Source organism: Chrysemys picta, chromosome 5 (assembly GCF_011386835.1).
Source record: "Chrysemys picta bellii isolate R12L10 chromosome 5, ASM1138683v2, whole genome shotgun sequence".
Lineage (NCBI taxonomy): Eukaryota > Metazoa > Chordata > Testudines > Emydidae > Chrysemys > Chrysemys picta.
The window spans coordinates 91,801,033-91,945,211 of NC_088795.1; the positions used below are offsets into that span (position 1 = coordinate 91,801,033).

Below are 144,179 nucleotides of genomic sequence, written 5' to 3' on the forward strand. Positions count from 1 at the left end.
ACTGGCCACTGTTGAGTACAGGATACTGAACTAGATGGGCCAGAGGTCTGATCCAGTGTGATAATGCCTATGTTGAAATTATTTAAGATTTCTTTCTTCAGCTGCACTTTGCTTCAGAGCAATTTCCTCAGAATAAAGCCCCTTTAATAGGTTTTGGCTCTATATAAGGAAGACCCAAAGGGCCCTATCATAACCTCCTCCAATAAGACTCACAGAAGGACTGTTTCATGGCAGGGCTCAGGAGATTCTGCAAAGTTCACCTCAGAATTTCCGCCGAATGCTTCCCACAAAGGGAGAGGTTTATGGAACTGCGACGGAAGCAGGGACCACACTCCCTCACTATGGATGTATTGGTGACTCTCCCGCACTGGGATGATAGGCCAGTGCCAATAAGGGCTGGGGTTAATGTGCTTACCTATAATAAACAGGCTTTGATGACCATGTGAGATATTGAGTCCCTTCTATACCTTATAGCACAGGGGAGGAAGGAATGGGGGACGGATAAGAGGAAAACTTTCAAGACTCAGGATAATTATAGCCCCTCATCTTGCTCCAGTTATCAGATCTTATAACAAAAACCCCTGCTCATGGTCAAAACTGAAGTCAATGATTGTATTCATGAAGCATTTGGATGATCAAGTCTCAAGTATGTAGGCAGCTACATAAGGCCCTAATTCTGTTCCCGAGACAGAACTCCCATTAAAAATCAATATATGTGAACACTTGTTATGTCAAACAAGCTGTACAGAGTGACTCCACTGAAGTTCAAGGACTTCTAAGCTTCATCTGCAGAGCTTGGAAGATGTATGAGAAAATTCATCCAGGTTTTTCCTTCTTACTTTTAGTCCATAAAAAAAAAAAATTACTCCAGAAATTAAATACACCAATAGTGTCTAAGTAGATGGTCAATAGGGATTACAGAAATCTATTTTAACTGTTCTTATATTAGAAAACCCAATGAACCATCATTCATGTACCCTGTGACTCAGTGACACCTTAGTGCCAACTGGCAGAGGGCACAGGGTTTTGCAGGGATCCCTTGCATCAGATATTTGCATATTTCAATGAAGGGTGGAGGAAGAGAGCCTGAAAGAAAAGACCTTGTATCAGAAGCCTGAACAAAAGTAGTGGTCAAGCTTTGCTGATATAAAGCAAAGAAGCAAAGCTAGCAGAAGTCAGGCTCTGCCCACTTGCAAGCTCACAGAACCTGGCAGGAATAGGGCTGGTATGCAGAAACCACACACATTCCTCAGAAAGGCTAGGCACAGGACACTCACACAAACACATTCCAGAAGGGTGGTTCCAGAACACCCCAATATCAGGTATGGTACAGACACCCCAGAAAGATAACAAGAACACACTGACCCCTTCTAAAGATAAGATCAGGATGAGAGTATGATGAATAGAGATATTTTGATCAAATCAATATGTACAAGGTAGAGGGCAATAACTAACCACATCAGAGGGTCAATACGTAACTTGTTTGTTTGGTGTATAAAATGAAGCCTCAAAGGGAGTGTCTCTGTCTGGCCTAGGGAGGACCAGAAAATCCCGCCGTTCACTGAGCTGGTCCATTGTTATGGTCATACATGTATTAGTGGTCCGGTAGAGTCTGCGGGATGCTAATACCATGCTTCGTCGACAATAAACCTGGCTGGGTGCCTTCAGACCTTAACGGATCTTGTGGTCATTTGGTGCCAGCTATCTGCACAGAGCTGGGAGGACACACAACCAAACATCTAACCACAGCATGTAAGATCTCTGCCAAGAGCCAAGAGCCCATTGGTCATCATAATTATTGTGAAATATATGTACATAAAATGTTAAAGAGTTATGTATCTATATTGAAAGTTTTGTTCTTAAGCTCTTGGAGATGAGGCAGGTCACCAGGAGGTGACATACCTCGGACAGGTTCCTTTCAGGCAGGAGATAACTGACACCTATCTCCCTGACTGGTCATACATACATTGTCCACCTCACAATGGAGGTCTGTTTGCATACTGAATCTGGTGTGAATCCAGAGATTGCCAAATCAACGAGAAAAACCACGGGGTGGGGGGGGGGGGAAGAGAAAAATCAGCAGAGGAGACAAGGTCCTGTTTATGAATATGGATAAAGGATTGTTCTGATATATCTAGGGGTACCAGGAGATACCCAGGATCCTTCTCCGAGGAGGCAAGCTGACATCTTATTGTGCCTCATGAAAGAGGTGTCACAGCCAGTCCGTCTGCAAAGTGCTGGTAAGCAATACTTTATTAGACATAAGAGTATCTTGTTAATTAAGCCTTGGCTCTAGAATGCCTGCTATGATTTTATTTTAGATGTAACCATTTGTTTCTAATACTTCTACCTGCAGTCACTTGAATCTCTATTCTTTGTTAGAAAAACAGATATGAGAGAAATCAAATATATAAGTGCTGAGAGTTAAGTGAAGTCGTAATCTGAGCTGGAACTGGTAAAATGGGTTTTATCTTTGGAAGCAGTGGATCTGTGAATACTGTGATTGTCCAGGGGATCAGGGGCTGGCGACGCTCGGAGGGCTCAGGGGCTGGAGGGTGCCTTTTGCTAACCTCTCCAGACAGAGATCAGGGCCTGTGTGGGCCTAGAAGGGAGTGCTTGTGTTACCCATGGCTGGTGGGTTGGGGAGCTGACCCATGGCAGTCACAGACTAAACTTCCTCCCGTTAAGAGCAGGTGGTAGAGAGGTGCCTCATAGCCCTTAGTACCCCCGCGAAACGTCACATCCCCCTTTCCTTATTAAAGTTTTAAAAATTAAAGTTGACTAATAAGAATATAAATCTAATATCCCCAAACTGTTCAGTAGAGATGGGCCCCATTTGTAACATTCAGATCAGGAATCTGAACTGCTCCTAAGAAGGCTTCAGCACTGAGCTTTTCACTTTTAATACTCACCCTGTAAAAAGGGGGCAGCGACTGGTGAAACCTGGCATATATGCAGGGGGATTGTTAGTCTGCCTGACCCACTCAGAGCCATCTTAGAGCTAGATACACTAAAGTGGCTCTTAATTTTAAAATGGAGAGTCAACTGGCAAAAGAGCTACTGTGTGTAGGGTACAGAGTGTGCGGAACTTCCCACAGTTCCACACTGTGCGGCTCTCCAGAAGAATAGGGGTTGTCATAAGAGAAAAGACAGACCCAACAAATAGTGATCATTATAAAGTGTTGTAAGTATGTTCAGGCATTCACAGGCTTCTGTTTAGTTAAGAATCACATGCATCCTGTCAGCAGTGACACCCTTTTTTACTTTTAATGTGCACGGAGTGCCCAACTGTACTCTCAAATGCATTGAAAACATGATCATTGTGCTGCATAAAGATTTCAGCTTGAAGCTCTCTGTGGAAAAAAACAGACACTTATATCAAACACTTCTCGTGCTTGTAATACAAAAAGCCATCTTGTTTATAGTGTTCCAAGTGAGCCCTTTTATTAGAGATACTGTAATGGATTTGCTAGAACAGTTGACAGTGTTATTGTTAGCCCTATTAATCAATCTGTAGGGATTTCCAGTTGGGAGCTGTGTCCAACTATGCCTCAAGTGGAATGAATTTCTTATTTGACTTGTTCTTTCGGGGCCCAGTCCTGCTTCCATTGAAGTCAATGATGAACCTTCCATTGACTTCAGTGGGTCAAGTTCAGGCCCTAATCAATTAATGGCAGGCATCTCTTCAGAAAGGAAACTCTTGCACAACTAGATTGCAACATCTGCGAATGTTGGATTAACAGTCTCCGTTTTTCACTAGGGAGTTTTGCCTAGGCATTTGCCTTCAATTGCCATTGGCCACAATGCAGGAAAGTATATAACCATGTGCTGAGCTTTCAGCCAGGGCCAGAGGGTGGGGCAAGTGGGGCAATTTGCGCCAGGCCCCGGGCCCCGCAGGGGCTCCCATGAGAATGTCGGAGGCTCCCCCCGCCTCCGCCTTCCCCTGGCGCCTCAGCGCACCGCATCCAGGAGCGGCCCTGGACAGCGCTGCAGCCACGTGGCCTGAGCTCCTTCCGCTCGAAGCCACGTGGTAAGGGGGCGGGGCTCCAAGCTCTGGGCAGAGCGGCGGGAGCTCAGGTCCCGTGGAGCCATGCCGCTACAGCGCTGTCCAGGCTGCTCCTGGACGCGGCATGCTGAGGCTCCAGGAGAGGGGGGAGGTGGGAGTAAGCAGCATGGTAAGCCCTCTGAGCCGGACACCCCCCTGACCCCACCCCCCCACAGCCCTGACCCCCAGCTCCGAGCCCAACCCCTCTGAGCCTGGCACGCCCCCGACCCCATCCCCCCCCACAGCCCTGACCCCCAGCTCTGAGCCCAGCCCCTGTGAGCTGGGCACCCCCCGACCCAGAGCCCAGCTCCCCACCCAGCCCTGGGCAACAGTAGCACCACCCCCAGGCAGGAACAGCCCATTGGCACCAACCATCACCATCACCCAGCAACAGCCCATTATGTAATTGCAAATGTATACATACCATTAAAGCATTTAATATTTTTTAAATAATGTATTTTGTGTATTTTCAAATGATTAAAAAGTAATTTTTGAATGTATTTCACTGGTTATTTTTTACATTTCCAAATACATGTTACTAGAGTATTGCAACTTTTTTTTATGAAAGGGGCCCCCGGAATTGATTTGCCCCAGACCCCCTGAATCCTCTGGGTGGCCCTGCTTTCAGCATTAAGTTCAATGTGACTCAAGCACATGCTTAAAGTTAAATATGTGCTTAAGTGCTTTCCTGAATAGAGGGCCCATGTTTTGTCATATTATTGAAAGCTTTTATTTATAAATGTAAATAAAATATTAAATATTATGGAGCGTCAGGAGTATATACAGCTCTTTACAAAAAAAGAAAAGTACATTAAGCAATGAAATTCCTTCCCCAAAAACTAAGTCTAAAGGTACAATCCTGCCTACCTTATTCATTGGCTAGAGTGGGAATTTTGTATGGCTAAGCACTGAGTAATGACTGCAGGATTTGGCCCTAAAATATATAGAGAGAATGTATAACTTGTCAGGATTTACAATAAGATCTTGATAACATTCTTGGATCTCCAAGTCTGACATCTAGTGCTCTAATATTACAGAATTATGGTAATATATAATAAGCAACTGTTACAATTCACTTATTTCCACAAATTTTCAATATCTGAAAAACCAGCTCCAAGCTGAAGTCACATTGGGGGGGGGGGGGGGAGAGGAGAGACTTTCCTATGGATTGCTGATGTTTATGTTATCTAGGATTTGTGTTCTAAACATTCTTCTGATAGTGTGGAGATTTGGGCATTATTTTTATGAATATTATGTGTGACTCAGTTTACCTACCTACTTCAGTACTGTGGGCTACATGGACTCAAAGGCTTAACTCCCACCCAGCAGACCAGGAAGTGGATGTGGATTAACTCAGGTCACTCACAAGAAGATAAAGTACTGCTTCCAACCTAACTGGGCAGACACCCTTGGCTTGGGATAAGAGAGGGGGAATTCCTGAGTCAGGAAAGCTGAAACAAAGGGATTTGGTTCTATTAAAAAGCAGCCCTGACAAATGAGAGAGGGGAATTTGGAAGAGATGCTGGGAGGGGCTGTAAGGGGGTCAGAGTAGGAGCCTCAGGTGTTCTTTCAACCCAGATGCTGAATGCTGCCTGAGTGAAGTAGGGACAGGACTGCTTAACTAAGCAAGGAGAGGCTAAGAGGTTATGTAAGATTCATGCATATAGGCCTTCTTTGTTATTTTAAATCTGGCTGCTGTGTTCCTGTTGATAAATACTTTGCTTCTGGAGAAGTCTGAACTGCATACACTTTCTCCTTACAAAGCTCTTGAGAGAAATTTCCTGCAGGGAACCAAGGCAAATTGTCCTTGCTGGAGGAGCCACAGCATGAAACAGGGGTGCTAAAACCTAGGGACCCAGTCGGGGAGTGGCAGTGTCACAGGATTCCCCCTTGAGTGAAGGGGTGGCTTAGGGCCTAGCAGCAGGACAAGTGCACTCACAAGAGATTACGGAAAGGTCCAAGCATAGCACACTCTCTGAGCAACTATTTTTGTGTTATTACAATCTAAGGTTTGTGTTCTAAAAGTTCTAAGTTAGGCAATATTATGGAACCAATCCTGCTCCCATTGAAACCAATGAGAGTTTTGTCATTGGTTTCAATGGAAGCTGGGTCCTAACACTGCATTGATTTATCTAAAGGCAAATAGTCCTTTCTTTTAAACTCATCAGATAGCTTACTGAGAGATAAGGGAGGGCAGTCTGTTTGTTTGCACTTAAACATTCATTATTCAACAGAGTTCAATCTTTTAGCAACCCCTCATAATGTAACTGATCTGATTCTCAGCTCCTGAATAATACTAGGGACTGAAATGCAAGCCAAGTGCAGTGATTGCTACCACAAATAGTCCTACTGAAGCAAGTGGGACAGCTCATGGTAGTAAGCACTGTGTCCAGTTGTAAGTATCTGCAAGACTGGGCCCGGGGTCAGCAATCCGTACTAGATAGTAATTCTTTTTCCTTGTTCCTTACCCTACATAAGGATCAAGCAAGTCAATAATTGCTTGCGGTGGGGTAGGTCACGTGTTGTCAAAAGAAAGGGCATAGGCTGTACTACTATGAAATGTGGTAGTACAGACTAGTGGCCAGAATCAATAAAGCAGCCCTTCCACTCAGGGCAGCGTGGCCTAATGACCAGAGTCAATAAAGAAGCACGCTTTTGTGGGATTGTGTGGCCTATTGGAGAAGTGGGGTGCCACTCAGGGTTTGTGGCACCAAGGGTAGGGGTACTCAGGCCCTCTCTGCTGCTCTGAGCCCCAGCCCAGGGCCCTGGCTGTGGTGGGGTTACTCACCACTGAGTCAGCAGGAAACCTCCTGAAACACACTGACTGTTTCCCTGGTTCACCCACTGGAGCAAAGTCTAAGGCGCTGCTTCCTACCCTGTCTTCACCAGCGATGGTCCACAGTTCCCACAGGTCTCTGGGGTCCTCAGGCAGTGTAGTACTAGCGCCTGACAGCTCAGCCTCCTCTCTGGGCTTGTCAGGCTGCCTGGTATCCGCTTGGGGCCTGTAGCAGCTCCCTGGAAAGAGCCTGCAGTCTGCATCCTCTCCCTTCAGCAGCCTGGCCAGACTGAGCTGGGCCACTTCCTTTTAGGTCTTACCTCCAGGCTGAGCATGCCCTGTAGAGAAGGGACCTGGCTTCCTCAAACTGCAGTGCACAATTAACCCTTGCAGGGCCAGGGCGGGGTAGGAATACCCCCATCACATTGTTCTACAAGCAATATTGATCGATTCAAATGGAGAGAAGCAAGACTGTCTGCTATTCTAGGAAATGGAGAATAAATTAAACACAGAACACACAATCTTAAATGACGAACCCAGTCAAGCTAGCATAAAGTAGTGATTATGGGCCCTACTGTACCATTGATTTTAGCACTCTTCTGAGATGTGAGTATAACTGGCGTTCCATCCTTTAAAATAAACACTGCCACATGGATTTTAGTATGTGATGCATTCTACTGCAAAAGCTTAACAGTGTTAAGGCACAATAACTACCCTATAGAATGTGTGACAGTCAGATGTGCTGATCTGTTGTTACAAAAGCACACAAGGTCACTGGTAAGGTTTTGGGTTAGAGTGCAAGTTTGAAGCTGGGGTATGTATTGCTTTGGGAGTCTGCTGGGGACGGAAGTGAAAGCCTTATGGAGCACTGAAGCATGTTATCTTTCCCATTAACTTATTTCCATTTTTTTAAGATTTTGGATGAATGGAGTGTGTCCTGTTACAGTCACACAGGGGTGGGCAAACTATGGCCCATGGGCCACATCCGGCCCGTCAGATGTTTTAATCTGGCTCTCGAGCTCCTGCTGGGGAGTGGGGTCTGGGGCTTGCTCCACTCTGGCGCTCGAGCCGGGGAATGGGGTCAGGGGCTTGCCCCACTCCGCATGTGCCATGGCTCTGCGTGGCTCACAGAATCTATGACTTCACCCCAGCCTAAATTTTCTCCTCAGGCTTGGCTGCTCCTAAGGTTCCTTCTATCAGGATCTGCCTGTTCCAAGCCCTAGCTTTCTCTTTCCTGAGGGGTAGTCCACCACCCTTATAACTGGCTGGGTAACAAGCCAGCTGCTCCCATGAGTCAGCAAAAAAGCTCAGTACCTTCCCAGGAGACTGGGAAACAGATAGCAGCAGGAGGTATTTCAGACAGACAGTACCAGCCTGCTGCACTTTCGCACACAACTAAACAACATTTTCAGAAGTGCGTGTGCTAAACTGTGCACACGCTTTTGTGTACAAGCAAACCCCAATATGCTGCGCAAACACAAGCCCTGACAAATCCAGCAGTGTCTGCACAATCTCAAGTCAGGCACACACTTTGAAATATTTGCCCTCAATCTTTGAGCTGAGAACAAGCATGAAACATTACAAACAAATCTCTACTTTAACAGAGTTCTGAGTGCTTGAAAATGGGCCTCTAATGCAAGTGTCTTCTTAGTCACTCTAAACATGATGCTACAGTATATTTGAAATACATTTACTGATCAGCATCCCTGTGATTAAAGTGCAAGATTACACTCTTTAAAGTCTTTGCTAATGTGCTATTCCAGAGCTATGACCATGCAGTCATTCTATCAAAGAACCATAATGTTCCACAAAATAAAGAGCCAAGCATGTTTAGGACATCCAAGGAAGACCACACAAGATTACTTTATTAAGGCTGAAATGGGTTACCTTTGTGCCATTCCCACTCTCATTTACAATCATTGCCACTAGAATGGATTCATGTTGTGCCATTTTCTGCTCTGGTTACAATAAGAATGAAGTTTTTTAATCCACATACATTCTTTTACTGGTTGAGCATTCCCACTCTCCCTTTGATACAGCTTTGGCAGGTTGGAATAGTGAAATTGTCAGTGGATCAAAATACACACTTTGTAGGAAAAAGTTTTGATCTCCACCATTTTCTGTCTTTAGTCTTCACCTTTTGCCTTCACCCTACCCCCTAAAGAGGCCCAGATTGGAACCAAGACAAGGATGGAAACAAGCACTCACAGCTACCCTGGCCTAACCCTTAAAACTGCAAAAAAACATTTTTTCTCTTATTTAATTTCCAATTTAAGTTATTTACTCTCTCCACTAGATGGCACCAGTTCAAGAGAGGAAGTCTCTTCTTCAAACACAAGCTATTCCCATGAAACTACTCATCCCCAAACACTCCCAGTTGAGCAGCTCATATCTTGCCTACTCACTCCTTGTATCAGTGCCACAGCCCAGCCCTGGGTCCCTGGCCACTTCCTGGTTGTCACTCCTACATGCCTGCCAATATCTTCTGGCAAAAAAAGTCTGAATTGCAAATTTGCATACATTTCATATCTTTGCATAAAGCCAGGCATAAGCCATCTGAGGCACATGATTTCCTGTTTTAAAGCTACGGTACAACAACATGGAGAGAGAATTTAATTCACTTGTGGGGAGTTCTGAGTGTTTGACAGAGGGCATATGCACCGCACAAATCCAACAAATAAATCAAAGAAACTTCCATAGGGTGATCAGACAGCAAGTGTGAAAAATCAGGACAGGGGGTGGGGAGTAATAGGAGCCTATATAAGAAAAAGACCTAAAAATCGGGACTGCCCCTATAAAATCGGGACATCTGGTCACCCTAAACTTCCATGACATGTTTCCAATATTGATCCTACTTTTGTTCACAGTTAAAAGTTGTAAGAAAGTGGTAGGGGGAGAAATGCCTCTGAGCTAGGGTGGCCAGGTGCCCGGTTTTCAACTGGAAACTCAGGTCAAAAACGGGACTTAACTATGTCCAGTCAGATCTACTGACTGGACACCCAAAGTTCGGTTACTGCCAGTGCGGGAGGTGGGGAGATGCTGGGCATCACGCACTCCAGCCCCTACTCAGCCGGGGCCACCTCCTACCTGCATCGGGCAGCTGCAGCTCCCAGCCCCAGCTCTGCAGGCGAGTCCCTCCTGAACAAGGCGAGAGCGGGTGGGAGAGGAAAAGCAGTGAGTGATAGGCGGGAGGGGGAAGAGGAGTGGACTGGGGCAGGGCCTCAGGGGAAGAGGAGGGGTAGGGGCAGGGGCTTGAGGGAAGAAGTGGGACAGGGGTGGGGCCTCAGGGAGAAGAGGAGGGGTAGGGAAGTTTCCAGCACTCCTGCTGGAGTGTCCAGTTTTTAAATACAAAGTTGGCAGCCCTATTCTGAGCACCACCCTGATCTTATTTCTTACTCAGTGAGTCCCCAAAATGGCAAAAGTCAAATCAGTTAAACTAATTCTGTACTGATCTTCTTAGGAAGTCTGAAGGTGACATCTTAAGGTTGAATACTGGAAAGTGAAGGATCCAAAATATACATCCATTTTTTTCTCTTGCAAAAGTGTTTGTTCTCTGAGCTTGAGAGGCAGCCTGAAAAATTCCAAGGTTCCTCCAAGAAGTTCTCACCACAGATTTAAAACTTGAATAAAATTCAGTGAGAAATCTGAGATATATGGGAATGGGGGAAGGGGCATATTTGTTTAGAATTGTTTCTTGTCAGAGAATCTGGGGAATCTGGTTATGAATAATCTAAATTATGAGATGAGTCAAGAGACCAGGAGATAGCTTTGAAATATTTTAGTTTCAGGGCTGTTCCCTTTGAAATCCCTCTTGGATTTCATGTCAAATTCCCTCACATATCTTGAGTAAGTGCCCTTAGAAAAAAACTGCAGATTGCTTGAGCTTCCCTGTGGATGCATAGAAAGGACTAAACACAAAGTTAACAGGAAGAAAACAGTAGTCTAAGCATCTGTGTGCCCCAAAGTTACCTCTTACTATATAGATGAAAGCAGGAGTGATGCTAGCTATTTTGTTGGCCAAAGCAGAAAATGTTTTCCACATCCCCCTTCAATGAACAAGAGAAAACAAAAACAAGAAAACACCAACCAATCATTACCAGAGCAAGAACAGCTGGCCAATCAGAGCAGAGCACAAAAAAACACCATGTGGCACAACAATCCTGCTTCACCTGCAAGCTGGCACCCAGAGAGATACCACGCTGTTCATCTTCCCCTAGAACCAGCTCTGGTTGTATGGTCCCTCTTCATCATTGTAGGCTGAGATTCCTAGGCCATCTCCTGAACAAATTCCACATACCCCCATATGGTACATCAGTTCCTTAGCTTCTGGCACTGCATCACCCTGTTCATAGTCTCTGTGCCACAGTCCTGGCTGAAGTCTCCATCCATTGCCGTCACAGGGCATGCCTGCCCTGCAATGCCTAGTGCAGTGCTACAGGCACTCCCTGTCTCAGCTTCCTGTCTCTCAGCAGCCTTTAAGAACGCCATACAGTCCAATGGACTATAAAACAAAAATCCCCTGCTGGAGTTCCACTTAATTAAATCTAAATAACCTTGAAATAAAGTCCCTCCTCTTGGAGCCTATGGTCCCTGGGAGCTCCTCTCTCTCTTAGGAGAGCTTCTCTCTATGAGCATCCCCTTGCAACTGAGCCCTGATGGCTTCCTATCAGGCCCAGGCGTTCATTATTCAATTAACTGCTTAGATGCATGCCAGCAACTGCATGGGTGCCAGCAATCACAGAAATGCTATTTTTGACCAGCCACTGATATTTTTCTAACTGCAACATATAATCCTGCTTAAAGTGGATCTAGACTATTTAGTGGTAAAAATGCCAGTGGCCAGGAAATACTAGTGTTCCCACCTTTAGCACTGGTGGAGCTACATCATGGCTAGAGCAACCCTGGGAGAATAAAGAAGACTACTGAGAAGTATCTTCTGTTTCCATGCAACATTCAGGAAACAAGACCAAGCCAAAGGCCCAGGACCTACTAGGGTGACACATAGCTAGCCCCAAGCAGTCTGTTCTCTCCAAGATTCATTCCCACTATCTTTTCAGAACTAGTTATTTAAAAAGCTGTGCCCCCCCCCTTCCTTTGTCTTCCTTTTCACTCTTCTCAATAGGCATAACTGCAGGTTCCTCCAGCAGGTGCCCTAAAGAAATGACCAGACACAGGAGTTCATTATACCATCAGTAACCAGGCACTTTTCTATCTCTCAGCTACCAAACCTTCCACAGATTTCAGCTCCCAGGCCAGGGATCACAAGTCACTAAGAGTTTGTTGTCCATGGACTCTTCCCCTTCATCCCAGATTCAAATAGTCCTGCCCACAACTACCAGGGACATCATGAGGCTTCTTCGATTTTCCATCTCACAGAACCTTTCTAACTGATATTGACCAATTATTATCAGAAAATCTGGTCACAATTCAAGGCCAGTGTTTTTCTGTTGTTCATGAGTCTCAATGCATGTTAGAGAGACAAGGTGTGTGAGGTACTATCTTTTATTGGACTAACTTCTATTGGTGAGAGAGAAAAGCTTTTGAGCTACGCAGAGCTCTTCTTCAGGTCTGAGAAAGATACTCAAAATGTCACAGTTAAATACAAGATCCAACAGACAGGTTAGCATAAGTAGATAGCACATATTCTAAGGGACCATTCAAGGTGAAATGACCTGAGAACACCACTGTAGGACAACAAGCGGGGGAGAGGCTGAGGGCTCTAATGCATTACATACTGTTGAAATAAGCCATAAAGCCAGTGTCTTTATTGAGACCATGATTTTTAGTGTCTAGCAAAGTTATAAATTTAAGCTCCCAGGCTAGCCTTTTGAAAGTGTTATGCAGGTTTCCTTTGAGGATGAGGACTGTTGGTTCGATATAGAGCGATCACTTTTGAAAAATGTTCACCCACCGGTGATAGGGTGTTTTTGTCTTTTATCATTTTCCTGTGTGCGTTCATTCAAGAGCATAGTGATTGTCTGGTTTCACCCATGTAGTTGTTTTTGTGGCATTTAATGTACTGGATGAAATACACTACATGTTGTAGTAGGCATGCTTAGGACCCATAGATCTTGTGTTGTGGGTGCCACATTTCAGGAAAGATGTGGACAAATTGGAGAAAGTCCAGAGAAGAACAACAAAAAATGATTAAAGGTCTAGAAAACATGGCCTATGAGGGAAGATTGAAAAAATTGGGTTTGCTTAGTCTGGAAAAGAGAAGACTGAGTGGGGACATGATAACCATTTTCAAGTACATAAAAGGTTATCAGAAGGAGGAGGGAGAAGAATTGTTCTTCTTAATCTCTGTGGATAGGACAAGAAGCAATGGGCTTAAATTGCAGCAAGGGAGGTTTGGGTTGGACATTAGGAAAAACTTCCTAACTGTCAGAGTGGTTAAGATATGGAATAAATTTCCTAGGGAAGTTGTGGAATCTCCATCATTGGAGATTTTTAAGAGCAGATTAGACAAACACCAGTCAGGGATGGCCTAGATAATACTTTGTCCTGCCATGAGTGCAGGGAACTGGACTAGATGACCTCTTGAGATCCCCAGATACCCCTCCTTTTTTTCTATATTTCTGTGGTCCGTGACTTCCCCTTTACTATCTCCCAATTTCTTAAGAGGACAGTGCTTTTTTTTATGGCCAACCTCACAGCTATAAAAATAATAACTCACTGCCTTTTGCTGGCAGAAGGCCTCCCTTTGGCCTTCTCTTGTCCAGCCCCTTCCCCTGGGCTAGCCTTCCCTTCACAGCTCATACACAGGCATTCCCTGCTGACCACAAGCAAAACACACTTCTCCCTTTCCTGTTCTCTTCACAGGGTGGACTTTGGGGGCTTTCTCCTCTTCCTGCCTTCTATTTCCCCTTTCCTCTTTTTCTTTTCCATGCTCCCCTTGTGTCAGGGGTGGCCAGCTTATGCAGTCCATCACAGTCTCTTAAACTGCGTGTTACTGCATTCTCCACCAGATTGCCACCTAACAGGCTAATTGGCCCCTCTGGCCTGCTTTAACCCTTCTGGGCAAAGTGTGGTGAGGACACACCATCACAGACAGAGTTGGGGAAAGACATCAATGCATGTTGACTCTTTTTTCTATTCCTCACCACTAGCAGCATATTTTCCTTAAAGGTCTGAATTTTGTCTATAATGCAAGCTTCCCAGGCTGACATAATTAACAGGGTGCCATGTTTTAAAACAGAAAGACGTTGGCAATTTGTCATAAACTGACAAAACTTTTATAGACTAACTGCTTGGTTAGATAACCTAAAGAAACCTGCCTGCTTCAATACCCGCTGGATTTGAATTGGGAACCAGGTATTCTTAACTTTCTCTGCTACACTGCTGCGCTGTGAACCAGTTCCCTCTTTTCACCTCCGGGGCGGCTGCGTTTCAGGACTAGATTTGCTGTGGGCTGTGGATCAGGCCCCAAATGAAGTTTGGGTATCAGTTTAAATTGGCAAAGCCCTTTTAGGAGCCTTTTTGCTGGAGCGCTCTCGGGTCACGGGATCAGTATCTCTCTAAACCCTGCAGAAATCATCAGCGGTCGTTTTCTCTGCAGTGACTTGGAAGAAGAACTCAGACTAGCCCCGAGTTGAGGTTCATTCCCACCCAGAAGACACTAACTGCGGGTTTAAGGAAAAGGATCATAAATCCCCTGCCCAAGCTTGTGCTCTCCAGTGCGGGCTGCCCCTCTCTCGTGCGCTGAATAACGCCACCCATCATTTTCCCGGCATCTAGGAGCGTAGGCAGGATACTGAGCCGCTGTTGTTCTTGCGGGGCCGTGCTGGGTGATGATCTGGGCTCCAGCCCCTGCATGGACATGTGCGGAGGAGGAAATTGACAGGACGCGTGTCCCCCGGATCCCCTGCGCCCTGGCCAGGGCCCGTCCGCCCCCTCCCAGCTGGGGAAGGTCGCAGAGATCGTCCCGGCAGCTCTTGATCCGTGACAAGGGTGGCTTTAATGCGGGAAGAGGCAATACTGCTCAGGTGGCAGCGCTCCAACGCGGAGATTCGCCCCCTCCTCCTCATTAACAAAAAAAGGGGGACAAAAACTTTTGCCCACGATTAATATATTCGCGTTTCCTCCCACTTTCCCAATGGGCTACCAGCTGCAGAACTCCTGAATAGCAAGCTTAATTGTGTTTTGTCATGCAGAATGCCGCGGTTTTCTATAGAAGGTTACAAAGGGCCATTGGAAAATTGGGAGTATTTATTTCTTTGCTAAGACGGACTCATTTGCATAGATCACCTCTTCGCCTGCCAGACCCAGGTAGTAGCTCTAAGTCTCCCTGGACCTCTCCTTCTGCATTGACACACTAGCCACGGCTTCTTGTGTAACGAGTCATGTCACTTTCACCTGGGGCATACTCCAGACTGATGATGTAGGAAACACGGTACAGTTTGGCTTTAGCACTTTTCCTTTCCTGGGCCTGGGTAACACAGAGACTAGCTGGGTTTTATTTTCTATATGAGTGATCTCTTGTTATAATAAAACGGAATCGTATTAATCTTATTAAATTAATCTTCTGGCATCTCCTTGTTTTATAGCAAATCAAAGCGATGAGACACTGGGTTAATTGACAAACCCTGGACTCAAAAGCGATTTGCCATTAGAGGCTAATCATACAATCTCTATATGATATAAATAGCATATACTGTGTGGTGTAGATATTCACTGGGAATTACAGCTAATTATTATTTGGGTACCACGCTCCTACTTCTCCCAGTTGATTGACATTGCTGCCTTCAGAATATCTTTTTTCTTGTTTCTTGTTTTGACAGTTTAAATCCAGGTCTATGTGACATAGAAAGCTAATAAAATTCTCATTTCATTGTTAATCTGATTTCATTGCAGTGTAGGTTTTACCCTCACACCTGCGTGGCAGGGTGTAATTCCATTAATAAAAAAAAATCAACATATTCATTGCATGTCTTTTCCCTGATGATATATTGTGAGCAGTGTGAGTTGAAAAAGAGCCATTTATTCCCACCGTGAATGAGTCTGCATGGGTCTGAGACTTCACCTGCCTCCTCAGTCAATTAGGAATGTATCGAAAATTCTACCAGAAAACGAGTTAAATTAACCGTTAGCTAATTTCCTTGTGTCCCTCCTACATAATCCCCCCTTTTCAGTTTGCCCCAGAAATTACCACATGTTGCAAGGTTCAAATAGTGCCTAATGAAACAGTGACTAAATGGTTCTCTCAAACCCGCAGTGGAGCTCTTTAGCTGTGCCTTCAAAGCCTGTGGGTCTGCAGCAGTCGGGGGTCCCCATCTTAAAAAATACTTGTCTTTGGCAGAAAAATCTAACCCGTCAACGGCTTTGCCCGGCGAATGTAGCTTCCCTCTTCCCCACCACACACACACAACTTTAAAACAAGCCGTTACATCTCCAGCCTATTGCACTAGCACAGAAAAGATGTCCCTGACAGCAGGGGCCAGAATGTAGATGCTTCCATCAAGCAAAGTGGCACGAGGGAGATACAGAGGAGAGAGGAAACCCAACAGCAAAAGGGAACAGACAAACTTCCATGTGTTTAAAATATGGGAAATGTCATAGGGCATAAATAACACTTACAACTTTCCACCCTGGTTTCCCAGACTCTTTCGGGTTTGATCTAAGCATTTGAAATTAGATTTTAAAAATACAAGGTCTTGTTAAATGCCCTTTTATTAATCCACATAAGCCTGAAGGGAGGTGATATTTCTCTACTGGATTTTAAGAGCCCTTAGACGAAACTTTGAACATGCTCAGTTTTGAGTTTCCAGCCCACCTACAGGCAACTCAAGCTCATTCTGGTATTTACTGCTGTAACTTAATTATTTTACCAGGTTAATTTGATAAAGTCTGAATGTCTCCATGTTATGGATGTTATTTATTCGGGGAGGAAAAACGAAACCTGCCAATGAATTTCTTTATGAAAGGAAAGAAACCTTGAATTGGTATCTTTTCCCCCTAAATGTACTAGAGAAGCTGATTTTCCCCCCTGGAGTTATAGTATAGTCATGGTACTGTCTAAAGTGCCTTCACTGAAGTGTCATCCACTAAATTTCCTTGAGTTCTGTAAGGAGAGCAGAGTCACTTCTTTGAAACGGTGAGGCTAATACAAAGTCATCAAAGCACTATGGTTCTTGTCTTAAAGTGACAACCCTCTTTATTGGGCTGTTTGAAATACGCCCCCTGCTTTTCAATGTCGTTCTATCCATCTTTGTCTACTCTTCAGAAAAGCAGACAATATAAAGCAAAGCCTGGCCAGCTCCCCACGCTCAGGCTTGGGCAGTGCCAACCTCAGCCTTTAAACAGATTGAAATTGTCAGTGCTTCATTAATTTGAAACTAGTTACTTTCCAGATTACACAGTATACACTTCCGATCTAGTTTGATGCACTTGCAATAGTTGAAATCCCCTGGATAATGTCTGATGTGAAGGAAGCATGGGACCAGTTCTAAGCCCTAGAAAGTGGTCAGAGGCTAAGAATAATAAACTTAGTTTGAAAATTGGAATGTACCAAAATAGTGTGGGTTTAAAATAGAACACAGACAGGAAAGGGTTAGGAATCACATACTGTGTGAAATCAGTATTTGTATTTCAAGGACACATAATGCTCTTTATGTAATCAGCAACACACACACACACACACACACACACACAGGGGTTTTTTTTATAACCCCTTGGGACATTTTATTTATCATTTTTATCATTTCACAATCATAAGAACATTTCATTCATAAACAATGACAAGATACAAACAATGCACCTGCACTTTAAAGTCAGGAATTCATCAGGATGGTTTAGCTGCAAAGTGTGGGTGGACTACATGGGCTATTAGTGCAGCTATGGGTGAGCCTGGTTCATTCTCACCCAGAAAAAGTGGGCGTACACATGAGCTTGTTAAAAACAGCCTTTTGCCATAAGAGACTGTGTCCATTTGTTAAAGATCTATTTAAGGTATTCATGTGTAGAATGCTCTTAAGACACATGGCTGGAGTTTCTCCTCCTAAAAATAAGATAACATGAAGAAAGTATGTAATAGCTTTCACTTAGTTCAGTGCAGAGGGTATCATTATATTTAAAGAAAACAGAACAGAAATGCATTTTAAATAGCCTACTTCCCCTCACTTTCTTTAGTCATGAATATTAAAGAATGCCTAGATATTCTTGTTAAACTTTACTTTTTCTCTCTTTATTTATATCAAATGTAAATGAAAGTGAGGCACCTAAAGTCCTGGGTTCAATAATGTAATTTCTCAGTAATATACTCAGTAACTTGGTTTTGCTTTCCTCAATATGGCTAGTGTTGGGATTGTACTTTGAGGATTCACTGTACTTTGGGGAATTATGACCTTTCCTACATAGTTTTTCCCCATTGCAACAGATGTGGGAGGGGAAGGTAGCTTTATGGCACCTTTTTAGCATCCTGGATTATGGGGCTGGCTAGTGACTCATCATCGAGTTCCAGCAGCAGCTAGAGCTGCCTGAAGGCTGCACTGGGCCACAGGAGCTGTTCAGATAGCCCAAACCAAAACATATTCCTACTACACTCCCTCTCTTCCAGCCATGCCTTCAACATTCTTCTATGCTGGGTGGGACTGCAAGGAGATGCAGACATTTCAGCAGCCCTTCACCACCTGGGGAATCCCTCTACACTAGGGGAATTCCCAAGTGGCCAATTCACCTGGTTTTATATTGTTAAAGGGCTGCAGTGGAACCTAGATTTGAGCCCAGAGGAGTTTTATTTAAGTAAGGCCTGCAGGGTAGGAGGCCACTTATTCCTCTTCTGCTGTTGGAAGAGACTAGAGCCTAGCAACACAACCTAGGATCTGTGATCTGAGGGGACCATAGTTTCAGTCTTAACACTCAACTGCCCTTAGTCTCAAAGTCTCTTATTTTAGACCCTATTTTACTATACCTGTACCATGCAGACTATCTCTCTGTTATGTCATATCCTCTATATCTCAGATCCTGACTCATGAGACTGAGATTATAGAGAACGGTCAATGTGTAAATTAAATGGATTCTACATCCTTTTAAGCCTTCTGGTGAATTTTTTGTTTCCCTCATTATGGGTCTTTGTCCCATCCTGTGACCCACCTTGGCAGGTTGAAGGTTGTCATTTCTGAGTTTCTCCCCCTGCCTATAACCAGTTTGGGAAGGATCTTTCCCTCTCTTTAAAGGCATGTGCAAAGCCATCGCCTTTACAAATTCTTTTCAAGTGCTGCAATCTGTACCCCATCTTCAATGGATTTGCCATTTGAGTGCTTTGGGATCTTTAGATGCAAGACCCTAAATAAGTGAACAGTATTTCATTATCATGATGGGTTTTCTTGTGTTGCTTCTCACAGTTGTGACATTCTTTCAAGGCAAGGCTGGCACCATGCACACCCAGTTTAGTATTGCTCTCCAGGGGAAAGGTTTCAGCTTTCTGCCATGGGGTCTCCCCACTTCCATGGCAGATATTATTTTCAGAGAGGAGATGCTAATTCACAGTACTCGATTTTTCTCCTTGTAGTGCTGCAACCTGTTTCTCTCCATAACCAATTCTTCACAGTTGGTGACTTTTAATGGAGTTTTGTAGGGTTCCATCCATCTATATCTCAATTTCAGGAACTTTACAAGTGCTACAGTCCACACCTATGTTCCGATTTTACCTAATGCCTTGGAAAATACTGCTGTGTCCTCCAAGACTATAGTGCCATTGTCCCCATTGTAACATATTATTGAGGAGGAATTTCCTGCATAATTCCACACTGGATGCTATCAGTCGTTCATGTGTGTGTGTATTATAGAGAGAGACCGTTTCTCTCTTGGTTTTGGTATGTGTGATGAGGATTTCCAGTGATATCTTAACATATGGGGAACAGTAGTGAGGTGCAAAAATGAGGGATCAAAATAGATGAAAAAGGACACACAGAGGATTTTCCAGAAGCAAAATTAAATCTACTTTCATTTTGATGTGATTCAGGAGTGTTTAACCATAACCCACTGGATGCATTTCTCATCATTTGGATATTATGGTCTGTGCAGTTGCATATAGTTGAAGATTTGCTTGTGTCCAGTATATATTTCTTGCCCTCAGGTGGAGCCGGCTGAGAAGTATCTGGTATAGACTCTTCTCAAGGGGGGGGGGAAGCTTAAACCATCACCCGTTATTTTACTATCATCCCTATGTGAGGCAGATATTCTTGTGTGTAAAGGTGTCTTTATTATCATTATGAACAGAACTGGCAGCAAAACCTATGCCATGTACCATTTGCCATTATAAGTTGTTTGAAATTGCTTATAACTTTGCTAGATTTCAGCTGTTCAGGCTGAACTGTTTCATGCTGGTTGTCTGCCTTGGGCTGATTTTTTTTTCTGGAAAGTTTCAGTAAAAATGGTTTGGCCCTTTCTGAGAATGGATTTAGGGGACATCAGTTGCTTTGCCAATGTTAACACATTCTTACAACCATTTCGCTGAGAGAAGCCTGAGTGCCTCCATGCTTTGGAGCAGGGATTTGAAATTTGGCAGAAGGATTGCCCTGAGTAATGTGCTTTTGGCCCACCCTCTGAAAATCCACCTCAATTCAACTGAGCTATAAACCCCTGAAAATTGTTTGCTCACAAGATGTTTGCTCACAGCTAATTTCTCCAAATGTTCCATCTACACAGAGTATACACCAGCATAAGGCTAAGCAGGGCTTTTCCTGCAATTGCTCCTCCCAGCTGATGGAGGGGCTGCTGTGATACCAGGCACCAGAACGGACAGCTGGGGCTATATCTCCTGTGCTCTCAATGCTCCTCCTGTTAACGCCAAGACAGTGTGAAGGAGAAGGAAGAAGCAGCCAGACTCAAATTCAGAAAAGAGCAGAGATGTGATGGAGGAAGTGGCAGGGGCATGCTGGCAGGGGACAGGCACAGAAGGGAGAAAAGGACAGAAGAGGAAGGCTTGACATTAGAAGGAGCAGGAAGAGGGCAGAAGAGTCTGTAATCACAAAAAGCACATTGTACTCTAAAACCTAGAATAAATCTCAGGAGTCCTGAATCCCATCATTCTTCTGCTGTCTAGCAAATACCTACGAAACCTTAGCAATATGTACATCTCAGCCCTTTCCAGGAGATTGTCCACAGAGATGATAATAGCTTACTACTGCTACCATAGTTACTCCATCAGTTAAAGTGGTAGAAGTCTGTGCTGTAGACCTAAAAGTTGCAACTTTGCTAATGATAGTCATAGGGCTCACTATGGTTCCACAGGATGGAGTTTCCGCTTTTCCATTGCATTTTTAGAAACAGGTAATTACATTTTAAAAAACTATGTTAAAAGGAAATTGAGATTGCAAAGTCAAACACTCAAAAATTAGGAAAGGTTAGTATTATGATTGCTTGTGCAAACTTTATTCTCACCCATTGTGCATATGCATCATGATAGTCTGTAATGACATGATCACAGACCCCTACCTCATTCAGTGTGCAGAACAGACAGTGCTCAGGGAATGAATCAGGGCAGGTAAGGGAATGAGATTGTTGTTTGTAGGACTTTTGCCTCATTTGTTACAGAAGCTGGAAGGTGTGTAGTGAATGAGGCAAAAGGGAAGAGGAGGGAATGGTCTTGTGGTTAAGAAAGTTGAAAATACTACGCTGCAGAACTGGATTCTGCTCCTGCCTCTGCCACTGATTTGATGCAATATTGGGCAAGTCACCTAAATTAAATTTTTCATAGTTGGCCACTAACTATTTGTGCCTTATTTTTTCAGTGCCCAATATGAGACACCTGTGGCCTGCTTTGCAGATATGCTGAGCTGCACAAATACAATTGAAGGAAATAGGAACTGTGCTTTGAATATGTAAAGTGCTTAAAAATGCAAATCACTCTAAAAAAATCAAGCCCTTTGTGTCTCACATTGGGCACCCAAAATTAGTGGACACCTTTGACAATTTGGGCCTTAATCTCTCTCGGTGTCTTGCCTCTCTGTCTGTAAAAATACCCCCTATTCTCACAGGGGTGTTGTGAAGATACATTCATTCATGTTTTTGAAGCACTCTGTGTGATGATGAGCACCAAAGAAAAGCCCATGAGAAAAGTAATTCTTTATTCAGGGCAGAGTTTGGAGGGTGTGTAAATAAGGCCTGGGACCACACATTGACTGATGAAGATGTAAAGAAATATTGAATAGCTACCCATTCAGTGAGCACCACCCATCCTGTGCACTGAATGAGGCAGGGATTCTATGGAAAAAATAGTATGTGATCATGTAATTAAAGACTGTATCATGATACAGATGCTCTGGGGACATATATTAAGGCTGCACAGACAATCTTAATTCTGGCTTTTCCTAACATTTGAGTGCTTGACTTTGCAACTTTAAGGTACTTTTAATGCGGCGGGGGGAGGGGGGTTAAATCTAATTGTATGTATAGTTTGTGTACATTTGTAGCTAATCCACTGAATTGGGACTCAGGAGAGTTGGGTTCAATTCACAGCTCTGCCACAAATGTCCTACATGACCTGGGGCAAGCCCTTCCCGGTGCCTCTGGTCCTGTGCTATAAAATGGAGATAATACAATGTTCCAATTTCCCAGAGGTATTCTAAGGAAACAAACAATTAGGGTTGTGCCAAGGCACCTCCTCCACCTCGCCAGGCTCAGCACTTCCCCCTCTGGTGGTGGGGGGCCTGGAATAAATCAGCCCCACTCCAGCCAGTGTTTATTTTCCCACTTGGGATTTATTTCTCAAAATTTTCCAGGTAAGCCTCAGGGCAGGCCCAAGGAGTGTGCCTCTGCCAAACAAAAGAAACAAATTCACAGCACAAACTAAAGGGGAATACCTTTTCCTACCCCCTCTGGGCAGAGGGGTATCACCTTGTTATTGGCCCCAATTCTTTCCCCTAAACAGGCAGGCAGTCAGCTTCCCCTGTAGGGAGGAGAGAAGCCATGTATCTTGGAGGAGCCCCTCTCCCCCCTGCCACTAGCCCTGTGGCAGCTTGTCTCTCTCCGCTTCCTCTCTCACCAGAGGAGGGGTTTTTAAAGGTCTCAACAGAGCCAGCACTAGGCACAAGCAGACTAAGCAATTGTTTAGGACCCCAAGCTGCTCAAGGGGGGCCCCTATTTGCTTTTTATTATAAGAACTTGTCTGTTTTAGTATTGAGGAGGGGGAATATTCCTGCTTAGGGCCCCCAATGGGCTAGCACTGGCAGCCCTTTATTAGATTCAGGTATCCCTAGCTGACCTGAGGTAACCTCTTTTCAGTTTATAGGGAAAATGGCCTTTATCATTCTAATATACCTGCCTTCCACCCCTCTCTTAGAACTGTCCAGCATGAGTTTGTCATAATGTTTATAAAGCCCTTGGATACTATGGTAATGGAAACCATATAAATATCTATATATTATATTATGTTATATAATATAACAAAACACTAATAAATAATATGTAGCCATTATAGCCTGCTACATCTTCAAAGCATTGTACAATATTGACTAGTAAGTCTAACCATAACAAATCCCACGTTCCAAGAAATGATGAACAACTCTAGAGAAGACATCACTTAACATATTTCTCTTGTGATGATAAATACCAGAGGAGGAGGGCATTGAGTCGCTTCTTCCCATTCATTTATACTGAAAGAGGTCAATTCTGTCCAAGGAAATATGTTTACGTGTAAAAGAAAAAGCATCTGTGAAACTTCAGCTCTGCAAAGCAGAATAGACATGGCACAATGCCACAATTCTCTTTGGTTTCACTGTCTGAAGATATTAAGGTCCTGCTTGACTCCTCCTCTTATGTGAGTGGAAGGCACCTTGTTGGACTTAGGTGGAACTCTCCTAGTGGGTGCAAAAGGGGTGTGTGTGTCCCACATCTATGGCATCACTTCCTCCCCCCAGTACTACATGAAAATATCTGTGTAAGAAAAGTCTCTGTGGGATTTTGGGAGCAGGCCAGAGGCAGGTGGCGTGAAACAAAGGACCAGCTTCTCTCTGGTATCCTCCCTAGTCAGTCCCAGAGGTGTTGTGGTGTAAATGAATGCTTCTTGAATTTGAATTCGTCCCAGTTGGGTCCTCTCAGTTGCTACTCCATGCTGGCCAGGAAGGCAACACAGAAGGGATGGGACAGCTCACCGTGAGGAGGCATCAGCTCCACAAGACTTGCATTTCCCTACCTCATGTTGGATCCTTAGGATTCCCTGGGTTGAAGAGCCATGCCTTTGGCCCCTCATTGCCCCCAAAATGCCTCCTGTCTGTGGGGACAATTACCTGGATATTCCCTGAAGGTGCCTCTGGTGAATTACTTGTCCTCTCTGTGCCTCCCTCCAAGGAGATTCCTCTTTAAAAGGGAACGATCTAGCCCAAAGAATTTACACACAAAAAGGGCCATAGCTTGCAGGCAAAATAAACTCCCAGTCACTTCAGCTGAATCAGAATGGGACCCACAAAGCTAAAACCTTTGCCTGTACCAGAGTTGAAGAAATGTGATCATTTTTACGGAATAATAATGAGACTCATTTTGGTTTGGTTTTCTCCTTTCATGAATGTTATGACAACTACAGTTCTGTGCAAGCTGAAAGTAACATTTCCTCTAGGCATTTCATCATCTTTGAATATACATGTGTTAGACAAAGTAGGTGCCCCTGTGTTTCATTGCATACTCTGGAATGCAGTTGGAAAACATTTCTAATATACCATTGATATATATCAGTAGTTCTCTACTTCTTCCATAGCAGGCTCCCTCATCCAAAGTCCTCTTCCCACCTCACCAGGATGCTGGAACCCCTCACCTCCTGTACCAGTATAAGATAGGCACAGTATTTCTGATCTACTGATACCTGTACAGGACCCTTATCTTGAGAGCTCTCTACTATTCTTGCTTTGGCTTAACACAAAGATCAGTTAACTAACATATCAGATCTTTTTACAATCAGAGCATTATGGGAAAAATACATATTTCTTCTCCCCAAGCCTGCTCTGCCAGTGACTCCACCCTACATGCTTTGCTCAGTTTGCTTCCCCTAGCCATTCATTTTACATGCAGCTCTGTGGAGTGATTTCCCAGTCCCAGTTTGCCAAATTGAAACTCCCTGATCATTCCAATCCCACCCCAAAACCTATTTCTGATGGGATATGAAGTGAGTTTGTTGTAACTATGGAATGGGTGAATAAATAAAAGCAGCCAAACAAAATACTCTCAATAGTCTCCAACTACCAGTATATTCCTCTCTGCGTGCTGCAGATTTGCAGATTCCCAGGCCAGAAGGGACCATTGTGATCATCTAGTCTGACCTCCTATATAACACAGGCCATAGAACTTTCCCCAAAGTAATTCCTAGAGCAGAGTTTTTAGGAAAACATCCAATCTTGATTTGAAGCTGGTCAGTTGTGAAGAATCCCACACCACCCTTAGTAAATCATTCCAGTGGCTCTCACTGTTAAAAATGCATGCTTCATTCCCAGGCTGAATTTGTCTAGCTTCAACTTTCAGCCATTGGATCATGTTATATCACCTTTCTCTGGTAAACTGGGGCTATTTCTATAACCCTTTGGGGCAGACTGTCCTAATCTTTGTGTATTATACAGTGCATGCTGTCAGCATTGAGAGCCTGATTCAGTACTTCAGTGGAATTACACCAGCATGAAACTGGTGTGAGGCAGTGGTGAATCCGGCCCTATGCCCCTGACCCTGCGAGTTATTGAGCTTGCTGATCTGATTCTCCCCTCACACCAGCTTCACCCCAGTGTAACCTCATTGACTGTAATGCAGTTACTCTTGATTCTTGATGGGGTAGGGGAGAGGGGAGGGGCCAAGTGAGTTGACTCAGTGGGAGTTGGGAGTGCTAAACACCTTGCAGAATCAGGCCCTACACAAATGATAAAGCACAATATTAATAAATAGGCATAGTCAACCTATTACTTGTTTATTCCTAATTACCTTTTTATCAGAGAACATCTTCTGAGGACCACCATTTGTACTTGTGCTTTGCTTGAAGGCTATCAGAACGTCATTGTTCAGGACTGCATTTGCTTTAATGCACCAGGACATTCACTGGTACTGTACAGTGTGTTTAGGTTATTCACTTTTGCTGTGCAAACAGTAGGGAACCTTATTAGCCATCTTGTGATTAAAAGTGGCGCAGGCACTTGAAAGAAGAGACCAACATCTATGCCCAGTCTCCAGGGTTTTTTGTTAAAGAGAAAGGATGCAAAAAATAAATAAATAAAGTGTGCAGGAGACAACTATTTTTCTAATGTTTTTTGCAATCAACTGGAGGCTGTGGTTAAAAATCTCCTCTGGGAAGAGAGGGAAATGATAGCAAGAGATTGCAACAAAGAGCAAAAAAAAAAAGTTGTTAGAAAAGAATTCAGCAGGTAAAATGGGCACATCTAATTCTAGGCAACATGCTAGTACCGAATAACGGTAGGTGTCTCTGGGTGAGGCTTTATCCCAAAGCTGCCCCAGGAAAGAGAGGTAGGTTCATAGATGGCAATCCTGGTATGAGGAATATTCGCCAAGGAGTGACTTGGCGCTTCATCCCATTGAAATCAGCGGCAAAATACCCAGGACCAGCCCTCCGGCCTTTACGCTCTTCAGTCAGGCTGTACAAATGGGCTATAAATAAACTATAGGGCCCTATCCTCCAACCCTTGAGTAGGTCTCACTCGGAGAGAGTTGTCCGTGGGTCAGGATTACTCACCTGAGTAAGGGCTGGCAGGATCGGCCCGTAGGCACCATACCTAGCTGCCCTTGCAAGCAGCTCAGAAGGTCACACTGCGCCCAGTCTGACAGTGGCTGCTATCGCCTGCGCTTACTGTTAGCGGGCCAACTCCCACTCGCTTTGCCCAGCAGAGGCCTGAGCTCAATGGGACTGGCCCGGGCAATGCCAGCAGGCGTCTCCCGCTGCGCAGGGGGGACTGTTGGTCACACCGGGGCTTGCACTTCTGGCCTAAACGTTCCTTCGTCCTTTCTGCCAAACTTCAGGATTTTAAACTCCAACGATTCGAGTCACCCAGCCCTGCACGGGCACAAAGATTTCTTAAACCAACGAGGGGCAAAACCTGGCGTACCGTACCTTGCGCGCCCCACACTCCTATTGAAAGGCCCACAGCGATCGGCATGCTCAAGTTCAGTTCTGCCACTGATTACAGTGCCTGCAGGATCGGGCCCTCAGTGGGGTCGCCACACTCCCCTAGGCAATCCCAGAGAGTGTGTCTTTATTTTGGCGAGCTATTTTCTTTGCTGACGGGGCTGGGATTTTGTAGCTGCACTTTCAGTAACACCAATTAATAGTAACCAGCTTCAAGAAATGTCGCTATGCTGGATGATGTGTATAAAACAGACAAATACAAGCTGTCAGGAGCTCTAAGAACTCCCATTGTCCACGGCTATAAAGTAACCAGAAGCTATTTATAGTGCCATGCTTAGAAACTTTGCTTCATTGGCCCTCTCTCATGCTGAAATAGGGTTATTTGTTTAAAACCAAGAGCACGGTGTAGTAGGAAACATAGTTATTCAGGTTAGTAGCGGATGGCATTTATTTGTATTGGTTTATATATTTCTGAAACATACTAATTCAATTAGTGTACAAAGGATTAAAAAAACATGTTTGCCCCATTAATTACACCATCATTGTTTGAACTAAGCTGGCACTTTAAAAAAAATTAAAATTCTTGTCTGACCTGACCTCATTTAAATAAATATAAATATAAATCTTATATAAAACTATTCACATACGAACGAACCTCCGAACGATTGTAATTTTTTTAACTCTGTACAGAAGATTCTCATGCAGTTAGACCTATTTTTCCTTTTAATTCTCTAAATTCTTCTCGACGTCGGAACTTTCAGTAAAGTCATGAAATGGGATTTTCTTAAACTGTATTGAGGGGAGGGAAGGGAGGAAAACTGCCATGCCCATAGGAAATCCAGGACCACGTTAACTTTTTTTTAAAAGAGCAACATTGCTCCTTGTGTTATATAAATAGTGTTTTAGTTGAACGCTCAACCCTAAAACCTGTACATTCAAAATATCTAACCTGTGAATCGATTAAAATAAACCTTATTGGCGGACAGAGCCATCGAGAACTATTTCCTTTGTCTGTGTGTTCCTTAGCATGGTCCCAGCTCGGTCAGGTGTATGCAGTTGGTCACTCATGCTTCCCCGTTTAGCTCAGGCTTGCAACCCTAGGGTGGAAGCAGCTAGTTCAGAGGATCGAAGGCGCCCCACCTTGGGAAGGAAGTCGGCGGGTTTGTTAGCACTTTATAAAGGGGAGATCTCTTTGTCCTCGTTCGCAGATGATGGGGATAAAGACTCTTCGTCTTCTGACCTGGGGTAATGCCCCGGGTTGCCAGTGCACTTGCAGCCCCCGTGAGTGTTTCTCTGAGTTCCCTTGCCTTCTTTCTTGTGTTTCACCCTTCGATTCTGGAACCAGATTTTCACTTGCTTCTCGGACAGGTTCAGGTAGGTAGCGATCTCGATTCTCCTCAGGCGGGACAGGTACATGTTGGACGAAAACTCCCTCTCTAGCTCCAAAAGCTGCGTGCTGGTGAAAGCGGTCCGCATCCTCTTGCCGTTTGGGATGTGGCTAGTATCGGATCCTCCTGGACGGGAGAGACACAAGGGCTAAGTGGCGTGAAAAGCATTCAGACTAATCTGTCCCTATCGCCCTTTCCCAAACACGTATTTCCCCCCTCCCCGGCGTATTACAGGAGCAACAAGACGCAACCCCTCGGTGAGCGTCTCTTTAGGTGTGTGTGGATAGAGAGTCTGACATTACCTGCTCGCTAACGCCCTGGAAACCCGCCTCCTCTTTGCCTGCGACATCAGAACCGCTCGACAAACACTAGTGGAAGCCAACACACACCTGCTCTTTCCCGCCGGGAATGAACGATCCCTCTCTAGTCTATCCCCACCTGTAGGGCTTGGGCATCCGCCCTCCCTCCAAAATCCCCGCTCACCCGCTTGCCCGCCCGCTCCGGAGTGAAGTGCACCCCAGCGAGGTGGGATGACACCCCCGGGCCAGTGACTCCTACCCATGCTGAGGCAATGGAATCTCCTGGGGTCGCTAACGCTGTAGGTGGTGGCGGTGCAGACAGGTGCGTGATGCGCCGGGTGGCCCAGGGCGGCGGCGGCGGCGGCTGGTACCGAGCTCTGCTGCTGCTGGTGCTGGGCATGGCTCATCCTGGGGCAGTACTGGGCATCTCCGCCGGGAGGGAACTGGCTCTTGAGCAGGGGGATGGCCCCGCTGCCACCCCCCCGGGACGAGTGCAAGTGCGAAGTGACACACAGCGGGCACACGCAGAAGGTGCCGCTCTTGCGGGACGGGCAGCCGGGGCCCGATACCGACATGACCAGGGGGGAAGGCATGCTGAGGGGGATGAGGAAATCCTGTCCATGGGGGTGCTCAGGCAGGGAAGGAGCTGGCCTCGAGGAGTCTTTGATGATTAAAGAGTCGACATAGAAGGATCGGGACATTTCGAAGGGCTGCTGCAGGCCGGGGCTGGCTCTCCCGGGTCTTTCTCCTTTGCCAAGGCGGGGAAGTTGCACTGAAGCACTTGGCTAGCGAGAAGGTGCTTATGTCTGAGAGCTGAACAAAAGGGTCCCTGGAGAGGGCTGGTCTTCAAGTCCCCCGCCTGGATCCCCTGCTCCGGGGTTTTATATCAACTATTTAACACGTGATTCCTGAAAGAGATGCAGATCTAAACCCCCTTGGCTTCTCCTCCAAACCCTCGGGATAGGCTGCCCGAGCTAGAACAAAACAAGGGGGGCGGAGGGGGAGAGACTTTCCAAAGTGTGTGTGTTTTGTTAATTTCACCATGACTTCAGTTCTCCTCCTCTCCAGATAAATTATAGGAACAGGGGAGCAACGGAGGGGGCAGCTGCCCTGTTTGTGATTCAGGCACATCCCACGTTGCACTTTCTAACACATTACCCGGTAAACAAATGCACGTCTTTGACTAGGTTTAAAAATAAACCTCAAGGGATTCTCCCGTCACATCGTTTATACTAATAATACACTATTTCCTGAGTCAGGGGGAACCAGTGGCACGTGATGAAATAAGCAGGATCGGGTTGATTTTCTTTTAATTTACTATGTAGCACCTAAGTAGTTATAACTTCTGGGTGATCGTCTCTCTCACTATGTCGAGTTACACCTAGCAAATCCCATTTGCTTTTCCAAGAGTGTAGTCGCCTTTATATTTTCTGTGAAGTACGTGACAGAGCTACTCTAGGGGTAAGGGGCTGTTTTTTATGAGTGAATCTTGTCAAATTGGCAATTAGTTCAACAGACAAAGCCTTCAAATATCTGGACACTTCTCAGCCAAGACGTTGTCAAAACGGAAGACTTTCAAGTTAACTTCCATGATCATTTCAAAGCTTTAGTTCAAAATCCTAATGAAAAGAGAAAATGTCAGAGAGGGATTCTTTGATCTCCACCAAGTTTGCCGAAGCAGTCAGTCAAAGTAAAATTGGATCAACAGCGAAATATGGTCGGTGACTCCTGAGCATTTCAGATTTCATTAAAGAGCCAAGGTATTTGCAGCATACTACACGATTTTCCAATTACTTGTTCTATGGGAGTTTAAAAGGGGACTTATAGTTAACAGAACTAATATTGCATTCTTGGTTAGCTGACCCGAAGCATCACTTAAATATGACTGTATCAAATGCTACTTGACTTTGGACTCAGCAGTGACAATTGCGTTTTACAGCAGAAAACTCTGGCCCCAATAAGCCAGGCTAGCACAGAAATTTGTATCCTAATTGTGTTGAAAGGATATCATAGGGGGGGGGGGGGAGAAACACAATGATCCTACAAGTCCCTGGGCAATGGATATAGTCAAACAGCGATCACGGTTTAAATTTATCTTAAAGTCAAGCATAAGTGGTTTTCAAAGCTTGCTCATCTGTTTGCATTTCTATCAAAGGGGTATTCCTCGCCGCTGAGTTTAGAAATGTAACGTATCTCAGCCTCAGTTAAAAGGCCCTTTCCCCTATTACCAAACAGAGAGAAGCTCAGGCTTTATTTTCACTGCAGTCGTGCAGAGGGTGCTGTCACTAACACACGACAAGAAGTAGAACTAGATCTCAGTTCACAATCAATATCTCTCTAAGGAGTGTGAAAGGAGGGATTGTCAATTCGTCTTCTTGAAGACATCCAGTGAAATTCTGGCAAGCAAGGTATAATTGAGTTGTAGGGACACTCCACACTCGGGGAGCTCAGGATTTATGGATGGCAATTAAAGTTTTATGAATTGCAGCTGAGACTGGTTATTGAGCTATTTGAATGTGATTAGAATTCAATTAGAAAGTGTTTACTGGACTGTGGGTCTCTGGAGTGTAAACAGACAGCTATTCCAGAAATGTGCTAATCCAACATCTTGTGACAACAATTAGGGAGTTGCAGAGTTTAAGGCAGGCCAGCTTCAACTTTAACCATTGCTAGCAAAGCACCTTTACAAACTAATCATTTACTACTTCAAAACCTTGGCACAATAGTTTTTAACCATACTAACATGGCGTTTTGCGTCAGAGCATTTTCCTTTAATTAATCGCTCTTTAATAATTTTTCACTCTCGATTGCTATCTCTTGCCTTCCGGGATTTTTGATTCTTTGATCCTGTCTATTGCTCTGATACTGATTAAAGACAAGCTAACAGATACGATCCACAGGCTACGTAGGCCTAATAATGTCTTTGGTAGCTAAAAAGTAGTAAACCTGTTATACATTATCTGAGATAAACAGAGAGCACGTATGCTTCGCAAATTCTTTGCATTTGGACTTTACACCATATGTATGTAGTACACACATATGATTATTATAAGAATGACCAATTATGTGATTCTTTCCAGATCTCCCTGTGTGATATAGCTTTTACTGCAATGGGCAGAGAGGTTTAGAGTCATCTGTGTTTACAAGAAGCTGCTCTGAAGGAAATAACCCTCTCTCTGAAGTGGGACAAGCTGTATCTGCTGAGATAGAGCGGATCTGGGGGGAAATGGCCTTATTTAAGAAAAGTCAGACAGAGTAAGAATCAGATCACGGTTTTAATCTGTAATTGTTATAATAAACCAAGTGCAGTGATAAGAAGAGGAAGAAAACCGCGATGCGAAGGCGAAGATATTCCAATCCAGGCGGAATGATGGAAGGCGTGCGCCCACATCACATCGACCTCGTTACAATTTTATTTTTCAATAATTCTGTCCGATAAAATTTCATTGTCTATTAAGTAATCCCCAAAATGAGAGCTCTTATGAGCCTATAATGAGCTCTAATTGCCACGACTAGTCGAGCCACGTGGAAGGATTTAGACGGTATTAAGCAGTTGGGTACAGAGCACAGGCTGTTACCTAGCCATTACTTTCATAATTCAAGGAGAAAATTAGTCCTTTTAAGGGAAAATCCTTTGATTCCCTTCATTCTGCTCGGGGTGACAGAGTATAGCTTTGTCTGCCTTTAGTTCAAGACAGTGTAACAAATGAGAATGTAACGAAATTGCCCCCCTTTTAAATTAGAGCAGTTCAAAAAGAACAGCAGTTCTGCTCCCCCCAGACTGCAACTTGTAGGACTAGCTGCCCTCATTTTCCCTTTCCTACAGATGCCTCTGACACCTTTATTTATAAGAGATTCACGGCATAAATGACAAAAGTGAAGTCTCCCCCACCCCAAAAATTCATGCTAGGGAAATAGTTTGCTTTCGTTCCCCATGGCACACTTCCCCACTCATTTCACTGGCGGATTTGGCTGTGCAAGGAAGGCGGCATCCAGACATAACTATATAAATAAAACTGCAGAATAGCCAGTTTACAAACAGCCAGTGACCAAATTGCTCTCCAGTGAATGGGGTGTTGTGGGAAGAACAAACACCCGTTTTGATCATTTTAATGGCAAAAGAAGCCCTTGCAAACCAAATGGAACATAGTGACTCGTGCGTTATAATCACATTTATCTGCTAATCTAACATTGGTTTCATATTAGTTTGCAAATGATCTCAAAGCTGGGTTTTGTTACGTGAACATAAGCAGAAGACAGGACTTGCCCCCAGCTCCCATTAATGAGGTCATTATAAAAGCGTGAACAAGTCTATTAATGTTTTATTGAAAGCGCATCGTTAACTTGTATCCATCCTTTTCTGAAAGTGGCATTGTGATATTGCTGTCTGTGGCACATCTTACCCAATATAGCCCGAGATTTCTCCATTATCTGTAACCAAGCAACACTTTCTGAATACCAAAAATTGAAAAGAACCGCTTAGTCTTCAAGAAAGTCCTCAATAATAGTGGAAAAGAACAAAGATCCAGGAGACAACAAAATGCCACAGGGGTGACTTTTCATGAGCAATTATCTCTCATTAATCAGAAGAACAGCTGCAATATTAATTTTCTCTCTTTCTTCCTCTCTTTTCACAGTCCCCAACATTTGAATAATCATAAATTTTGATTTCATGGAGTAGCAACATAGCCAGGGACTTGAAGATACAAGCTACCTATACTCTTCCCAAATAGCTCTTATTTTAAGGCTGACAAAAAGTAAAAGGGGAAATAAAAGAGAAAAATGTTCCTTCCCCGCCCCCCAGCCTCCTTCACTCCACCATGTCTGTTTCATTTATGGAAACTAACAGGAAAATGTAGCAAGTGTCTGCAGTGGCTAAAGCGTGGGAGTTTCAACATCCTTGTTGTCCATTTAACTTCCAAACATTAAGCCAAGCGTTGTAGATCTGTCCAAAGAGACAATCTTTGGGCGTAACGCGCATTGTAGCACATCAAAAGGCCCTAGCATTATATGCACTAAGAAGTGCATTCAGCAGAAATTGTGCAGTAGGTCTCTTTTCAGGGTCTTGGGCTCTGATTGTTAACAGGATATGTAGCAGTGGTGGAAAACTAGGTTTCCCCCAAAGATAAAGATGTAACATTAAAACGTGTCTTTTGAATTTCAAAGGATCTCATTATGGCAGAGACTGGCAATTACAAAAATTGAAAAGATGTGTATTAGGATGAAAGAGGGAATTTCATTTCTGATTCCCCATCCTTCCACTGCCCATGAAGAACTTAGACGCTGCTTCTAGACTCTAGCAGCCTTTAGCTGCTAGAATAAAACTCGTAGCGGGGGAAACCAAGCGGTTTCATTTTGTGAAACCGTGATTGTGCGGGATCAAGTTTGTCACATGATTTTCCACGTCGTTTGTTTGCTCAATACCTACCAAACCCGGGTTCCCCCCCCCCCGCCCCCCAAAAGGCAATCAAACTTCTAGTGCGTTTCCAAAAGAGAGCGCCCAGAGAATCAAGAACAGAGTAGACTGACAAGGTGACTTTTACTTTTAAATCCAATTTTATCCGCACTTTTGCCTTCAAGAAAAAGCGAAATACAAAACGATCCACCAGTGAGTACTTTGGATGAATTCAGACTCTTGCTTTAAGCATTCATTATTATTCAGGTTCTTTTAAGTAAATAAGCACCTGTAATATTCAGGCGCTTTCCAAACACAGGGAGAGACAGTCCCTGCCCCGAAGATAAAGCTTAGCTAAAGAATGCAAGGGTTAGGCTAGCCGCTTGACGAAGCCACTACTGGTAAGGACTTGTCTGAAAAGAATCAGGCTTTGGCTAAAGTATCTTTTCTCTGTTAGTAATACACAGCGCAATGACAAGTACCACGCCGACTAAATGGATTTAGCTTATGATTCGACTTAACACCTAAGAAGCGAGAGATCTCAAATCCTACGTAGATGTCCCTCCTGCCTGTGTTTTCACTATACTGCGTTTATTTGTGCCCTCATTACTGGTCTGACTGAAGCCTATTTGTAAGTGGTGAACGCTGAGCTGCCCTCCCCGGTATTTCTCGACGTGAGCTCCCTTTAGAAAGTCGCACCAGTTAAAACAGGCTTTTAAAATGCTAGCGTCCTCCTCTGCAGAAAACTCCTTCTGCAGAGCCTGCTCTCACCTGTTCAATTTTCAGAATCACAGGACAGATTCCCTTCCCCTCTCCTAGCAAAATATAGTTGGATCTGAATGGCAAAGTGTAATCCTTATTTGCAATGTAGCAAATAAGAGTCTGATTTGCAAACCCTTAAGAGTTTGGGGGTGGCTACGCCAACTCCACTAAACTACAGACCACACAATCTCCCCACTCGCGAAACAAAACTACGTAGCAGCAATGTGACTTGGCTCAGAGTAGGACAGTAGGTGTTAAAAGAGTGCCTCGGGGAGATTAATAATACAGCACGAAGACTGAACACCTCTCCCTGGGGAGGTTGGATTCGACCAATGAGATCTGAGGCTACTGGTGAAGTTTGCAATATCTTTGGCCCCATCTGACTTTCGCTAATAGCACCCACAAAATGTAGCCAATTTGTTTTGTTTAACACTTAGTAATATTTTAAAAACACAGAGAGATGGGATACATATGGTTTGAGAAGCTGGCTGCTAATTGATTAGCACCGAAGAGAACTAAATATATAAATATTTTGTATTCAGATAAAATGTGTTGTTTGAAGGGTAAACTTGTTTTACATGGGAAAAATTATAGCCTCCTCAATGAGGAAAATCATTTTTCACTAAATTGATTTATTCTTTTATGCAAGCCTTTGCATCTGGCTGGAATAAGCATAAGCAAGTGTTTTAGGCTAATTAAATCATATATGGGTGAAAAGTTGAAAACAACCTCAGTACAAGCCATTCACAATATTAATTTCCCAAGGGCCACATCCTGTATTCTCTGTACACCATAAATTTCCACTGAAGCTGATGTAAGTGTTAGGTGCAGGTGGATTAGATGATAAGGCTCTTTTATGACAGCAATTTAGATTAATTTTGCTTTAATGCTATCACAAAGAAACAGGAGGTCAATATGCATCCATCACTTTTTAAGCAAAAATCCCCATTTTACTATTTGGTGTGCAGTTTCTCATGATTAATTTTACAAGTTTCTTACTTAATTTAGTTAGATTTTCATTTAAATTAATGGGATCCTAAGCCCCCATGGCCTGTGGACTAAAAAGAGTAAGAACTGAGGCCCAGATCTACAAAAATATTTAGGCTTCTAACTTTCACTGAAATCCATGGAAGTTAGGAGCCTAAATACCTTTGTGGATCTGGCCCTTATTCTAAAAACTGCCTCTAAATCCTATGTGCAAGGACAAACCTCCTTATTCAGTTCACTCTCATATCAGTGTACAAATCTAAAACAGTTCCATAGGAAGGTTTATAAACTCCACCCAAAGAAGAAATAGTGGGAGGAGTCAGGGCAAAGCCAATGTATAGTGGAGGAAAATTGAGTAGGTCACCTCAGAATCTGCAGCATTCCCTAGTACTTCTCTGTATGTCACTTTTCTGTGTCCCTCAAATGCTTCCATATGAGGCAACATCATGCCAGCCACTGCAGCTATGCTGCTGTAGCACTTGGAGAGGAGATATACCCTATAGTTGAAATCAGCCTTGAAACTAATACAGTTAAACCACTGCAAAAGGCTGTGTGGACATTTATTTCTGTATAATTAGCTGTTTTGTTTTGTTGGGGTTTTTTTTTGAGTACCACCACTATCTCTGGGCCTGATCCAAAGCTCATTGAAATCAAATGTAGCAAAACTACAATTGATTTCAGCAGGCTTTCACACATGCCCATTGCTAATAAAGAAATGCTTTGCACTTATATTGCACTTTTCACATATGAACAGAAAGAAATACACTTTGAAATACGTTTTAGTAATATAGGCTCTGATCCACCAAAATTTTTAAGCACATCCAGAACTTAAAGCATAGGAATAGTCTCATTAAAGTTAATGAAACTACTTATCCATTTAAAGTTATACAGGTGCTTAAGAGCTTTGCTGGATTGGGGCCATAACCCAGCCTTTTGAATCTGATGCCAGCAGAAGCGTTGCTTTTCTAGCCAGTTGAGTATGCATGGTATTAGCAGGGAGCGCCATCTCTGTCATTTAAAGTATATGAACCAGATTATTGTAGGAATTTTGCATGATGCTACATTTAACCTACTTTAATTAGCATAGTTAGTTTACTTAAATAAACCACCTATACTATTTTTTTCTTTCATAAAGTGAGTGGCTGGATTTTCCCTGCATATTGTGGCTCACTTATTAGCTACTGTATTGCTAGGTAATTGAATAAGAGTTGATAGTGCCTCCCTGTAAGTAAAAAATAATCAATATTAATATTTGGACTGCTTTGAAATATCAACTGACTTAGATGTAAATGATTATTTAAGTGAATATATTACTTCAGGAAACAAGTTGGTCTAATATTCTTGGAGCTAAAGTCCACTACCATATTTATCCATAGAGCATGTAAAGTATGGGCAGAAAGAGGGCCCTCGCCCTGTGCATCTCCTCTGTAAAGGAAAACCATCTTAGAGACTGAGGAGGCTGTTCATTTTCCTTATCTATTTAACCCTTAGTCTCTCTGCAGAGACTACCAACAAGGATGGCAAATCTGGTGGTGTTCTGTGATAGTGACACTTATCTGCTAAGGACTGCACTGAGACTATTAACTTATTTCACATTGGCCATTAGGATACTAAAAGAAAGAGGTTACATGACTTGCCCAAGGCCCCCCAATCATTGGAGTTTCAGACCACACATTGAATTTCCTCTGAAAGTTTAAAAACAAAACACCATCTCATTTTGAGTTAATCTGGATGTCTCAGGGAAATATGGAAACACACCAGGTCCTTTCTATAGGCACCTTTTTCACAGGACAGTCACATTTAAAGCAGCTATCTCCAAACCTGGAGGATCCTGAACAGGATCCCTTAATACATATCAATGAAAACCCTTCTACAGTGTACATCCTTGAATGGATATATTTGTACCCTTGGTTCAAAACATGGGGGCACAGATACCAGTGATGAGGCACAGATTATATTATTATTTAAAAATGAAACACATTTAAAGATATTTAAATGATGTAACAGTGGAGGGTTTTTTTATGTTCTATCACTCATTTATACATTTTCCAAACTCTCACAAAAACTCCTATCCCAAGTGCTTTGAAGAAACACAGAAGCTAAGAAGTTTAAGTTGAATATGTTCAAGTATTTTGAGGTTCTGGATATAAGCATATTGGTTCAAAGTTTATTTAATCTGTTAGTTTTGAACCCTACACTAAACTCTAATGGGAACAGAATGAAAGGCCAGCCACATTGTGTATAGTGATCAGAATGCTATTTTTATTGGTTAGAAAATAGATTCAAATGGAAAAAATAAAATGGGCAGTAATCCAGAGATCAGAATCTGAACTACTAGAAGACATAACAGAGAGTATTTCAATCATAAATTGTATAAAAACCAAAATACTCGTGTCATTATAGATCGATCAGACTAAAACCAGAGAGCTGAACACACAAGAGCACTGAAGAAGTTCCCCAAACTTTAGGAAATTTCAGAATCAAATAACCCCAGCCTTGCAGCTCAGGCCCATCTTTGACATACTATAGCTTAGAAAAAGGACTAAATATTCAGGCACAAATAGATAGATAGATAGATGGATGTAGTGTATAATTAAATTAATACTGCAATGTGTAAGTCATAATCCTATCAGGATTTATCTGGTCCTGAATGGGTCACAAGTTAGATGATACTCTCAGATACATGAAGGTAAGTTATAGTTAGTCTGGAGTTATTCAGACTGATGCAACTGAGAGGAGAATTTGGAGTCTCTAAAGTTTAGTTTTAAAAAATGACCTGTTTCAGGGTAAGGAAACAAAACAATTCAGTTCATTCTATAGAATTATATACTTTCAGGGTGTAACAGGGAGCTTTGAGGTCCAGGCAGCCTAGTGATTGGAACTCTTAACTTCCAGCTCCTGGCTTCCCTGCTTAAGATTCCTCAGTCTTTAAGGCAGTAGGGTAAGGGGACCTGGGCCCTCCCACTCCACCAGGTTCCAGCCCAGAACTCTGTGCAAGTCAACCCTTGAATAGGGGATCTCCCAGCAGGGAGTCTACATCCACTGCCCCAGGCTACTTCCTACTTGTGATAAATGAAGTGAGGGGTAGCTCCCTTTGTTGGATAGCCAGCCAACTGTAAAATCCATCTTGGTGGCTGTTCTCTACTTGCTTTACCTGTAAATGACAGGTTTCAGAGTAGCAGCCGTGTTAGTCTGTATCCGCAAAAAGAACAGGAGTACTTGTGGCACCTTAGAGACTAACAAATTTATTAGAGCATAAGCTTTCGTGGACTACAGCCCACTTCTTCGGATGCATACAGAGCGGAATAAATATTGAGGAGATATATATACACACATACAGAGCGCATAAACAGGTGGGAGTTGTCTTACCAACTCTGAGAGGCCAATTAAGTAAGAGAAAAAAAACTTTTGAAGTGATAATCAAGATAGCCCAGTACAGACAGTTTGATAAGAAGTGTGAGAATACTTACAAGGGGAGATAGATTCAATGTTTGTAATGGCTCAGCCATTCCCAGTCCTTATTCAATCCTGAGTTGATTGTGTCTAGTTTGCATATCAATTCCAGCTCAGCAGTCTCTCGTTGGAGTCTGTTTTTGAAGTTTTTCTGTTGTAAACCTATCCTGAAAGATGATCCTTTACTCTCACAGATCTTGGGAGACAGACCTGTCCTCGCTTACAGACAACCCCGCAACCTAAAGCAAATACTCACCAGCAACCACACATCACTGAACAAAACCACTAACCCAGGAACCTATCCTTGTAACAAAGCCCGATGCCAACTCTGTCCACATATCTATTCAAGTGACATCATCATAGGACCTAATCACATCAGCCATACCATCAGGGGCTCGTTCACCTGCACATCTACCAATGTGATATATGCCATCATGTGCCAGAAATGCCCCTCTGCCATGTACATTGGCCAAACCGGACAGTCTCTCCTCAAAAGAATTAATGGACACAAATCTGACATCAGGAATCATAATACTCAAAAACCAGTGGGAGAACACTTTAACCTGTCTGGTCATTCAATGACAGACCTAAGGGTGGCTATATTACAACAGAAAAACTTCAAAAACAGACTCCAACGAGACACTGCTGAGCTGGAATTGATATGCAAACTAGACACAATCAACTCAGGATTGAATAAGGACTGGGAATGGCTGAGCCATTACAAACATTGAATCTATCTCCCCTTGTAAGTATTCTCACACTTCTTATCCAACTGTCTGTACTGGGCTATCTTGATTATCACTTCAAAAGTTTTTTTTCTCTTACTTAATTGGCCTCTCAGAGTTGGTAAGACAACTCCCACCTGTTTATGCGCTCTGTATGTGTGTATATATATATCCTCAATATTTATTCTACTCTGTATGCATCCGAAGAAGTGGGCTGTAGTCCACGAAAGCTTATGCTCTAATAAATTTGTTAGTCTCTAAGGGTATGTCTACACTACGGGATTAATCCGAATTTATATAATTCGAATTTGGAAAACAGGTTGTATAAAGTCGAAATGTATGTGGCCACACTAAGCACATTAATTCGGCGGTGTCCGTCCAAGTACCGGGGCTAGCGTCGATTTCTGCAGCGTTGCACTGTGGGTAGCTATCCCATAGTTCCCGCAGTCTCCCGCGCCCATTGGAATTCTGGGTTGAGATCCCAGTGCCTGATGGGACAAAAAACATCGTCGCAGGTGGTTCTGGGTACAGCCTCACCTCCTCCCTCCTTCCCTCCCTCCCTGCATGAAAGCAACGGACGGCAGACAACCATTTCGCACCTTTTTTCCTGGGTGGGTGAACACTGCAGACTCCATACCACGGCAAGCATGGAGCCCGCTCAGCTCAAGACAGCAGTCATGAACATTGTAAACACCTCGCGCGTTCTCGTGGAGTTTATGCTGAGCCAGGACCAGAAAAACGAGGCGAGGAGGCAGCGGCGGCGGCAGCGCAGCGACAAGCATGATGAGGACATGGACATGGACACGGACACGGATACAGAATTCTGTGAAACCACGGGCCCCGGTGCTTTGGAGATCATGTTGTTAATGGGGCAGATTCTATCCATGGAACGCAGATTCTGGGCAAGGGAAACAAGCACGGACTGGTGGGACCACATAGTGTTGCAGGTGTGGGATGATTCCCAGTGGCTGCGGAACTTTCGCATGCGTAAGGGCACTTTCATGGAACTTTGTGACTTGCTGTCCCCTGCCCTGAAACGCCAGAATACCAAGATGAGAGCAGCCCTCACAGTTGAGAAGCGCGTGGCGATAGCCCTGTGGAAGCTTGCAACGCCAGACAGCTACCGGTCAGTCGGGAATCAATTTGGAGTGGGCAAATCTATTGTGGGGGCTGCTGTGATGCAAGTAGCCAAAGCAATCACTCAGGTGCTGCTACGAAAGTTAGTGACTCTGGGAAATGTGCAGGCCATAGTGGATGGTTTTGCTGCAATGGGATTCCCTAACTGTGGTGGGGCGATAGACGGAACCCATATCCCTATCTTGGCACCGGAGCACCAAGCCACCGAGTACATAAACCGCAAGGGGTACTTTTCAATGGTGCTGCAAGCACTTGTGGATCACAAGGGACGTTTCACGAACATCAACGCGGGCTGGGCGGGAAGGGTTCATGACGCTCGCGTCTTCAGGAACACTACTCTGTTTAAAGGGCTGCAGCAAGGGACTTACTTTCCGGACCAGAAAATAACCGTTGGGGATGTTGAAATGCCAATAGTTATTCTTGGGGACCCAGCCTACCCCTTAATGCCGTGGCTCATGAAGCCATACACAGGCAGCCTGGACAGGAGTCAGGAGCTGTTTAACTACAGGCTAAGCAAGTGCAGAATAGTGGTAGAATGTGCATTTGGCCGTTTAAAAGGTCGCTGGCGATCATTATTGACTCGCTCTGACCTCAGCCAAAGAAATCTCCCCATTGTTATTTCTGCTTGCTGCGTGCTCCACAATCTCTGTGAAAGTAAGGGGGAGACCTTTATGGCGGGGTGGGAGGCTGAGGCAAATTGCCTGGCTGCTGATTACGCGCAGGCAGACACCAGGGCGATTAGAAGAGCACACCAGGAAGCGCTGTGCATCAGAGAAGCTTTGAAAACCAGTTTCATGACTGGCCAGGCTACAGTGTGAAATATCTGTTTGTTTCTCCTTCATGAAAACCTGCCCCCTTTATTGACTCATTTTCTGTAAGGAACCCACCCTCCCCCTTCCCCCAGCTTTCTTTCAAACCAAATAAAGTCACTAGCATTTAAAAATCATTTATTCTTTATTAATAGATTAGAAAAAGAGGGAGGGAACCCGGGTGGGATTTGGGAGGAGGATCGGTGGGAAGGAAAAGGCCACTAAAAAAAGGTTAAAAAAATGACAGCCTTTTGCTTGGGCTGTCTACTGGGGTGGAATGGGAAGGTGTACGGAGCCTCCCCCCCCGCGTTCTTACACGTCTGGGTGAGGAGGATACGGAACAGGGGGAGGGGGGAGGGTGGAACAGGGGCTGTAGCGGCAGTCTGTTTTCCTGCAGCCATTCCTGAAGCTCCACCAGACGCCGGAGCATGTCTGTTTGCTCACGCAGCAGCCCCAGCGTTGCATCCTGCCTCCTCTGATCTTCCTGCCGCCACCTCTCATCTCGAGCGTCCCTCCTGTCCTCACGTTGGTCCCTCCTGTCCTCACGTTGGTCCCTCCTGTCCTCACGTTCACTGGCTTCTTTCCTATACTTTGCAACCGTTTCCTTCCACTCATTCAGATGAGCTCTGTCACTGCGGCTGGATTCCATAATTTCAGAAAACATCTCGTCTCGCGTTCTCTTCTTACGATGCCTTATCTGTGATAGCCTTCGGGATGGAGGAGGGAGGCTTGAGGAATTTGCAGCTGCTGTAGGGAGGGGAAAAAAGAGAGAATTGTTTAAAAAGATACATTTTGCAGAACAATGCTTATACTCTTTCACGGTGACCAACACTATTCACATTACATGGCACATGTGATTTCTGTGCAAGGTCGCATTTTGCCTGTTAATGCTGAGTGCCTGTGGCTTTGCTGCTAGAGATCACAGGTCCGGGCAACAGAATTCGGCTTGCATGCAGCCATGGTAAGCCATTGTCTTACAGCTTCTGCGCCCTCCTTTCCCACATACCAAGCATAGCCTGTAGAGTGCTGCGGTTTTTCTGTTAACATTCAGCAGCAGCAGAAAACAAACTAACCACCCCACCCCCCCCTCCCGCCATGAATTCTCTGGGATGATCGCTGTACCCCTCCCCCCACCGCGTGGCTGGTATCAGGGAAGATCCCTGCAGGAACCAAACTAACCACCCCCCCCGCCGCCGCCCCCCTCCCGCCATAACTTCTCTGGGATGATCACGGTACCCCTCCCCCCACCGCATGGCTGGTAACAGGGAAGATCCCTGCTAGCCAAATGCGAAAAGCTCAGGGCCAATTTCCCATCTGCGCTTGGCTAACTGCAGGGAAGGATTTATTTTCCGCCACAGGCAAACAGCCCAGTAGGAACGGCCACCTCTGCCCCCTTAATTAAGTTCCCGTATTTCAACCAGGTTACCATGAGTGATATCACTCTCCTGAGGATTACACAACAAGATAAAGAACGGATGTTGCTTGAATGCCAGCAAACACCGGGACCATACGCTGCCAGGCTTTGTCATGCAATGATACCAGATTACTTGCTGCAAGCATGGCATGGTCAAGTGTCTTACCATGGAGGACGGAATAAGGATGCACTGCCCAGAAACCTTGTGGCAAGGCTTTTGGAGTACCTCCAGGAGAGCTTCATGGAGATGTCCCTGGAGGATTTCCGCTCCATCCCCAGACACGTTAACAGACTTTTCCAGTAGCTGAACTGACCGCGAATGCATCCCAAGTCCTCAGGGCAAAGTAATCATTAAAAACCGTTTGCTTTTAAAACAAGTTTTATATTTTAAAAGGTAAACTCACCTGAGGTTCCTTCCATGGGGTCAGGGTCTTGGGTACTGGCTTGGGAGGGTTGGGAGGGTACTTCAGTCAGGGTGAGAAAAAGATCCTGGCTGTTGGGGAGAACGGAGTGCTGTGTGCTCTCTGCAAGCTCATCCTCCTCCTCCTCCTCCTCCTCCTCCTCCTCTCCCCCATCGGCAGAATCCTCAGGTGTAGCTGATGAGACTATCCCCGACCCGGAATCCACGATCACAGGTGGGGTAGTGGTGGCAGCCCCCCCTAGAATTGCATGCAGCTCGGCGTAGAAGCGGCATGTCCGCGGCTCTGACCCGGAGCGACCGTTTGCCTCCTTTGTTTTTTGATAGGCTTGTCTGAGCTCCTTGACTTTCACGCGGCACTGATCTGAGTCCCTATTGTGGCCTCTCTCCATCATGCCCTTGGAGATTTTTTCAAAAGTTTTGGCATTTCGTCTTTTAGAACGAAGTTCTGCAAGCACTGAATCCTCTCCCCATACAGCGATCAGATCCAGTACCTCCCGTACGGTCCATGCTGGTGCTCTTTTTCGATTATGAGCGTGCATGGTTACCTGTGCTGATGAGCTATCTGTGGTCACCTGTGCTCTCCACGCTGGGCAAACAGGAAATGAAATTCAAATGTTCTCGGGGCTTTTCCTGTCTACCTGGCCAGTGCATCCGAGTTTAGATTGCTGTCCAGAGCGGTCACAATGATGCACTGTGGGATAGCTCCCGGAGGCCAATACCATCGAATTGCGGCCACACTATCCCTAATTCGAAATGTTAAAATCGATTTTGGCGCTACTCCGCTCGTCGGGGTGGAGTACAGAAATCGATTTAAAGGGCCCTTTACATCGAAATAAATAGCGTCGTTATGTGGACGGTTGCAGGGTAAATTCGAATTAAAGCTGATAAATCCGAATTAAAGTCGTAGTGTAGACCAGGCCTAAGGTGCCACAAGTACTCCTGTTCTTTTTACCTGTAAAGGTTTAAAAAGTCCCCCAGGTAAGAGAAAAAAAAGTGGGCACCTGACCAAAAGAGCCAATGGGAAGGCTAGAACTTTTTAAAATGGGGAAAGAAACTTTCCCTTTGTCTGTTGTTCTCTGGGCTGCAGGGACATGGAGCAACAATACTATAAGCAGAAATGCTGTGTAAGATTTGAACTAGGTATGAAAAAGTATCTTCCATACCTAGAAGAAATAATTTGGATACAAAATGTTTAGTTAGAAACAATCAGGTTTATTTCTTATTTTGGCTTGTGGATCTCAACTGTGCTAACCCCTGATGCTTTTGTTTGCTTGTAACCTTTAAGCTGAAACCCCAAGAAAGCTATTTTAGGTGCTTAATTTTTATAATTATTTCTTTTAAGATCTAGCAAAAAGCCTACATTTCAGCTGTAATTGTTTCCTTTTTGTTTGTAATAAGATTTACCTTTTTTTAAGAACAGGATTGGATTTTTGGTGTCCTAGGAGGTTTGTGCACATGTTGTTTGATTAGCGGGTAGCCACAGCTAATTTTCTTTGTTTTTCTTTCTCTGCTCTTCCCCGGAGGTGGGGGGTGAAAGGGCTTGAGGGTATCCCACAAGGAGGAATTCCCAAGTGCTCCTTCCTGGGTTCAAAGGGTTTTTTTTGCATTTGGGTGGTGGCAGCATTAACCAAGCCAAGGTCAGAGAAAAGCTGTAACCTGGGGAGTATAATACAAGCATGGAGTGGCCAGTATTAATTTTTAAAATCCTTGCAGACCCCCCACTTCCTGCACTTGAAGTGACAGAGTGGGGATTCAGCCTTGACACTATCACCATCCCTTCAGTTGGGGGTGGGGCCCCTCTAATCTAAGTCACTGTGCTGGTTTGTCTTTGGTAGCACTCCCCCATGGACCTTAGACAGCATCCTACTGTGGTTCTATGTTCCTCCAGGTGGGGCAGCCATAAATTTGGTCGGGCCAGACTCCATGAGGTCTCTGTGCTTCAGTCATCCAGTTATCTCTTAGGCCAGGTGCTCCCAAGTCTTCTTTAGCCAGGGAGGTGATGCTTATTTCCTGGTGGCTGCTTTGGCTGGCAGGGTCATAATCCTTCCCTTCAGATGGGGAAGTAGCTAGCTCCTAGGTCTTCACCCGTCAGCCCCAAATGAGCCAGGTTCTCTCCTTTTCTTCCCATTCCAGGCCTGGTATTGGCTGCAGGAAAATGGGTCAGGGCTAACTGGGCCCAAAGGCTCTCTTTAACCCCTTCCGTGCCAGCGGTTGGTTTCTTCACACAGGGCTACAAAATACGCAATAGCACAAATCATCCTTCCTAGATTCATGCATGGAAAAAATATTTGCATATTAAGATGCTACTAACTGAGTGAAATCCTGGCCCCATTCAAGCCAATAAGAGTTTTGTCATTGACTTAAAGGAGGCTGGGGTTTCACTCATTGTAAAGACAGCAGAAGCAGAATGTAAGTAATTTTTTCAAGATCATACAGCAAAGTCAGTGACAGGCTCAGGATTAGAACCAAAGACTCTCAGTACCCTGCACTAACCACTAGACAAGGCTGCTTCCTGAAAGGCCTCTTAGGGTTACAAACAAGTCTTTTGAATCAGGGGAAACAAACATACTTTAATAATTCTTAAGGCAAGGAAACATTTGCAGCTGGGTCACCTTTTACCAGCAGCCAGAGTTCCTCTGGTGGATAAGGACTTCTACAGTCCAGGTTTTTCTCCTGCTCCCAGGGTGATTCTAGTACATGTTTCCTGATGTGTTCCCACAAACAGTGGTGAGCTTCCTGAAACCTGTTTTTATCCTCTTAATGAGAAAATTAACCCAAATTGGAATGTGCCTTATTGTCTCACTTCATCTCTGCATTTAGTGAAAACAACTTGGGTAGAAAGATCTACTCCTATGTCGTCCCAAGGTGGGGTGGGATACAAAACCCATGAATTATATGTGTGGCCTCTTCGGCAGGTATGAGGAGGTCCACTTATACACTGATGGACGAATATTATAGCTACGTGCAGTGATGGAATAAAGAATAGCCAAACAGCTCTGCCACTTCAGGCCTGATGCTTTGGACAGAACTGCCAGCATTTCAGATAGGCCCCCAATATTTTTCTAGCTGCACCTCTTCTCCTTGCTACCACATCCAGTTAGGACTTCTGGAGAAAATTTCATTTCTCCCCCTTCCAAGATTTCACCTAGAACAACTGATTCCATCCATACTCTCACCTTCTGAAGGTGGTTTTGAAGGCACATATTTTTGTTGATTTATATTTATTATCCTAAATGCATCCCTGAATATACCTATTTTTCTGGATTCCCAATAGAAACATTTAAAAAAAAATAACACCACAAAAAATGGGGTTGCAGCACCCTTAATTCTGCACAGGCCTTTTATGGGTGTGTGTTAACACTGGGAGACATTACATGCTATAGATAAAGAGTTTGTTTCATCAGTATGAGGATGCATATAGGTTATGGGCTAGACTGAGCCATTACATTCAGCCCAGATTAAAGATTGGCATTCAAAGGTGCCACCACAAAATAAGCCCCAGGAAGGAATTGTGTCCTAGATACAATTCTTTCCTGTTTTCCCCTTGCTCTGAGGAGGGAGTAAGTTACTTCACCTCTTGTCAAAATACAGCTTACTTACCACATCAATCCTGGTCAGATCTCCTGGAACCCATTAACCATTCCTTCGTCCTACCTAGTCCATCATATGTCCTGGTTCCACATTCATTATAGCATTAAAAACTATTGTAAATGTCTTCCCAGGATAGGAATGCAGAATTTTTCAAACTATATCAGACCAATGGTCTATCAAGTTTGGTATCCTGCCTCCAGTACTGGCCAACTCTATATGGGGGGCTGGTGGTGGTGGAAAGGAATTCCTCCAGGTCCCTGTGAGGATCAGCTGATACCCTGAAGCATGAGACCAGCAACCCTTTTCTAAGCAGGTGTGATTATAAATAATATTGTTCAGACCCTTTTAAAATCCACATATGAAGTTTGACCCAAATTATGCTCAGAGTAGTTTTGGATTTACACTGGCATAAATGAGAGCAGAATTTGATCCTTTGGTTCTGACCTCCAGTAGCGAGGAATTCCATAGATTTTCTGAATGCTATCTGAAGAAGTACATACTCTCACCTACTGAGGTATTCTGGGATTTTATGTTTCCAATAACCAGTATCACAGTAAGTTCTACATTTGCATTAGTCTCCATGAAGCTTTACATTGTGAGATGCTGTCTTATAACACACCACTAGGGTTTCTTATTAAATGTTCAAATATTCTATAAACTTGTTAATGTCTCACTAGATCAGACCCTGTTTGATCAGAAAGAAAATGAATTTCCTTAGAATCATAGGGGAAAAGTTCTGAATTTAGAGATGCGCAGAAAAAAATGAACTGTCATCTCTGGCATAAACAGTTATTAGAGATTTAAGACTGCTTGCAAATAATAGGTACAAATACATTAGTATACTCAAATATTAATGAACGAAAAGGAAGTCCAGAGGAAATCTTAACTGTGCATATTTTGACAATTTTGAACAAAGTCATCTTTTGCTATTCCCTCTAGATCAAAACTTGTCATAGTAATTAATAGGAAAGTAATTATAATGTAATTTGTCATAGTAATCTGACAGGGAAATAATTATGCTCTCAATCCTGAAGGAATATGTAGTTCGTTTTTTAACAGATTGGACAGATGTGGGTGGTATAGTACAATGCATTTGTCTATAAAAAGGCTGTATTAAGAATTAAAACATTGACACGTTATATTTTCAAGGAAAGATGGATCCAAGTATATAATTTTCCTAAAGTGTTTTACTATACATTGAAGTTTCTTGCCATATAAAAGCAGACAACCCAGTTTTGTTTCCTTCTTCTTAGAAGAGATTAAAAAGTTTATTTTCTTCATATTAAAAAAATCTTATATTATTAATTTTAAGAATCAGCCCATTTGCAGCCCAGTGATAAGGATTAAGTAGTTAATATTCATTCCAGTTTCTTGCTATCTATGGGAGATGGGAGTAACCATTTTAGAGATTCAATCATATTTGCTAGGACAAAAACGGTGTCTTCCAGAAAAATATGAACTATCCAGTGAGATATCAAAGGATGTGAAAACAAGGAGGGAAAATAAAGGATGGAGGTGAAAACCTGGCCCTATTAAGTAAAGAGGTGTTTTGCCATAGAATTCAATTGCATCAGGATTTCACCCTGGGGTTTTTGCTAATCATATTGAAGTTCCACTTAAATGTGTCTATACATTAAATTTACATTCACTTTAAGGTCCCTTTACACTGCCAGAGTGATGTGAGAATCAGGCCCAAAGTGTCCATTGACAACTGTTTTCAGCAATTCCAAAATATGTTGTTCTTAAAGATGATCTTCAGGAGGCTTCATGAGGTAATGATTTGGCATTGTACATTTGCCATTTTTAAAGGACTTCTTCAAATCTTGAACTTGCATTAGGACTGTCGCATGTTTGCTTTTAAAAATATATTTTATACTTTGCAGACCTAACATGAACAAAAATATACAAAAAATGTCAAGGTGATGAACATTTTTGCAAGAACACCTAACATTTCATAGGTGCCTTTTTGTGTGTGTGCATAATATGGTGTGATCACAAAGTAAGCAAGGACTGTCATATTATAGCTCTCTCTTATGAAATAAGTGACCACACACATTCCCTACTTCAGTGATTCTTACTACTAAGAACTGGGAAAAAAATCAGTGGAATGCTTAAAAGCATCTGAGAGTTTATCTTGGCAGCATATAACGTGGAACACAAGTAGTTCTTTAAGTCGGGCATATTACACATTCTTTCTGGATTAGGGGATTCTACCCTCAATAATGTGTTGTGTCATGTGGTCCTTAAGAGCGGCAGCATCCAACTGCACCAGTCCACAGATCTGAAGTTACAAGCGATCTATTCTTCACTATACTTTACTATATTTTAAGGCAGGGGTCAGCAACCTTTCAGAAGTGGTGTGCCGAGTCTTCATTTATTCACTCTCTAATTTAAGGTTTTGCATGCCAGTAATATATTTTAACATTTTTAGAAGGTCTCTTTCTATAAGTCTATAATATATAACTAAACTAATGTTGTATGTTTAAGAAGCTTCATTTAAAATTGAATTAAAATGCAGAGCCCCCTGGACCGGTGGCCAGGACCTGGGCTGTGTGAGTGCCATTGAAAATCAGCTCGCGTGCCGCCTTCGGCACACATGCCATAGGTTGCCTACCCCTGTTTTAAGGGCATTGAAAAGGAGGATATCATCTGCTTTTTTTCTTTGTAAGGGATCTTTTCTTTACTGTATTTTACATGGGGCTTATAAAGAGTCTCTTTCAAGAAGAGACGACACCGCTACATAAATACCTTTTGAACCCTCTTCTCATTAGCATGACATATAAGGTCTAGCTTCTTATATTATAAAGGAAAAACAGAATAAATGACTTCACCGGAGCAAAAAGGACAGAGAAAAATATGAAGAAAATTGAATCTACTCTCATATCTCTTTGCTGTAAGGGTCCAGTTCCGCACCATTAAAGTGAGTGACAAAACACCTGTAAACTTCACTGGTTCAAAATCAAGCCTCAGTTGAGAGCATCTCTTCCCTTTTTTGTTTACAAAGAGCATTTTTATACACATAACTGTAGATTCATAAGGAGATTGCAAACTAAAGGATGCATCAACATAAACAGATCAGCAAACCTAAACAGGGAAATTACATCAATTCTCTGATTACATGACATGGATTCTTTTTACTGGGCTAATAGTGAATTGTATCTATTTTTCCTTTCTTGACTGTGCCCCTCCATGTCTTTATTAATACCTTAAACTCAACCCTTTTTACTTTTCTGCTCATGGTTTGGATTTTTTGTTTGTTTAATGTTATATAATTAAACTACATTGACCTTTAGCTCCTTTTCCTGTTTTCCCTATTTTGCATTGTTTTTGTTGGTACCTTGAGAAGAAAACCGTCAGACCCCTTTGATGATCAATTTCTTTCTCCAATTTCTTACACATTAAGTTTTCTTATTTTTTATTAGTCTGCCTTTTTCAAGTCTATTCTTCTTTCCTGCTGCTTTCATCCTTCCCCACGCTTAGTGTTATCACTCTGACATTTTGTGAGCACTGATGCCCAGCTATTACCTACACTTTCCAAGATCACAACCAGTTAATTCATGTTCATTTGCATTTGATCTAAAGTAGTGTCTACTTTCTCCTTCTATCCTTTCAAACAAAATGATGTTGATACCATTTGAGATGTATTGCAGGCCTTGAATTTTGCTATCCTACTTTTCAATTCAGATAGCTAGGTAAGTAAAGTCTCTCTTCCAACATCACTATCATTTCTTGGGTTGTGGGCACTGTTTATCTTTCTCCCTAGACATACTTTGTCCACCTCTTTTTTCTGATTTGTTGACTTTTATAGCTTACCCCCTTAGTGAATTCCCTTCCATTCCTTATCTTAACTCAGGCCTGGTCTACACTATGAGTTTAATTTGAATTTAGCAGCGTTAAATCGAACTAACCCTGCACACGTCCACACAACAAAGCCATTTATTTTGAAGTAAAGGGCTCTTAAAATCGATTTCTGTACTCCTCTCTGACGAGCGGAGTAGTGCCGAAATCGATATTGTCATTTTGAATTAGGGTTAGTGTGGCTGCAATTTGATGGTATTGGCCTCTGGGAGCTATCCCACAGTGCACCATTGTGACCGCTCTGGACAGCAATCTGAACTCGGATGCACTGGCCAGGTAGACAGGAAAAGCCCCGCGAACATTTGAATTTCATTTCCTGTTTGCCCAGCACAGGAGAGCACTGGTGACCACAGAGAGCTCATCAGCCCAGGTAACCATGCAGGCCAATAATCGAAAAAGAGCACCAGCATGGACTGTACGGGAGGTACTGGATCTGATCGCTATATGGGGAGAGGATTCAGTGCTAGCAGAACTTGGTTCAAAATGACGAAATGCCAAAACTTTTGAAAAAATCTCCAAGGGCATGATGGAGAGAGGCCACAATAGGGACTCAGAGCAGTGCCGCGTGAAAGTCAAGGAGCTCAGACAAGCCTATCAGAAAACAAAGGAGGCAAACGGTCGCTCTGGGTCAGAGCCACAGACATGCCGCTTCTAAGCTGAGCTGCATACAATTCTAGGGGAGGCCGCCACCACTACCCCACCTCTGACCGTGGATTCTGAGGCGGGGGTAATCTCATCAGCCACACCTGAGGATTCTGCGGACGGGGAAGAGGAGGAGGAGGAGGAGGAGGAGGAGCAGCTTGCGGAGAGCACACAGCACTCCGTTCTCCCCAACAGCCAGGATCATCTTCTCAGCCTGACTGAAGTACCCTCCCAACCCTCCCAAGCCAGTACCCAAGACCATGACCCCATGGAAGGGACCTCAGGTGAGTTTACCTTTTAAAATATAAGACATGGTTTAAAAGCAAGTGTTTTTTTAATGATTAATTTGCCCTGAGGACTTGGGATGCATTCGCGGCCAGTACAGCTACTGGAAAAGTCTGTTAACATGTCTGAGGATGGAGTGGAAATCCTCCAGGGACATCTCCATGAAGCTCTCCTGGAGGTACTCCAAAAGCCTTTGCAGAAGGTTTCCGGGCAGTGCAGCCTTATTCTGTCCTCCATGGTAGGACACTTGACCACGCCATGCTAGTAGCAAGTAATCTGGTATCATTGCATGACAAAGCCTGGCAGTGTATGGTCCCGGTGTTTGCTGGCATTCAAGCAACATCCATTCTTTATCTCGCTGTGTAATCCTCAGGAGAGTGATATCGCTCATGGTAACCTGGTTGAAATACGGGAATTTAATTAAGGGGACAGAGGTGGCCCTTCCTACTGGGCTGTTTGCCTGTGGCTGAAAAGAAATCCTTCCCTGTAGTAAGCCAAGCGCGGGGTGGGGGGGGATTGGCGCTAAGCTTTTCACGTGTGGCTAGCAGGGATCTTCCCTGATACCAGCCAAGCGGTGGGGGGAGGGATAAAGCGATCATCCCAAAGAATTGGATGGGGGGGGTTAGTTTGTTTTCTGCTGCTGAAGGTTAACAGGAAAACCGCAGCACTCAACAGGCTTTGGTTGGTATGGGAAAGGAGGATGCAGAAGCTGAAAGACAATGGCTTACCATGGCCGCAAGCAAATTCTGTTGCCCGGATCTGCGTCTGTGATCTCTAGCAGCAAAGCCACAGGCACTCAATATTAAGAGGCAAAATACGACCTTGTACTGAAATCACATGTAATGTAATGTGAATAGTGGTGTTCACCGTGAAAGAGTATAAGCATTGTTCTGTAAAATGTATCTTTTAAAAAAATTCTCTCCTTTTTTCCTTCCCTCCAGCAGCTGCAAATTTTTCAAGCCTCCCTCCTCCGTCCCGAAGGCTATCTCAGATAAGGCGTCGGAAAAAGAGGACACGAGACGAGATGTTCGTGGAAATCATGGAATCCACCTGCAATGAAAGAGCTCATCTGAATGAGTGGAAGGACACGGTTTCAAAGTATAGGAAAGATGCCAGTGAACGTGAGGACATGAGGGACCAACATGAGGACATGAGGGACCAACATGAGGAGAGACGCTCGAGATGAGAGGTGGCGGCAGGAAGATCAGAGGAGGCAGGATGCAACGCTGGGGCTGCTGCATGAGCAAACAGACATGCTCCGGCGTCTGGTGGAGCTTCAGGAACGGCAGCAGGATCACAGACTGGCGCTACAGCCCCTGTTCCACCCTCCCCCCTCCCCATGTTCCGTATCCTCCTCACCCAGACATGTAAGAACGCGGGGGGGGGGGGGGGGGAAGGCTCTGTGCACCCTCCCATTCCACCCCAGTGGACAGCCCAAGCGAAAGGCTGTCATTATTTTAACCTTTTTTTAGTGGACTTTTCCTTCCCTCCGATCCTCCTCCCAAACCCCACCCAGGCTATCTTGTCAGTTCTCTCCCTCTTTTTATAATCAATTAATAAAGAATACATGATTTTTAAACGATAGTGACTTTATTTCCTTTGAAAGCAAACTGTGATCGAAGGGGGAGGGTGGGTTGCCTACAGAGAATGAGTCAATAAAGGGGGTGGGTTTTCATCAAGGAGAAACAAACAGAACTTTCACACTGTAGCCTGGCCAGTCATTAAACTGATTTTCAAAGCTTCTCTGATGCGCTGCGCTTCCTGGTGTGCTCTTCTAATCGCCCTGCTGTCTGGCTGCACGTAATCAGCAGCCAGGAGATTTGCCTCAGCCTCCCACCCTGCCATAAAGGTCTCCCCCTTACTCTCACAGATTGTGGAGCACACAGCAAGCAGCAATAACAATGGGGATATTGGTTTGGCTGAGGTCTGAGCGAGTCAGTAAAGTGCGCCAGCAACCTTTCAAACGGCCAAATGCACATTCCACCACCATTCTGCACTTGCTCAGCCTGTAGTTGAACAGCTCCTGACTCCTGTCCAGGCTGCCTGTGTATGGCTTCATGAGCCATGGCATTAAGGGGTAGGCAGGGTCCCCAAGGATAACTATAGGCATTTCAACATCCCCAACGGTTATTTTCTGGTCCGGGAAGTAAGTCCCTTGCTGCAGCCATTTAAACAGAGTAGCGTTCCTGAAGACACGAGCGTCATGAACCCTTCCCGGCCAGCCCACATTGATGTTGATGAAATGTCCCCTGTGATCCACCAGTGCTTGCAGCACCATTGAAAAGTAACCCTTGCGGTTTATGTACTGGGTACCCTGGTGCTCCGGTGCCAAAATAGGGATATGGGTTCCATCTATCGCCCCACCACAGTTAGGGAATCCCATTGCAGCAAAGCCTCCACTATGGCCTGCACATTTCCCAGAGTCACTACCTTTCGTAGCAGCAGCTCAATGATTGCTTTGGCTACTTGCATGACAGCAACCCCCACAGTAGATTTGCCCACTCCAGATTGATTCCCGACTGACTGGTAGCTGTCCGGCGTTGCAAGCTTCCACAGGGCTATTGCCACTCGCTTCTCAACTGTGAGGGCTGCTGTCATCCTGGTATTCTGGCACTTCAGGGCAGGGGAAAGCAAGTCACAAAGTTCCATGAAAGTGCCCTTACGCATGCGAAAGTTTCGCAGCCACTGGGAATCGTCCCACAACTGCAACACTATGCACCCACCAGTCTGTGCTTTTTTCCCGGGCCCAGGATTGGCGTTCCATGGATAAAACCTGCCCCATCAACAACATGATCTCCAAAGCGCCGGGACCCACGGTTTGAGAGAATTCTGTGTCCATGTCCATATCACTCTCGTCGCCGCGCTACCGTCACCACCTCCTCCTTTCCTCGTTTTTCTGGTCCTGGTTCAGCATACACTGCACGATAATGCGCGAGGTGTTTACAATGTTCATGACTGCTGTCTTGAGCTGAGCGGGATCCATGCTTGCTGTGGTATGGCGTCTGCTGTGTTCACCCAGGAAAAAGGCGAGAAACGGTTGTCTGCCATTGCTTTCATGGAGGGAGGGGTGAGGCTGTACCCAGAACCACCTGCGACAATGTTTTTTGCCCCATCAGGCACTGGGATCTCAACCCAGAATTCCAATGGGCGGGGGAGACTGCGGGAACTATGGGATAGCTATGGGATAACTACCCACAGTGCAACGCTCCGGAAATCGACACTAACTCTGGTACATGGATGCACACCGCCGAATTAATGTGCTTAGTATGGCCGCATACATTCGACTTTATACAATCTATTTCCAAAATTCGAATTCTGTAAATTCGGATTAATCCCGTAGTGTAGACATACCCTCAGATACTTGCTATATTTTGACTAGGCAACAGAAGCCGTCTTTTCTTTCTCTGCCTCTGTGACACAAACTTTTCTTCTTGTAGATTTTCTAGCTCCTATCCCCCACACTTCTGTCCTCTAGTGTCCGTGCCTTGTTGTGGTGGGACAGCTTGCGTGCTCTAACGATCCCCAGACTCTGTATCGGCGGGGACTTTTTGCTCCTGGTAGGTTCAACCATGCCGGATTGGTCTGTGCGGGAGAGGCCAGACAAAACAGACACCCTGGTCCTCCAGGTTGGGTGTTAGGCAGAGGGCTAACAACCCTGTCCCGTAAAAAAACAAAGTATGTTACGGAAACAGTGACGGAGAAATCGACCATTATTGTGTGTGATGGCCTTCAGGAGTCAATGACCTGTATAACTGCCAGTAGTGAAAGCCGAAAAGAAGCCACTGGCATGAAAACTGAAGTTCTCAACACCAAGACAAAAACCAAACCTGTTTTTTGGAACGTATGGACAATGAATGAAGCAGGGAAGCTAGCTCAGGTCACAGCAGAGATGAGACGCTACAGCTTACACATCCTGGGTGTCGGCAAGAGCAGATGGATGGGATCATGAGGGTGTTGCCATCCTTTTGAAGAAGGGAGTGGAGCATTCCCTGCTTGAATGGAAATCCATCAGCAGCAGACTTATGAGAGCCAGACGGAAAGGGAAACATAATAATATCACCCTGATTCAGGGTTATGCGCTGACAAATGACAGTGATGAAGAAGTAAAGGACAAATTCTACCTTACACTACAGGCGGCGTTAGAGAGAGTACCAAACCATGACCTAACTATTGTCATGGGAGACCTGAATGCTAAGGTCGGTAAGGACAACACAAAACAACGAAAGAGCAATGGGAAGACATGGGTGTGGCACCATGAATGAAAACAGAGAAAGGCTTGTTGATTTCGGTAATATGAATGACCCAGTCATTGGCGGAACCCTATTTGAACATCATGAAATTCACAAGCTGACATGGTGTTCTCCAAATGGCAGAGATAAGAACCAGATTGACCATATCACGATCAATGGCAAATGACGATGCTCATTGACAGATGTGAAAGTGAGAAGGGGTGCAGATGTTGGCAGCGAACACCACCTTGTGACTGCCTCCATCAAGCTAAAACTGAGAAGTGTGGGTCCACCAAACAAGGGACATAGACGTTATGATATTGACAAGCTAAAGTCCCTTGAAATACAGAAAGCCTTCATTCTGCAGTTAAAGAACAGGATTCAAGCACTTGCAGACCTTGATGCAGAGGAGGGGAATGCAGATGAGGAGATCAACAAGAAGTGGGACAAAGTAACAGCAATTTATAAACAGAGCAGTGAAGCCTGTCTAGGCTACAGGCAGAAGAGAAGGAAGGAGTGGATTACACCCAGTACATGGATCGCCATAGAAACCAGACGAGCCCTGAAGAAAAAAGTTTTAGACACAAAATCCCAGAAGCTAAAGGACGAATACCACAAGCAGTATAGCAAGGCACACCGGGAAGTCAAACGCCTTGTGAGAGCAGACAAACAGCATTATATTGATAATCTGGCAACACAAGCAGAGGATGCAGCTGCTCGTAGTGAACAAGGAACCATCTACAAAATGACGCGGCTTATCAGTGGTAAACGGCAGACACCAACAAACACGCTCATCAGGAACAAACAAGGACATCTACTAACAACCGAAAAAGAACAAGAAATGCTCTGGACAGAGCATTTCAAAGAATTGCTGAACAGGAAGCCACCTAAGGAGGAAGCAAACATCCAGGAGGCAGAAGATCTTGATATCACCACAGGCACCCCAACTAAGGAAGAGATCATTCAAGCCATCAAATCCTTAAAAAATGGGAACGCTCCTGGCAAGGATAACTCAAATACAGAATTGTTCAAGGTAAATCCTAAACTAGCAGTATCTATCCTGGCCCCTCTATTTACAGCAGTCTGGGAAAGGGAAAAAGTGCCAGATGAGTGGACCAATGGGGTTATAGTGAAGATACCAAAGAAAGGAACTCTCAGTGACTGTAATAACTGGTGAGGTATCCCACTTTTATCTGTGCCAAGCTAAGTACTATATAAGATCATAGTCCAGTGTATATCAGAGGCAGCTGATAGCATTCTCAGAAAAGAGCAAGCTGGTTTTCAGAAAGGGTGTGGATGCACAGACCAGATCTTCGCTCTACGAAACATAATAGAACAGTACTTAGAATGGCAACGGCAACTCTACATACATTTCACAGACTTTGAGAAGGCTTTTGATAGCATTCACAGGACCAGCCTATGGCGCATTATGCGGGCATATGGAATTCCTTTCTGTATAATCAACGTAATCAAAAGCTTCTATTTCAACTTTACATGCAGTGTTGATCACAGTGAGCTCAGTTTGGAAGTCAAAACAGGAGTATGTCAGGGGTGTGTCATGTCTGCAATCCTCTTCAACATTGCCAATGACAGGGTAATGTGGCGTACAACAGAAGACAAGCCAAGAGACATTAAATGGACACTCTTCTCATTCCTTGAAGACCTAAACTTCGCAGATGATGTCGCTTTCCTATCACATACCCAACACCATATACAAGAAAAAACAATTTGACTCAACGCATTCAGCCAGTAAATTGGACAGAAAATCATGCGCGATAAGATAGATATCATGACCTTTAATATTGCCTCACTATCATTAGTACAGATAGAGGATTATGTTCTCACCAATGTAGAAACATTCACATACTTGGGCAGCACCATCAGCCAGGATGGTGGAACAAGCCAGGACATCCGGAACAAAATCAGTAAAGCCAGGAACACCTTCAGGAACTTAAATACAGTCTGGAAATCATCAAAATACAACACCAAACCCAAACTCAAGATTTATCAGAGCTATGTACTTTCAACACTACTTTATAGTGCAGAATGCTGGGGAATGAGAAAGTATGACATGTCCAAATTGTCTTCATTCCATACAACCTGCCTCAGAAAAATCGTCCTTATCTTTTGGCCCAGAACAATCTCAAACCAAGATCTATTGACACAGTGCAGCCAAGAGGATCTGAGTACCATCATTGCCAGGAGGCGTTGGAGATGGATTGGTCATGTGCTTCGGATGGAAACTGATTTCATCACCAGAGTAGGAATAAGCTGGACACCTGAAGGCAAGCGAAAATGAGGCTGCCCCAAAACAACATGGTGAAGAGCTGTGGAAGCCGAGCTGAAAAAAATGGGGAACAGCTGGGGAACCATTGAAAGACTTGCCTCATTTGCTCCAGAAGTTGAAAGGTGCTTCCATAACCCACTAGTGCAGATGCAGCCTACGGCAAGAAAAGCATTTTTTCTGTCAGTGGAAGACCACCACCGCCCCAAATTAAGTTAGCTACATAGACAAACATTCTTCATTGACACAGCTGCATCTATACTCTGGGTTAGGTCGGCATAACTGTGTCAGTCAGGGGTGGGTTTTTTCACACCCCTGACCAACATACCTATGTCAACCTAACTTATAAGTGTAGACCAAGCCTTAGATTCCTAGCTGGTTTTGCATGTGGCCTGTGTTTTGAGCAGTACCTCCTACTATCAAAGCTATCTATCTAAAGAAGCTTAATCACTTTTTATATTTATCCTGAATGAAACGCAGCTGTGTTACACCTACCATTTTACCAAGGTTTCATGCAACCCCCAGAACAACAATATGATCAGGTTTTACAATGGAACTTATGTCACACCCCAGTGTAGCCTTTGGACAGCAGCCAACACATAAAGAACATTTCTATCAGTGACTATCATAAATGCCTGTTGAAAATAGTAGGTGAAATCCATTTCTGTGAGATACAGGCAGCAAATTGGCAATCAATATTCTCAATCAATTCATGGCAGCCTATTACACAAAGGCTATAGACTCATCACCTAAGCACAGGATCTAAACATTTCTGCACACTTCATAGTTTATTAGTTTACTCTGTCCAAACCAAAGATAATTCTCCCTTTCTAAAATGTCATCCTGTTACCACTAAATCCCACACCAGCACAACAGCCAACATTCTGTTACTAAAAGCCTTATTATATTGCTAGAATTTTGCACCCTTTACATTAACTTCCAGTTTTGACAAGTGTTAATGGTGCAAAGGAAAAACCAAAAGCTTTTTTTAAAAACAAAAAACCAACAAATGTATCGAGTCCTAAGTGTTGTGGGGAGTGGGGAAGGTCTTCTAATTGTTTTGGGGCTTTTTTAAGCACATTATAAATGCAAGTCTTGTCACTAGTGTTCTTCCTGGAAGACACTATGTATTATTGAAGAACTAGTAAGATTATGACATCACCAGTACCAAGAAAGTGAAATCTAAATAACTGAGCGTGGAAGAGATTTTCTGTCAAATTGTATTTTGTTTGCTTTTTTTAAGGCAACTATTTAATCCAAAACCTGATTAAAAAGTTGGGAGAAAAGTTCTCATTGTTTAGAGTCGAAGCAGAAGGGTGCTGAACGAGGACTAACTAAGCTCCCGTTCCATTTCTCTGCTCCTCCAACAAGAAATCCAGCAAAACCAGCAAAGGCAAAAAACTTGATATTTTAAGGTAAAAAACAAACAGGAAAACCCCTGCCCTGCTTCATAAAGAAGAAAAAGAAGGGTGCAAACTGGGCCATTCACCTTTAAAAGAAAAAATTGTGCCTAAAAAAGGCCCTCTCATCAACGTTGCCATGTGGGTGATGAAATGGTCCAAAGGTTGCTATAGATAGCTAAAGGGCACAGGCAGAGGCAGATTAAGATTTATTGGGGCCCTGGGCACAAAACACCTGGGATCCCTCCACCCCATTAAAAACACAAATGTATCAAAATGCATTAATACAAAGACTCCATGCATGCCCTTAAAATTTCACATTTCTTTTAAAGAGATTACATGTTGGTGTCATTTTGATTCTGTGACATCTACTGAACTGAGAGTAGTTTAGGAAACTAATTACAGCCAGATTTTGCATATCATTCCCAGTAACATCAGTACATAGTAATGGAAAAAATGTGCTACAAGTAATATACTATAAATGTCTCTCTTTAATGTACCCATTACACTTACATTTTAATAATACCATCTATCACATTGTGTACCCAAAAATAAAAATACAAAACATGTCATAAGAATGTACATCTTTCCTCTTAAATGACTGTTCGCTTCTGGGTTTTGAGGGAGGAAAAAAATCATGTATAATATCATCAAAGTCCATTTGTCGAGCCGGTTCTGACTCAACTGCCATTAGAGACAAGGCATTCAGATGCCTTTGATGCACTGTTGATCTCAGTTCATTTTTTATCCTTGCCAGCTTGGAAACCGTACGTTCTCCTTCACAATTTGTAACTGGTAGGGTCATGAAAATTCTGAGAGCAATGTACGTATTAGGGAATGTTGATTGAAGGCCACTTTGCTTTAAAACTTGCAGCAAAGGGGCTGGAGATTTGTCAGGCTCATCCTGTACAAAGAATTTGAATTGTATGAGTCCATCAGGAAAATTTTGTTCCAAGTCATCAGGGTAAACTGCAGCAAGTTCAGCAGCATGCTTGTGAATGTCAGAAATGTCCAGCAAGTTGTTTTCAAATAGTACTCCAAAGTGGTCATTCAGCAACTTATAGGCATCCTGTCAGTGATGAAGAGAAGCTACGTAAAAAGTCTCAGTGCGAAACTTTTGACTTTCCTCAAGTAAAACCTCAGGTCCTCCTAATTCATCTGCTAACTGTTTTCATTTTCAGTAACAATTCAGATCAGTTTGATAATTCTGTGAAAGAGTCTTGCATGGGTTTGTAGCAGCATTTTCAAAAAACTTGAATTAATCTCATAGAGAAGTCACAAATAATTGTAGTGATTGCAGTAAGTGAACTGCTGTATTCAGGTTGATGTCACTTTTCTGTAACTGCAAGCTGGTCATTTTAAACTGTTGAAGAACGATGTCCCAAAATTGTGCCATAAAGGCTGTTTCCAAATGTTCCATTTTTCTCTGAAGGGAAGCCGCTTCCAGTTGGGTGTCAAGTTACTGGTTCATATCTTTTGACATGCTTTCTAGGGCATGCTGAATTGTATTATAGTTCTGACACGGGGCCCTTGTAGAATCTGTCCAACTGCTCTATCATGTGTCAGGACTTTTGACTGTCAAGAATGAGTGGCTCCTATCATCATGGAAAAACCTGTTTCCATTGATATGTAGAGGTTGAACAGAAAATATAAAGTGACTGCAGAAACCAGAAAAAATTAACTACATTTGAACAATGGTTGTTAATACTGTTGACTCCCACTAAATTTAAAGAATGAGCAGCACAAGGAATGTAGACAATAAGAGGGTTTAGTGGATTTAAATATGCCTGCAGATCATTATATCATCCCAACATATTGCTGACATTGTCATGTTTGTCCATGGCAATTAGGTGTGTCCAAACCCAAGCTGTTTGTCATTGCAAGTACACAATCAGCAAGGCTTGTACCTGTATAAGTCTCTAGCGGCTCAAATCCAATGAATCATTCTACAATTTGTCCCTCTGACTTGACAAATCTGCATACAAAAGTGAGCTGATCAACATGCAACATCAACTGTGTTGAATCCACAATAACTGAAAAATATTTGCTTGTTGAAGTTCTGCCACTATTTTGTGTTAACTTTCTGGCCCACCAAATCAATGAATTCTTCACAAGTAGTCAATGACAGATAAGAGGTACTGCCTTTTCCCTTCTATCCCAATTTAGCGATCCAATTTGATCCAAAAATGGATCAAATTGAGCAACTAACACCAAAATCCCCAAATAATTACCATTATGTGGTGAACCTAACAGCCTAAGGCTCTGGAAGGGAGTTTGGGTGGGGGGGAGGAGGTCTGGGGTACAGGCCTTGGGCTGGGGCTGGGGGTTTGGGGAGTAAGGCTCTGGGAGGGAATTTGGATGCAGAAGGGGTGAGAGGTTGGGCTCTGGGAGAGAGTTTGGGTGGGGCAGGAGGTCTGGGGTGCAGGCTCCAGGCTGGGGCAGAGGGTGAGGGGTGCAGGCTCTGGGAAGGAATTTGGGTGCTGGGTGAAGGCTCCGGACTGGGGCAGAGGGTGGGGGTGTAGGAGGAGGTGAGGGGTGCAGGCTCTGGGATGGAGTTTGGTTGTAAGCTCTGGGCTGGGGCAAGGGGTGGGGGTGAAGGGTGCAGGCTCTGGGAGGGAGTTTGGGATGGGAGGAGGTGCCGAGGGAGTGCAGGCTCTGGGAGGGAGTTTGGGGATGGGAGGAGGTGCCGAGGGAGTGCAGGCTCTGGGATGGAGTTTGGAGATGGGAGGAGGTGCAGAGGGAGGGAGTTTGGGGGCAGGAGGGGGTGTGGGAAAGGGGCAGGGGTGCAGGCTCTGGGAGGGGTGCAGTGCTTACCTGGGGTTCCCAGGCAGGGCAGACTGGAGGGCCTCCGTGCACTGCTACCCCCAGGCACTGCCCCCACAGCTTCCTATTGGCCACAGGGGTGCTTGGGGCAGGAGCAGCACACGTAGACACAGACCCACGCTGCCCTGGGGCCGCAGGGAGGGGCCAGCAGCCACGTGGAGCGAGCAGGCAGAAAGCCGCTCCGCTGCACTGCCGGTGGGGGCCCTGGGCTGTTTTAAATCTCCCAGGGTATGCACAGGGGGGTGAGCCTGGGGGCGGAAGGCAGAGCCGAGGGAGAGACCCGGCCTCAAACATTGCTGGAGCCAGGCCCTGGGCCAGAAATACTGTTTGAAAAGACACATTTCTGTTAAATGTTTCTGATATAATTAGTGAAAGAAAGGGATGGTGGGGGGTTTTCTTGGATTTTTTATTTTCTTAGGTTTATTGATGTAATGACATCCTCAATTGCATCTTCAAAGCATGCTCCACTCTCCTGCATCATGTGGGGACCTGGCCATGTTGGAGATGAGAGACAATTTTACCCTATTCTTCTTGGTGCAGTGCCAAAAATCTGTACATTTCTGAGAGCCTGGTGGATGGAATATCTAAAAAGCTATGAACCTTCATGGTTTGGGGCACGAGTCAACCTCCAACTGTTGCCCCCACTTGGGAACCCCATAATTGCACCTTCCTCAAATCAGGGCACAGCAGGGCAGCGGTCTGTGGAGCGAGGGGCTTGGGATGGGAAATCAGGCGACAGCAGGGTGGACAGTATTCCTCCCACCTTCCCTCGGCACTGTTACCCACCTCCAGAGATGGATTATGAGAGCACCCTTGACCCTCCACCTGCCCTGGGGCAGGGGCACGGGCTGCTCTTGGGCTCCCCAGTCCCTCACCCAGGGCAGGTGGAGGGCCTGGCTCCCCAGTTGCCCAGGCTCCCTAGGTGGCTCTTACCACAGCCAATGGCAGTGGTCCCCAAAGTGTGGGGTGTGCCCCCTAGGGGGGCAGAGAGGAATGTTCAGGTGTGTGTGGCAGGGCCCGAGTCAGCCCCCACAAGGGGGCTGAGGGAGCACTAGCCAGTCCTGCTCTGCCCCCAGCCCCACCCCCAGCCATGGTTTTACTCCTGGACACACTCCAGCCGCACCTCTGGCCCCGCTCCCGGCCACAACCCCACTCCCAGCTCCACTGCAGCCCCTGGCTTCCAGGAGGATGGGGGGAAAGGGCACAGACCAGGTAAGGGGGACACACAACCAAAAGTTTGGGGATCCCTGGCTGAGGGTTAATCATACCTTCCATTTTGGCTCTAGATATCCCAACTGTTTTGGCAAAACTGGGCATTTGTCTCATTTGCTCTTGCCAACGGATCACCAGTTTGCAAGGGCAAATTATACAAATGCCCATTTTTACCAAAAAGGGGTAGGGGAGGGGTGAGAGGCGGGGCTCAGTTCAGCCCTGTGTGTGGGACAACGGGGCTTGGGCGAGTGGCTCAGGCCAGCTCCAGGGGGTGGCAGTGAAAGGGAGAAGAGGCTTGTTCCAGCTCCATACGGGGGACGGGAGACGCAAACCTACCCACTCTACCACAGGCTCCATCACCTTCCAACTGGCTGGGGGCGGGGCCGCAGGCGGAAGGAGCAGCGGGGGCGTGGCCAGAGTGACAACGCTCCTGAGGGGGGCCCAAATTGGCCGGGCCCGGGCATTAACCCACCACTGGGCAAAGGCAACATTGGCCCATCTCCCCTAATTACCGCCCCGGCCTCCTCCCAGCCCTAGTGCCCCCTCCACACCCCTTTGGCCCCGACCCTGCCCGAACTATCCCAGCCAGGAGTCACGCCCGCGCCGCTCTTCCCTCTCTCCACCCAGCCACCCCCCCGCCCCCAGCCGCGCGCTCGCAGCCCCCGAGAGAGCCAGGGCCGCGCGCAGCAGCCCGCACCCACAAGCTCTCGCGAGGCCGCGGCGGCGCTGTTGCTGTGGTTCCCTCGGCTGGGGCGGCGCTAGCGTTGGCGCCGCGGCCCGGCCCGGATGTTGTTGTTTCTCCCCCTCCCCGGATAATGAAGGGCGCTTCCTGCCCCTGAGCCGCAACGACGCCGGCTCAGCCTCGCCGGTGGACCCCGGCCGCCTGCCCGCTCCTTATCCGGACACACAGCGCGGCCCGGCTATGGCGGATTTCGACGAGATCTACGAGGAGGAGGAGGACGAGGAGCGGGCGCTGGAGGAGCAGCTGCTGAAATACTCGCCCGACCCGGTGGTGGTGCGCGGCTCTGGCCATGTCACCGTGTAAGGGCCGCGCCGGGGGGAAGGGAGGGCGGTAGGCCGCGGGCACGCGATGGGGCCGGGGCGCGGGGGGGGAATGTGCGAGCCTGGGCTCCATGGGGGAGGGGGCAGAGTTGTGCCCCGTCCATCCCCTGCTCTGGGAGCTGGATCGGCCCTGGCGGTGCCCCGTGGGGTGTGATGCGATTGGCGGTGCCTGCTGTCTGCCAGCTCGTTGGAAAGGGCCTGGGGGAAAGCTCCGCTGCTGCAAGGAGCCAGGCTGCGAGTCTGGCTTTGAACTTCCAGCCCAGGTCGGGGGAGTGTAGCTCCTCCCTCCCTGTTGCCTCTTCGTAGCGAACCGTGGGGGCACCTGTGGCGTTTCCCCTGTGCCGCATCTTGCATTTTGTCACGTTGTAAAGCCCTCAGTACTGTTGGCTAGAAACCTTCACAGGCAGATCGTTTATTGAGACATTAAGGAAACAAAGCTGACCTGGGTTGTGATTAACAGAGGTATGTAAAGTATGAGATCCGCTGATGAGCTGTCAGGAAGTGGGACATTTGGTTGCTATTTTTTTTTACAAGTACATGACCTGTAGTTGTTTATGCTGCTGTTAGTCACTGTCTCAGCCTCCTCCTTTATCAAGCGTCAACGTTCTCTTGTGGTCTGAAAAGTCTTAGTAAATACAGTAAGAGCAGCCAACCAGTCTGACAAGCACACGCAAAACAATGTCATTAGCTTTTTGGCATGTGATGAGGGTGACCGACCCACTGTTGCTGTGGCTTCCTTTTTTTTTTTTTGGCCAGGTATCAGTGGGGATCTGGTGGTGACTAAAATAAAAGTGTATTTAAGTTTTCAATAATTTCACAGGCTAGGTTGTTTTCTGTGATCTATTCTATTAGGAACTCTATTTAAAACAAATCGCTTAGTGCTTATGAATGGTACTGCATATCCTTTAAAACTTAAAAAAAATCTGCAAAAGATAGAATAGGGGAAGCACAAGCTTCTTCATGTTGTATTCACTACTGAACTGGACTGGATTTGAGGCAGCAGCATAGAAGTTAAAGGCCCTGTATCCTATTAGCAGATGTGATGCAAAGCTATTCAAGATATTGGGGTTAACTTTTCATTAATATTGTTGTTAATGTCAGGGAAAGTATCAATGCAGAAATACATTGATTTGCTGGTGAGAAATCAGAAAGCATACATAAGGCCTAGGTGTTCTTTGGGAGAGATGTTAGGGGTGAGAAGATGTTGAAAGGAAGGGAATGATTTGTTTGTAGGTCAGTTTGAATACAGCTCTGGTTTGTACTTGTTACCATCCAATAGCATATGTGAAATAGTCCATTTCTAGTGGACAGCTGATCATATACTATATTAAAATCATAACTGTCATTGCTCACTAGTTGGCAACCTTTTCACTGTTCTTATTAAAAAGGCAAAGAACTAAAGGAAATTAAGACACTTCTCTTTTCAGTTCCTTGATTGTGGGTCCTGTGGTCCAAGATCAAGGCACATTGGTGGGAAAGCATGGAAAAGCCTTCACACTTGTGGCTCATAGAAGGGATTTGGCTCTGGGCTGCCAGTCCTGCCAACTATTCATGTGAATTGTTTTAATAAAAAAAAATCTCCTAATCTCTAATACACCTCTACCTCGATATAACGCTGTCCTCGGGAGCCAAAAAATCTTACCGCATTATAGGTGAAACCGCGTTATATTGAACTTGCTTTGATCCACCAGAGTGCGCAGCCCCGCCCCCCCGGAGCACTGCTTTATCGCGTTATATCCGAATATGTGTTATATCGGGTCGCGTTATATTGGGGTAGAGTGTACTTGATCTTTTGGGTGGCCAAAAGAGTGCCTATTTTGAGTGGTCTTCATCTGGTTTGTATATCCCACCCAGTATTAAATATGCTCTGAATGTCCTCAGCTGCCCATTTTCCCTCTCTTCACCCTAAATGACATCTATTTAATGTAATTCCGTGACATCAGAGAAGACTGAAAATTCTTATTGGAGTCTTTCACCTCTTTCCTTCTAATGAAATTGCAACCCGTTTGTAATTCCTACTTCTGTATCATTGTGTTTCCTTAAATGAGGACTTTGACACTAGAGAGACATTTCAAACGTATTTGGGATAAGATATAAAAGCTATTTTTCATTTAGATTTTTGTTATGCAAAGCATTCTTCTTCCTTGATTTACAGAAACATGCATTTTAGAGATCTGGAAAATTTTATCACAGATCTAGCAAGCAAAAGGAATATTTATGGTGGTCTCACTGATTCTGCAGTTTAAAACAGTTGCTGATTGTGTTTGTATTTAAATAAAGGCTTCCTCCTTCATAGTCTATTGTCTTATCCTTTCTGATCTTGCATTGGAGTCATAATGTTGAATTTGTATTATCAGTCATTTTCATGACTACAGATTAATGTCACAAAGACAGAATTATTACTTGACCATCATGCACCAGGAGGAGAAAATGGGTTATGTGTGAGAGAGTCCTTAGTTAAAACTGTTTTAAAAAATAACAAAGGGAATGCAGGTGAATACCCCTGCATTAAACTTTTTATTTGCACAGTAATCAATTTAGTTTTTGTCAAGGTCCAAATTTCTTGGTCAAAATATAGTCAAGGTCCAGACTCCAGAGGAAATGTTGTTGTTATTTTTGTATTAAATCAATAAAAAGATTTTGTCATCAAAAGTGTGTCTGGTGGTCCAGATTTGGCCCGCGGTTCACCTATTGACTATCCCTGGTTTAATGTCTAAAGACCATTTTCCAAGTTTGCTTTCTGAACAGAGTTCTCCTTTAAAACAAACTAGAACTATATGCAGAATGGCCCAAATAGAGTAAGAGGTTAAAGTCTCTTGTTATTTAAAAACTTCTCTCCCCTCCCGCCCCCATTTATTTCAGATCTACAACTTTCAGACCACCAGATTCTAGTTGGTATGGTACCATAGTAAGTGCGCTGCTGGTAACACTCCTACTATTTCATCCTACTACTAAGCATCCCTCATTTTTAAATATTACACGTTTCTCTAAAGTTCTAATATCTTTAAACTTGACAAACCATAAAAAGTGATTTAAATCAGGGAGTCAACTATTAAAGTACTTACTTTTATATCTGTAGGTCAGCTCCAGTTTTTAGTGGGTGATAGGGATGACATTGCTAGCAAAATATGCATGCTAGAGTGTCTCACCAACTAACAGCTGGTGTTCTCTGTTGGGTATGAAAACTATGTACCTGGGGAAAAAAAGGAGAAAAAGTTATGTATTCATTGACAAATTTGCTCAGTGTTCCTATTCTTTGATAATTTGAGGCATTTATAAAGCTCAAAGCTTATACGGTATAAAATTGTTTGATTTTTTGTAAAATATGTGTTTTCAGGTTGTCTTTAAATTAATGGATTTCAGATTATTTGCCTATTATACAGTGTATTTGAAATTGATGTATATATCAGTAACAACGTATAGAAGGTCAGATGTATTAATTAAAAATGTGATTTAAATCAGTGAAAAAGCTTGATTTTTAAACTTACTTTTGTGTTTCCAAAAGAGAGGTTGGTTTTCATCTGTTGACAAGAGTCAAAACATTTTCATTATCTATTTCATAGAATCATAGAACTGGAAGGGACCTTGAGAGGTCATCCAGTTCAGTCCCCTGCACTCAAGGCAGGACTAAGTATTATCTAGACCATCCCTGACAGATATTTGTCCAACCTGCTCTTAAAAATCCCCAGTGATGGAGGTTCCACAACCTCCCTAGGTACTTTATTCCAGTGCTTAACCACTCTGACAGGAAATTTTTCCTAATGTCCAACCTAAACCGCCCTTGCTGCAATTTAAGCCCATTGCTTCTTGGCCTATCCTCAGAGGTTAAGAACAACCATTTTTCTCCCTCCTCCTTGTAACAACCTTTTATGTACTTTAAAACTGTTATCATTTCCCCTCTCAGTCTTCTCTTCTCCAGACTAAACAAACCCAATTTTTTCAATCTTCCCTCATCGGTCATGTTTTCTAGACCTTTAATCGTTTTTGTTGTTCTTCTCTGGACTTCCTCCAATTTGTCCACATCTTTCCTGAAATGTGACGCCCAGAACTGGACACAGTACTCCAGCTGAGGCCCAATCAACACGGAGTAGAGCCGAAGAATTATTTCTCGTGTCTTGCTTACAATACTCCTGCTAATATATCCCAGAATGATGTTTGCTTTTTTTGCAACGGTGTTATACAGTTGACACACATTTAGCTTGTGATCCACTATGACCCCCCAAATCCCTTTCCGCAGTATTCCTACCTAGGCAGTCATTTCCCATTTTGTATGTGTGCAACTGATTGTTCCGACCTAAGTGGAGTACTTCGCATTTGTCCTTATTGAATTTCATTCTGTTTACTTCAGACCATTTCTCCAGTTTGTCCAGATCATTTTGAATTTTAATCTATCCTTCAAAGCACTTGCCACCCCTCCCAGCTTGGTATCGTCTGCCAACTTTATAAATGTACTCTCTATGCCATTATCTAAATCATTGATGAAGATATTGAACATAACTGGACCCAGAACTGATCCCTGTGGGACCCCACTCGTTATGCCCTTCCAGCATGACTGTGAACCACTGATAACTACTCTCTGGGAACGATTTTCCAACCATTTATGCACCCACCTTATAGTAGCTCCATCTAGGTTGTATTTCCCTATTTTGTTTATGAGACGGTCATGGGAGACAGTGTCAAAAGCCTTACTAAAGTCAAGATATACCACATCTATCGCTTTCCCCCCCCCATCTACAAGGCTTGTTACCCTGTCAAAGAAGGCTCTCAGGTTGCTTTGACGTGATTTGTTCTTGACAAATCCATGCTGACTGTTATTCATAACCTTATTATCTTCTAGGTGTTTGCAAATTGCTTAATTATTTGTTCCCTTATCTTTTCGGGCACAGAAGTTAAGATGACTGGTCTGTAATTCCCCGGGTTGCCCTTATTTCCCTTTTTATAGATGGGCACTATATTTGCCCTTTTCCAGTCTTCTGGAATGTCTTGCGTCTTCCATGGCTTTTCAGAGATAATTGCTAATGGCTCAGATATCTCCGCAGTCAGCTCCCTGAGTATTCTAGGATGCATTTCATCAGGCCCTGGTGATTTGAAGATGTATTGGAAGTGTAGGCTTATTTCCCCCAAGGCCTCAATCCTGCCAAAAAAAATTGCAGAACCTAATTTATTTTCTGTGAGTCTCTACATTGGTCTCAGGGGTCACCTGCATGCTTCTCTTGGCAAGACTGGGACCTAAAAGGTGAGAGTTTGTCTGATAATGCATACATGCCTTGTACAAGCAGTGTCTTGTTTTAATCAATAAATTATATTTCTTCATAGACTGTTAGTAAAAAAAGGGGAATTATATACTCCTCTACCCTGATATAATGCGACCCGATATAACACGAATTCGGATATAACGCGGTAAAGCAGCGCTCCGGGGGGGGGCTGAGCACTCCGGCGGATCAAAGCAAATTCGATATAACGCAGTTTCACCTATAACGCAGTAACATTTTTTGGCTCCCGAGGACATCGTTATTTCTGGGTAGAGGTGTATTTCTCATTTTCTTGAGAGTAACTTATTCATCAAACTATTGCATATTTCCATCCCATAACATATTTGGGAATACACCCAAACAACCTTAACTCTGCCCTATGATGCCAGGCAATAACCATTTAGCAATAATTAATGCAGTTTAATGATGTGGTCCCAGATTAACTGGAATTTATTTAAAAAGACACCTTAAGATTGTTGCAGAAGTGGGGGTTCATATTTCCCCCCACCATATCACTACAGGGTACTGTTAAGACTACTTAAGTTCCTTATTTTCATATTTCCATACCCTAATATGTTTGGGTTTCTTTTAAGTTTAACTTTAATTCTGAATTTCTTGGGTATTTAATGCTTGTTTTTTAGATAAATATAATATCCTTGTTGCATTTAACCTTAAGTTACTGATACACATGCTCCACTTCAACTCAGTTTTAAAGTAGGTTTATTTTTCCCTCTGGAAATGTTTTATGATTTTTTTTAATTAAAATTTTTACACATGAACATGAACCAAAAAAACCCTTAAAATTTTGCTACAAGGTGATATTTCTAACAATTTGAAAGATGTGTAGTTTTCACCTTCAATAAAAGTTGAAATATTTTTTTTAATGAGGGCCAGATTCAGCAGTACATTCAGTCAGCTTTGCACGCAACAACATTCAAAGTTTACTAGCCAGTTAAATTGGGTTTACAGCTGCTTTGCAAAGCAACTGGTGTGTACAGGTGAATGTGCTCCTTATTCTATTGTCTTCTTGGTTTATCTTCTGGGATTCAGGGTAACTTTAAAAAAAAAAAGTGAGAATTTAACAGGTAAATTTCCAGGATATGAAACTGTTGAATGTGACTGTAGGGGTTGAAAAGAAATAAATATTTACTTGAAAAAAATTAAGCAGTGAAAACATGGAAGCACACTGGGTAGCAAGGAGGCATGAGGTGGGAAGAGAGCAAGACTGTGTGTGAATTATAGAGGGATTGTGATGGGGGATTATGAGGAAATTGAAGGGAGGAAACATTCAGTGAGGGATTTCAGCAGAGGAGCAGGACACAGGGATTCAGGGGCAACGTTGAGAGTAGTGAGGACTAGCCAGGTATGTACATGCTCATGGTGGGGCCTCTTCCCCACCGCATCCCAGGCAGATTCTTCCTCATTACTGTGAGTAACCAGCACTGACCCTAGGGTAATGTGAGTCTTGTGCTGAGGCAGGGCTAGGGCCCCATCACTGGACCAGCCCCTTGGGCCACCTCCCGGTGCGCTGTCGTTTCATGCTCTTTGTATTTATTTTTTGTTTTATTTCATCCTGTGATTACACTAGAGTTTAGTATGGGGCACCCATTGAATCGGGAGGGTACTTCCACCATTATCAGAATGTGAGGTGGTTAGGGGAACAGAGCATGGGTGGGAGCAGAGGGGGAAGCAGGGATGTGTGTGGACCTGCAGGGATGTAGGCTGTGTCTATTTAGGCAGGACGGAGCACCACCTGTTGATAAGGTTACCAGGCATGTCTCATTTTAAGACCCTGTTCTCAGTTGCTCATAAGTTTTCCAGGCTTTAAGCGTTTGGGATGATTTTTTCCATACTGGATGTTTGCCTTAGGTCAATTTTTTTTTTTTTTTTTTTTTTGAAAAGTTCAGCCAAAATGCTTCTGCCTTTCCAAGAATGAGGGCTGGGGGGAAATACACTGTTTTGCCAATGTTAAAATTCTGCCAACCTTTTCTTTTAAAAGCTCTAGTCCCCCTGCTGTAATTTGGAGCAGGGGCTTGAAATTTGGAAGGCAGGTGACCTTTGTGTCAGGGATGTGCTTTGTACCATCCCTGTAAAAAATTGGCCAGTGTATAAATTTTTAATAAATCTTAATTCACATAGTCACAGTAGAGACTTGTTATAGATCACAGCTAAATTCTCCTGAAGATTACATTTTCACGGGGCTGAGCAGGACTTCACTGCATTTGCAGTTCTGAGCTGCTCTGGGCCATGGTGCATTTGGGCACCTGAACTGAGAGCAGGGAAACTGTCCCTCCTGTGCTCTCAATGCTCTCCCTGCTGGAACCAGACAGTGCACGTGAGGAAGTTGCCTTATTTGAATGTCAAGAGGACAAGAACTGTACCTGGGTGGAGGAGTATATTGGGACAAGGAACCTGGAGGTGGGACTGGAGACTGGAAAACAAGGGAAGGGAAACAGGGACATGAAATTGGGGGATGGGAGAATGGGACTGGCTCGGCAAGGAGACGGACAGGGAGTCAAGGAGGGAAATAGGGAGTGGGGACTGGCAGCAAGTAAGGAGGAGGAGACTGAGATTGATTGAAGATCAGAGTAGAAGACTGAAACTGGCCTGGCAAGGATATTGGAACTAGGACTCAGTGGGGTGGGGTGAGGGGATGCTGATCTGAGCTACAGTGCTGGGGGAGAAATGAGATTGCTGCACAAGGAAACAGGGACAATGAGCCTGGAGGTGGGGGAACACTGAGATTGGACGAGGAGCCTGGGGAGGGAGATTGAGACTGGAGCCAGTTGGGATGGAGAATATGGAGGCTGAACATACAATTTGGACAAGGAAAATTGGGGTTGGGTGGGAAAGGAGTCTGGGGATAAGGAGTGGCAGGCGGAGGGGATGTGGAATAGCTGGGCAAGGAGACTGCGACTGAGATGAAGAGTCAGGATTGAGACTGGCGCAGAGAATTAGACTGGGACAAAGAAATAAAGGTGGAAAAGAGACAGGACTGGGACAGGAACAGGTTGGAGAGGATGGAGTCGAAAGGATCAAGCTTAGGAGAAATTGGCCAAAGAGTATGCGACCACTAGAGCCTGGAATGGAATGCAAGATTCCCGAGTTTCACCATTCCTCTGCTGTCAACAACTGTTTGTAAATCCCACTAGCAAAGTGGGTGTCTTATCCACCTTTAGTGTTGGGAATTTAGAGGATAACTTATTACTGCTATCATTTACTCAGTTTGCTCACGTAGCAGAGAGCTGTACAGTGGAGTAAAGGTTCCAAACCTGTTGAAGGCAATATGATGCCACATGATGGAATTTCTGGTCTTACAGTTTGCTTTTTAAAAACTTAGGAAATTACACAGAAAAATAACTACATTTAAAGAACATTAAGGTTGCAATGTCGAGTGCTCAGAAGTTAGGAAATGCAGAATTAGTGTTGCCCTTCTAATGTTAATTCCCTCCCCCTTGTGCATATGCACTATGATACGGTCTCTAATTACATGATCACATACCATTTTTTCCACAGAACCCAGCCTCACTCAGTGCAGATGATGGAAGGTGCTCATCAAATGAGCTGCTATTCCATATTTTGTTTTCCCATTGTTCAGTGTGTGGCCATTGTTGTATTGAGGTCAATGTAGGAACACAACCTAACAGTTTTACTACCAGTGGTTCTAAGGCTACAAGCTAAGATCCCTACTCCTAGGGGAGCATATCATACAGGAGGCTTTGGATTTCATTATGTAGTTAGATTATGGTAGGGGAGAGAATCAAGATTACATCTGAGATTCAGAAAGTTCTTCCTTCTTGTAGAATGTCAAGTATTTCAGTGCTTAGTAATGATAGGTACCATCTTGTTGTTTTGTGTTTGTACAGCACCTTGCACAGTAAGGTCTTGATCCATGACTAGGGCTCCTACGTACTATAGTAATACAAATAATAAATAAATTGAGAACAGATTGATGGAATTCAGAATACTGTTTCAGAGTTTTATTTTTAATCTTTGAGACTGAAAACGTAGTTTAGAGGATCTTTTCCTTTTATATGTTTCTTAACATAGGTGCTAAAAAGGAATCACTATGCAGCCCCTTTCAGGATGGATTATTTAAAAAAAGAAGAAGTCAGTTTAAATGGGATATTTTAATTTTTAAAAATACATTAAATTTGTTGTAAAATTAACTTTAAGGTTAAACTCACTAATTTATAATTACTTAAATAAATTGAGAATGATAGCTTAGCGAGTTGAAGTGGATTGATATTTTGTAGTATCTACGGTAGATGTAAAAAGACCATTTTCAAAATTTGTATGATGTTTATTTTAATTGAGAAACTGATCAGTATGGAGAAAGCAGGAAAACTAGTTTTTCCTTGCCAATCAATACACAAAAACAGATCTCTCAATGCCAGTTTCTCTGTTGTTTATATAATCAGTTTACCGAAACTTGGTTTTTCTTTTGTTTTGTTTGGTTTTTATGATCTACTACATCAGAAAGTTTGAGTACAATGAAGTGTTTTGTTTTCAACTGCAGCTAATGAAAACAATATTCTGAGGAAGGCAAAGTCAACTAGTAATCTGTACTGACATGAATGCAGTTTAGTTATAGTTATTTTGTTATAGATGAAAAGTATTAACCAGTTAAAAACAAAAACAAAAAAACCACAGGCATGTGACAATGCAAGAGTGTGGAGTATCTTGTTCAATAATTTAACTCTAATCAAAGCAAGAAATTTTTAATGATAGTTGTACCTTTCTTGTTTAATTATGATAATAAAGCTTATGTTACAGAGCACCAGTCGTGGCTCTAGTTAAGGTTGAATTTAGTTTTGCACTTAAAGGATGTATTCATAGCTTTCGGATGAATACACGATATCCTCCCTAAAATCACAGCACTTACTCTTCAGATACCAAATACATTTTCAAGTACATCAATTTATTTGAGTTAAAATTAATTAAAAATGGATCCTTTAGGAAATTTAACATTCTGTATTAAATTGTTTTTGTCCCAAATACTTTAACAGAAGAAAGACTCTTCAAACTTATATAGTTAAAACTCAACAAACACTTGTGCATAGACTACAATTGATTAAATTAGATACCAATCAAAGTAGATTAAAGAAAAATCAATTAAAAATAAAAATCCAATTTTGAAATCAGATTTTTAAAATTAAATTTAAAAAAAAATAAACCTATTTAATTTAAATATGAAGTTATGACAATCTAAGGCATCAGTTCACTATAATCTACTGTAATCACTTAAATTAAATTTAAAAAATATTCAAACAGTACATTTTCTGCCAATGTTTTAAACAAAGTCAAACCACTGAACTAAAGAAAGTCAAAGTCAGTGGCTAAGAACTTGAAACCAGAGTTTGTTGAAGGGCTAACCCATTTCTGTTTCTGCAGCTAGTTCAGTTCAATGACTAGTTCATTCAAACTTGAAAAACTGATTGGGAATGAAAAAGGAAAGGTTGATTTCTTCTACCAATCTATGAATAAAAATGATGTGTGAGAGGATGGGGTCTACTAGATCTATAATCTTGTAGGTCATGGTGACCAGAAACAATCAGTTCAATACACTAACTACAGCTAATGCTACCTTTGTTTGATAAATCAGTTGTTTTAAGTGCAAAACCTGTTCTGATAAATTTACTTTTTTTCTTGTTCAGCACATTTAAAGGAGCTTTATTTCATTAACAAAAAGCAGTTTTAAAATGTTGTTTTGTGAATTTAACTGAATTCAAATTTCCATCCAAATGCAGCTTGACACATCACAAGTAAAAAAATTTTTAGTAAATAAGAAATGTGTAATTCATCATTTTCTAACACAAAAGTGTAAAAATCAAGAATTTGAATAAATGTTTGTTATATACAGTAAAAGCTGTGTTATCTGGCCATGTGCCAACCGGAAAGCTCTATAAACCAGCATTTCTAATCTTCATAGAAAATCCGGTTTATAGTCCGATTGGTGTGAGGCCGGCAGGCTCCCTACCTGGCTCCGCGGGGCTCCCCGGAAGTTGCGACATGTCCCTGCTGCTCCTAGGTGGAGGAGTTCGGAGTGCGGGAGGGGGTGCGGGACTCAGGGTTGGGGCACAGGTTGCGGGCTCTGGGAGGGAGTTTGGGTGCAGGAGGGGACTCGGGGCAGGGGGTTGGGTTGTGGGAGGGGTTTTGGGGTGCTGGATCCGGGCAGTGCTTACCTCGGGCGGCTTCCCAGAAGCAGCGACATGTCCCTGCTGCTCCTAGGCGGAGGCGTGGCAGGCGGCTCTGCGCACTGCTTCCAACCACAGGTGCCGCCCCCTCAGCTCCCACGGGCCGCAATTCCCAGCCAATGGGAGCTGTGGAGCCAGCGCTTGGGGCAGGGCAGGGGCAGCACGCAGAGCCGCCTGCCATGCCTCTGCCTAGGAGCAGAAGGGACAGGTTGCCACTTGCAGGGAGCGGCCCGAGGTGAGCGCCCCCCATATCCGGCACCCCAAAACCCCTCCCACATCCAAACTCCCTCCCAAACCCACGCCCCGCATCCCTCCCGCGCCCAACTCCCTCCCTCTTAGTTAACTGGAATTTTTTTACTTACTGGCACCCCCCCACTCCCCAAACATGCCAGATAACAAAGCTTTTACTGTAATTACTCAAATGTGTATATGGTGTATCCTCCTGGTTAGCAAAATACCAAATGTAGTGTAAAGGCTATGTTTAATGGCAATTCAACATGTTTTGATGGTTACCAGCCAAGGGAACCAACCTTTCTTTAGGAAAATAACTAAAAAAATAAAAAATGCAAAACGAGATAAAAATAGGTGATTTAAATCACTCTGATTTAAATCAATCCAGTCTGTTAGCTACTATGGTAAATTACTAATGGTTGTTGTATCTAATTGTTATGATTATATCTATTTAGATATAATAATTACACACACAAAATGCTCTACATTAAAAGAGCAATAAGGTTGCAAAGTCAATGCTCAAAAGTTATGAAAAGCCAAAATTAAGGTTGCTTGTGCAACCTTGATTCAGCCCCCTTGTGTGTATGCATTATGAGAGTCTTTAATTACATGATCAAATAGTACTTTTTCCACAGGACTCCTATTTAGTTCTGTGTACATAATGGACCTGCTTTTAGGATGAATCAGGGTTATGTAGATTAAGAGACTTATTTGCCTCCTTTGTTGCAGAAGTTGGAAAGTGTTTAGTGAATGAGCTGGGACTGCAGGAAGAGAGAGGATGAACTCATGATTAAAACAGTTGAATGCTTCCCTGGATAACTGGATTCCATCCTTGCCTCGGTCACAGAGTCCCTATGGGTATGTCTACACTACCCCTGGGAGTAAGTCTCCATGCTCAGGTAGATAGAGTTGCGATAGTGGGGGTTGAGCACACTTAAAAATAGCAGTGTGGATGTTGCTACTCCAGCAGAGTCTCAGGTTAGTCATCCAGCTGCAGTGTAGACATACCCTATGGGGTAGGCAACCTATGGCATGCATGGCAAAGGCGGCACACGAGCTGATTTTCAGTGGCACTCACTGTTCAGGTCCTGGCCACCGGTCCGGGGGGGCTCTGCATTTTAATTTAATTTTAAATGAAGCTTCTTAAACATTTTAAAAACCTTATTTACTTTACATACAACAATAGTTTAGTTAAATATTATAGACTTATTGAAAGAGACCTTCTAAAAATGTTAAAATGTATTACTGGCACACGCAACCTTAAATTAGAGTGAATAAATGAAGACTTGGCATACCACTTCTGAAAGTGCCCTATATGATGCTAGGAAAGTCACTGAAACCAAACTTTTTACAGGTGGTCACTAATTGTGGGAGAGAGAGAGATGGCAATTTCTGCAAGATCTTTGAAAAACCTTATTGAATTATGTTGAAGTATCTTTGGAGACCATTCTATTAAATGTGCAAAGCAGGGTGGATTTGATTTAAATCATGATTTAAATCACTAGTCAGGAAGACTTTATTTAATCATTGATTTCTACATAAAAGTGCATTCTTGTTGGTTGTTATAACCTTAATACATATTCGTCACAACTCAGATAGATGTAGGTTTCATTTTTCGAAGGTACACATTATACATTTTTAAAGTAATTTATTTTGAAAACTTTTCAGATTAGTTTTACAGCTATATCAGAAAATGAATGATTGTTTGGTTTTTCATTTACCAAAGGTAATTGAAGCAGATATTTATGAAGGCATTGGGAGGTGAACTATCTCCAGTTCAACAGGTTAATGATTAACATTTGGAAGATTTTCTTGCCATGCTGTATTAGGAGGAGAACATCACCAGACAGACATTTAAATTGTTTTATTTAACTAAAACAACAACGTTATGTATTCTGAATTTTTTTCTTCAACAGCAAACATAATATTTTAACAAAACAAGCATATGAATTTTTTAATTTAGTTAAACATCCAAGTTTTTTAACATCAGGTTTTTTTTGTTTAAATTGTTTTTAACTACAAAAGTTAAATGAAATATTAAAAAACAAACAAAAATTAAATCGACTATGTCAGCCAGGTCAACTTAAAATATTGGCTTCTGCAGCTAACTCAGTCGTCTTCATCTTCATTTTCCTGTTTGTTCATAATCTGGAAAAGAAAAACAAGCTTTCCTGCTTTTTCAGGTCCCAAACGATTTCTCAATTTGGAATGAATTAGTCCAAAGGAACAAAATATTCTTTCTACACTGGCAGAAGGAGTTACTGCTGTTAAAAGTGAGATTATTACTTCAGCAGTCTCTGAATCCAAGTGCTTAAGTGACTTCCACCAGCTCACTGGTGTGACTTTCTTTAAAAGATCATCAGCAAACATATTTCTTGAATGGTTCACCTTTAGCTCTGCAGTTTATTATAGTTTGCATTATGGAGGGATGATTGCTGGATGTCCATGTCATAGCCAACTCTTCTTCAGCAGTTAAGGTTTGACCCTAGTACTGAGTATTGAGAATATTTGCAAGAAAATGAGCTGGAGATAGTGCTCGTCCCATCTATTTTTTCACAATTTTGTTCACAAACTGTCATCAGATTAGGCCAGTTCTTGCTAGAGGGCTCAAAACAGTCCACCTCTGAGTTCCATTGCACATCTTGTGGGAGAGTTGGTTCCTTCCTCTTTTTTCAGAGCAGCTGCTGCAAAGTGGTTGTTACGGAAGTATTTTGCAATTTCAACAACATTAACCTTTATTTCTGGAACACTGAAGTCTTTGGCTAGGGGGAGCATCAAATGAGCACTGCAACCATATGTTTGTTTGGGACTCTTCACTCTCATCTAAATAATTTCTTCTCATCTTGGATACATTTGCAGCATTGTCTGTGACCAACCTGCATACTAGACATTTGAACTTTTTTCAGTTTGTTATAGCTTTTACTGCTACTTCTTGTAAGTATTCTGCTGTGTGTGAGCATTTCCTGATGTATCAATTGTTTCTGTAAGGAAGACATTCCCTTCTTCTGTTGTCACACAAGCACATACAACAGGATCATTGTGGACTTTGCTCCACCCATCAAGACTCAGGTTAATAATTTTACCCTCTAGACCTTTTGCACACTGCTCGATTTCTCTTTCATACACTTTATCCAGCAGTTTGCCTGCGACATCTGCTCTGTTGGGTGGACTGTATCCTGGTCTTAATGACTGAACCATGTTAATGAAGTGTGGGTTCTCAATCATATGGAAAGGAGAGTTTGTTGCATAAACAAACCAGGCAATTTTTTCATCAGTTACCTCTTTTTGTAATCTGCTGGTTCTTATCACAAACTTATCTATGGTTGTTTCTGGATGATGGCAATTTTTTTTTTCTTTTTGCTACAGGTGATCTACTGCGGCTATGTGACATACATGATGTGACTGAAACACTATCATTGGCAGATAACTCTGAAACTATAGAAAATGATGGTGATCTTGAAGCTGGATAGTCTTGAGAATCCTGTATGTTGAGGATGGATTCTCCTAAACAAAATAAGTCAATGCAGTTATTTAATTTTTATTACCATACTGCTCATTTAGTATTACTCATTGCATTCACTGACACTCAGTACTACTTTAAATGTGAAATTGTAAAAGGAAGATCTGCCTATTTCAGCTATTTATTTCTTATCACAACTGCATCTAAAATGCTAGTACCATAGAGTAACAACTATATTTTTTGCTCAAGCATGAGAATTCAAGAATAGTCCAGAAGGAAGACAGGCAGTCCTTAAGAAAGAAGTATGAAATAAAAAAAGTTTACCAACTTGAAGATCCTGCATGTTCGGACATGTTCCTTTCATCATCTTCAACACAACTTCCTCCTTAGAAGAAACACGTCTCATGATGTTTCATTCGGGCAACCAGGCCTTGCATTTCTTTGTTGCGCTGTTTGCATTTTGCACGCATGCCTGTCTTTCCCACAGGTAGAGGAACTTCGTTAAAATATTCCCAAATTGGGTCTTTCTTACAGCCTGCTGCCATTATAGGTTTTCCCTTCTAGTGAGAGAATGGTATCAATGAAGGCTACACTCAGAAAGATCAAGACTTCTGGAATATGCTGCTCAAACAGTTTCACTTTTGTTTCTACTACTGACTGTCCCTCCCTTCTCACATTTCTCTCCAGACTTCTTCTCCTTGTCCAGATCTATTCTGCCCCCAACAATCTTCTATTCATTAAACTTTTTGAAACTTTGCACTTTTAGAGAGAGGTAAGGTATTGACTATGTACACAAATTTGCAGAGGGACAATAGGGTTGTGGTCCGTTATTTCTCACCTCTGTGTATTATTTATTCATTTAAAACCATTTTTGCAGTTAACAAGCATGTTATCTCTGGAGACACAAATCCACAGTTTGAGAACTGCAAACTAAGCATCTCTGATGGTATCTTCTAGAACAGTGGTCCACAACCTTTTTCATCTGGCAGGCAAAAGAAAGATTAACCTAAATAATCTATACAGAAGTCCCTGGAACCCCCTAAGATTGGGTCCCTGTAGACGAGCGGACTCACCCCTGCAGCGCCTCCTGCTGGTGACTTCCGGGAATTAGCTCGTTCCAGCTTAGGTACCCTGTCTCTAGCTCCCTGCAGCCAGGCCCTTCTCTCTCTGAACACAAAGAGAGACTGTGTCCTGGCTCCCAGCCTTTATAGGACCAGCTGGGCCCTGATTGGGGCGTGGCCCAGCTGTGGCTGCTTCCCCAATCAGCCCAGGTCTTTCTTTCACAGCCTGCCAGCCCTCTTCCAGGGCTGGTTCCAACCCTATCCCAGGGCTGAAGCAGGTCACCATCCTGCCACAGTCCATAATCCATGAACTATTGGAACTCATTTACAAAACTTTCCGTAAACATTATAAGAATATATTGTCTCATTCTATAGAATTAGAATTTATAATCCCTATTCCACAATGAGATATCTTTGAGCTATAATGTATCTTAATTAAAACTATCTTTAGATAGGTTTTTTCCTCAAAAAGCATTTTAAAATCCAATTTAAAGAAATCATTGATTTTTATCCACCCTGATCCCAACCAATACCACTGTAGAACAAGAGCCTAGGTTACAGAACAGCAGACCAAAGGAGTTTTTGACTATGGATTTCCAGTTGGGTTATGTATAGTAAGACTTCTGGATCAAGATACAGACCTATTTTTAAGCACCTTGTTCTATTCTGTATCTCTTCATAACATTTATTTTTTCCATATTATTTGTGTAATCCTCTGGCCATTTCAGCCCACTTAGTAGGGATGTTAATCATGTGAAGTAGCAGCCATTGAGCAGATGTACTGTCACAAAGTGACCTGCACGGGGGAATGATTTCTTTAACACCTTTCCTTACTCTCAAACCTCAGGGGAACTTTTCTGCACACAGTCCAACTGCTTAAGCTTTTCTTTGGGGTCAATATTTGTGTGCTGGACAATTTAACCTCTGTTTCAGGCTGTCTGTAGATTCAGTTCAATAATACTATGTAGTTTGGAAGGCTATCATAATTATAAGGGCTAGAAATGTAACTTTATAAAAAATAAAAGCTTAAATGCTACACAGGCTTCTGGGAAAGGCCACCATTTGCCAAGTAAAGTTTCCTACAGGATATTGGTGAGTGGATTTGTCAGGTTTTGTATATTATATTCTGGAATTTCTTCTACAAGATTACAGTATGTACAGTCTTCAGATTTGCCTCAAATTTACAGGAAATCTGTTTAGTAGTTTAAAGCTGGCAAGTTGAAACTTTTCTCATCTAGTTCTTAAGATCTGTTCATAGCTAGAATAGTTTACAGTGTTAGACCACCTCACCTCAAGCGTTAAACATTAATAACTTAAAAACTATTCAGTCAGATTTCTTTGGAGTTGGTTGGCTTTGTAGAACTCAATGAGGATTAATAATCAAGTCAAGAGGGAAGGCTCTTAGGCCTCAGTCCTGCAACTTGTCCATGTGGGTGAACACTTCAAAGAGCCAAATGAAATCTGTAGGGCTCCATATGGCACAGGGCTTCCCCCCCCATGAAATAAGTTGCCAAACTTGAACTTTATGTACTATAGCTATGTGGTTTTTTTTTTTTCATTTCTAGAATGACAGAGCTTTCTAAGAAACACCAATGCAATATATTTTCCTAAAATATAGCACAGCAGTGCATACCCAGTAGGACAAATTGAATTAATATGTAATTGGCATATTTATGTATTGCTGTGTAATCTAATTCTGTTGCCATTGCATAGTTGCTCATAAGATGTATTACTGACGTGATTCATGCAGCTTTGGCTGTAATATTTGTGGACTTAGCTTGACTTTACATATTTTGTGGGGGGGTTTTAAATTTAAATGTTGACCGTTAAATGGGTGCTGTCAACTTTAATTTCTTTCAAATTGACTTAAAAAAAAAAGTTTCTGATAGTGTCCTTTAATTATGACCTAAAATAATTCTTTGAAAAATTAACTCTGGTTTTGCTCCCTTGCTTATGCATAGAACAGTGATGTGGCTGGGCCTGAATGTAAAAACCCTGAACATGCTCCCATTCCTTTCTTTTCAAGGTGCATCCACACTAGGGAAAAAAGGTGTTTTTACCACTTGGTATGAAAATACATCTTTTTTCCTAGTGAAGACAAAGCTTCAGTGCATACAACAGCCTGTTCAGCATCAGCTTTGCCATCACTTTCACTGGTAATCACCCTCTTGCAGGGTTTGGGGAAGGGCTGGCACCATCAACAAACAGTAAGGCCTTGTCTGCATTTAAAACCTATACCAGCAAATCTGTCGGTCGGGAGTGTGAAAAATCCCACACCCCTGACATAACATAGCTGTGCAACAAAACCCTAGTGTAGATGCAGCTGTGCCGACGTAAGAGTGCACAGGCACTGACTTTCAGTTTTCCCCGAGGGTGCTCCACACCACTCCGCCCTGAGGCCCCACTCCCACTCCGCCACTCCCCCCAGGCTCCACCCCACCCTCCTCTTCCCAACCCTGCCCCACCACTCCCCAAGGCTCCGCTCTGTCCTGCCTCTTTCTGCCTCCACTCCTCCTCTCCCCCCCACTGCTTCCCACCCACCACCAAACAGCTAATTGGTGTCAGGCGGGAGGCGCTGGGGTGGGGGCTGCTGAACAACTGATCGGCAGGGGACTGGTGGGTGCTGAGCACCGACTATTTTTTCCATGAGTACTCCAGCCCTGGAGCACCCACGGAGTCGATGACTATGTAAGAGTGCTTCTGTTGGCATAACTAATATGGTTCAGGAAGGTAGTGTTTCTACACCAGCAGAAAAACTCCTGTAGGTGTATGCTGTGTCTACACTGAAAGGTTATGCTGATATAGGCTCTTTAGTGTAGACATAGCCAAAAGTACATTACATTAAGCAGTGGTTCTCAAACTTTTTTTTTGCGGACCACTTGAAAATTGCTGAGGATCTCGGCAGACCACTTAATGATCTTTCCAAATGTTGTTTGTACTGTTAGCTAACTATTGTAAAGCTCTTTGGATAAAAGCACTATATAAAAAAACCCCTTAATAATAATTAATGCTTTTTTGTTCTACAAATAAAAACACACAACTTGTATTTTAATATCAGTAGTCTTATCTTTCTAATGCAGTGTGCCCTCTCTTCTCTGCCGCAGCAGCCCCCAAGCTAGGGCTGGGATGGAGGGCCGTCTCTCATCGGCAGCCACAGCCCTGGAGCTGGGGAAAGTCGCCTCTTTCTCTGGCCACCGGAGCCCTGCATGTCCCAAATTCCCCCCACCCCCTCTTCCCACCCCACTGCCCCCTCCCACCTAACCCTTCAGATGGAAATGTGATTTTTTTTTTTAAGTTTTTGTTTGCTTTTGCAAAAGAACCTTCGTGATGAGGTATTCATTAATCTCTTCATTGAATGATTGTGTTTCTGATATGATCTACCTTTTTTCCCCCTCCCCTCCCCCCAGATTTGGACTGAGCAACAAATTTGAAGCAGAATTCCCTTCTTCTTTAACGGGAAAGGTGAGTATCTATGGATAAGTCTCAATTAGAAATTTACTATAATCCCCAAATTCTAAGTTTTAGAGGCTAACAAGATTTTGCTACTAGAAAAGCATGGTATTTGGGTTTCTACATATAGTTGAGCTTTGCAGGAATACTCATCATTTAAATTACAGGTCTGTCTCATCTTATGCGGGGGTTCCGTTCCGCGGTTAGCGCATAAAGCGAAAACCGCGTATGGCCAAAACCCCATTGAGTTCAATGGCGGGCTACAGGTATAGCATTAAAACTGTTTGTTGTTTTTCTCTTTTTTTTGTTTTTGCTTTTTGTTTTTGCCGACCGCGTAAAGTTGAAATCGCGCATGTTAAATGCGCGTAAGATGCGACAGACCTGTATATTGCAGTAGTACTGGATTATTTTTCTTTCTTCACAGGTCGCACCTGAGGAATTTAAAGCCAGCATCAGCAGAGTTAACAGTTGTCTTAAGAAGAACCTTCCAGTTAATGTTCGATGGCTACTTTGTGGTTGCCTTTGTTGCTGCTGTACATTAGGTTGTAGTATGTGGCCAGTTATTTGCCTCAGTAAAAGAGTAAGTTGGACTATATTCTCATTTGGCATTATCTGTTGTAAATCTGGAAATTGTGATTGGGTTCATTTGTGTATTAGTTTTTTGTTCATTTTCAAAACTCTGTACGTTAGGTCTGGTCCACGCAGCAGCAAAATGACAAAAGGTGTGAATTAAGCTTATTTAGTTATTCAGTGCAAGTTGTGACCAGTCCTTAATATTACAGTGGAAACTGTACAGAACCAGTTTAGTGTACTTAAGCAAGTATATGTTATTTTGAATGTTTTTCAGGTAGCACGGCTATATGTATACATTTTTATTAGGGCTGTCAATTGCAGTTAACTCATGTGATTAACTAAAAAAAAAAATCGCTATTCATCGCACTTATAACAATAGAATACCAGTTGAAATTTATTAAATATTTTTGGATGTTTTTCTACATTTTCAATATTGATTTCAATTACAACACAGAATACAGAGTGCACAGTACTCACTTTATATTATTATTTTTTATTATAAATATATGCACTGTAAAATGATAAACAAAAGAAATAGTATTTTTCAATTCATCTCATACAAGTACTGAAGTACAATCTCTTTATTGTGAAAGTGTAACTTACAAATGCAGATTTTTTTGGTTGCATAACTGCACTCAAAAACAAAACAGTGTAACACTTTAGAGCCTACAAGTCCACTCAGTCCTACTTCTTATTCTGACAATCACTAAGACAAACAAGTTTGTTTACATTGATGGGAGATAATGCTGCCAGCTTCTTATTTACAATGTCCCCTGAAAGTGAGAACAGATGTTTGCATGGCACTTTTGTAGCTGGATATGCTAATCATTCGTATGACCCCTTCCAGAGGACATGCTTCCATGCTGATGATGCTCGTTAAAAAAATAATTGGTCAATTAAATTTGTGACTGTATTCCTTGGGGGGAGAATTGTATATCTCCAGCTCTGTTTTACCCGCATTCTGCATATATTTCATGTTATAGCAGTCTTGGATGATGACTCAGCACAAGTTTGTTTTAAGAACACTTTCACAGCAGATTTGACAAAATGCAAAGACGGTACCGATGTGAGATTTCTAAAAATAGCTACAGCACTCGACCCAAGGTTTAAAAATCTGAAGTGCCTTCCAAAATCTGAGAGGGACGAGGTGTGTAGTGTGCTTTTAGAAGTCTTAAAAGAGCAACACTCCCATGCGGAAACTACAGAACCACCAAAAAAAAAATCAACCTTCTACTGGTGGCATCCGACTCTGATGATGAAAATGAACATGCGTCAGTCCACACTGCTTTGGATCGTTATCAAGCAGAACCCATCATCAGCAGGGAAGCATGTCCTCTGGAATGGTGGTTGAAGCATGAAGGGACATATGAATCTTTAGCGCATCTGGCATGTAAATATCTTGCAACGCCAGCTACAACAGTGCCATGAGAATGCCTGTTCTCACTTTCAGGTGATATTGTAAACAAGAAGCAGGCAGCATTATCTCCTGCAAATTGTAACCAGCCTTGTTTGTCTGAGTGATTGGCTGACCAAGAAGTAGGACTGAGTGGACTTGTAGGCTCTAAAGTTTTACATTGTTTTATTTTTGAATGCAGGTTTTTTTTGTACATAATTCTACATTTGTAAGTTCAACTTTCATGATAAAGAGATTGCACTACAGTACTTGTATGAGGTGAATTGAAAAACACAATTTTTTTGTTTTTTTACAGTGCAAATATTTGTAATAAAAAATAAATATAAAGTGAGCACTTTACACTTTGTATTCTGTGTTGTAATTGAAATTAAATTATGTGAAAATGTAGTAAACATCCAAAAATATTTAAAATAAATGGCATTCTATTGTTGTTTAACAGCGTGATTAATCGCGATTAATTTTTTTAATTGCTTGACGGCCCTAATTTTTATACATACATGAATAACAATTTTACATCAGAAAATAACTTTCAACAATTAAAAAAAAATACAAGAACTTCTCTTACTTCAGCTTTTCCATAATATCCTGTTTGTACTTGTCAGAATATTAGTTATTTAGAGATATTGGTTGAAATGAGTTTTAAGTTTTGAAGAGCTATTGATTATGCTGACAAACTGATTACACTCCTAATGATTACAGATTTTTTAATCTCATTTCAAAAGACCTTTTTAAAATATATAAGTCAAATGAAGTCATCTGTGATCAGAATATTGGATCTTCTTTCCAGATTCTAAATGACGAAAATACTTTAGTGTGTTAATATCTAGACTTTGTGCTGGGGTCCACGCTTCATTGCTTCTGTAGGCTGTGTACATTGCATACCTCAGGGGCTCCTTGTATTCCTTCCCAACTAGCACTCTGTGTGTCACCCTCCCATCCCCTTCTATTTCAGGGACTCCATGCAAACCCCCTTTCCCATGCCAGGGACTCTGCATAGCCCCCATGTCCCTTTGCCCCCATTCTACTCCCCCATGCCAGTTGCTCTGTCCCCCCCGCCCAGGTCCTTTGGACCTCCATACCTGGGTCCCCTAATACCCACAGCGTGCAAAGGTTTTAATATTACAGACAGACAAATGGAAAAATGCCTTTGAGCTGAGTGTAAGACGTCACTTCTCTCAGTTGGTAAATCAAGACTGAGCTCTTAAATTACAGTACGCCTGTTTTTTGTTTGTGATTTAAGATTAAAACCAAAATAATTTTAAATTAGTTCTTCCACTTATCTCTTAAAATAGTTCAGGGTTCTGAGGTTCTGTTTTTTTCTGTGCTATGGTTGATGACATCACTAAAACCTAAAACAGTTAAAGGAGCTTGCTTGGGATTAGATGTTAGTGATATCCTCAAATATTGCAGAAGCTATGCAGGCACTTAAAACCCACATGTATTGGTAGGTAAAAAACATTTTTAAAACAGCTTCTCTTACCAGTATTCTTAGAATACATGTTGGTGTATGTAATGAAGCCTGGAGAAGAGACTCTCTGTATTAGGCAACTTTCTGTCTTAAGAAGTGTCTCCATTTTTGCTCTTTTATTAGTTAAGCAGTGACTTTTTGTCAGTCCCCCTGAGTGATTGCTTAGGACCAGTTTTACTATATGCAAAATAAAATTAAGATACATTAACCATCATTAGAGCTGATCCTGCTTCTGTTGGAGTCAATTGAAAACTCCAGTTGACTTCAGTGGGAAAAGGGTCAAACCTTTGGCTTTTGTCAGGGCTTGAAACTGTCACCAGCTCCCATGGCTCCTTTCTGTTAGACTAGTTCAAGATGGTCATATGTCCAAGCCCCAAAACACTATTACAGTTGACAGCAATTAACCACTTGGATGGCAGTCTCAGTAGAGATGCCATGGACTGAATGTGCTTGATCTATCGTCTCAGCCCAAAATGTCCTTTTACAGTCAGGCCTGTGGTGCAATGGAAGGGAAACTTGCACTGCTACTACTGAGGCTGAACTTGTTCTGTGGATAAACATATGCATGGCATGCTGATCCTACAGTCTTGCTCTGACCCATTTCTTCTCCATACTGGATCAACCTTAGTGTGCTGTTGCAGCAGGAAGTCATTAGCAACATGTAATAGGGTGGTAGGCTCTAAGATTCTGAATAAGGATGCAGGTTTCCTTGTAATTATCCTAATGTGAAGTGCTTCCGCCCTGCATAAAGAGGCAGAAAATTATAGCTGAGTTACACTGACAGATGCATCTTATCTCTAATCAGGATATAAGAGGTTGGAGTATATGAGACTGAGGGAAGTAGGGTTTGGGAGGAAAAGGAGTCCTGCAGGGAAATCCTAGAAACTAACAAGTTTGAGGAAAGTTGCACCTCTGGTTTGTTGTGTTTGTTGTTGTTTGAGTTACCAATAAAGGCAAGGCATACCAAGGGGCTAAGTTTGGGGTGTGTGTATCTCTCTCTCTCTTTAATATATTCTGTTCAGAGCAGGATGGAAGCTATGCATTTAATGATGGTGTCAGTCGTAGGATAAATTTGCACAAGGAGGGAAAATGAGCAGCTTTGTTACATGGATATTTAATAGAAACAATGACAGCAAACCTGGGTTGCAGCGCCCACAGGCATGGCAACTGCAGTTCCAGGGTTGGCCCACATGCACCACTCATGCTGCCAGGAAATCCAGTCTCTTTCTTAGCAAAACTGGAACCAGAAGATAACCCAGAAACATATCTGGTTACATGAAGAGGGTTCAGCCAGGTATCTCTGTCTTACACCTGACAAGCTAAGTGACTCATTAGCTCAGGGTTGAACCCCAGAAAATAGGGACATAGATGGATCTAATAATGGATGTTTACTTACAAAGTCTGTCTGCAAGAGTGCAGATGTGGCAGAACAATGTGTTCACACTGGCAGAGGCTGTGCAGTAAACGGAGAGCATCTTGGAGGCTGATCCATCAGAGAGACCGCAGCCGCAATGTAGAACTGAGAGAGCTTCATTGTTTGTCCAGATGACTGTCATGGGGAAGAATAAAATGGCTTAGGACCTCTGAGAGAAACTGGAAAGAACAAGGATGCTCCTCCAAACTGAGATCCTTAATCCCAGATCTGGCTGGGGGAGAATTCAGGAATTGAGGAAGACAACCACAGGCTGTCCTCCCACAACTGCCTTGCAAACCCTGGTGTAAGTTGCGTGAAAGAAAGGTGATGGGTGGGGCATGTTGGGGGCGTGAGGGGTTGGAGCCACAGTGTGTAGAGATTCTGGGCAGTGCTGCTTCCCATAGATGTCTGGTAACAGACTATTATAGCTTAGGCAGCCCTCCAAGATGAAGATGTGCTGGGCCACTCTGACCCCCTGAGCACCCCTGAATCTGGAAGGTGCACTTTGGGTTCCCCCTTTTCCCCTAGGTTGTGAGTGTTGCACCTTTTAGCAGTTCAACACAGTATCTTGTCCCCAGACTCTAGAAGAAAACCACCAAGTCCCTCCTTTTCTGTTTCACTTGCGATCAACAGAGACACGTATAAGTATATATTCTGAGCATTGATGGAGGATGAGTATGAGGAAATGTAATCTTGCTGTGGTAATAGCTTTTAGCTTGTATGTAATGTAGCTATGCAGCTAGGTGTGAGGGATGTTCTCCTAGTAGATGTGGACTGTGTCCAAACATTAGTGAGGGAGGGTTTGGTCAGAACTGAGCAGCACAACCCATTCAGGTCATCTTTGTCCATCGGAACTTGTATATCCATTTCTCATTGTGTAATCCCCCTACAAAGAGTAAAATAAATGGGCTTCAGAGTGAGGTATCCTGCTCATTACCCTAGCTGGTTGTTTTGGGTGGTCCCACTGGTCCATTAGATGCTAAAATAGTTACCAATTAATGCTGTTAAAATTTGGAGGAAGTTTGGCAGGGAAAATTTGAGGGAAAGGGATAGAAGATGGGAGCATTGCAAGAGGGAGGTGGTCGTAAGAAGGAAGGCACTAAGATGCACAGTAAAAGATAGCAGAGGAAAAACAGAAGATAAATGTATCCTTTGCCAGAGATAGCACCTCTCTTGTCAGTCGACAAAAAAATCCAGCTTTAAGAAAAGCCAGTTCAACTACCAAGAAATAGCAGGAACAATAGGGGTTTGCTAATTCACCTGTTGGAAGGCAAGCTTGTTAGCTTTTTGTTTTTGTTTGTTTGTTAAATATGACCTTTATTTCTAAAATGTGTTCACTACTTTTCACATTTTGTCTTTGGAGGCGTATGTTTCCACTTACACAAACTTAGGAATTAAACCTGCAGAGGACTTCAATTTTCAGGGCTCTCAATCCCCCAGAATTCTGGAGTACTAAATTTACCTTAAAACATGTTAAAAATGGGAGTATGGACTGGATTCCACTAGCCCTTCTGTGCTGGGGACTGGTTGTAGACTAGCCTTGCTAGTTCAACTGCTCATCATAGTAGTAGTAATCAAGATGCGTTAGATTGTAAATTCTTTGGAGCACGGACTTTCTACTTATGTATTTGTACAGCACCTAGCACAAAGGGATCTCACAAAAGTGGGCGACTGGGCAACAAAATGGCGATGAAATTCAGTGTTGATAAATGCAAAGTAATGCACGTTGGAAAACATAATCTCAACTATGCATGCAAAATGATGGAGTCAAGTGACTGCACATGTCCATTCCTCTGTAGGTGTGTGTGCAGTGGCGTGAGGCACCAGAGGGTGCTTGCACTGCCCTGACTGGTACTGCTGAGGGAAAAATCTCCAACCACTGTGCATAAGGTGCACACATACACCTACAGTGGAATGGTATGTGCTACGTATCTCGAAGAACAACAGTTACGGAAAGGTAAGTAATCATTTTTTACCACTCAAGAAAGAGATCGAGTCCTCGTGGACAGTTCTCTGAAAACATCTATTCACTGTGGCAGTCAAAAAAACTAACAGAATATTAGGAACCATTATAAAATGGATAGATAATAAAATAATATAATGCCACTGTATAAATACATGGTACACCCCACCTTTTTACTGCATGCAGTTCTGGTCACCCCATCTCAAAAAAGATGTATGAGAATTGGAAAAAGTACAGAGAAGGGCAACAAAAATGATTAGGGGTATGGAACAGCTTCCATATTAGGAGAAATTTAAAAGAATGGGAGTGTTCAGCTTAGAAAAGAGATGACTAAAGGGGGGTTATGATAGAGGTCTGTAAAGTCAGGAATGGTGTGGAGAAAGTGAATAAGGGTTCAAAAAAGAATTATATAAGTTCATGGAGGATAGGTCCATCAACGGCCATTAGCCAAGATGGTCAGGGACTCAATCCCATGCTCCAGGTGTCCCTAAACCTCTGACTGCCAGAAGCTGGGACTGGACGACAGGAGCTGGATCATTTGATAATTGCCCTGTTTTGTTGATTCTCCCTGAAGCATCTAGCACTGGCCACTGGTGAAAAGCAGGATATTGGGCTAGATAGACAATTGGTCTGACCCAGTATGGCCGTTCTTATTGTGTCTCTCTCCATGAATGTTAAAATATTATGTGGGCACCTTCTGGAGATTACTGACACATTTCACTTGTCAAAAGTTAATGAAGGAAGGTGTATTTTCAATTGTCCATATGTACCTAAAGTTTACAATTGGAGATGCATTGATATTTGCATGAATCATTTGGAAAAATGATGCAATATGCCAGTATGTATGATCTATAAACTAATGTGATTCGTGTCAACTTCTAGTGACTTTGTTTCGGTATTTTATCTTGATCTGTTTTTTCATAATTCCCCAGAGGTAAAACAGTAAGAATAGTGGAAGAAGCTTGGAAAACAGTGTTTTGGATTTCTCCAGCTTTATCTCAGCCAGATAAACACACTTGTATGGTTTTACTGGTTTTTCATTGTCTTACAATACAGCTGATATTTATCAGAATATAGATTCATCACTATCTGCTTGGTCTGTCTACAACTATCTTAAAGCATCTCTAGGTTTTTCCATATTCTCAATTGTATATTGTATTTTTCTTTAATGTCCTATAAAGCCCTGAATGTTTTTGGGTCTTACTGAGTCTCTGTTCTTTTGATTTCATGGTAGCTGCCATCAACAGTGACTTGAACTGACAATCCTCTGACTTTTAAAAATAATGTAAAGCTGGCAGTGCATTTTTAGTAGTGGGTCCTTGGCTCAGGAAATCACTACTCCACTTCTGTAGTATCAAAGCCCAGTTTTGATAAACTGCAGGGCACTCTGCGAAGACCTGTCAGTTTTTTACCAGACTTTTTTGGGAAGTAGAAAAGTGAGTGAGGTTTTGGAGTAAATGGCTGAGGGACTGTCTTTTTATTTTGCAACCTTTTTTTGTTAAATATTATTTTTGGCATGAGAGAACATCTATACGAATATGAAGTAAATTGCAAGATATTCAGTGATATATAACTTTTTGTGTATTAAAGTTCATTTTTTCTCATATTTCAAAAATAATCTTCTAAAGTTGATTCAAAATTCAACATAATAGAAAGTCTATAAGGAATGCTACTTATGTGAATATTAGATCATTCATGTATTCTGAATAAAGTTTAGATTTATGATTCTATTTAGGTGCAGGATATGCCTTTTAAATGTAAGAGCAATCATTTTTTGAAAATGTTATAGTGAATACTTTGAATGCCGACTTACTGATCTTTCTGAATTAATTGCATTTGGATGTTGGAATTATGCCTTTGAACACTTTTAACAGTAATTCATAAAGGATATATATGTCTACATACCATGGCAATATTTGAAATGTTTTAGATATAAACAAACTACAATATGTAGTACATAAAAAAATAAACCAAACAAGTTTTATTGATTCTAACATTAGCTTAAAAAAATAAAATCAATAAATGTTTAAATAGTGATGTGGACCTAGTAGTTTATAGTCACTAATTATGGTGATGGCTATAATCCCAGCAAAGTGCAATTAACCAATCTGAAAGTACAGAAAAGAAAGGGAGAGCAAATATACGGTAATACAGAGAAGCAGAGATTGTAAAAACATAAGACTAATAAATTTCACTGGAATGATTTATGTTTGAATGATATAAGTCTGGCATGAAAGGAAATGTCCTCTTTTGGCCCTAATGACAAGGAAGCAAAAAAGAATATATTGGTGAAAGCAGAAAAGAAAAAAACTTGACCCATCCTAGAGACACTGTAGCTAGAGCTGTGAAAATAACCTGATTTGTTTTTTTGGTTTATTATCAGTTCTGAAAAATTGGGCAGGAAGGGTAAAATTAGTTTGGCCCGAACTGAAAATGACAGTTCTTAGCATTTTTGGCAAATTGAAAAAGTTGGGAACAATTTGTTTCTGGTTGAATTAAATGTTTTGTTTTGGGAGCACTTTTAACTTTATTTTCTTTACAGAAAAAAAAAAAAAAAAAGACTAGATTGACAAAACCTGTGGTGCTGGTACAGCCCCTGTTCCCCTCCTTTATAATGGCACTCACCTGGGATGTGTGGCATCCTTGGGAGCAGGGACTTGAACCCAAATTTCCCCCCTCTCAGATGAGTACCCAACTATAGGGTATTCATTGGTAGGTCTCGCTTAATCTCCGCTGTGGAAATTGTTCCACTTTGTATGAAATTGTTAAATAGTCATTGGCGCAGGGACTGGAACCCTGCCAGCTCAGTGTCCTAGCCACCAGGCTATAGAGTCATTCAGTCTCACTCTGGCCCAGTGACTGTGGTTCACCAGAGGGGAGTTGTGGTCTAACAGGCCAGAGTTGCAGAGGATTAAAACCTTTCATGTTGCTTAGGGAGAGGAAGATCATAAATGGCTTTTTTGTCCCCATCTTTGCATGTACATCCCAAATGTCTCCCACCTGTGCACCTTCCATGGGACAGCACAACTGCCTTGGTAGGCAGCAGGCTCCCTTCCATACTAGCCACGTCCCATGGTCCCATATGCATCCCTGCTTCTTCTCCCTAACTCCACACAACCCATCTCACTCCTACCAGGGCACCAGGCTGTAGCCCCTGGGACGTTTGGATTGGTGGAGCAGGGATGTGAAGTCGTAGGGAAACCACAGTTTTGTAAAGAGTGCATGGAGTAGTGGTGCTTGAGCTGAACGGGGAACCTGTGGTGGAATAAGCAGAGCGGAGGGGGGCTGCACTTTGACGAATGGGAGAATCCTCTGTATTCTACTCCTTTCATCCCAAGCAAGCCCAATGCGCCCTATGCCCTTACCAATCCAGCTTTTAGGTATTCAGATATATCTTGATGGTAGATGAGGGTTGTGGTTGATGGTGACACTCATTGGCAGAAGTGTGTTGAGGAACAGGGCTGTGGGAGATTATGGGAGGAGTCAGCTCTGTGCAACGCCAGTAGGAGACGTGGAACGGGGGGGTCCGGCATAGGAAAGATATTAGAAAATCTGTAAGATTTCTCCAGAGACACATCCGAAGAAGTGGGCTGTAGTCCACGAAAGCTTATGCTCTAATAAATTTGTTAGTCTCTAAGGTGCCACAAGTACTCCTGTTCTTCTTTTTCCAGAGACACACTTGCTTAGCTTACAGTTAAGGTTGCTCAAGTGCACAGCCTCTCAACACAAACCATAAAACCAAAGGAAATCACAAGTACATAATCCAACTGCACACTTCAGTTGCGCGTTCAGCTTACCTGTCATGCCACCTATATCACCCCACAACTACACAGACCTCCCTAGATTCAAATGAATGACACTGTGTTGATATACTACAATGCTAAACGCTAACAGTTAGCTCTCTACAATGATATTTTCACATGATTACAAAATTCTCTTTTCATAACTCTTAACTGCATTACTTTCTCGCAAATTTCCTGCACAGATATCATCCCTCAGTTGTTTTACTTCTCACTGTATTACCACCATACCATAGTTCAGATATAACAACCACATGTTTAACTGTTCCCACAGTCTCAACCTAAACACATTTCTCTAACTAATTTGGTAAGAACTGAGGTAAGCATTTGGTTGTAAGAGGGAGGTCTATGTGGTTTTTTTGTAATCTGGGATGGTGACGTATGTTGAAAAGTGGGGGTGAAATGTATTTAACTTGTGACTTCCTTGGCTTTCATTGTGTTGGTAGGATGTGTACCTGAGCAACTTTAACTGGAGGCTAACACATATTTGTATGGAGATAAACAAGAAGTTGTGTGTAAAATTTCCTTTTTAGGACGAAAGGAGCCTAGGTCAGGGTGCAGATAAGATAAGGAGCCTTTCTGTCTAGGTATTTAGTACAACTCCTGTAAGGCCCCAGTGTTGCAAAGTCCCAACTAAGAAGTCAAGCACACGCATAAGTCTTTGCAGGATCAGGCAAAAACCATTATCATTTGATTGTGTAAAGGCTTATGTAAAATAAATGGTGGTCTTGGTGCAATTCTTTTTGGACATGTTAGCACCCTTGTTGGCAATTTCAGGAAAGAAGCCAAAGATCGAATGGACATGAAAAATGAACCTCCCTATCAACCCCAGAGGAATGTGAACAAAATTAATGGGTAGGGTGAGAAAACTGCATTACTACTGGCCTTGTCCCTGTTCTGTTTGTTGAATAGAGGACTTCATTCTCAAGGACTGTCACTGTTACCATTTATGAACAATACAGTCCTCTAAATATTTACAAAAATGTAATATAACTGATCCTTAGGAATCCACACCTTAAAGTATAGGGAGGTACTCAAATAACATGATGGGTGCCAGGTTATTATAATTTAATATTTGCATTACAGTAACACCTAGAGGCCTCCATCAAGAATTGGGTCCACATTCAGCTAGATGCTGTAAACATGTGTGGAGAAGGGAGTAGGTTAACTTGAAATTGAATGATACGAGAGGTTATAGGATAAGTGTTAAGCAAAACTGTAGAATGGGGTATGTTGTGTTCTTTTCTGTCTTTATTCCACAGAGACACAGAGGCTTGGACTCGTGGATGGAAGCTCCACTCAGACTGATCATTTGGAATTTAAGGGGTTTGAATTTGAAAGATCATTGTTTGGCTCCTGAGGAGAGGGGGATCTAGATTGTGATCAGCAAGGAAAGCACTGCGGAGGTTTTACAAGATTGCTTTCCCTAGTGGAGTAAGAAGTTGAAGGGTTACTGAATCCAACTGTTATGTATGTTATGTTTGTTCTGGTTAAATAAGTTTAGTGGTTTTTCAAACCCAGTAGTTGGAGGCATAGTCAATCGGTGGGTTTTGAAGAGATCTTCAGTAACATAGAATTATGAAAAGCAGCCAGAATCACTGACAAGAGGAAGATTAGAGGGTAAAAGGGCTATTCTGATGATCCAGAAACACCAGTGTTGAATAAGGTACATGCCCAGGAAGAAGCAGGTTGTCGCCTCATATAACAGAAAGATCTTACAGTCTATGTAATTTTGATAGATAACACTTAATTGGTGGCTGATAATGACTTGTCACACTCATATCGCACCTGAAAAACCTCACAAATTAAATAACTAAAGAAACGCAACATAGCATTTTAGCTAAAGGACTCAACTTTGCTCCCTTTGCAGACAATGGCAAAACTCCCATTGACTTAAATGAGAGCAATATCAGGCTGAAAGTGTTTGTTTATTTTGGATTTGGATTTCCTGGTGGTTGGCAGAATAATTTTTCAAAGGAGGCCATTAAACATGCACATTTTAGAAGCTGAGTCAACTCTAACTGCATGTAAGAATTTAAGATGCTGTGGTTTCATTTTACTGAAATGTCTCCTTAAATTCTACATCCAGCCAGTTATTTGAAGATGAATTTGTTATGCCACTTTTTTTTTTAATGGAGGGTAAAGGTCTTCTGATTTGTCACATCATCTGTCTGTCCTTCAACAATTTTTTAAAAAAATTAAAATCAACATGAATTGGTAGTTTAGTTTTGTTGCAATATTGATTTTAATTTTTTTTTAATGGGGACAGTATGAAATCTTCCTAATAACTAAAGCCTTCTTCCACTTAATTTGTGCTTTTGTTGCTACTAACAAATAATTTGCAGTATGGGTTTTCTGTACACCATTGATAGGATCTATGTGCTTGTCATCCCAGTATGCTGGAAATGTTACACTCAAATCAAGGGTTCCTTTCTGGTTTTGTATGTCCTCACCTGCTCCTCACTGTAAATCATTGAGATGTCAAGTGTAGTGATTAATTAAGCTGCACGTGCAAGTGCTTTTTTTCACCTGTCAAGTAGGAAAGAAGACTTGCTATAGACAATTGTGTGATGCTGTTTAATTCACTTCTTGTTCCCTGAGCTGTGGAGTTTGCAGTAATGTTTTACATTTAAATTTTCATTCACATTTTTATAGCTGTAATTCTGTGTTGGTTTACGAATTTTAAATCTCACAAGGCATATTTACAGGAGGATATAAAGTATTATAGTAGCAGTTTTACATAAGTGAGCAAGACCAACTGTATATTATAGTGTTATCAAATGTTATATAGTCAAAAGTGTATTAGTTAGAGTAGTTCTAATTGGAGACAATAGATTAGTTTTTAAATAAATTGATTAAACCTATGCCACTAGTCTAACAGGTTTAATATTTGTGGTGATATTTTTACTGTAATGAAGGATTTTAAAATATTTTATGGAAAGTACTTTTGGTCCATTCTGTGTGCAAGATTTTAATATTCTATGCTCAGTTTCTTGTGTGTATGTATTATATGCCTTGTATAGTACACTATCTATATGTGTGTGTGTATGCGCACATGTGTACGTGTACAATTTTATTGGAATTTGGAAAGCTTGAATGTTTGTTCCACTCTTTTTCAGGCAAGTAGTAAAATTAAATTGTATTGTGATCTTAATCTATTATTAAAAGGTCCGGGAAAGGAAGATTACAAGGTAGATTCAGGTTTTGAATCAGTTTTGCCATTGGTTTAGCAGCGGGTGGGCAGGCAGATGCCTGCTCAGAGTAGAACCTATTGCCATTTTTCACCATTGATAGAGTAGCCTTTCAGAGTCAATGAGCTCTGTCAATGTGAGCTTGTCAAGGCTACAACTTCATAGACCTGAGAGGCGGTTTGAGAGGTCAGCCCTTTTCAGGTTTGCTGTGATGCAAATGAACTTTAATGCTTAAACAACTATTGGAATTTTTATGTCTGCTCCTTGTTCTTTTTTCTTCACAAAGTCATTGACGAGACATTCAGTGCTTTTTAAATTGGAAGTTGCATTGTGCTAAAGACCTAGTACAGATTTACGGAGGGCTGAAAGCAGTTAGATCATGTTCTTTTCATGGTGCGATTAGAATCAAATCGATTTCCCTACAGCCTTCAGCATTCAGATGGCAATTTTAACAAAGCTTGGGGGCTAGACAAGGGACAAAACGACTGAACTGAATGTTAATTACACTCTGCAGCCTTATTTTCTTTTGATTTGGAGCTGACTGGCAACTAAATTAACAAAAGTGTGACCATAACTGCTGCCCTATTTTCATTTAAAAGGAGAGCAGACTCTAAAAGGCTATCTTTACAAAGAAACAAGTTAGGTCTGCTGATCATAGTTAAAGGACACTGTCTTAAAAAATAGTACTCGTTATAATAATAATAATAATTAATAATAAACAAAAAGAAACCCTGAATTCCAAAAACTGATTAAATAAATTTAGTCACTGACAAAGCCACCTCTTCTTGTAATGTCTGCTTTTAAAATATAATGTAGTAGAAACACAACCCAATAATGATTATTCATAGATTATAATTAATTTATTTTTAATCATATGACCATAGTTCAGGCTTAAACATGTTTGATGTTGAAAGATTGTATGGTAACTAGGGAGCAAGTAGCTGACTTTAAATAAATATTAACATTTTGCATTTGAAATGCCAAGCCAATCATTTGAAAACAGTTGTTTAATTTTTATTTTATTCAGCTCATACTTGCTTGACACACAGATTTCTAGTTTGTGATTGTTAGTGTTTGTTTATACTACCTCTGTTATTTTGCAATAATAACAGCAAGATGCTTCCCACTTCATCCCCATTGCTTTGTAAGGAAGCTGCAGCTGCACTAAGTTGCAGTTGATCCTTGTCAGTACTGCGTCCTTTTGCACCTGCAGCTCTGTTGGTCTCATCTTAACACCTGGCATCATGAATTATCCTCTTTTATTCGTACTTGCTAGCAAATCCCATTAAGGGCTGAGCAGTATACATTGCGGCAGTCAAATGACCATAAATGTCAGAGTACATTTCTAAAATGTAAGTATAACTAAATTATTATACTCAGATACTCAAAATATCTGTAGGCGTGAAGCTGTACTTCAAAAAGATCGCTGTTTTTCATTACATTTTGCATACATGAAGATTGATTGAGAAGTTATTAGAATTGCATAGATGCAAAATTTCAGTTGTAAAGATTTATCAAGGTTTAGATTTCAAAATATCAGAATTCTTTGCATGAAATGTCAAATGTAAAAGCACAGATATCCACATTTTCAGAATCTGAAATATTGGTATTGCACTGCATTTTTGTGTAAATCATAGATTTTTTTTTTTAACCACTTAGCATTTGTGCAAGTTACCATCTTAACTTTCTGTATTTGGATTTTCCTGGCTAGTTTTCAGAGCTAAAGATATAAAAGATTTTCTTTAAGGTGTTGGTTAGATAGAATATTAGATATTTATATTTTGATCTCTTACATTACAAAATAAAGTTTACAGCATCTTTCAGCTGTTCAAATAGTGATGTTTTGGAAGGAGTATATTCACATTCTTACTGAGACTTAAACATTGTCTGAAAATTGCTGTTGAGTACTCTTAGAAGACATTTTCAAGTCCAAGCAATTAAAACATATGTATGAACCATTGTGCTCAAAAGTTGTAATGCTTTTTTCACATTGTCTTTTTACTTTTTAAAAAGGGTCATTTCTGCTCTAGTTACTGTTTAATACTACAGAAGTTTTGATAGTATTGCAGACCACCCTGTACTCAGTCACTGTCCTATACCTCTCCCCTTTTCACACAAAAGCAGCTGCAAAACAAAGTTTTTCTAAAACCAGTCAAGAGTAAAATTCTTTCTCATTTGTCTTCCAGACACGAAGATCGATTGAGAAGTTATTAGAATGGGAAAACAATAGGTTATACCACAAGGTGAGTGCCGCAGGGAGCAGCTTCGTACTGTTGGAGTCTGAATTGCACAGTATGGAAACAGATGCTTTTGTTGAACGAAAAATATGAAAGGTGGACAAATGGGCTAGTCTGTGTGCTGCAATAAAATACAGCTCATTTTTCTTCTTTTTCTTTCCTCCTTGTCTAGCTGTGCTTGCATTGGAGACTGAGCAAAAGGAAATGTGAAACGAATAACATGATGGAATATGTAAGTTAAAGGGCTGTTTTGTGAGTTTCTCTATTAAATGATCATTTATTTTGCTTCTGATCTTATTCTTTTCATGATTATTAATCAGTAAAGGTGTCAGGAGCTTAATCGCCTGAGTGCAAGGATTTTCTACGGTTCACAGATGCATGGTTTCATGTGCAGGACTGATTTATAAAGTTATGAATGACTTGAAAACAAGGCTTCACTGTGTTCTGAAAAATAATAAATTAATTGCCAAGATAAAATAGCTTGAACGTGTGTTGATGGAGTGTGAAATTTTAGATGCTGTATAAAGAATAACCACAACTTTGGTTACGCAGCAAGTCAGATATGGCTGTTTTATATAATGCTAATCAAGTCTAAAAGTATGGAAGAAGACCTTTCAGCTAAGCTGTTGGAGCTTAAGAAACCTTTCGCCTTTATAGATATTAACTGTCCCATATCTCAACTGTCTTGAAAGTATCTTTATCTTTAATAGGGTTACTAAAATATTTTTAAAATCAGTCTTATAAGTAAGCTACAAAAGACACTTCGGTTTGGTTTTTATTCCCTAAAAAGTTCTCAAGTTATAGAAATATATACGCTGAAAAGTTGCATGCCTTCTACAGTCAGTCAGTATGGGATTTCAGTTTGCTCACCTAGCTGTTTTCTTGCTCTTTTATTTGTTTTCTGTTTTATTACTGTTTTCAAAAGCTTTTGAGTTCAGTCAAGGGCGAATGAGTGTGGTGAGATGAGTCTGTTAAATTGATTAAATCATTGAAATATATAGGATTTCCTTAATAGGAGAAGCGAGTGGGCCAGGAAGGGGTTAACTATTGAAAATAAAGACTAACCTGGGAGAAATACTTAGGGTAGCACTTCTTAAATATGCATGGCCTTTTGTTATGTGATATTTTGTCTATTCTTTGAAACAATAAAGCCATCATAGACAGCATATAAAATAGTGTTTAAATAATTAGAAATTATCTTAAAATCATCTTTTCACTGCTAGCATTCCCCTTTCTTCCATTTTCACACTAAATCCTATTTCTAGCCTGAAACATAAAAGATTTTTAATGTCTCTTTTCACAGAATAGCTCTATTCACTAAACTGAATAAGTAGATTTTTGTATCATTATCTATTATATAAAACATGTTAATTTATGATGAGATGCATGATATTTCACTATAAAAAGAAAATTTCAGTAAGCTGTTTTGAGCTGACCTATATGACGATGTCCTGCTTTTTCATCACTGAATGCTTCTGTTTTTCTACAGAAGTAGTTAGCATTGTCACCTCAAATCCTTTACAGACTAAACTGAAACTAAGCAAAAGAGGCTACAGGTTTTTTTTATTAATTTTGGAAGGTGGCTTATTAGAGTTTAAACAAATGTTCACCTTTTATTAGGTGAACTTGTATGAAATTATAGTCACTTTTTATATAGTGGACATTCTGTTAACTAAAGATTTTAAATCAATTGGTCTACTTACAGGAGTAAAGTTAAGCTTGTGCATAAGTGTTTGCAGGCTCAAGATCTAAGAGTGAGAGATATTTTTAAAAGCTTCTAACAAGTTAGCTGTAGAAATATTTAATATCGTTATTTTAATCCAACATTGATTTTCCACAGAACTTGTGTTCTATTCTTTCATCTGTAACTAGTTGAGATGCTGGTCGTATTAAAGCTGTTTTGAATTTTCCATTTATAAGTTAACTTTAAAAAGAATTGAGGGGAAAAAATTAAGCTAAGACTTTAACAAATGAATGCCAAAAGTGAGGCTCCTATATCCATATTTAGGTATCTAAATAGGGCTTGTCTACAAGAAGGTTTTATCTGTTGGTCTTGATGCTAAAGAGTGTACAAGTTGTTTCACTCCACCAGTATAAAAAATGACTTGCACCGCTTCAGCTTATTCTAGTTTGAAACATGGCCTGAATTTCAAAAGCGCTCAGCACTCCTCAGCCCAATTGAGGGCAGTGGTGCTCAGCATTTTTGAAAATCAAACTATTTACTTAGGTGCCTACATTTATATTTAGAAGCCTAACTTTAAGGTTTTGAAAATCTTGGCCTCAGTGATCAAATCCGTGGATTAAACATCCCCTCCCTCTCCCCCCACACACACATACACACCTTTTTATAAAAGACAGATGAGGCATTTATCCTTTAAACAGCCAGCTAGTTTTCTCCTATACACCCAAATGTACCTACTGAGTGTCAACTTTTTGTCTGTTTCAGGTAATAGGCTTTTTATATGATAGGTTTTTGATGATGAAACATTGTATTAGTTCAGAAACGTTTAGGAATGCAATTTTAATTGATTAGAAGAAAGGCTATCTCCTTTTACCAGTGTGCTTTGAATTGCACAGTTAGAAACCAATAAAATTCAATTACATTCCTTTGTTGAACAGAGTAGAGTGTTAGGAGTCCCAATCTTACTGATGTGTCAGTAATTTTATGGACAATTTTATGGAGGAGGAAAGTTTTGAAAGGGTAGTTTTTCTTAAGATGCCCTTCAACACACACTAAGGGATAGATTATATTCAGATATGTTATATTGATGGCCTCCTATAGCAAAATGACTCACACATTAGAATCTAGGTCTGAATATTCATGTTGAAACGTAAGTCAAGTTTCTTTTTACCTACCTGAGAATTTGTTTGATATGGAGATGGCCTTGAAATATGTAAGACAGAAGATTAGTGGAATAGTAATTAGTACTTTTTATGGAAAATCATTGAAACTATAAACATTTTTTTTTAATTTTCAAAACTGATCTGAACTGAGAACAACTGTTGATAGTTTGGTTATAAAGTTATTCTTACATGTAGTTATCTTCTCTTTTTAACATTCATGACTTTACATTTTGTTAGAAAAAAATTGAGCCAGTTAGCTGAGTTTGTCAATGAATAATTAGCTGGTGGCTTATTTTAACATGACCTGTGAGCCATACGTTTCTCTATCCCATCTGATACTCTGGCTGTTAAGGTTTACTGCCCTTAGATAGGCACATGATGTGTATGTCATTTCCTAGTGGTCCCTTACCTAAAAATGGTAGCATGGCCCTTGATTGTTCATTCCTTCCTCTCTCCCCACATTTTTAGATAATTGTAAACAAATTTTGTGAGTGGTTGCTGTGATGAATTTCAGTTAATGGATAAGACTGATGCCAAGTTTCATTAAATTTGTTTTTCTTTTTATACAGGTCATTCTGATAGAATTTTTACCAAAGACACCGATTTTTCGACCAGATTAGCATTTGCTTTATTTATAGAGACTTATCCAAGTATGTTGTCTTTCCAATGGTGCCTTGCTTGGTGCTCTCCTGGTGGTGATATAGCATTGGTTCTACAAATTATTGTGGTGTTTTTTGTTCTTTTTGTTTTTTAATAACAGCATGTTCTAAGTGCATTTTGTCAAAATTTGCAAAAGTCATTTCATGCAAATGTTAAGTACTACTTAAGTTATTACTTGTACTTATTATGTTTGTTAATGTATCTTGATTTTCAGAGAGTCTTTTATATGTGTGTGTGTGTGTATATATACATAACATAAATATACAGCTGAAAATAGCCTACAAGCGAGCAGACTTTTTTTAACCCATAATACGCATAATGAATTGACTGTAAATTGTGGAAGTTCTTTTAATCTTTAACCTGTATACCTAAGTAACTTCTATGACCCTCTCCAGATTTTGCCTGTGACATTCTAGTTGTATATTTTTATTTTCCCTTTTTTTGCGGTGGGTGGGGGAACGAAGGTAATATCAGCCAGCCACCTCTACTGGGATAATAAGCTATGCTTGTTTGAAACTGTCCATTTTGGAACCCAAATGTCAATGCACCATTAGAAGTCTCTGTGCTCTTTTGTGAAGAAATCTATCAGCTGGTTCTGAAGAAATTGTACCTTAAAGGTTAATAAACCAGAATTCAAAGTATTTTACTTAGACTAGAAAAATAATGGAAAGGTTTGCATGCATCTAATAATTACTAGAGCTCAGGATCACAAAAATACATTAGTATTGGAACTTATAATGTATATATCTTAATTCAGGTTAATGCCATGTAACAGCTTTACTCTTTACTTCTTATTGTTTACCAGATCTTGTACACAAGGGTGCAAAAATATTTGTTTCAGTAAATTTATTGTCCCAAGAAAATATTTTTCGGATTTTTTAGGGTTTTTTTAAAATGCATTTATAACCTCACACAGGCAGTTGTTTGAGAGAAATCTTGAAAAATACAGTTCCAGACACAAATGCAGACGGATGCCATGTATCACAAAATTAGTCAAAGCAGGGTACACTGGACAATAGTGAGAACTTAAGAAATGTATTGGATAAATATTTATTGCACCCTGATTTCTTCCCATTTAGGTTTACAAGGTTTATTTTCTGCACAAATACGATTTAAAAAAAAAAACTGGATATGTGATGTATGCTTGGGTCAGGCCAGTTCTATTTCATTCTGTTACTTATCTCAGTTGGTTGTACATATCTTCATATATGTTTGTTTTTAATAGCTACTCAGAAATCTTATTTTTTAGTTTGTTCTTTGTATGTCTGGAATTACCATACATGAACATTAATGTATGCTAAGAAACTGTTCCTCATACATCTGTGGTAGCAAGCAATAATGTGAATTACTATGACAAACAAATATACTCTGCATAATATTCGTATGAATGAAAAGTTGATATCACTACATGAATACCTTTCTCTTTTTACTCTTTTAAATACAAGTTTCATTTCTCATTAATATATACAAGTACCTGGATGTTATGAACTATTTTTGTATACGTCTTCAAAATAGTAATTCTCTATAAATCTTCACTAGCGAATGTCGTATTCATTGTTTGATATTGGGAGCTGTCTAGAAAGGTCAAGGGTTTTCTCTGAATTATCTTAATCTGTGTTCTCTATATATGCCCCAGAATAGAGATCTTCCATTACTCAGCTTTTATCTATTGAAGAAAGGAGCTCTTGTGTTTTTTGTGTAAGCTGCAGGTATGCTTTACTGTTATCAAAGTTCTCAATGGACTGTATAAAATAGCTCTTTCATAGACGTATTGTTGAGTATCTGTTATCCCTTCCAGTTCTCCATTGGTATTTCATTAATGAAGAAGTGGCTGAGTGGCTGAAAGATTTTCACTTGAGGTATATCTCTTGTAAAGTTTATATGTGGTACTACCCTGTGTTAACACAAGAGCCATGACTGCTCAAGGTGTCAAATTTGTATTAACCAAATGGATGTCTGTCTAATTTTATCAGACTTTGCAGCTTGATCCTTGATATGAAGGACAAGTCAAAATATATGAAATGCTCTAAGAAGCAGTTCTCATCACACTCAATGTCTCTGACTTGGGTTGGCCTCCAGAGAGACTCAGGAGTTTGGGATCATTGAGGCAGTTATGGCTGACCAAGATTTTTAAATCTTCGTGGTTTCTCCTGTCAAAGTAGACCATTCATCCAGTAGTAGTTATAAAACTTCTTTACACAAAACCCTTAACCCCTGAAAAAAAATAATAGAAATTGGAGATGGTAAAGACCTTAAAAAGTCATCAATTTAATCTCCGTAGCGGCCAGTAGGGATTTTTTTTAACATAATTTCTAGTGTTTTGTCCAACCTGCAGTAGGTTTACGTGTCTCTAGCAATAATTTCATTTCCTATGAGTCCAACTACCAAAGTTAAACAATTTATAGTTTGGGCAGGCCACAAGACAATGGTAAGGAGAAAAGGGAATCAAAATGCTACTTTCTTTTGCAGGACTCATGATTTTTGAATACTTGAGGTTGGTAATCCTGCAGATTGCTGATCCAGAAAGCTTAATACTGAACAATTTAAAGAGATACATATATGGGACATGTACCTCTTAAGTCTGATAACCTGTGCCTGCAGGAAAAAACAGTGATGGGAAGGACTTTAGCAAAATAAATAAATAAATATTAGTGGCTCTAGTCTACACTTCAAAGCACTACATTTTTGTAAATAAGGGCTTTCTCCCTTATCTGAGGTCAAAATTTTGAATGTGAAGGATACTTAAAATAAAGCAAGGATGCATCCTAGTCTCAAAAGATGTCTTGGATTTATTGTAGCAGCCCAGTAGTATGGGTAGTGGCTTTCAGCTGGCTGGCTTTGGATCCATGGCTAAAATCAAGTTCTTGCTTAGATAATTTGCTATTGAAAGGACAGTGTTTCAGAAGAGAAATCTGTATTCATCATCATTACTAATTTGCTCCAGTTTCTGTGATTCTTTCCCCAAAAGCATCCTTCCCATCCTGTTAAGTGTACACTATATAATGATTTTGTTGGCCACACTTAGATGAAAATATAATTCCTGAGGCATTAATAGGAAAGATAACAGAGTTAATAGGCTGAATAGGCCTGTCTCCATGAAAGCTTATTTTACAAATTGCTTCCCAGAAGGTTACTTGGACTTTAGTATGCATGACTATTTAAAATATAATCAGCCTGTGACCAAGGCAGCCCACTTCACTGTGTGGTGTGAGGATGTTAAACACAATGAGCATTTTAGATCACTAGATAAGGATAGATGAATTCCCTTGCTGTAAATGCAGAACCTGAATGTTTCCAAGGAAGACTAGTTCTACATTGAAATGCTTTCCATATGCTTCCCTTTTCTATGACAGTTATGTGTGCAAACTGGGTGAGCCAGGATTTTCTGGTATTGATAAATGCAAATGTTCTTTTTGCTGGGAGACTTAATCAGTGGATGCCAGTGGAAGAAAGTGCAGTGGAAGCAAATGCTCTTGCTACTGTGTGATGTGACTCATGTATCATATCCTTAGTTAATGCAGTGCTCTAGTTTGCCGCCAGATTAATATATTCAGCTTTGTTAGTAACAGCGTGTCTAACTTTGGACTTTGTTATTGTCCACTGATATAGCATAATTCTTTGCCCCTGGAATCTCCTGGAAAAATGAGTCAGTGTGATTTGCTATGTTTTGAGACTGGTTGTTAAAAAAAGAATCCTCTGAGTTCTGTGTATTAAATTTAATTTTGTCAGTGTATATCCCCACCACATCACAGCTGGATGAAATGGATTTTTTGTAACCTAGATTGTTTTGTTTAATTGGAAGACACTCTTTTAAAAGTTCATCCAGGCTTATTTCTTTTGATATTGCTTCATTAAAATCAGCTTGTCTTGGAGAAAATGAAGTTACACTCTCCCATTTACCCTCAGGAGTCAAGCATTTGTGAAAGTTACAATGAGGCAATGGTGCAATCAAGGTAATTGTAATAAATTTTAGTTAGGAAGGCAAGGTGCAAAAGGCTGAACATAGAGCTTGGTAACAGAACTCTGAGTGTACTTCAAAATGGGTTTCTTTCTGTATCAAATGGTATTGAAGGATGAAGGTTATGTCAAGGCTAATTGAATCCCTTTCCTGAGCTTTTGTAGACAGTGTTCTAATTCCCACTACATTTTGGGTCTCCAGCAAGTGCCTCATTAACCTTTTTGGCTGTGCCCTAATTGATAGAGATTTCTCCAGCTATGCTACTTATGAGAAACACTTCCACCTTAAGGATAAAGCATCTTCTACCTTTCTGTTAACTGGGTAACTTTAGTTTAAAACTTAAGATATCTAGCTCAAAAAGGAATCATGGATAAAAGTGGGGCAGCCTTAATTACACACCAATCTTTTCCAAAGCTAGAGCCTGTAATGCATGGTTAATTGTTTTCAAAGAAAAATCTTAACTTGTGCATACAGCTTCTGTCATGTGACAACATATATAAAACCCAAGAGTTAGGATCCAGTGAGGATAGCTTAAATTCAGGTAAAATAAGTAGATTTTGTAGCTGGTTGTCTTTATTGAAAAGGAACTGTTAAATGTTCACCTTTAAGAGGCAGATATTACATTTTTAATGGTCCCTGCAGTTTATTTTTCTCTCTGTAATAAATATTGAAAATTACTTTGCCTCGAATGTCAAAAACTAGGATTCGTCATTGTAATCTAAAAATTTTGTTTCAATCATTTTTATTTTGTAAAAATGGGGTGGTTGATCTATTTTATAGACCATGCTTTAGCAGCCTTTTATAAATCAAAATATGGTGGTGCAGTGTAATCCTAAAATACTTTAAGGTGGGTCTGCGTATGGAGGAACTTTCTTAACAAGCTTTAAAAGTTAGTTTATGATCTCTTATGTTACGGTTGCAACACACTGTCTAATCCATCAGAATATGCTTTGTATATATTTTTAAATAGAAGGTTTTTTTCAGAGAGTAAATTGTTTCAAGGAAATTCGAGTAGTTGAGTAGTTCAGCATTAAAATGTGTAACTTATTCGGTTTCCTTAAAAGACCTAAATTTTGCAGTGAAAATGCTGACCTAGGTTCAACTAAAATAAAGACAATTTACTGTAGATTGTATGGGCTAAATTAATCCCTCTGTAACTCAGCTGATTAAGTAAAGTTCCAGAGAGTTACCTTTGGCTGTATATGGTTAGTAAAATCCTGTGAAACACATTATAAATCAGTAATCCTAAAAATGACATAAGAGATCTGTCAAACTGGCCAACTAAACAAACTTGTTAAAGTAACCACACTGCATCAGTCTATGTTAAAAAAAAATGGGGGGGGGGCAATAAATGTACTTTACATTAAGATTTAGTAGCAGTATCCCAAATACTTAAATTCAAAAGTAATCATGTCACTTAAGGATATCCTGGTTATAAACAGTCGAGAATATTAGAAGGATTGGATTGCTGTGACTTGACTATATTAGCATTACTCTTCAGATATTTTAAATCCAGGGTGAGTGACTGAAAGCTTAAAGGCCAGTACTATGTTAATGGTGAGGGGAGGGAAAGGACATGAGTGAGGAGAGGATAGTTTTACAACTGCACAATTGTAATTATGCATATTTAACAGTATTTAACCACGTCTGCTACTATTACTGAAGTTAATCTCTTGTTGAATTTTACAACTTTGATGCATTAAATAACCTTCTGTTAGTTTTTTCTGGCCTGACCCAGGATTGGAATGGATTCAAATACAAAACCTTTTTAAAGCAGTTAAGTTGTAGGTATTACAAACTAATAAAATAATTGTGACGCTATCTAATCAGGCTTATTTTCTTTTATAAAATATGTGAAAGCTGTTTTATGGCATAATAGCTTATTTTAAGTCTTGAGAGACAAGGTGAGCGAGGTAAGAGCTTTTATTGGACCAACTTCTGACAGTGAAAGACAAGCTTTCCTTCTTACACAGAGCTCCTCTTCAGGTCTGTTTTAAATCAGTTAATACTTTTAAATCTGATTTAGAGAGAATGAAAAATCAATTTTGAGTGATTTACTGTTCATAAACTCTCTAGAACTGCAGTATTCAAACTGGATAGACTTGCTTACACTGAATTTTTCAAACTAGCTTTTATTTAACTCTATGGTTGAAGTTCTTAAGTATTTCATACCAGAGTGCTACTGGTATTACTTGGTATATATATTACCATTATGGTGGAGTAAATAACACCATAGTTAAGGCTGTGTTTCAACTTTGTTTTATATATTACTTACACAGTTAATATATAATTTCCATCCAATTGACAAAGTCACCAGCTTATTCCCATAAGAATCATTATTGTTTCATTACTTCATATTAGGCAAATCTCCCAGACTGTCTTACAAAACCTAGTAATGTTCCTTAAACCGAACCTTAATAAGCAATATTAACTCTACTTCTATCCAGTGCTTTGAGGAGAGCATTGAATTTAATCAGCCAACTTATTTCTTTATGAAACATTTTACCCTCTTCGGTTACTCTGCTTAGGAAATCCCTAACAGCCTCTTTTTAGATATATTTAAAAAAACGCCCTGGAACTATTCTGAAGCATGCAGGGTGTTGTAATTTCAGCTTGCAAAGCGGTATGATACAATGTTGCTGAGCAGAAAAGCGCACGATAGATTTAATGTAGCCAATTGTGTACTTTTGAAAAAAAGAGTAACTGTTCAGTGTGAGTTAATTTTGGATTTTTTCAGCATCTCTCTTTTAGGCTTTGTGCTGCATTCTTCTAGACAAATGCGTATTCCATGTGGGCCACTGTTCTGCTAAATGCTCTCAGTTCTCCCTTTGCAATCAAGATTATGTTGCTAAGGAGATTTTGCTTTTATTGGTGCCATTGATTTGTGTTAATACGTTTTGAATACCTCTCGGTATTCTTCCGTAGACAAGGCCAAAAGAAAAACTTCCCCGAGTTTCCCGATTTACATTACAAATGGAGCGGTGGTGTAATGAAGCCGATATAAAGTGGGCAGTTGAAAGGGAACTAAAGAAGGGCACTCAAGTGAGAAATGAAGAAATGTGCCGAGTGCAGTCTGCGGGCCGCCTTCGGCCCAGCTGCAGGAACTGGCTCAGGCCAGAGGCAGAGGGAGAAGAGCGAGCGCCTCCCTCCGCAAAGACCACCCACTCGCTGCTCTCCGGGGATTACCTCACTGCGCACAAAGCGCTGCTCTGCCGGCCGGCCGGGGCAGGCTGGCTCTAGGGCTGTGCCACCGCTCAGCGCTGGAGCTTCCCTTAGGGGTCCCACAGCCAGGCCGCTCTGCTCCCCCGGCGCTTCCCGGGCTTTTCCTGGAAACACCCTTCGCGCTGCCTTCGGGCATTTGTCTTGGCGTGTGACCTCCCCATCGGACCCCTCCGTGCTAAGGGCTGCGGGGACCTTCTGGAGCCCAGCGAACTGCCCCCCTCATGCTGCTAGGCAGCGTCAATTCGCTCTCGGGTGGGGGCCAAAGGATTGGCTGTGGCCGTATGATCACTGTTGTGAATACCAGGGCAGGAGGCAAGCGGGGAGAGCGGTCACCGCTGTGTGCCGATGCTTTCCTTTAGAAAACGGATTCGTGTCCGATCCCCCTGGCCAGCCAGACCCCGCTGTCCTGGGCTTAACAAACTGAGCTGACTCAATAGAGCAAAGTAACCAAAGAGACCCAGTCTTACCGGGGTGTCGTGTTTGGCGGTCTGGCTAGGGCTCACACTGCAGCAGCCGTGCTACAGAGTAGCTCCAGTGTGAAATAGCTACTCTGACTCCTGCAAAATCAGGAGCTGAGGAAGGGCCCCACCGGTTCCCATTCCTCCCAAGAGGAGGTTTGTCAGAGGCTTGAGCAATTTGAAGGCAAGTGCTCATCTGCACATGACAAACGGGGGATCTTTAACGTTTGCACCAAACCATCAAAACCCCAGGAGAGTCGGTTTTGGAAAAGAAACGGTGGTCGCAACTCGTTCCTTTTCGAGCAGGATCAGTGCACGGTGTAGGGGATTGCTGCAAAGGTAGGACCTGGTCAGATCAGGGACAGAGGGGTTCTCCCCCCCCCCTTCAGCTTTATCGTTATTTTTAAAAGAGCTGCTGGGCGAAGCGGGAGTTGGTGGCGCTTAGGTTGGTTGGGGCGGTGGCGCTGCCAGGCAGCACTGCTAAAGGCGGACCAGGCACGTGTGAAAACTAACACACAGTAAACACTGCATTGGTGGATAAGCACTAGAGATTTGTCGTCAGGATCTAAGCCGTCAGCTCCGTTTCTAACCCGATGCAACCAGAGGACTGAAAATAGATGTTTAGTAAAGTCTCCAGGCATTTGCGCTCACTTCCTTCCTTTTCCCTCGTCACATCAACTTGTTTGTTTTTCTCCTTCCTATATGTGCACAGCTGAGGAGCGATGTGACCCTTAAAAAATATTTGACCATCATATACACAGTTGGCGTGCTCGTCTTTTGGGGACTATGGGCTATCAGCAGTGAGTAGCTCACTGCCCTTGCTCCTGCCAAGAAATTCGTACAAAAATGCAATTTATTAGCCAATTCCGTTTGTAAACATTCACCAGGCGAACTGTTCGTTCTGCTACGGAAACCGCAGGGCTCAAGCGCCGAGTTAGGTTTTGGTTTATTTTATTGTTTTTGTTTTTCGGGGGGGGGGGGGTTCAAATGAAGGACACAAAATGTAACCCCGCTTTCCGAGAAAATGAGCCGTGCTTGCTTCTGTGCTAACCCTCCTGACCAAAGGTGTTTGATACAGTCAGATCAGAGAACCAGAGTCAATATCCTGTGAGCAGCTGCAGCGAAACAGCTCATGCTAGGCTAGAAAAAATGTCCTCGTTTTTTCAGATGTACAATTGTTTACATTGTGTTAGATGTCTTACAAGCTGAAAAAATGAGCATTTTCACCGGGAATATCAATCTGTCTCGTTATCGATATAATAAGTGCAATAAAGCAGTAAATAATGTGCTGGCTGAGTGACTTCATTGCCTTTCACTTCCTTATGAAGGAGATGATAGCCATGACACTGATGGTGTCTAAGTGTCTATAGTTAAAGAGAGGGTAATTTAGCTCTAGTCAATACCATTTCCATGCATTCTACCTTTCCAGAAGGCCATAGAAAAGATTAAAAATAAAACTTCCCCTCCTTTTGAAGATTGGGTACTAGTGCATCAGATCTTCAACTACTGACGTGAAAACATTTTTGGAACAAGCACATTTCATTCCTGAATTAATAGGAGCAGGCAAGAAATTCAGTAGCCAAGCTTAGTAGTAGATGTTACAGCATTCTGTATGTAAATGTTACAGCATTTTTCTTCTTCCCTACCTCTTATAGCACAGGAAGCTTTTAAAATTATTTATGTCTTTCTGCACAATTCAAAGAAAAAAGCCCAGTTTCAAAAACGGAAATTGCAGTGGCTGTATAGCGGTAGCACTGTGATAATTCCTTTACAGATTCCCCCCTCCCCCCAATTAGTAATAATTGAACAATATTTTGCAATTTCATTTAAGAAAGTCAAAACACTTAATAACATAAGAACAGCCATAGTAGGTTAGACCAAAGGTCCATCTAGCCCAGTATCCAGACTTCTGACAGTGGCTCATGCCAAGTGCTTCAGAGGGAATGAACAGAAGAGGTAATCATCAAGTGATCCATTCCTAGTTTCTGGCAAACAGAGGCTAGGGACACCATCCCTGCCCATCCTGGCTAATAGCCATGAATTTATCTAGTTCTTTTTTGAACCCTGTTATAGTCCTGGCCTTCACAACATCAACAAATGTGAATGAAGCCTTACTTCAACTCCATTATGCCCAATATACTGTTGGGTTAGCTGAAGCCAAGTGATGTTAAGTGAGTTGTGGGCACACAGGACATCAGTAGCAGAGCCAGGAAGGAGACCCCAGCTCTCCTGAATCTTAGTCCACATTCTAGTCACTAGATCAATTCCTTCCCAAAATAATTTAGACGAGCTATTTTGCTGTTTTTAAGCTTACTAATTATTTTATAATAAGTCCAATAATTGTTGCTTAATTTGAACTAAACCCAGCTAAGAGGCTTAAAAACAGTGTAGTCTTAACAAATATGAATTTTTCCAATATAAGTTGTGTGCATTTCATATACAGTTTTACAGATCACAGGTGCCTCACTTGTCGGTATGTTGCACCAAAAAGGAAATAAAGAGAACAATTGGATTCTCTTTCTTTTAAAGCTTGCACTTATAGTGCACCAGAGTGCTTATGTAGCTTATTCCATGTACATAGTTTATTTTGGGATTGCCAAAGGGCTCATGGATTTTTGAGATCTGTCAAAGAGCAGTGAATAAAACTTTTTGTTTTCTTTTAAAAAAAGGGAACACAGGGAACTTCCTTTTTAAATTCCAGAAGGCAGTTAAAAGAAGTTAGTACTAGGTATATATTTAACTTGTGCTTATACTGTCTACAGCTATACAATATACATTATAATATAGACCAAGAATTATTCTTATTATGGGCTAGTGCAAATAGCCATAATGAAAGGCTTTAAACATCAAATAGTAGTTAAGCTTTTATCTTACCCTTTGAGGTGAGTACTATATCTATTTTACAGATAAATAAACAGAGGAATGATCCTTATGCTGTGTAGCATCTCAAGCAAGGAGCTGTCACAGAGCCCCTACCAGTCCTGCAGCCAGGAGAGAGAATTGAGTACATATAATGGAAGCTACACCAGAACCCCATAATATGTAGGACCTTCTTCTCTACTAGTCACTCTTCTTGCATGTGCTTGAGAGCTTCCTAGCCACTAGAACAGGGCTGGCTAACCTGTGGCTATGGAGCCACATGCGGCTCTTCAGAAGTTACTATGTGGCTCCTTGTATAGGCACCGACTCCAGGGCTGGAGCTACAGGTGCCAACTTTCCAGTGTGCCGGGGGGTGCTCACTGCTCAACCCCTGGCTCTGCCACAGGCTCTGCCCCCACTCCACCCATCCCCTGAGCCTGCCGTGCCCTCGCTCCTCCCCTGCACCCCGAGCCTCCTGCATGCCACAAAACAGCTGATCGGGAGGTGCAGGGAGGGAGAGGTGCTGATCGGTGAGGCTGCCGGTGGGCAGGAGGTGCTGAGAGTGGGGGGGGCGGAGGAGAGAGGGAAGCTGATGGGGGGCTGCTGACATATTTCTGTGGCTCTTAGGCAATGTACATTGGTAAATTCTCGCTCCTTCTCAGGCTCAGGTTGGCCACCTCTGCACTAGAATATACATAGAATCAGCACTCAATCCCTTGGGAAAGGGCATGGCAACTGTGATGAAACAGAGAAACTGCCTGCCAGCACAGCAGGGGTTAAAGGGCCCAGCTAGCCCAGCCCCATTATACCTGCAGCCAATGCCAGGTCTGGAGGGGGGAAGAAAAGAAGAATACCTGGCTCAGTGCTGAATGGCAAAGAGACAAGAGCTAGCTGCCTCCACACCTAAGAGAAAGGTTACTAGCTTGCCAGCCAACGCAGCCACCTGGGAGTAAGTATTGTCTCCCTAGCCAAGGAGGAGACCTAGGAGCCTCCTGCATCCAAGGAACTGGTGAGTGAAGCCCAGAGACATTGTGGGGTTCAGCCTCACCAACTCATGGTTGCTCTGCTTGAAGGAGCCTTGGACCGTGGCAAGGTGATGGCAAGATCCATGAGCGGGCACTATGAGAAGCAAGACACCCAGCAAATTGGACTAGAGGGGCCACACTCCGAACTGAAGAGACAGTGGTAGGAAGAAGCCCAGAGCAGTAGATTTCGACTCTCTTCTGGGAGGCTGCTCCCCCGCACCCTGTTCAAGGGTCGATGCACCCAGGGCTAGGGGCTTGAAGCCTGTGGAGAGAGATGATCTGGGTCCCCCTGTCTCCCTGCCTTAAAGACTGAGGCTCCTCAACCAAGCAGTCGGCTGAAAGTCAAACATTCCAACCACTAGGCTGTTCGGCACCCCAAGCCCCCTGCTACAGCAACCTTCAAGAAAAAGCTGATGAAGATAATTTGCCTGTAACCCCTGTAGATTGGATCTACTGGAAAATCAGATCTCAGCCAAAATATTTAAATATGTGGTATGCTGTCACATAAAGAACACCAGGACCTGACAGAATATATGGAAACAGATTATCTTGGTTTCATACATGTTGAAAATCCCAAAGAATGTTCACAGAATCCAGGAATGCCATCACTTGGCCTTGAGTGCTCTCTACTGCAGTTATCAAATCTCTCACACACAGTTTCACTTCTGAAAGTTACAAAATAAAGACCTAAGCCCAATTACACAATCAAGATTAACTCATCTCTCCCAAATTATCTATGTATATAGGAAAAATTCTTGGTGTTTGCACTGCAGCATATGCACCTGCTGGTTAATGTAGAGATACACCATATATATTTTTGAGAGACACACATTTCTACCTGATTAATGAATCAAATTAAAATAGCATTCCAGTTTTCAAAAGTGTTGCTTCCCTAAATAAGAATTGCCCTTTCATGACATTTAATAGTGTTTATCAATATCTTAGTACTTTCAGAGGATATCAGTACTTTACACCCATTTTAATTATTCCACACCATCTCTGTGAGACAGGTAAGCATTATTATAGCTATGTTAACCACTAGTGGGTAAATGAGGCTAGTCCCAAGATTACAGAACTGGTAAAAGAACCGAAAAGCATCTGGACTCCCTGCACTAGAGAACCCTATATCCTCATATAAAAGAGGGCTGTTTATCACTTGCACTATGAATGCCTGCGTAGTCTTTTTGTGGCTGGAGCTCAGACTGTTCTCACTGATATCTCATATTCAACTTATTTTGATTTTCAGTTTGTTGTTCCATATTGTGCAAATAATTAAACCTTAGAATTAAATGACAGCTGGACACATTGCAACCTCTCTCTTCGCCCACTGCTTTCTCCAGTGCAATGCAATGGGAATGCTAATAGTAGAAAGAGTGATGCCTCATAGGGTTGGACCTTGAGTTTGTAACATAAACACACTTAGCAATTTTTTAAAGTTGTAAGTACTACTTTTCATGATTGGGTACTTAAAGACAAGAGGGCAAATCTTTCATTAAAAATGTTGCCAACATTATTTTACCACTAGACCTTATTTACAGCATATTATACTATTTGAGTGTAACTTTATTAGTCTCTCAAATTAAATCCTTCCATAAACATTCAGAAGTCTGTGCCTGGGTATCAAATGCATGGTATGTAAGTCCTTCACATACTTTAAAGGCGTATCTTTTCCAACATGCTCTAGGTAAATCCTGCTCCTGGAGAAGACAATGAGAGTTTTGTCCGTTACATCAGTGAGAGCAGGATGAGGCCCAAAGCTCCTACTGTATTGCGCTCCATTGCATATAGCATACATCTTTTTAAATCCTCTTTTTTGTTTATATATTTAGCATTCAGAATGCAACCCCATTGCATGTTTAGCTGATTTAATGAATGTTCTCTAATCAGTTAAATGGGAATGTGTGGAAAACCTGAAGAGTTACTTCATATCTGCAGAGAACGTCTGTTTACATTGTTGCACCTCAGCTCAGAGGATACTTGGCATGTACAATGCATCTAAAAGAAAAATGTGGAAGGCCAAAGAAACCCTGAACAGGATTGGATCCAACTTCGCTTCTCCCGCACTCCACAATACAAGCTCTGATGACTTAGTATTTTAATTAATGTCAACCCTTACCATCAAGGCTCATGGGAGCAATCATTAAACTAACACAAAAACATTTTAAATGGTTGGCAACCTACCAGACACTGAGCTAAGCATTCCCATGGTAGACTGGATTGCTTCATCTCCAACTCTGCATCAGATTAAATACATTCTCTATTAGCACAGACTCTAAAGCCTATTATTTTCATACTAAATAGTGCAATATGGTTTCAAAGTTTTCTATTTTAGAATGTTTTTATATTGATTTTCCAGTACTGGAGTCCATGTTATTTATGTGGATGTGGTTTACTTTGTTTTTTGTTGTTCCTAAAAGTTATTTTTCCTTTCATATTCTTTTTTCTGCTTCCTCTTCACTAAACCAAAACATTTTCTTTTAAGAAAGTCACACGATCATCAGACAACGTATAAACCAAGGATGGTTGTCTATGTAGTTCTAAAAATTGCTAGCTGAGTAGATTTTAAAATTAGACAAATTTATGCCTCTGGCACCTGGTTTCACATTATTTCACAATAAGATCATGTTAGTATCCTCCTCTATCTATCCAGGTCTGTATGTGACCCTCATCACTGTAATCTCTGAGCACATGGTATGCTAAATAATATGTTCTTTCTCATCCCTCACAGGCTTTTTTCCTCCCACCTTCTGTGTTTGCTGTTAGCTCAAATTGCTTAAATATGGTGCTCAGTGACAGGCTATTAGTGCTTGTTAGAGCCACACATAATGTAGCCATATTTTGTGTAAGCTTCACAACTTGACTGTTAAGTCACCTCAGTTTTGACCTGAAATACCCCTGCTATTCCAATCTGTGGACTGCTTCCTGAGTAGAGACTGTCACCCATTCTAAGTTGCGATGAACTGGTGAAATCTGATATTGGGCCAAATCCTGCTTGGCTTTCTCACAGGGGTAGCCCCAGTGCATTCAGTAAGTCTGCTTTGGTAAGGAGGGCAGGATCTAACCCTTTGTCAAAAATGTTATAGGAAAGAGATAGAGACCTGTTCTCTTTCACCTGGGATATCTCTCTCCCCAGGTGACAGAACAGCCTAATCCACTGTGGTGTCTCCTTCCCTCAGCCTTCCATTTCTTCATGTGTGGACACCTCTTGCTTAAAGGCCTGAGGACATACAGTATACATTTAGTTTTTGATTTGGCAGTCATGTAAACAAACAGATGGCAAAGGCGTTGGCTTCATGTTAGGCAGCTTATTAAAAAGAAAATGACTTCCAGGACCTGGGTGACAGCAGAAGATTGCAGAGGGAATCTTCTTGATGATTCTGCCTGTGTTGAGATCAAATGAAGCAAAAAAGGAGCAGGATAACAGAGGCAAACTGATCTTGGTGGAGTGAATGTAAAGGGGGGGTTGGTTCACAAAGCACTGCTCTTCCTTTCATGGGGGTGTGATGGGGTAACAACCCCACACAGGACTGAAAGGGGTTAAGGTGGCCAGGCAGGCCTATTAACTCCACAGGCTGCACCTGGAAGAAGAGCCAGGAAGTAGGGAACTAATTAGAAGCAGGTTCAGTGTGTAGGAACAGGCAGGGCCAGTATAAAACCAGGTAGTTAACATCAGACAGGGCTGCTGGGAAAGGCTGTGTAGGAAAAGGCAGGACCTGTATAAAGCCAGGCAGTGACATCAGACAGGGACTGCTGGGAAAGACTGCAGGGAGGCAGGCAGCAGTCACTCCTTTGGAAAAGGGTTTGGAGTTGGTACACCCAGAGAGAGAAGGGGGACCAACTGTGACAAGAAGTGGTCCAGGGAAGGAGCAGTGAAGGAAAGCCCAGAACTGCTGAGCTGAGGGGCTCTGGACTGGAACCTGGAGTAGAGAGTGGGCCTGGGTTCCCCTAGCAGCTACTAAGGGAGTGGCACTAAGGCAGTGGCAGGTAAAACTGCCTAGAACTGCTGGGAGAGGGGACTTTGTTACCCTGGAAGGGAGGAATACTGATTCACCTGGCCAGAGGGCTGTCACAAAGAGAACACTGTGGTTCCTGGGATGAAAGAGTAGCTGCAGACCTGTGTGAGAGACAGTGACTGCATGGAAAGGGGAGTTGACCTCAAGAGATAATCCCCAGAGTGACCAGGAAGAGGCGCCAGACCAGCAGTGAGTGGTGCACCTTGTGACGGGATTAGAGAATGAATGGGCCCAACTGTAGCTAAGGGATGGGAATGGCAGACAATGAAATAGCTGCATTAGCGCATAAGGAGCTGTGGCTCACAGGATTCATTTGCTGGGAAAGGGGCACTGGGTACTAATGGACAGGGTTAGTCCTAATTACTAATTGGATTAGTAGAGTTTTTTGGGGGGAAGGCTGAGGACAGCAAATGTTTAAATAGGTGGGAGGTTAGGGTCAGAAACGCAGTTGGCTGGAGGGAAGGCCTGGAGGACAGAGGATGGCTTGATTGGAAACTGGTGGGGAAACAGGCTCAATGGGGCTGGAGGGGCAAGGTGCTAGATGAATTGATGTGGATGAAGCATGCATGGAAATAAAGGGAGGAACAGGACAAGAAGGCTATGGGGGCTCCAGCAACCGTGGATGGTAAGAAAGAAACAGTTTATGGAAACTTGAGAAAAGAGAAGAAAATATAGGGAAGTGATGGGAGCAGCCCAGCAGAGCATAGGGAAGCCATTGGTGGAGTGGGGCATAGATTGGTGAGAACATGGGAGAGTAAACCTAAGCAGAAGTCAGAAGATTACTAGCAAGGGAAAACAAATAATGTGGGAAGGGTGAATAAAAAGAAAGAGCTGCTGGGAGGGCAATGACAGAGACAAATAACTAGAAAAGGAAAGATTTGGAGGAGGAATAGGAGATATGGAAAATAGACATAGGGAAAGGAGACAGTCATGGAAAGAAAGTCAAATGAAGATAGAAGAGACATCCCTATCTACCCCATCTCCTCTCAGAAGAAAGACAAACACATACTTAATTTATTATTTGTATTACCATAGCACCTAGGAGCCATGATTGTGGACCAGGACCCCATTGTGCTAGGCACTGTACAAACAGAACAGAAAGACAGTCCCTGCCCCAAAGAGTTTACAACCTCCTAGAAAGCAAGAAACAACAGATGGATACAGGCAGATGGGGGTGTACAAGGAACAATGAGACAGTATTAGTCAGTGTAACAGGCAGTGGTCTCAGCACACCAGCAGGCTAACCATTGTCATGGGTTTTGTAGGTATGAGGATGAAGGAGAGTTGTAAAATGAGATTTGAAGGGAAACAATGAAGTGGACATGCAAAGCTCCATTCAAGCAAAATGACAGAAGGTGCATCTCTCTTACTTTTTTTAAATAAATAAGCTGCCCCAGAGTTCTCCCTACATCCATTGTCTAGGACTGACCCAGCCAGCTCCTTCCACCATTGCTGACCAAATGTGTCACCCTTATTTCAGCCTGCTCAATTGTGGGGGGAGGAAGTCTGATTTTTTATAAACTCTCAGAAGCCTTCATATTTCCTGACTCCTCTTCCCTTCAGAGAGGCAGTTGTCTTTCTCAGTTTCAGTGTGACTAGAAAGAGGGAGTAAAACATCTTTAGATGTCATAGAAGAGCTGTATCTTTTCGACTTAGCCTGCTTTGTGTTGCTCCAAATGTTGCAGCCAGGACAATGGGGTCATCATCATTCTTGCCACATTTTGCCTCCTGCCAATGGCAAGCACATGGTTGTTTTTTTTCTCCTCAGATTAGTTTAATGTGCAGGGTAAACTTGATTTGAAAAAGACTTCTCTTCTGTTGCTCTAGTCAGCACAGAACTGATTCAGTAGCTCCAATAACAAAGCATTTAGAGCAGTCACTACTTTTGAAAATGTTGATTCAGCTCTGTGAGCGACCATGGCAACAAAGATAGGATGGAGACCTTTGAAGAAAACTTTGAAGACTATTTAAAAGAGGAAGAATGGATGGGGGTGACAGAGGGAAAGAGAATAGGATTCATTTGCTTCTTAGTGATGCTATCATTTTAAGAGGCTGTACTAATTCCTATAATAGATTTCACTCCTGGGCAAAGAATGCTACCAAAAAGCCTAGCATGAGTGCCACTTCCCATTGAGATAATGTCTAGGATTGTAGTCAGGTTTTTTGCTATATTTGTTTTGACAAGTAGATTCCTTTGCTTTATCTCTCTTAAACAAGAGAAGTTTTAAGGCTTAAAGATTTGAGCCCTCTGAGAAATCAAAACTTCAGTCTTTGAGGTTGTGCTAAGTATATTTACTCAAGATTTATGACAAATCCCACAGAAGTAAGGAGAATGCTTAATACAATTCAAATAGGCTGGAATTTACCATCTAAATAAGTACTAATCTACTGCCTGCCTGTGCTTCCCTGGTAAGAGACACCACTACTCTCAATGTAAAACAAAAGAGGACTTTAGGGAACTAGAAAGACTGAAAATCCTCATCTTCGATTCATAGGATATTCCCTTTTAACTGAAATTTCAAAGGTTAGGCCCGCTCATGACAAAGGCATTTTTCAGGTTTTGCAGCAGTTTTCTTTACCATTTTTAGTCTGTGTTAAGAAAATCTCATCCCTTAGTTCTGTATCATGTTCCTGCTATAAAGTAGTAAGTTTCTTGATCCGCTAGCCTTCTGCATTTCTAACCGCTATCTTTCACTGCACTGTGTTTTCGTATCAGTGTCATCTACTGTGTTTTGAAGACAAACAGAAGTCTTCTCAGGTTTGGGGTGAGATACAGTGGAATACTTTATATCTTCTTGAGGCTTTATCTCACAGACCTGATGAGGCAATAAAAGGGGTGTCCTGCAGCAGGAGCCTTTAACTTAGTTTAAAGGAGGGATAACAATAGGTTCTGCTTTTGTATTTTCCTTAGCATTCCCCAACTGCCATGTCCAGCTGTCCTGAAATGGAACTTTATTTCCTATGAACAAATATGGACAGGCATTAGTTACAAGGGAAGGGGGTTCAGGGGATACACTGCGCTCCTCTTTCTCTAAAAGCAGAAGTCCCCTCCTCCTGCCTTTTCACTGGCTGGTAAAGAGACAACTCATTAGGCAAGAGAAGCAGCAGGAGGAGCTGGTACCTGACTGGGGAGCCTTCTCATCAGTAGGTGCAGTAGCGGCAGTACTCACATTGTCCCAACTCAGAGTCACTTCTATGTCTACTCTCTGTAGGAAGATTTGTTGCCTCGCTGCCTTTTTCATTTCCTTTAGACTAGTCTATTTCAGTGAAAAATCCTTGTGCTGTTGTTGAATAGATTTAAAACACATATTTTATCTGTTGAAGTTCATTGATCAGCTATGCAGTTGTTGGGGAAAGTGGTAATTTGAGGCCATGGCATCATGGTTGATGCTACCACATGGTTATATTGCTCCACCAGTTCATCCATACATTGGTCATGCTGTTAAATAGGTTCCCTCTAAGTTCTTGGTTTGCTGGATTCTGAAAATTTCAAAGTTCATTGGACTCAAGAGACTTTAAGAAGGAACCATTCTAGTCAGTTTGTCACCCAAGAAAGATAGTGGGAAAGCTATGATTTTCACTTGGATGAGGCAATCATCTTACTGAGAGAAGTATGGTTTTTATGTTCCCAGTATCCACCCTTTGGCTAAAGATAGTCTAGTATGTGTCTGGCTGCCTGTCAAGATCTGGAGATAACTTGGAAGAAACCAAATGGTCAGGATACTAGGTTGTTGATAGAATTGTCTAGGTGGGTATTTAAGTCTCCAAGGACGACAACAACAAAAAATCTAGAGGACTCCAACACCATACCTGGCTCCCTCTCTGGTAATTCCTCTAAGGCTTGAAACAGTAGGAGTCCCATGTTTCTTGTCCTTTTCTACAAAATAGAGTTCTCCAGACATCCTTTGTTACTTATAAAGCTGGCCACTAAAGGGATTTCTGTTTTGCAAGAAATTTACAGGTTGTCGGTGTTTCATTTTGTTCCACATCAGCATGAAACACTGACAGCACAGGATTTCTGGTAAAACAGAACAATCCATTTCAGGGGCCACCAACCCACCCACCAACTGAGGAGCTAGCTATCTGGCTTGCTGACTGTCTAGCAAACAAGCCAGCAAGCTCCCACCACCAGCCAGCAAGCTGAGGCAGCCCAGGAGCTCACCAGCAGGGAAGCCAAGAGCTAGCTGGACAGCAGATGACATTGGGTTCCTACCAGCCCAATGGCTGGCTGGTGGGTGGGCTGTTAAAAAATCAGTTTGAGAGTGTGGCCATGAGGCAAGCAGCCTGGCCAGTCCACCAGTTAGCTTGCCTGCTTGACTGGTTTCCCTCTAAACTTGTGATGGAATTGACATGTTTCCATAAAATGTTTAAATTTAACTGAAAACTCCAAAGGAAAACTGTTCCATCAGAAACTCTTCTATCAACTGTCATCACGTATACACGGTACTGTGTTGTTTTGAGTTCTGAGTTACGTTTCAGCTAATTATGTAAAATAACATTGATTTACGCATACAAAACCTTACATCAGGGGTAGACAGCCTATGGCATGCGTGCCAAAGGCGGCATGTGAGCTGATTTTCAGTGGCACTGCCCGGGACCCGGCCACCAGTCTGGGGGGGGCTCTGCATTTTAATTTAATTCTCAATGAAGCTTCTTAAACATTTAAAAAATCTTATTTATTTTACATACAGCAATACTTTAGTTATATATTATAGACTTATAGAAAAAGATCTTCTAAAAATGTTAAAATGTATTACTGGCACGTGAAACCTTAAATTAGAGTGAATGAATGAAGACTTGGCACACCACTTCTGAAAGGTTGCCAACCCCTGCCTTACATTTTATTTAGTGTAAATTACATTATATTAGAATTTCAAAGTATCGGAGGAGGAAGAGTTTGGTGGATTATTTTATTTACATCAGAACCACAGGCTAGCTAAGTGAAGTCCACAGGATAAATGCAGCTGACAGAGTTCTAAATGTTGGCCTCTTGGAGTCAACATGGAGCATTGCATTCTATGAACTGTAGTTTCCATGGCCATGCCACTGGATTAAAATGGCTGCTCCAATTTATGGAAATTAGGTACGGTCATTGGTCTTTGGCATATTGCCAATGTAGCCCTGAGATGGCAGTCCTGGTATAAATGACATGCCCGTGACTTGCTGAAGGTCATCAAATGCATAAATTTCTAACCCTACCAGGTCTCCTCCAACAGAAAATCTTCTTTCAAATGTTGCTTGCTCCAACCAATTCAGTAACACTGTTTGCTTTCTTCTGTGTTGACATAATGGCTTAGCCTTAGCTTCATCATGACTGTTTTATTGTCTGCTAGAGCTTTATTTTCCTTTCCAAACTTCCTGTGAACAACCCAATTGTACATCATCAGATTCAAATTTTGACTGTCTGCCAGTTGCTTTCAAATCTAAAAACAATTAACCAAATTTAAGATCATTCAGAAAACAGTCAGAGATGAACACTTCCACTTCACAAAGGTTAACCAAATGTTTGGTCTGTTGTTTTTTTTAAACCTTGTAACGCTGGCTTTTCAGCATCTCGGCTCTGTTTATATGCCAATTCTCATTTAAAACTCAACACTTATGCCTGACTTTCCCTACTATACATGCACACAAACACTCTGCTGTTCAGCTCATCATTCAAATTCTGTCCAGTGCAAACTACAGATTCCAGTCTTATCAGCAATTGCCAAGAGAGATACTTTTTGAATTCATGTGGAGGATATCTGCTTTCACTGTTGCTGATTATTATAAATCAGATGTCTACAAAAATAGAGGGACTGTTGCATCCTTTCACAGACAACTAATTTTGCTTGTTTTAAAGAACTAAAGAAAAGATGTCTATAATAAATATTTTTTCAAGAGTCAGATTCCAATCAGTTGCGTATCTTGGAAGCAAAGAACACAGCTAGCTCATACAAGTATCAGGGCTAAATGCAATTTAGCCCTATCAGGGCAAAACTTATCCCAGTTCTAATACCACTAAAGTTAATGGAGTTTCACTACAGATATACTTGGCCCCAAAGTTTTATTTAAACCTTAAGAACTCCAACCAAAGAAATATGATACAGTGTAATAACCTACCATTGTCCCTCAGTTTTCAGTGTGTAATTTTTTCATGAGTTACTGCATGTAGAGCCCAAAGTACAGCCCCTTATCCTCCAAGTGGATCCATGTTAATAGCCATTGCATCAGCACAGTCCCATTGACTACAAAGGGGCTCCATGTGCTTGCAAAGGGCCACTCATTTGCATCTAACTAAAGGTTTGAGTGTAGCTTTGTACACAATATGTACTGATCTCCTGATTTGTGTACTTCCTCAAACTGTGTTCTACTGTGGATTTGAAAAATAAGTACTTCACTATAATAGTTTTTGAATATTTTATTTTTGTCTTAAAAACAAAAAAACAAAACAATAGAAAACAGTGAAAATTACCTTGGGTTATTTATTCAATTTACAAATGCTTTCTTGCATCTGAGATGGTCATATTGTAAACTAAAGGGAGGGGGCTAAATTCTGCTGTTACATCAAAGTCACTCCACTGACTTAAATGAAAATACACTATATTTAAATCACTGTACTTGGGAGGGGAGCAAAATCTGGCCCAAGAACCTGTGTTTTCTACAATACTACATAATTTTGCCATGCAATCGTTGACATGCCACAGAATTAGGATACAGAATATAACCTTCCCTTAAAAAGTCTGTAGGCCTCATATTTGTGAAGAAAATCTTCTAAATATAAAATGTTGCAGTATTGCACATCAGTTTGCAGACATGCAGCAAAACAATATATTTGAGGGGCATCAACTGTCACATTCTTCTCAAGGGGGTATTAACTCTAAAACGCAATTATGACAATTTAAATGTCATTTCAAACTACTGATCATTTTAGCAGAAATATATAGATAATGTTCTAATCCATCACTGTCGATTGCAGTAACAGATACTGTTGGAGAGGTGCAACAGGGCAAATGGTTGCTCTTAAAGGTTACAGGGGGCAGAGAAAGAATGGTTGCTTACCTTACAATAACTGTGGGTCTTCCAGAGATGTTGTCCACATAGATTTCTCTTGGTGCATCTGCAGCCAAGATTGGATTCTTTTGGACAGCAGTGTACAGTGGTCTACATTGCCTCTTTGTCAGACCGTTGGCTGCCTTTTGACTGTTGAACCCAAAACAACTCAGACACTTGCTTATTCTTGAGTCTCAGGTAGGCACCAGAGAGGGTGACCTATACCTCAGATCCTCTCTGGAGCTGTGTTCCTTCCTTCTGCTCTCTTGCTTTCCAGAATGCTGGCAGACAACTGGGGACTCTTGTTTGACATATCAAAGGACCTTGGGCTGGAATCTCTTGGCTCACTGGGACTCTTACAGCGAGGGACTAACCAAGGACTGAGGTTTATATATTGTTCTTCCTGTTGATGTCTACCAAGGCTTGCATATTGCCATAGGAACAATTTTTGAGTCTACTTAGAGAAGGAGCATTGCTCCGGAAAATCATCTTCTACCAAACAAACAAGCACCTTTAGTGCCTGTCATTAATCAGCACTGAAGCTTCAAACAAGGGTCAGGTTTGAATCCCAGGGATTTCACTTATGCCATACTGCTAGAGCTCCTGTACAGAGGGTAGGGTCTAGTCTATAAATTGAATATCTAAATAAAAATGTTGGGGGTTTTTGTGCCAACAGGCAAAAAGACTAATGCTACTAATTAATTAACAATGCTACTAACTAACACTAATGCTAGCACAATGCTCAAAGAAGCAGGCAGACAATACAGGGATTCTGTCTCACTGCTAAGATTGGTAAGGAACTGAGGGATGGTTTGAGCCTTTTATACTTTTGGGTGGTCCAAGCATGAGCTGCAGGTACTGGCCAAAAATATAATCCATGTGGACAATCATTTGAGAAATTGAGGTTAAGCGCTGCTAAAAATGCCAAATTATCTCCACCCATGTCCAATTGGGGGAGGAAAAGAAGAGATGCATCCCTTTTCCAATGCCAACAACATACTTCTCAAGTATCAAAAACAAGCTGGCTTCTACCAACAATCCAAGATTCCTCCCCAGTGTTCAGATCCAGCTATAGTCTGTCTATATGATATTTTCTGTCTTATTATCTATCCCTTTCTTAATGATTCCCAACATTGTTCGCTTTTTTCACTGCTGCTGCACATTGAGTAGATGTTTTCAGAGAATCATAGAATATCAGGGTTGGAAGGGACCTCAGGAGATCATCTAGTCCAACCTCCTGCACAAAGCAGGACCAAGCCCCAGACAGATTTTTGCCCCAGATCCCTAAATGGCTCCCTCAAGGATTGAACTCACAACCCTGGGTTTAGCAGGCCAATACTCAACTATCCACAATGATGCCAAGATCTCTCTCTTGAGAGGCAACAGCTAATTTAGACCCCATCATTTTATATGTATATTTGGGATGAAGTTTTTGTGCATTACTTTGCATTTATCAACATTGACTTTCATCTGCCATTTTGTTGCCCAGTCACCCAGTTTTGAGAGATCCTTTTGTATCTCTTTGCAGTCTACCTGGGACTTAACTATCTTGAGTAGTTTTGTATGATCTGCAAATTTTGCCACTTCACTGTTTACCCCTTTTTCTAGATCATTTATGAATATGTTGAATAGGACTGGTCCCAGTACAGACCCCTGGGGGACACCACTATTTACCTCTTCATTCTGAAAACTGACCATTTATTCATACCCTTTGTTTCCTATCTTTTAACCAGTTACCAATCCATGAGAGAACCTTCCCTCTTATCCCATGACTGCTTACTTTGCTTAGAAGCCTTTGGTGAGGGACCTTGTCAAAGGATTTCTGAAAATCTAAATACACTATATCTACTGGATCTCCCTTGTCCACGTTGGTTGACCCCCTCAAAGAATTCTAGTAGAGTGGTGAGGCATGATATCCCTTTACAAAAACCATGTTGACTATTCCCCAACAAATTATGTTCATCTGTGAGTCTGACAATTTTGTTCTTTACTATAGCTTCAACCAGTTTGCCCGGTACTGAAGTCAGGCTTACCGGCCTGTAATTGCTGGGGTCTCTGCTGGAGCCCTTTTTAAAAATTGGCATCACATTGTTGCCCTCTTCTTATTTACAATGGCACCATAATGTGAGAACAGTCATTTGCATGGCACTTTTGTAGCCAGCATTGCAAGGTATTTACATGCCAGATATGCTAAACATCCATATGCCCCTTCATGCTTTGGCCACCATTCTAGAGGACATGGTTCCATGCTGATGATGCTCATTAAAAAAGTAATGCATTAATTATATTTGTGACTGAACTCCTCGGGGGAGAATTGTATGTCCCCTGCTCTGTTTTACCTGCATTCTGCCATATATTTCATGTTATAGCAATCTCGGATGATGAACCAGCACATGTTCATTTTAAGAACACTTTCACTGCAGATTTCATAAAACACAAAGAAGGTATAAATGTGAGATTTCTAAAAGTAGCGGCACTTGACCCAAGGTTAAAGAATCTGAAATATCTTCCAAAATTTGAGAGGGACGAGGGGTGGAGCATGCTTTCAGAAGTCTTAAAAGAGCAACACTCCGATGCGGAAACTACAGAACCCAAACCATCAAAAAAGAAAATCAACCTTCTGCTGGTGACATTTGATTCAGATAATGAAAATGAACAATCCACACTGCTTTGGATTGTTATCAAGCAGAACCCATCATCAGCATGGACGCATGTCCCCTGGAATGGTGGTTGAAGCATGAAGGGACATATGAATCTTTAGCGCATCTGGCACGTAAATATCTTGCGATGCTGGCTACAACAGTTTCAGGTGACACTGTAAACAAGAAGTGGGCAGCATTATCTCCTGCAAATGTAAACAAACTTGTTTGTCTGAGCAATTGGCTGAACAAGAAGTAGAACTTCGTGGACTTGCAGGCTCTAAAATTTTACATTGTTTTGTTTTTGAGTGCAGTTATGTAACAAAAACAATCTACATTTTCATGTTGTACTTTCATGACAAAGGGATTGCACTATAGTCAGGAGTGTAACTAGTGGGGTGCAAGGGAAGCAGCCGCTTCCCCTCAGCACATTTTCCAAAAGCGGCGCCTTTCTGCACAGCCAGCACTGGGCTCCGGACTTGGAGTCCGGAGCCGGGTTTTGCATGCGGCCGCTGGCATGCACTCTGCTCCACACTGCCGCCCCTCCCATCCCCATCCCTGCTCAGTCACTGACTCCGGGGCTGCAGGCAGCTTCGGCTGTTTGCCTGGCTCCCCAGAGGAGTAGGAGGCTCCCAGCAGATCTACCTCCCCTTAAGCAAGTCAGGGTTGGAGGAGTGGGGTGAGGTTGCTGGGTAGAGCAGGTATGGTGCAAACAGAACTGCATTCAGATACGGCTGGAAAGCTGGTGCACAGGAGATTGGACGGGAGTGGGAAATGATTCTACTAGGTCAGGCAACTTTCTGTACCACATTAATTTCTCTTATTTTTTTAATAGACAGTCTCATTTTTCACTTTACATAACTCAAATGATATGCAGTGTCATCTGGGTGGGGGATTTTAGTTTTATGAGCATACATAAATTAAGATAATATGTGGAGATATACCTATCTCATAGAACTGGAAGGGACCCTAAAAGGTCATCAAGTCCAGCCCCCTGCCTTCACTAACAGGACCAAGTGCTGATTTTGCCCCAGATCCCTAGGTGGCCCCCTCAAAGATTGAACTCACAACCCTGGGTTTAGCAGGCCAATGCTCAAACCACTGAGCTATCCCTCCCCCCAGATGAAAATATGATGCTGCATTGTATGCTCTAGTGAATCCTATACATACAACTTCAAGCTAAAACTTCCAGATTTACATGCACTTTGCTCTCACTTTTCAGAATGTGCTATAACCACAGAATATCCACTGCCATGAATTTATGGAGCACATAGCAATGAAATACCAGTAAGCAGACATTACTACCTTGAGTTGTGGAGAAAGGAATATTCTGTGGGGGTAAAGGATGAGAAAGCTACCTGCAACTATTCATTAGGCCTTCAGCTTTCTGTTCCTTGTAAGTATTGCATTGTTACCATGAAATATTTGAAACTGCCTCTAGAGATGCTCTCCCTCAAAAGTCAGTGGTGTACATCCAAAAATTTGTGCAGTCAGTTTTCAGCAAAGGTGCAGAATTTTCTCAATCAGGCCTAGACATCCCATGCAGCAGTGAGCAGTACTGCATTGCTTCTGCGTTTACTCAGCATCTTCACTCCCTGCTTTCTTATTGTGAAATTAATGCATTCCAGAAAAAAGTGGAGTTACTTCAGCTTCTGGCTTCCTGCTGGAAGGATGGAGGTAAAGCATTCCTTGATTTTCTTGACACTACAAATGATGCAAAACCAAACATGCTTATGGATGAGGGACATATAGGTCAGAATGTGACTACTGTTCCATTTACTACCTTAAAGAATGACTCATCAGGGCAAGCAAAGCTTTTTTTCCATCCATCTGTTGGTCATAAGACAACTTTTCATCATCCATCTAATATTGAGAAAATTGTTTATCCTTTACCCCTCACTTATTGTCACTTGCAATGTTTGATGGCTCTCTAAAGACTGATTCTACTTACGACAACATATCTGGACTACTAAAGATGTTGAATACACACTTACCAGTAGTAAAAAAAATTCAGGGTAATTCAAAGTTGTTCAGAAACAATTTAGAAAATATAAGGGAGAATGCTTGTCACATCTGTAACAGGGAAAAGCCAACACAACCAGCTAATTATGATATAAAAGTCTCTTGGGTGGGCTGTAATGATATGTGCTCTCAGTGGTTTCACTGTTGTCTGCCAGCTGCTGCACAAGAGTCTACATATATATGCAAATGGTGTTTAGTGGTTAATTTAGAATTAGTTGTACTATACAGGCAAGGTGACTTGCCTGTATAGTACAAGACAAGACAAGGTAATGGAATAGGAAGAAAGGCATGAAAACAAGAATTCATAACATTCTGGTTGGGTACTCCTTTCATCTTAACTTATTTTCTTTCTTATAAGCTCTGTTGCTCGCATTTATACGTGTTAACTGTGGACACATGACATTCTGGTGTGAGAATGAGGGGAAAGTAGAAACAGTTCCTTTGGTCTTCTTCCTCCCACAGCTTCTCTGCAGAGAGCCCAGGTATGGTTGTATAGAATGAGCTAATTATGAGTAGGCTAGCAGGTTCACTTATAGAATTGTTCCTAAGCATGAGTGTCTTAGCTACTCAGCATGGGTGAGCAAGGAGGACCTGACCACCGAAATGATGAAGAATAAAGGAAGCCAGAAACATGGCAGCAACTTTTAAAAAAGACAATATTTATTTCACCAGCTTTTACAGTCACTTTCAGTCCCATTTCCCTATGTTCATTGTGCTTCAAGTGTAATCAAAGTCATTGCTTTCTGGGAAGTCCAAAGTTTCTATAAGGAGACAGCTCCCACCCAGTGTGTCAAAATTCAGTACCTTCTTCTGTAAGCTTTTTCAAGCAGGAGAATCTCTTCAGGTGTCTAATGAAGTGTCCCCACAGGTTTAATCTTCTCAGGACCCTTGGAACTGTATTTCCTACCCTGAATGTTATTCTTAATATTTTCTTAACAGCATGTCTTTACCTAGCATTTTCTCTCCTCCTGCCAAGCAGTGCTTCTATATCGTGATGCCAACTTTTCCCAACCTAGCGCTAAAAATTTCCCAAATCTGGTGAAAAATTCCCAGATAAAGTTTTTTACAGTGCTTCTATAGCCTGTGAAATTTCCCCAAATCTGGGAATTTGTGAGTAAAATGTTTTGAATGAAAATTCCCAATTTCCCAAGTTGAAACATTTTACTCACAAATTCCCAGGTTTTGGGAAATTTCACAGGCTATAGAAGCACTGCTGCCAAGGCTGAATTGCAAAGACCCCAGATCCCTCCCACTCCCAGCAGGCTTTGCTAAGGATTAATGGCCAATTGAAGCCAGATGGACCACATCCTAATTCTAATTCCTGTGGTAGTCACAAACTTTCTACAGTCTGCTTCTTGGTAAGTCTCACTTCTTAAATGGCTTGGGTTTTTTTTTCCCTTCCCTTTTCCCCAGTGATAGTTTACTCTGTTACAATGAGATTCTGGCCTCCCACATCGATGCCTATTGGCAAAATAAACTCCAGCTGGGAGGAATGAGTCATGTAAAACTGCCTTGATCCCAAACAGCACTTATTGTGGTGTTTCAGAAAGTGGCAAGAGACTCTTCACAGTTGTGGCAAAGGTTTTAAGGTGCCAGTGGTTTCTTGATATATGTAGGCCAATAGAGTTCAATTTCCTTTCCTTTCCTGGGATGTTTCCATCTCACTCCTGTATTATGACCAAGTCTCAGTGCTTCTATATTGTGATGCCAACTTTTCCTAACCTAGCGCTAAAAAATTCCCAAATCTGGTGAAAAATCCCCAGATAAAGTTTTTTTTTAGAGTGCTTCTATATCCTGGGAAATTTCCCCAAACCTGGGAATTTGTGAGTAAAATGTTTCAACTTGGGAAATTGGGAATTTTCATTCAAAACATTTTACTCAAAAATTCCCAGATTTTGGGAAATTTCCCAGGATATAGAAGCACTGCCAAGACTAGGCAGACGTTAGTTGTGGTGATATAAATGGTTGGAGTGATGAACTATAGAATAAATATGTAGGATATGGTTGAGCAGGACCATAAGGATAATATGGACTGTTATTAACTAGGCAGTAAATTCTATACAGAAAGACACACAAACAGAAACTGTTAAAAGAATATCAACGTTGCAAAGTCAAGCACTGAAAAGTTAAGAAATGCCAAAATTAAGGTTGCCTGTGCAACCTTAATTCAGCCCCTTGTGCATCTGCATTATGACAAAGTCTTTAATTACATGATCACATACTATTTTTTTCCCACAGTACTCCTGCTTCATTCAGTGGTCAGGATGGAGCTTTCTCTGGAGATGAATAAGGGTTGTGTAGTCAAGAAGACTTGTCTATAGGACTCCTGCTTTATTTGTTGCAGAAGATGGAACGTGTTATTGAATGAGACACAGAACTGCAGGAAGAGTGAGGATGGTTGATTGCCACCCTGGAGAACTAGATTATATTTCTACCTCTTCCAGAGTTTGTATGTGATGCAAAGCATGACACTTGGACCAAACTTTGCAGAGGTGGTCACTAACTGTGTTCCTCATTTTCTGGGTGCCTGACTTGAGACCTGTTGGTTTAACTTCCAGAAGTGCTGAGCACTCACAGCTGTAACTGTGTCAACAGGAGCTGTGCTTTGAATGTATTGCTATGTACTTTGAAGAAAATCAGGTCCTAGGTGTTTCAACAGGGACACCCAAAATTAATGGATTTTTTTAACCTTAAACTCTGTGCCTCAGTACCTCATTTGTAAAATGGGGATAATACTCACTCACCTCACAGGGATATTGTGAAGATAAATTCATTAATGTTTGTGAAGCACTCAGATAATATAGAGATTAGTACCACAGAAAAACCCATGAGGAAATTAATATGTCTGTCTTCAGAGCAGGGTCTGAATACAGTGCACTAAATTAGATATGGAGTCACATATTGAACAAGGAGGAGAAAACAAAACATTGAATAGCTCCCCATAAGTGAGCACTGTCCATCCTGTGCACTGAATAAGGAGGAGGGGGCCTGTGGAAAAAACAGTATATAATCATGTAATTAAAGACTATATCCCACTGAATACACTGGGGATGGGGGTGAGAACAAACGAAGGATGCCCCCCCCAAAAAAATTATATACACAAACGCTACCTGTAACAACAGAAATTCTATCAAGTGGCATCACAATGACCAGGGCCGGCTCTATAGTTTTTGCCACCCCAAGCGAAAAGAAAAGAAAAGAAAAAGCCACGATCACGATCGGGAACTCTAATGCCGCCGCTTCATTTTTTGGCGTCAATTCGGCGGTAGGTCCTTCCCTCCAACATGGACTGAGGGACCTGCCGCCGAAGAGCTGGAGGTGCCGCCCCCTTCCAGGGGCCGCCCCCAAGCACCTGCTTGCTGGGCTGGTGCCTGGAGCCGGCCCTGACAATGACAGATGGATACAGATTATTTTGTCCATTTCCCCACAAGCTTGACCACTTCTGCCCCATCCCCTCAAACCCGTTCTTGTAGCAGTCCTGTCTCTTCCCCAGCCCTGGCTTCTTGTCCTAGTCCTGTTCTCCTTACCTAGCCACTACCAGTCTCCACTCCTCAGACTCTTCATTCCACTCATCCAAGCAAATCTCCTTGCCCAACAAGACTTAGTTTCTCCCCAACACTCCTAGACTCAGTTTCCCTCTTCCCCCACAAGGCTCCTTGTTCCAATCTACTCCCATTATTCCATCCCTCCTAGTGCAGCTCTTGTCCCATTCAAACTGGGCAGCTTTCTCCATGGTGCCTGGGCCCAGAATGGTGGACATTCAGAACACAGGAGACGCAGGCATCCTGTTGTTAGTTCTGGTGCCAGGCCCACAGCAGCCCAGAACTGCAATTGTAGGGGGAAAGTCCTGCATACCCAATGCAGATGGAATCTTCAGGGAATTTAGCTGCAACACTGTAGCAAAAGTCTCGAGTGCAAGCTGCAATTTTTCAAAGGTTTATAACTCAGCCAGATTTTGGCAGATTTTCACAGGGATAGCAATCTGACACAAAGGCCACTTCCTGCCAAATTTCATATCCCTGCTCCAAAATAAGGGGCACTAGAGCTCAGAGAACAGGTTGCCAGAATTTTTTTTAATATGGGCAAAATCAATGTATTTTCCCCTTGCCTCATTCTTGGAAACAGCATAACCATTTGAATTTAAATTCCCCCCTTCTCCCAATGGCTTCATTGGGAGTTGAGGGTGCTGAGCTTACAGGTTCAAACTGAGAGGGATTCAGTTGACTCCAGTTATCTCCATGGAAGATAGTTTCCTGCTAAAATTATTAATTACCACAAAATTATTTAGAAATGTTCGAGGCTAGGAGGGGATCACAGGTTTTTTCTCTCTTTTAATTATATAATATAGTGCTGTACATCTTAAAACGGAGAAGAGGAAGGTGAAGTTGGCTGCATTCTCCTGCTTAAATTTTCCCATATCTCAAAGAAGAGGGTCCTAAATGGAATAATTTTATTTGCAATATACAGTACTACCACAGTATGTTGCTAAAACAAGTAAAAAGCAACAGAGGGTCCTGTGGCACCTTTGAGACTAACAGAAGTATTGGGAGCATAAGCTTTCGTGGGTAAGAACCTCACTTCTTCAGATGCAAGAAGTGAGATTCTTACCCACCAAAAGTTTATGCTCCCAATACTTCTGTTAGTCTCAAAGGTGCCACAGGACCCTCTGTTGCTTTTTACAGATTCAGACTAACACGGCTACCCCTCTGATACTAAAACAAGTAGTTTACTTAATATTCAATACAGAATTAAATGCTTGTAAAAAGAGCACCTGCAATTATACTATCTAGTATTAGAAATGCCACAGAGCTTGCCATAATTCTTCAGTGCATACACATGTCTGGGATTAGGAATGAGTTTTTTCTCTATATCCATAAATAAACAAGTGTACTATACGGTCATGGGTTGTTTTTTTGTTTTTTGTCTATCTGTGGAGTAGCAGGTATAGGATATAAGATGCTAAACTATTGTCAATTGTGACAGGATGCTTATGCTATCTCTGCAAGCACACACTTGGGTAAGTTAGTCACTAGCTCTGTCTTTCCAAAGGTGCTCCAGCTGGTTGTGTACATTGGGATCTTCCTGAACTAATGGTTAGGTACAGAAGGGAATAAGTGACCTGGACAGATACCCTCCCCTGTCCTGCAAAAATAAAAATTGGAATTGGAGGGGTCAGTAACATGACTTGGATAAGGTTTCTTTTCCTCCTTCTTCCCTTGGAACTCATGCTGCTATTCCCAATAATTTAAAAAAATCATATGGTCTTTATTTAATGATTTTTTTTAACCTGCTGTAGTTTGTTTACACTTTTTTCTTGACAAACATTTTTGTGTAAAGTCCTTCAATGGTTAAGTGACTTTTACACCAAATGTTTGGACAACTTTCCTCTATATACATGTTCAGTTAAATACAAAAGTCCATTCACTTCATGTCTTTAACTTAGTGTAAGGATATGGCAATTTCACTATGATATGCTATGTACCTGAATCAGATCCTTCCAGCAAAGTTCAGCACTCAAGATGCTCTTCTGATTGGTGCTGTTCAAATATCATAGACAATCCAAAGACTCATGGATTACTACTTTAAAGTGTGTGTTTAATGGTCCTTTGTTTCACTCCTGGCAACTGCTAGGCAAGTCAAAACATGCAAACTGGGTAGTAATACTACAGAAAATAATGTTCATTAAATAGGATTCCTCCTATCTGTTAGCATATGCAAAAAAGACAATCCTTAGGAAAGAATGCTTTAGCTCAGTTTACCACCTGCATGAGTCAATCTGCCAGAAATAAAAGGGTGTTTTTTTTCCTTTAGAAAAATTCACCACCAACTGCTAAATGACAATTAGACACAAATGCTAGGAGCCTGCATAATAAACATAGGAACTGAAATTGTTCATTTATGAGCATAAATTCAGTCTAGTTGGTATTACTGAAACCTGGTGGGATGATTCACACAATTGGAATGTTAACATTAATTATTAGGACCTATTTAGAAAGGAACAAGTGGGCCAAACGGGAGTGGAACTCTGTATCAGAAATGTCATTACCTGTTTCAAGTCACTGATAACTTGAAAGAAACTGAATGCTTATGGACCACCACCCTAACAGATAAAGCACAAGATGGGGTACTAGTTGATAACTGTTACAGACCACCAAATCATACTATGGAACAGAATGACCACTTCCTTATGCATGTATCTACAATGTGTAGGAAAAAAAAGCTATATGGTCATGGGGGGGACAGCAATTTGACTGACATATGCTGGAGATTTCATGCTGTCAGTACTAAAAGGTCCTTAAAATTTCTAAACATAATAGATGACAATTTCCTAAATCAACAAATGTTGCAGCGAACATGGAGGAATTCTATATTAGACCTTATCTTAACAGATAAAGAGGAACTGATCTCAGAACTAAAAGTTAATGGTAGCATAGGTACTTGGTGCTTTAACAGGGCCAATTTCACAGAGCTGAAAACAATTGTGAGCCAGATCAGCTGTGAGAAAAAATTTAATCAGAAAAATGTGAATGATAATTTGGAATAGTTTAAGAACACTTTATTAGATGCCCTAAAAGCCACAACTGAGGAATAAGGCTATATTGGTTTAAAAAACAGCCTAGTTAAGACAGGAAGTGAAGGCAGCTGTAATATATATATATATATATATATATAAAGCAAAGGGAAGAAACAGGGAGTTGATTATAATTAATATAAATCAGAAGTTAAGAATTGAGATGTGTTAATATCTGATACGTAGCTTATTGAAGGCATCCATTGACAGTAGTGGACTTTGGCTCAGGCTCTGAGTCAGTATGCCTCCTTCACTTGGGTACAGAAAAATCTTGAGTTTTAGAAACATCAAAAGAGAACTGGTTTTTTTTCACGCACCATTCACAAAAGGAGAATGAAGCAGGAAATGACCATCTTCCCAGATCACAAAATGGCAACACACCTCTAAAAGACCATAGTCCTTGAAAGCCCAGAATGGGGCTTTTTATAGACATAGTAGCAATATAGAAAATTAAATCTGTAAGAAAAATAAGGAACGGGAGGAATACAGCTGCCATATTGCACACCAGTTTTGGTCTCTTCTCTAGCTCCATAGTTCTTTCTAGCTCCATAGTTCTTTCTGCATAAAACTGAAGCTCCAGGTTTTTACTTTTAAGGCTTTGCCTTCCCTATATCTTTCCTCCTGTTATTCCTAATCCTATGCTCCACAGTCTGCCTCATTCTTCCTGCCTTTTTCACGTTGTCTCTTTCCACTCTTGCCTTTTTGCAGTTCCCTTCTCTTTGTGCACAAACTCCCTTCCAAAGCCATTCCTTTCTCCTTGTTATCTACTCCTGTGTTATCTGTGGCTCTCTCTTTTAAACTAAAGAAATATTTAACTCTTATCTTATAAATGAACTCCTGTCTTTTTGTTTTAACCCAAGTCACTCCTTTCCCTATTGCTTCCTTGGGATATTATCTTCATTTTCAGGGTTTGTCTTATTTTGATTGTAAGCTCTTTGGGGCAGGGACCCAAGGTTTTGTGTTTTGCTTTTTAAAAACTTGGCAACACTATCTAAAGTTAATATTTACTTAGTGTCATAATGGAATTCACCAGTACATCATTGAGCCACGCCTGAAAAATTCAAAAACAACAAGGAGTCTGGTGGCACCTTAAAGACTAACAGATTTATTTGGGCATAAGCTTTCGTGAGTAAAAACCTCACTTCTTCGGATGCATAGAGTGAAAGTTACAGATGCAGTCTGTTAGTCTTTAAGGTGCCACCAGACTCCTTGTTGTTTTTGTAGATACAGACTAACACGGCTACCCCCTGATACCTGAAAAATTCAAAACCTCTTGCTGAGGAAAATACATAGAAAATGAAAACACACATTAGAAACATGGCTCTTATCCCTCTCCTGTTCTGTGACGGGCCTGGCACAAGTGCAGGTAGGTGGTAGCCAGTTTCTTCATTTGTCTGTCTTTACCTGGATTTTCTCCCAGCTGCTTCCAGCCTCTTTTGGAAGTAGCAGCAGCTGGGAACCTCTATCTGAGGTGCCATCTTGTCTCTACTGTTTCAATATCTGAATTTATATAAAGCAAAAGCAGCACAAAAGATAAACAAAAAGTAGAGAGAAAGTGTTCTATCTGCACATCAACCATCCAAACTGGGCCTGTTCTCTAGAATGTCTCGTAGACTTCCACCCCAGTCTCATGCGGACCAACCACTGCTGGAGATTGGAAGAGCAGTCAAGAGGTAGCAATTGTGCCTCACTTCTCAGCTGAAGATTCTTCCTGAGGGCAGCTCTAAAAGCCAGGAATCATAGGAAGATTCCCCAGAAGTAGTTATGGAAGTAGAAAATCTATCTGCTCTTCCTCAACTCCACCTCCCCTTTCTGCATATATCCCTTATTTAACATCAGACTCATGGTTTGGCTTAGTGGAATGTATGCAATGTCCTTATCTTTCTTCTCTGGGGTCCTTTCCTCCCAGGCAATTCATAGCAGTGAATAGGTCAGAAAAGGAATGAGAAGTAGACAACATCATTATCATCAGAACATTAGGAAGACCAAATGACTTATGCAGACTGGAGTAATTACCTACAGAAATCACATAAATATAAGAATAGATGCAGAGAAGGGCAAATTCAGTAGACAGTAGGCTGATGGACACCCTCTCAGATATGACTCCAAAGGATTTGAGGGTTTTTTAAACAATTTTTAAATTTCTATAAATTCCCTTTTTCTGTTAGGGCTTCCCAAGAAGGACATGGGAATGAGACCAAACAAATGGAGAAAAATTACTTAAATATACACACATGTCAACCAATGCCAGCAGCAAGTGTTGAGAAAGAGGCAGTAATCAGAGTTAAGGGTCAGAATCAGATTACCCAGAGTCAGGGAAGGCAGGAGCAGGGCTGTGTGCAGAGCAGGGTCTAGACTAGAGTAAGGCTGGGTGCAGGGTAGGCTCCAGACAGGAACAGGGCTTGGAATGAGACAAACACAGGTGGATAGAATTCACAGGCATGTACATTGAACAGCCACTGATCCTCTGCAGCTGCTGGGCTAAAGAGCAAGCTACCAGACAGCTTTAGCCAATCAGGTGGTTCTGCTGTGGCCCAGCTGTGCTCTTTGGCTGCCCGATGACTGGGCAGGTGCAACTGCAGGTTCTTATTCCTGATAGTAACTATAATTTTTGAACCTCTGTTTGTTTTCAAAACAGTTGTTTCAGCAGAGGTTGATCTGACACTCAGAGCTTGTGTATTTTGGTGTTTTGCATTATCAGTGAGTAGATTAACATATATTACTTCAGAGCAATACTGATAGTATTATGAATGTCCTTGAGAAACACAGGGTATGTCCTTTGTGATTTTGTTTAGATTTCTTGGGTTGCTCCTGAAGGATAGGCCTTCAGGGGTGATTATAATATGTGATCTTTTGTGGAGGGTATAGCTAGTCCCTTAGCAGGTTGCTATCCACTTTGTTTTGAAATCTAACCCTTTCCCACTTGCAGGGGGGTAAGTCTTTGGCTTTCGTGTCATAGTATTTCTTCTGTTCTAGTTTCCTAGCAGATAGCTCTCTTATAAGCAATTCAGTGTGAATTTGAAGTTTGTTAAATGTACTAATACTTTTGTTCTTCTACCTATGACTTGCTGAAAAGTTTATCCTAAAAAAGCATTACTATTTTTAATAGTGCAGATTAATAATCTTTTAAATCTGCAAGGTTTCTCTATCAAAGGCTTTGGTGTTTCCACTGATTCTTATCCACTTTTCTGGGCATAGTTAAGTGCTTGATGTTAGAACATGTATCTCAAAGAAAATCACCAAAAGGAGTCTCTCCTGAATTGTGGGTCATTATTTATTAACTCATCTGGAATCCCAGGAAGTTATTTATGATGATATTGCTATTTGATGTGTTGTGCAATACCTTAACTTTTTTAAGAAAGTAGTTCATCACAGATAGTGGAATAAATAATCTCATTTTCCCCTTATTGGCTCCACTCTACAATAATACAACAGACACTTTATGTAATCAGATATTCATACTGTGAGTTATTTAAGTCTGAGTCCTGTGTAGCTAAGGGTCTAGCTTTCTATGAGGAAAAAGCAAAGCCTGTGAAGTAGGGATCTTACAATGGGTGGGGGAGGACAACCCTGTGGAAATTCCAGGCATGGGACTTCTTAGAGATAATGTCCCCTATACACAGGGAAAACAGGTAGGGGACAATCTAGTGCTCACTGATTTTTTTTTTTTTCTGGATAACTTATTGACTTTCAATTAATGCTGCTTAATGTTTCAAATGTGTTTTAAAATGTATTTTGTAATGAAAGTTGTAATGTTTAATACATGATCATATTATATGAGGAACCTATGAAAACTAATGAATGGGCAACACAATGACTGATGAAAATCACTGTTGATAATTGAATTATTCCTTCCTATGTGCATTAACTTCCAACTACTCATACACACTAGTTGTTTCTCCACTAGCTGTAATCTCCAACGAAAAAATTCTGGTTGTCACTGTGGGTCACAAAATGCAGACTTCTGCTCAAGGTGCATCAGTGGTCCCCAAAAAAGTGTTAGGACATAAGGAATGGGGTAAAAAAACCAATACTGAAAATATTGTAATACTATTAGAAAAATCAATGGTACACCATCACTTTTATTATAGTCTAAATTTCTCTTTTTAAAAGTTAGAGCAGAAATAGGTATAGCCCAAAGACAAGCAACAAAACTGAGTGAGTGTAAATAAAAGGCTTCCATTTGGGGAAAGATCAAAAAGACTAGGACTGTTTGGTTTAAAGAGGAGATGAATTAAAAAAGGACATGAGATACGCATAATACTAAGTGGTACAAAGGAGGTAATTTTGATGCTCCTATTTACCTTATTTCCTAATACAAGAACAAGGGGACAGCCAATAACACTGAAAGGCAATAAATTTGAAATATTAAAAAAAAAACCCACCATATGATCCACCTATAGAACACATCATCATGAGAGAGAATCCAAGGTTCTAACAGGATTTTAAAAAGTACACATGTATAGGGAGACAAGATAAATAAAACTTACCCTAAGGCAGGGGCAGACTGCAGGCCAAATCTGGGCCGCTAGACATAGATGCTGGAATAGGGTGCTGCCGCACCTCTGGCTTGTAATGATTTCAGTGATATACAGGGTTTATATAGTTTGGTTCAATGGCTCTCAGCATCCCCACTATGCAAATTGTTCCAGCACCCCTGCCACTAGATGCTTTTGAATTGACCGTGAAATCCATTTATATATTATTCATTAATATCATTTTTGTATTATTTTCTCTGGAGTCTGAACCTTGACTATACCTTGACCAATAAACTTGGACCTTAAAAATCATCAATTACCCCATCCTACAGGACATAAACTCTTTTGTTTTAGGATGTAAGCCATCTACTAATTGATGATTACAAGGAAACTTCCTCTATGGACAGATTACTACAGAGTTATCGGTTCAAGGGTTCTCAATTAAGTGAATTAAACATGTTTCCCTTCCTGACAGCTCTGCTAATTTTAGAAGTTGTTTTGGGACTGGAATTAGCCTAGTTCATATCTGTAAGAACAGAGAACAGACGGGACATCAAGTTTTGAAGATTTCAGTTATTCTGGACATTTCTTCATAATAAATGATAATATCACTTAGCATTTTCTAGCTGGGGGGCTCAAAATATTAATTTACTCTCAGACACCCTGATAGCCTAATGCTATAGATGGGAAAACTGAGGCATGGAGAGAAATTAAAGGTGAAAAGCATCCAGTGCTGAGGGCTCCACAAGGCCATAGGCCTCAAGGTTTAGATCCAGGGCAAAGGCCAGAGGGGCTGATTTGATCAGTAACTGGTGCAGGAGCTCAGCACGTCACAGGAGATGCCTGGAAGCAACCTCAGTTCCTGGGCACTCAGCATGTTTCCTCCCCATTGCCTTGCCCAATGTCACAAGAGAAGTTGTGACACAGACGGGAACTTAGAATACTGATCACCTGACCCCCCAGTCTGGTGTGTGAACCAGAAGACAACAAGATGAAGAGTAGGATGCTCATCATCAGCCTGACCCTGCTCCCAGCTAAAGTTAATAGCAAAACTTCAACAGAAGCAGGGTTGGAGTCTACAGGTCTTATTACCTTACTGACATGTTTCCAGTCAATTGGTTTGTGGCTTTAGAAGTTTTTAAGCTATTTAGCATGCGGTCTCTTCTTCAGGAGATGATATTCAGTATTGTTATTCACATGCAATTGGAATGAATTTTAAAGAAAAAAAACTGTTAAAAGTTGCTTGAACCCTCTTAAAGGAAAACTGCAGGAAATAGATTTGGGACTTAAAGGACATCATTTGCCTGCCTTATTATCTCTTTTTCAGTGGAGCTGACAGGACAGCTGCCTGTTATTACAGTGCACACCAGGAAATACTTAACTGCCAAACAGTAAAGAGCTAGTGAAGGATTAGCACACAAATAGAATTCTTGCACCTGGTAGTCATGCAGCTAGATTTATCATTTTTGTAGGATATGTTACTTACATCCTATTTACAAAGAAACAAACAAAACAAAAAATGCCTGCTTGTCATTGTAATTATGATAAGTATTAGTAACTGTTTTGCAGTTTTTAGGCTAGATTACATTAATTGCTAGTGATTTTCATTTAATTGCAATAATTTTTTATTGGGTTTACATAAC

The 144,179-nt window shown here is 41.9% G+C and overlaps 3 protein-coding genes and 1 long non-coding RNA gene across 8 annotated transcripts in view; 2 read left to right on the forward strand and 2 right to left on the reverse strand.

The window, feature by feature from the left end:
* Window positions 1-27,901: 27,901 nt before the first annotated feature.
* On the reverse strand, window positions 27,902-29,396 carry GSX2 (GS homeobox 2). The gene is made up of 2 exons (XM_005299103.4): window positions 28,818-29,396; window positions 27,902-28,385 (listed from the first exon to the last, which is right to left on the reverse strand). The coding sequence occupies exons 1-2, from the start codon at window positions 29,257-29,259 to the stop codon at window positions 28,045-28,047; spliced, it is 783 nt and encodes a 260-aa protein (XP_005299160.1). The 5' UTR covers window positions 29,260-29,396; the 3' UTR covers window positions 27,902-28,044.
* Window positions 29,397-52,128: 22,732 nt separating this feature from the next.
* On the reverse strand, window positions 52,129-64,556 carry LOC135983978 (uncharacterized). Its single transcript, XR_010601866.1, has 3 exons — window positions 64,322-64,556; window positions 52,766-53,087; window positions 52,129-52,434 (listed from the first exon to the last, which is right to left on the reverse strand). It is a non-coding gene; the product is annotated as an uncharacterized LOC135983978 (long non-coding RNA).
* Window positions 64,557-64,624: 68 nt separating this feature from the next.
* CHIC2 (cysteine rich hydrophobic domain 2) lies at window positions 64,625-110,046 on the forward strand. Of its 2 annotated transcripts, XR_010601865.1 has the most exons (7): window positions 64,625-65,026; window positions 84,656-84,710; window positions 85,123-85,278; window positions 91,367-91,524; window positions 100,708-100,764; window positions 100,931-100,990; window positions 104,172-110,046. XR_010601865.1 is itself a non-coding variant. In XM_008163751.4 (6 exons), the coding sequence occupies exons 1-6, from the start codon at window positions 64,908-64,910 to the stop codon at window positions 104,220-104,222; spliced, it is 498 nt and encodes a 165-aa protein (XP_008161973.1). In that variant the 5' UTR covers window positions 64,648-64,907; the 3' UTR covers window positions 104,223-110,046. The 2 variants fall into 2 exon arrangements, 1 of the variants encoding a protein (XP_008161973.1); XM_008163751.4 differs by lacking the exon at window positions 91,367-91,524 and having other exon boundaries at window positions 64,648-65,026.
* Window positions 110,047-140,629: 30,583 nt separating this feature from the next.
* LNX1 (ligand of numb-protein X 1) overlaps window positions 140,630-144,179 on the forward strand; it is a 312,361-nt gene continuing 308,811 nt past the window's right edge. For 2 of the 4 annotated variants that reach the window (XM_065598034.1, XM_065598035.1), the window contains exon 1: window positions 140,633-140,758. The gene's annotated coding sequence lies outside the window, so the exon portion shown is untranslated. Of the gene's footprint in view, window positions 140,759-144,179 lie in introns of all 4 variants that reach the window. The other 2 variants (XM_065598040.1, XM_065598039.1) reach the window with 2 other exon arrangements.

What these genes read in the sequence shown, in the direction of transcription:
- GSX2 (XM_005299103.4), bottom strand. Translation starts at nt 29,259, where the DNA reads ATGTCCCGATCCTTCTATGTCGACTCTTTAATCATCAAAGACTCCTCG. An exon ending in ATTCCATTGCCTCAGCATGG is followed by an intron (nt 28,386 to 28,817) that starts GTAGGAGTCACT and finishes TCTCCCGTCCAG; the next exon opens with GAGGATCCGATACTAGCCAC.
- CHIC2 (XM_008163751.4), top strand. Translation starts at nt 64,908, where the DNA reads ATGGCGGATTTCGACGAGATCTACGAGGAGGAGGAGGACGAGGAGCGG. An exon ending in CTTCTTCTTTAACGGGAAAG is followed by an intron (nt 84,711 to 85,122) that starts GTGAGTATCTAT and finishes CTTTCTTCACAG; the next exon opens with GTCGCACCTGAGGAATTTAA. An exon ending in CGAATAACATGATGGAATAT is followed by an intron (nt 100,991 to 104,171) that starts GTAAGTTAAAGG and finishes CTTTTTATACAG; the next exon opens with GTCATTCTGATAGAATTTTT.